A 144,179-nucleotide genomic window follows, 5' to 3' on the forward strand; every position below is an offset into this window, starting at 1 on the left:
GGAGCGACGTTTCGAAATGTTGCACCTGGTGTAATAAACACATCAACTGTTTTTTTGGAAGTGCCGTAGATAGATAGATAGGTTCCCATATACCCAGGCATTTGTTGTAGTTTCCCTTTTGCAGGAGAGAAACTGATTTTCTATGGGATCTCTCCTGGCGTACGGCATCAGTTTTATAGGGTGCCTGTCACCTCATACCACCCCCATAAACTACAGTAAAGGATAAATAGTTTACAGGACATGGGCCTCAAGCCAGTAATTTTTATCTACTCACTCCATTTCCCCCACTGTGAGCCAAAGATTAAAGAACCATCTATGAGATGCATCGAGAGGACTCCTGAGTGTCCACACATAATGGAGATGCTCCAGGCCTGTTCCTCTGTGTATCACATGGCCAGGTTGTGGGGTGGTCTGAGGTGACAGAGTCTCTTCAATGCTTGATGTTTCCCAGCACCAGACAGAAAAACCTAGCCTGTAGTATTTTTCTGTCCAGAGCCTTCAGGGAATGCACACCAGAACCAGAACACAAAATGTCAATGGCTTTGGAATAAAACTACTGGCCGCCCAGCCTACGTGACCGTAGTGAAGTTATAGGATCTGAACATAAGCTAATTAAACATGTGGGAATTGATTTCCAGTATAACAAACTGATTTGCTTGAGATATAATTAATGTTTTAAAAGAACAACAGAAACATTGAAACCAAACGCAACATTGTTATTGTATTTTAATACATAAGACATATAGCAATAAAATAGTGCATTGGAAATAGACACATCTCCTTCCAGATATCTTCACATTCTTTTATACAGAGGGGGCGGTACACTGTGATAGGTGCTATGTGGGTTGAGAACTAGATTTATTAGCTACCCCTATTGAACTGGAACAAACGATGAAATAATACATCCATCATCTGTCAACCTATGACCCCAGGTGCAGAAATATATAGGGCATTGAAAGAAAGCTCCAGCCATTGCATTCAATTAAAGCCAAGCCAAGTCCATGGACCTGAAGGAGCCTTGCAGCATTTAAAGGAAAAAGTTTTTTGTTTTGTTTTTCTATTTTCCTATAACTCAGGTGCTTGTGAAATGTGACTTTCATCCACTTGTGTGTGAATTGGTCTCCCCCCCCATGTCCTTTATCTAACAAGACATCTTCTTCACTACAGCTGGTTGCACTTAAGTGAGCGCTGATAACCTGTGTTACTGGGACAGGACGCATACAATTTATTTGCAGCCAGCATATTTACCACAAACATAATAAGGGCTCATTCTGTACGGATTGCAATAACAACGCACTCTTGGTGGTGAACTAGAGTTGTTAGGAAGGTACATGAAATTAAGAAGGTCTTTAAATAGTTCCAGCATTCTCTTTGTTTAATTGATTTTTAATTATTTTACAATGTAATTTTGTATTTGTTTATTTTCCTTTATTTAAAACATGGTGTGTATGTTTAAGTGTCCCTGCACTTTGAATAGTGGCATATTAAAGGTTTTGATCGGTGAGAGTCTGAGTGCTGTGATCCATGGCAGCCAATGAAGACCGGCTATACTGTGCTGTCTTCATTAGTTAAAACAAGGCAGCTGAGGCCTAATTGACTGTGCGGTTTTCTACTGCAGCCAACCGCGACCCAACCACACAAGCCCTATCTACGTCTTCTTCTACTATGACCTCTGCACAGGTCACAGAGCATGCCCAGAAAACTCTCCCATACAAGTGAGTGAGTCCCCATCAGACTACTGTGCAGTGGCGTAACTAGAACTGATTGGGCCCCACAGCAAATCATTTAACGCCCCTCCCTCCTTCCCCCCACCAGGCAACCATTACTCCTGTGGCTACTAAAGATTGCTCTATCAGACCAGGCCCTGCAGCCGCTTTGACCATGTCCTACACTGTATATACTGTATATAATGTCATTGTATATTACTGTTGAGGGGCCCTAATAATAAATAATAAAATAACAAAAAATTAATATATTTCACTGTATGGTTTTAAATAGCAAATAATGTTTAGAGGAGACACATTGCCTTTACGTTGGCCATACCTAATACACAAATGCCAGAATAGAGTAAAGGCTTTAGTACGGATTAGTACATTGTCAGTCAGGCTCAGTGGACAGTCTAATGTGTATGGGGAGCTCCGGACTCTCGGGCCTCTTTCACACTGGTGTGTGTGCCCCGTTGCCGCATTGCGGACCACAATATACGGGTGCTGTTCCGTGGGCATTCCACATCACGGATGCGGACCCATACACTTGAATGGCTCAGAACGGAACCACTGAACGAAACCCTACAGAAGCACTACGGAGTGCTTCCGTGGGGTTTCGTCCCGTACTTCCGTTCCGCAAAAAAGATAGAACATGGCCTATCTTTTTGCGGAATGGCCGGATCGCGGACCCATTCAAGTGAATGGGTCCGCCATCCGCTGCGGCTGCCCCACAGACTGTGCTCGTGTATTGCGGCCCTCATTTTGAGGGCCGCAATATGGCAACGGGGCGCACACGCTAGTGTGAAAGAGGCCTCAAGAGAAGGATAGTGCCAACTGAGCTTTATTCTCCCAAGATAAGACACAGCTAGAAGTGTCTGGCAGCAGATTTCTCCCCATTGACACGCTCAGCTGAACTGAAGGTGCATGCGTATGGGGGAGCAGAGAGGGAGAGATATTGAATGTTTAGGACCAGCTTAAGTTGACTGTAGGATTTTGCACTGATGGAATCTGTGGTAGAACCGCGCAGCAAGTGTTCAATATTCCCACAGCACCAATGGAGGTGAAAAGGGTGAAAGTGCATATTCATGGGAGTGAGGGACGAGCTGGTTGTTGGTGAAATTACTGTTTATTGTGACAATACTCAATCTTAGGGCTCGTTCACACAAACGTTTTTTGCATTTCTTATACGCCAGTTTTTTTAGTTCCATATACGGAACGATTCATTTCAATGGTTCCGCAAAAAAAAATGAATGTATTCCATATGCCTTCCGTTTCCGTATTTCTGTTTTTCCGTTCCGTTCAAAGATAGAAATGGACAAGGATAGTACTGTTCTATCAGGGGCCAGCTGTTCCGTTCCGCAAAAAAGGGAATGCGCACGGACGTCATCCGTATTTTTTAGCATCTGGAATATGGTGGTGCTCTATTTTCAGATGACTTTCATTCATAACGAGAGATCTGAGAATTGAATGGCAATCATGTAACACTGAAATTAACTGGTTAATTTGAAAGGAGTCACTTTTGTCAAGTATTATATGTTTCATACATATGAGAAGAATAATTTATACAGACATGAGATTGAAGTGAAGAATAGTTATGCGTATGTAAGGTTTTGGTACAGCTCTGTGGATTTTATCTGGCAATATCAAACCATTATGTGAAGCGTGGTGAGATATAACATGTGGTTAAAATAATATATTTTATATATATATATAATACTATTTCCCCTTTAGTAAACCGGTGCACTCTAGATCTCCTGATGTCTTAACCTTGTCTAATTTTTTCCATACCCGTCTATGAGATCACAAACTCTCAAACACTAAATCAAAACTGGAGTACCATAGATGTAGAATAAAACCAAAAGGCCCTACACAAGAAAATTAAAACCATCTCTGGAGGTCAATTCACTCTAGACATTTGGACGATGGAGAAACTATAATGCCAAATAATTTGGTTCAACTGTAACTAACCTCAAGTTGTAATTAATTTGGATGGCTTGTGGTAATGAATAATATGACTGATAATGAAATGACTGACGACCTGTCCATCCAGCAAATGAAAACAATTTTCTGATAACAAGCCTGTGTACTTTCAGGAGAGAGACTCTGGTGACCACATACAAATATTATAAACTAGTGTATTTCTATATAATACTGCAAAACAATGAGCATCCAAGATAGAATATATAGAATATAAGATACATAATGCTGAGTACTGGTTCCATAAAGGCTTTTATCTAAGAGTGTGTTTTAATTTCAACAAATTAATAAAAAGAGAAATGAAAAGAAAAACATAAAGGTGTAGATAGATTCTTATATACATACATTGCAAGAGAGAAATGAGATAGATAGATAGATAGATAGATAGATATGAATATATGTGTGAGAGAATATTTGTGTGGTTAGGGCTTTTGGTGAATTTGGGTCATTTGGCCATGAAGGTTACCCTAGCATATGTTACATTTTCACATCCTTTATCAATATTGGCTGAATGCTGATTATGGGCAGAGACACTGTTCCTTTCCAATCTGTATTCATGTTGATGGACTGTTTATCTGTAGTATGACCAAAGTCTCATATTGATTCGGACATTAATTGAAAGCCAGTGGATACATCCTTACTAATCACACTTTTATGGCATTCAATTAGTTAATAATTGGAAACCCAATGAAATGTGCTAGGTATAGCCCAAAATACAGATATCACAAGAGATAGATAGATAGATAGATATGACATAGATAGATAGATAGATAGATAGATATGACATAGATAGATAGATAGATAGATAGATAGATAGATAGGACATAGATAGATGGATAGATAGATAGATAGATAGATAGATAGATAGATAGATATGGACTATAGCGCTGATGGCTATAATAGTGCTGACAGTGATGATGATGCTGGTGATAATACTGCTGATATTGATGATGGTTGTGATAGTGGGGATAATGCTGGTCATGATGATCGTGCTGTCTGCTAATGATAAGAGGGCTGATTATTATCAGTGATAATGACCAGGCTATCTTTCTGGTACTGCTAATGATATTATAGTATTGATTAGTTGATGCTAGTGCTGATGGTGATGACAGTGTTAATAATGGGGGTATTGCTGAGTGATCATAGGCCTCCAGTGAATTGTCCAGATCTATATTCCATGCTATACATGTGGAGAAGGGGATCTGGTCTGCAGGACCTGACCCAGGTGTCCAGGTAGTCGCCATCTGATCACTTGTTTCAGTGTTACCACAGCAGGTGCAGGGGCCTCAGTGATGTAAAGCTGTAGGATCTGATCATGAATGTCATTGTGAAGGATTTACTATATCTCACATGTGCCAACAGATCCAGGATGCCTGGAGAGGCAGGGTATTCTGGGACTTGTAGTTCCTGCACAGAACTATGTTGTATTCTCACCTGATTTTTTTTTGTTCCCACTCGTTAATGCAAAGACATGAGCAGCAGCATTGTATCCACATGTCGGTAAGTGCATCTCCAGCAGCAGCTCTGCGCCCTCTTTGCGCCGTTTCCCTGCTGTGGTTCCTCTGGAGCTGCTGAGAACTATAATGGAGAACATGCATTGTGGGGGCAGCAGGGCTGAGCTCCTGATTTATTGCTTTAATAATCGCCATGAATACAGCATATCTAGAATTATATATGTGTGTGTGTGTGTGTGTGTGTGTGTGTGTGCTTATAGAGTTATATATATGTGTGTGTGTGTGTGTTGCTTATAGAGTTATATATATGTGTGTGCATATCTAGAATTATACTTTGTGTGTGCTTATCTAGAATTATATACATGTGTGTGCTTTATATATATATATATATATATATATATATATGTGTGTGTGTGCTTATCTAGAATTATATATATATATGTGTGTGTGTATGTGTGTGTGTGTGCTTATCTAGAATTATATACATGTGTGTGCTTTTTTTTATATCTATATATATATATATATATATATATATATATGTGCTTATCTAGAATTTATACATGTGTGTGCTTATATATATATATATATATATATGTGTGTGTGTGCTTATCTAGAATTATATATGTATATATATATGTGTGTGTGTGTGTGTGCTTATCTAGAATTATATATATGTGTGTGCTTATAGAGTTATATATATGTGTGTGTGCATATCCAGAATTATATATATATGTGTGCTTATCTAGAATTATATACATATGTGTGTGCTTATCTAGAATTATATACATATGTGTGTGCTTATCTAGCATTATATGTGTGTGTTTATCTAGAATTATACTTCGTGTGTGCATATTTAGAGTTACATATGTGTGATTATCTAGGATTATATGCGTGTGTGCTTATCTAGAAATATATGTTTTTGTAATTATCTACAATTATATATACATGTGTGTGTGCTTATTTAGAATTATATTTCTGTGTATGCTTATCTAGAATTATGTGTGTGTGCTTATCTACAAATGTATATATATAGAATGATATATGATGTGTGTGCATGTGTGACACGATCTATCTGTGTGTGTATATATATATATATATTTATAATTGTATACATGTGCTCATGCCTGTGTATCTGCACAATTACTATGGAAGACAGCGTCTATAAATGTGTATTTTATATATTTGTTTTGTCTAGTGCTGCCATTTTTCTTCTATATTGTATTCTCTCTCTCTCTCTCTCTCTCTGTGTGTGTGTGTGTGTGTGTGTGTATATATATATATATATATATATATATATAATCTCTATATATCTATATTTATCTATCAATCAGTCTACCTACTGTATTTCTACACAGACATGCCTAGATAATAGCTTGGGAAAATAGAAAATATATATATATACACTCACAAGATGAGAGAGATGGATAGATTCTCTAGAAGGACTAGATAACAGTTTAGGTAGGTGGATTATATATATGACAGATAAATAGATTAGACAGTAGAGGTATAATACACACACGGCATTACATAACACATACCTTCAATAAATAAAATACATTGCACACATACGTGATGTGTCCCTAGTAATTTGTCCGTTTCTGTTCTCTACAATACTACTACTCCTATTATCTCCATTTGCAATCTGCAGATGATGAAGATTAATGCTCCCAGTGTGGTTATGCAGTTGTGAGAAGTCTCTGGATAATAAGATATCATTATAACCTGCAGTGTGTATGGAGTGCAGTCAGAAGGTGCAGCTAATACCCTGAGGCTGTGTGCAGCCAGTGTGATTGACCCTCTACTATGAAAACCTGCGGTATTTCCTCCCTGTGACCCATCCTCAGAAGTGCAGAGCTCCTGTACTGTCAGCTGCCATCACCTAGTGCTCTTACCTCTATGCTGTATGCCTCCTCTGCTTCCTTCTACATTAACACTGCAGTCTTTCTGCTTTCTTTGAAGATGCATTGGGATCCAGTGCTAAGAAGCACCGACAGAGGGCGCCAATCTATTGACTTTACATGGCATCGCAATCTAGGCTGAAATCATGGTGAGATCAGGAACTAGAAACTTCACTGTGTGGGATAATTATCAGGAAATAAAAACCTAGATTTATGAAAGAAATACTGAAATTAATTGTTTCTATAATGATGTTTATTGGCATATAAAATAAAAGCAATGTATGTTATAAAGATGTATGATGATTTGTATGTTTTGTATGAAGACATGGCAATAATATTGATTATCTCATATGTGAGTGTGTATGTGTGTGTATATATATATATATATATATATATATATACATACCTCTCTCTCTCTCTCTAAATATATACATATATATATATATATATATATATACATACACACACACACCTCTCTCTCTCTATCTCTATATATATATATATATAAACATACATTCCAACATGTAAAGGTGAACAACCTATTTATTTATCTATCCTATCATCTATCTATTCCTCACATTTCAATTGCAGAGAAGACATCAGCACAGTTAGATAGTGTGAACATGGGTGCAAATCCTCAGGGGAGATAGGTATTACTTCCACTGATAGATCCAAAAAACTAAAAGTGAGGCAGCACTGCAATCGAATATATAACTCTCTCTCTCTCTCTATATATATATATATTTATATATATAATGTCTGCTATCTATCTATCTATCTATCTATCTATTACTCACATGTATCCATAGATCTAGTATCTATCAACTTCTCTACCAAAAATAAATAAATAACAGGCAGCAATCCAAGTAGGGTGAATGAATGGTGGACCCGCTTTACTCACCCCAAGTGCTTTTTTATCTACCTGCCTACCCCATGCCCGTTTGTCTATTTTTCATATCTATCCTCTATAATCTATCTCCTAATATCTAATATCTGCCCATGCAGTCAGTCTCAGTCATAGAAAGGTTACAACAAGCAGTAATCATTCTAGTGTTAAATAATGGATTGTGCACAAACATTACTTTAAGGGTGGGAACAAACAGTGAAGCAAAGTGTGCACAGAGACCTAAATCTGGTCAGATTTCGTCTGCTATCTTCGTTTCATATTTTCTTCCAAATAATAACAGTACAATTGAGGCAAACTCTTGTATAGAATGTTAATATATAATATAGATATATGTCTATATGTAGTATATAGAGGAATGTATATACACCCTCTTATTATATTACGGGTAGATAACCTGCTACAATTGTTTTAAAACAAATTATATTAAAGGCAATGAAATAACCGATATGATACAATGTAACAATAAAATAAACAAAATAAATAAAATAACAGTTGGGGATTGGTGTCATTTACGTGACTCTGCACCTGTGAAACCTTCTCATTATCACTGTGAGGTATTGTGCTATACTGGTTACTTACAGAACATTTTCATGGTCTCTAACTAATGATTTCTCAGTCTCTATTTAATTGGGAGTTGTGGATGTTCCGATGATATTTATCCACGTTTAAAGCTTCTTAAAAGGTTTGATCAGTCTTTGTTAGACGGTAAACACATTTGGGAAGTGGGGCTATATTTCTATATTTACAATAGGAGATAAAGCATCTCCACCACTTGCCACCTGATCTGTGCAAACATCCTCCTATGGGTAGTATGTCTGGTATCTGATCACGAGAAGCCCCTAGCTGAAAACGTGGGAACACGGTTTATCTGCTTCTAAGATCAAAACATATTCACTTTCCTCCTACGAAATGTACTGAGACAGGAGAACTCATTTCACATTTATCTTCCCAAATAACCTCGCCTGCCCACCGCACCAGAAAACCATGTGCCAGTGGACCTCAAGTCTCTATATTTTAACAGGTGCCATCCAGCTGAATGGTTTGGTGCATGCAATTCTTTTCTTGACAAGACTGTTTTCTGCAAGTCTTCATTTGCAATTCCAAGAACCTATACAAAGTAATGATTTCCAGATGATACAACACTATTGAAGGCATCAAAAATGTACTTGTGAATCTAGAAATGTTAATGTTTTAAGATGAAGGTCGGGAAAGGAAAAGAAATATAATAATACTCTACTCTTGTCTGGACATTGAGAGGAAAATGTGCTTGAAGAACAGAAGACATGATGGATAGGGCTGCCAGGGATCTCTGAAAGCCTTTAAAGATGGCAGCTAATGTTGTTTCAGGATGAGTAGATTGAGAAATTCCAGCAGAAGACAGGGCTAGGGTTACACTAGAAGGACTAGGAGAGAAAAAATATCTGCCTATTTAAGATGACGGCAACCAATGGGATGTCCTTAGCAGCTCCTGCAGCCTGACCACTAAGATTGACGTGGAGGACACGTCAAAGTGAGATCTGAACCAACTCCACTTGTAGATAATAACTGCAGTCCTCCTGCCTGATGGGATGAAGATCAGATCACCTTGAGCTTTTGTTCTTCTGCCTGAGAGAAGTTTCTGAGCAAACACAGCAGAGCACAGTGAGGGGAGGAAGTGGCTGAGAGTGCAGAACACTCCTCCTCGTCCAGCTCATTGGAGAAGTCTCAGCTCTCTCTCCCTCCATGTATCTCTGGGTTACATCTGTTTGACTTTCCTGATTTTCTGTCTAGAAGAAGTTTGTCTCATTCTGTTCTTGCGGGATGGGTAAGCGGCTTTTTCCTTCTACAACCCTATAAATACTAAAATAGCGGAGAAGAACACACGGTAGTTCATCCGTTATTGTCCTCAGAAATGTCGCAGGGCTAGAACTGCATGTTGTGATCATTATATGTGGATGCTTTTCTGCAAATGTTTCTTCTGCATTACTATGTATTATTGTTTCTACTATGTATGTGACAATAATTTTGTATTTATATTAGTTTGGAGGAAAAGTTTGAGCTTCCAGTTAATTTCTGGAAGGGGTGTGTATATATATATATATATATATATATATATATATTATAGCACTGTAAATATGAGCTTCCTATGCATTGATATTCTGTATTTCTTCACTGGACAGAACAAGCTTATGGAGAAGTGAATCAGCTGGGCGGTGTGTTTGTTAATGGAAGACCCCTGCCCAATGCTATCAGGTTGAGGATAGTGGAGCTGGCACAGCTGGGGATCAGGCCTTGTGATATCAGCAGACAGCTACGAGTTTCTCATGGATGTGTGAGTAAAATCCTGGCCAGATACAACGAAACAGGATCCATCCTACCAGGGGCTATTGGAGGGAGCAAGCCCAGAGTCACCACTCCTAACGTGGTCAAGCACATCAGGGAGTACAAGCAAGGAGACCCCGGCATCTTTGCTTGGGAGATCAGGGACCGACTTCTGGCTGACAACGTCTGCGACAAGTACAACGTGCCTTCTGTCAGTTCCATTAGTAGGATTTTAAGGAATAAAATTGGAAACTTGTCTCAACCTAGTCAATATGAGAGCACAAAGCAGACGACTTCACAACCGACATTACAGTACAATCATATCTACCAATATCCTTACCCAAACCCAATATCTCCCGGCTCTGGTAAGGTCGGCAGCCATCACCATGGAGTGCATATGCCACCCGGCCATGTCAGCATTGCCAGGACCTGGCCTTCAGCTCATTCTGTCAACAACATCTTAGGCATCCGCACCTTCATGGAACAAACAGGTGAGTTGGTGGAAAGTCCTAGACCAGGCTGTCAACAGACGTCCTGTCATGCGTGGGGTTCTTCACACTGCAGATCCCAGCAAGTCTCCAGGAGAGGCACAGAGAATAGAAATGTCTGAGAAATTGATCCCTCTATTTTTTAAATTACTATTTTATTTATTTATCAGCATAATGACGTCAAGACGGCGTCATATACGTCAATTGTGTGGCTGCCACATATCTATCTATCCTATCTATTACTATTATCTATTTTTATATTCTTTCTATCTATCTTCTATCTATCTATCTATCTATCTATCTATCTATCTATCTATCTATCTATCTATCTATCTATCTATCGGTCCTGTATCTACTATCTATCTACTATCTATCTATCTATCTATCTATCTATCTATCTATCTATCTTCTATCTATCTATATATCTATCTTCTATCTATCTATCGGTCCTGTATCTACTATCTATCTATCTACTTACTATCTATCTATATATCTATCTTCTATCTATCTATCCACATTTCTGGGCTCATCCCTTAAGATTAACAAATAAATGGCATGAGTCCTTCTACAGGAATATGGGATATAGATGATGGTGTAATACAATTTCGTTGTCAAATATTTGCCCACCGATGAGAGACAAGATGCCAGCATCTCGCCACCAGTGAGTGACATGTAGTTGTTTTTGCCCCAATAAGAGCAAATACTATAACGTTTTCACTTGTAAGTGTGTGTGATTAGGCATAAAAACAAATCAATAGAAAAAATAATAGAATTATATAAAGTGAACCAAGGCTTGTAACAAAATGATTGATACTAATGTATTACTACAAAGTAATGGGCGACTGAATTGCATGAAATCCATTTTCAATATTTTGTTAATTTAATTGACATGCAAAACGGATGAGTTTTATAATTAATTTATTACACAGCTGGATAGATCAGTACAGTTTGAAACAGATGAACACACAGTAAAACAGGCTCAGCTTTTTTTTCCTAATCTGCTTTTTTTATGTTCTAAGAATATATATATAGACATACACACACTATGACACGGATGGCATGACATAAATGTAGTGGCGGCCAAGTCCACAAATTTGAGTTACTGTCCAGAATTACTATTTAGATATTTATGTGGAATTGATGGTTTCATAGATCGATGTGTGTGTTGGTTTAGGAGCCATTGCTGGTGCAGATGGTGCTGTTTATTCCCCTAAAATGGAAGAATGGACAAGTGTTAACAGGACAGGGTTTCCTGCTACTCAGAACATCAACGGAATAGAGAAATCTGCTGTAGACCCTGACATCAAATACCAACAGGTAACTTCAACAGCTCCATGTAAAAAATAAAATAATAATAATAATAAAATATATATATATATATATATATATATATATATATATGTATATAATTTAATTAATTTATTTTATAATCTGAATTTATATTTTGCATGCCAATGTTATATGAAAGGTCCCGTTCAGGCTTCAATTAGACGAGGACTAATTGATTACCCCCCATATTTATGTGGCTTTCTCCTGTCCATCTTGCAGGCTGCCTCCAGTCTCTCCTCTGTGGGTGGCTTCGTTCAAGCCTGCGCCTATCCTTCTACCAACCAGTATGGAGTATATGGGGGCCCAGGAGCCGGATATGTCACCCAGGGGCATCACTGGCAAACACAGGGAAGCCCCCTTACCCACCATGGCCCAGGTGTGACTGTACATGGTGGAGACATGGCAGCCCCTATGACCTTCAAGCACCAAGTCAGGGAAGGTATGTAACATGGCAGCTTTGCAATAGCTTCACATCACGCTGGGGTATCTGGGGGTGATGCAGTGAGCCCCTGCATTATGTATCAACAGTGGTGATACAGTGAGCCCCTGCATTATATATCAATAGGGGTAATATACTGAGCTTCTGCATTATATACCATTATTGGGGATGATACACTGAACCCCTGCATTATGTACATTGGAGTGATACAGTGAGCCCCTGCATAATGTAAATTAGGGATGATACACTGAACCCCTGCATTTTGTACATTGGGGATGGTACCGTAAGTCCCTGGATTATGTATAAATAGGGGTGATATAGGGAGCTCCTGCATTATGTACATTGGTGATGATACACTGAACCCCTGCAGTATGTACATTGTGGATGTTACACTGAACCCCTGCATTATGTACATTGGGGTGTTACACTGAACCCTTGCATTATGTACATTGGGGTGATACACTGAACCCCTGCATTATGTAGAGACTGATCTGACTCCAGGTTGTGGCTATTGATTGTTGTGACTGAGCTGTAGCTCTTGCTTATTTATAGGTGAAGCGTCTTCTACTTGAACATTTCTTACATGACACAGAATGAGGAATATAAATTGTATCAGAGAAGAAACAGGAAGGGAAACAGAATGAGAGAAGGAGAAAAATAAAGAGTCGGCATAGAAAGGAGACAGAGAAAGAGAGAGAGAGAGAGAGAGAGAGAGAGATAAATACAGAAATAAGAGAATAAATACTGAGAAAGTAAGAAACAGAAAGGATTGAGAGGACGAGAGAACACATAAAAACGCTGAAAGCGAGAGACTAGGGCAGAGAAAGAAAATAAATACAGAAAGAAAGAAAGGCAGAGGGTGAAAACGAGGAGAGAGCAAAATAGCAAAAACACAGCAGAGAAGCAGAGGAGACAGCGAGTTTGTTGAAAGAGAGAAAAATAAATACAAGAGAATGTAGCAGAAGAATGGAGACCGAGAAATAGAAGCGCTATTTTTTATATCTAATATATACATATATACACATATATATATATACATATCTATCTATCTATATATATATATATATATATATATATATATATATATATATATATATATATATATATATATATAGAGTATATGAGTCCTGGGAAGTCTTCTCACAGATCCCTCTTCCCTACTAGATACTGCCATGGCTATTTACCTCACAGCAAAATGCCAGTTACCTAAATGACTTTAACATGGCCTCTGTATAACTGTATGCACCGTTTAGCCCCTCATTTTGTATAATTATCGCAATTACTTCACTTCCAGATGATTAAATAATTGTTTCACTCTATCACACAAATAAAACACACAGACAGAGGTATACCGCCTACTGCAATACCTGCTGCTGCGTGCTGAGACCTGTAGTCCTCCACCAAGTCACTGAACTTAATATATACAGAATCTATAGGAGATGTGTAATTCTGTCTGTCTACCTGGGAAAAAAGAGACAGCACTCCATAGCCGTGGGTGAAAAAAGAAGGTCACTGTTCTTCCCAATTTTTGGAGTGCTACCTCCTTTTCTATTTAGGAGATTTGCACCGATATAATTATCTTCTGGTGCTGCTTTCCTATATCTATCTATCTATCTTCTATCTATCTATTATCTATTGTGACTTGTATAATTAGAAACTGTGCCTGTCATTATGTGACTTTTTATTCTGCTCATTAGTGGCTTTTTATAGGGGAAGATGCTAATTTACAAGGAGGAACCTATGGTAGACAATATTGCTCTATAAAACTGCAGTAAAAGAGTCGATTGTCCTACAGTATGTGAGATACTTTTACGATTTGGAGACATTTTATAAGAATCAGATGCTGTGATGGAAGCCAGAAGGTCTTGGTTTGGACCCTGCTATTAATTCTGAAACAAATGGAATCCCTTAACCAGCAGGGCACAAATCCCAAACTGCAGAACATTGTGTCCCAGGAGGACATCAGAGCACCTACCTGCACCGCAGCAGGCTGGTCAAGTGCTGGCTCCTAGGAACAGGTGCATGAGGGGGGCTTGGGGTCATTAGATATAGGACAGTGAGAGGGCCTACTTATTTCATGGTTAAATAGCTGTGAAACCCCGAATCATATTTTAGCTGGAAATGCTTATGAGATTTTAGGTGCTGTGGTTATGTATGTACAATTAAATACAGAATGTTATATTGTGTACTATATAAAAAGGTAATTGTAGCCACAGATGTAACAACCTGTAATAAGACTGAGGTAGAAGTATTTTGAAATAAATGTATAAGATTTTTACAGTGAAAATAATAGTGGTCATAATGCAAGTGTTATAGGGCACAACAATAAAGTCAAATGGAGAAAATACAGTATAATAAAAATGTATCTTTACAAACCAAATGTACAGTACATTTACAAACTTCACACTAGTGATTTTAGGCTGTATTGAAAATTTGATACAATTCTTTATCTTTAAAGTCAAAAGACAATGGTTTTGACAACTCATACAAAATATCACTCCTAGTCTTATGTAAAACACTAGCATTAGTTACCTTTAAGTAGAAGCAGGTGAACATGTAGTTTCTACCAAGAAAAAAACTGTATGTTTGTGACATTCTTGTCATAATATATAAAATTTGTCTCCATGTCCTATGACATAACATTAAATATGGTGGTGATTTAGACCATCACTATTCAAGCAACAGTGTCATATAACAACACTATTGGTACATAACACTCTTGCACCTTGATAACAAATAATATAAAATCAATCCTTTATATTTATCATTTGCTATATATATGCCTATCAATTTTCTTTTTAATATATACTTTTTAGTGTAAAGTCTGCTGTCATAAATTCCTTAACTCAGGCTGAATGTATATTAAAGCAGCCATAGTCCAGGAAGGAATAGAGGAAGCAATCATTAAGAAAAAATAAATAAAAAAAAATAGATCATTTTAATATTCTTGATTGCTGTTAATGAATCAATACCGGTAGGTTAATGTGTTATAATTCCCTCTAATACTTGTAGTAATTGCTGAGAAAGCAAAACTTCAAATTGTATCTGTAAGAAACTTGATAGATTTTTGTTTATTATTGCTCCCATATACATATCTATGCATCTAGAGAGAGAAAGAGAGAATAATTAGTCCAATACTTATACAGTATTATTTGGATTTTTTGGTAATAACTTCAATAGAGGAAGCAATAATAAAAAAATGAAATCTAAAAAAAACATGATTTTAATATTGATGACTGAGAATAAATCAGTGACCAGTAGATATGTTACATATGACCTCTAAATACAAGTAGTTATCTATCTATCTATCTATCTATCTATCTATCTATCTATCTATCTATCTATCTATCTATCATGTGTGTGTGTCTAATATGATAAACATTAACATATTTGACGTATTAAATATAAGAAAAAGAACTGGACCCATGGTTTTCTATGGGATCGTTCATATTCATCTGGCGCATCAATGATGATGCGAGATGTCAAATACTGCAGGACAGAAAATCGCTGCGTGCTACGTTTTCCTGTCCAGTGCTCAGGGTATGGAAGCTGGATCTGTGAACTGAAGTGCAGTTGAGCAAACAAATATCTAGTGCAGTGGTCAGCAATCTTCGGCACTCCAGCTGCTGTGAAACTACAACTCCTAGCATGCACATTTGCTTGGATGTTTTTTTTAACTCCCATAGAAGTGAAAGGAGGATTCTGGGAGTTGTAGTTTTAGAACAGCTGGAGTGCCGGAGGTTTCTGATCCCTGATCTAGTGAATGTTCCTTTTGCAGACAGAACCAAACACATTTTAGGCTAGGTCTACACGACGACATTTGTCAAGCAACATTTTGTTGCACTAATGTCGTGCGACAATTTTTATAATGGCAGTCTATGTTGTCACACTGCAACATGCGACATGTTGCAACTGCGACGCGGCCGTCGCAAAAAATCCATTCAAGATAGATTTTTCAGCGACTGTCGCGTCGCAGTTGCAGCATGTCGCATGTTGCAGTGTGACAACATAGACTGCCATTATAAAAATTGTTGCGCGACAAATGTTGCAGCGTAGTTGTGCCCTACTGTCGCGCGACAAATGTTGTCGTCTAGACCTAGCCTTAGTCCGTATTGGCCGCTACAAATTGCCTGTACATCAAAGAAAGATCTTTTGTTCACGAATAATGTTTCTTTAAACAACAAATCTTTCGTCTATCAGCCGAAAATATTAAACATGGCCGACTTTCAAATGTTAATGTTCTGCCATCAGTTGGCTAAAATGACTGTTTGTTGTTAAATTTCAACTGACAAACATTCGTTTTGGTTGAAATCATCCTTTCTGATCAACTTTAGACTAGTGTGTATGGCTACCATTGAAACAATAGTTCCCTAGGCTGCCAGCTGGTAAGGATTAATCCACCTACCACGTACAATACATTTGTAATGGGTTGGGATGGCTCACCCTCCGACTAACAAGGAATGGGTGCTCCCCCTAAAAAAGAAATACCCCAATCTTATAAAGAATGCAAAGTGTAGAGAAATAGTGCCCCACTACTTCTCTACACGTACAATAAGTGTCTCTCTTCTGAGGACATGCCCATAGGTGATCAATGTCTACTCAGGTTTGATGAGGCATCCTATTCTTTTTCATTGGACTCAAAATGATGCCAAAGTACAAGAGTCTGCAGTTCCGTTATAAGCTGTTTTTATCTTTATTTTTTTTATTAACCCAGGTCAGCAGATGACAGAAAAGCTCTGTTCACACTTATGTTACTTCTTTTCCAAAGTGTCACTTTATTAAGGTTAAAAAGCTTAATATGCTACATTCTTCTATCAAAAATATGAAGAATTAAGGATCATAATAAAAACAGACACATTTGTCATATATGGATCCTGTAAAAACAATGGCCCTGAGTTAGCATGCATTCACTTCAGGATTCTGGCTTCAAAAAGTCACGAAATGGGGCTTTTGCGACTTGCGTGAACGTTTTGTGACTTTTCGCATTTTTACACCAGTCACTCCAGTTTTGAAGTATGGGAGGGAAAGTGGCTGCGGTTAGCTATGTTGAGTTTTACTTCAGATTTATCATTCAGCCTTTTTTTTCAAAAAGTCACAAAAAAGTTGTAGAAAAACTAGAATAGCTTTTCTAGACAAAAATGTTAGGTTTAAGGATAAGACAAATTTATCAAACAACACATGATATTTGATAAATGTGGCATAAAGTATTCCAACGCAAAACTGACTTCAAATATTCCCCTCATGATAAAGTCCCCCCAATATGTTTAGCTACAGTCTAAAAAAAAAAGCCTCGGCCTGTTCTAAAATATCACTGTGCATTATCATAATTACAATGCAGATTTATCAAAACTGGCTGAGGCTATGGGTTTCGATATATGAGGCCATCTGTAGTCATGGCATTGTACAGAAATGCAAGAGAGCAGCTTATGCTGGCATCAGACGCATCAGAGATCTTCTAGTGCCGGACAAGAAAACAGTAGCATGTAACATCTTTCTGTTTGGCTCTTTTAGGTTATGGACACCGGACAAGTGCAAAAAGTGCACAAAAATGGCATCAGTTGAGTCCAGGCATAAACAGCAGATATGTGTGAACCCAGCCTAAGGCCACTTTCACACGATCAGTATTTGGTCAGTATTTTTCATTCTCTTTTTTTAAGACAAAACTAGTTGTGGGTTCAAAATGCAAAACACATCTTTCCATACATTTTTTTTTCTCTGCAGGTTCCATTCCTAGTTTTGGCTTTAAAATACTGCCGCAAAATACTGATCAAATACGGATTGTGAAAAAGCATCCTTAGGACTCACATTTCCGTTTTTTTTTTTACTGATGTGTGTTGTCCTCATTTTCCACGGACAGCACAAGCACCAATTGATTTTAATACGCTTGTTCACACATCAGTATTTTTTTTACTGACTGTGGGTTAGTGAAAAAATCATGAAGACTTATAGTCTTAGGGTCTGTGAAAAAACATAGACACATCATGGCATCCATGTTGTGTCCTTGTTTGGTCTGTTTTTCACTGACTACTAGTAAGAGATGTTCTGGAAATGAACTTTCAGTAGAGCAGCGTTCGTGGAATGGGGATGACACATGGAGGGCAAAAAACACACAAACACGTAATGATTTATTCCTGGACGTTAAACGGACACAGTAATGTGAACGAGGACTTGTCAGTGTTCCGTCAGTGATTTCCATCAGTAAGGCCTAGTTCACACGAACGTTTTTTTTGCGGGTGTACGGGCCGTTTTTTTGTGTTCTGTATACGGTCCGTATACGGAACCATTCATTTCAATGGTTCCGCAAAAAAAAACGGAATGTGTTCCGTATGCATTCCGTTTCCGTATTTCCATTTTTCTGTTCTGTTGAAAGATAGAGCTTGTCCAATATTTGGCCGTAAATCACGGGTCGTGGCTCCATTCAAGTCAATGGGTCCGCAAAAAAAACTGAACACATACGGAAATGCATCCGTATGTCTTCCGGTTCCGTTCCGTTTTTTCTGAACCATCTATTGAAAATGTTATGCCCAGCCCAATTTTTTCTATGTAATTACTGTATACTGTACATGGCATACGGAAAAACGGAACGGAAAAACGGAACGGAAAAACGGAACAGAAACGGAACTCAAAAACGGAACAACGGATCTGTGAAAAACGGACCGCAAAAAACTATAAAGCCATACGTTCGTGTGAACTAGGCCTAATTCTGAGCCAGAACCAGGTACGGGTCTAAACACAGAACCACAGAACCACAGAACAGATGCAGGTCTTTTCCTTCTACCTGATCTCTGTGTAGCCTCCACTCCTGGTTTTGGCTCACAATCACTGAAGGAGCTCACTGACCAAAACACTGATGTGTGAAAAAGGCCCTAAGGCCTCATGCACACCGCCGTTGATCGGCCATTCTGTGCATTGGGGACTGCAGTCTAGCTGGCTGCCCAAGATAAAAAAAAATGCCCTTGCAACCAGAGCTCACCTTACTTTTTTTAAAACCTGCTCTTAAAAAATGAAAGCAGATTTTGAAAAATTTGCCCCAATGTGTCAAAAAGCCGCACATTTTGGTGCATGTCCTGCTTGCTTGTTTATGCAGCCCTGCTCGAAATGTTTTCAAAAAGTGTACAGAGTCAGGTGGGGTGGGAGCCTGGCACATTTGTTGTAATCTACACCAGAAACCCTGCGTAGATTATACATGAAATGTACACCAGCTCACTTGCTGCCAGCAGGAAGTAGACCGGCGTGTGAAATGTTGATTTTAATAAATGTCTCCCTTACTATTTAGCTTTGAATTTATTTGAATTGAATTTATTGTCAATAAAATAAAGCATCTTACAAAGTAGATAGCTGGCCCAATGATTTACCCTTAGACCATGTTCGCATGACCAAAATACATCTTAGGCTACATGCATGCACACGACCGCGCAGTGTTTTACAATACGCAAATTGTGGATCCACAAAACATGGATGCTGTCCGTGTGCGTTCCGCAATTTGTGGAACGGAAGGGGCCTCCCATAATAGAAATGCCTATTCTTGTCCACAAAACGGACAAGAATAGGACACGTTCTAATTTTTTTGCAGGGCCCCGGAACGGAGCAATGGATGCAGACAGTACACGGAGTGGTGTCCGCATCTTTTGCGACCCCATTGAAGTGAATGGGTCTGCATCCAAGTAGCAAAAATGCGGCTCGGATGAGGACCCAAACAACAGACGTGTGCATGAGGCCATATGCCAACCCTCGGATTTCTGCCTCGGTTTTGCATTTTGAATGGTGCAGAAACCACACCAAAAATGGACATTCCTTTTTTTCTGAACTACGCCATGGATCTCATTTACGTCAGTGGTAGTTTTCTTATGTGTTTTTGTGCTGATTTTGGCATGTGGCCATACTGTACCCTTTCTATCTATATAAGGTAAACATTATCAATGTGTTTTTTGTGTATTTGGGTTACTGTAGTTATAGTTTGACTTTGCAGTTAATACACTGTATATATATATATATATATATATATATATATCTATATGTAAATACTGTATATAAAGTTACATATCATCCAGGGCTACTACTGTTAGGTGACAGGATCATCGACAAGGATGCTCTAAGCCATGCAATATCACATAATGCAGCTGTGACAATGGGTTACACCAGGGGGCCAGCAACCTCCGGCACTCCAGGTGTTGTGAAACTACATCTCCCATTATGCACACTTGCTTGGCTTCTCTCTAAACTCGCACACAAGTGGAAAGAGCATGCTGGTAGTTGTAGTTTCAGAACAGCTGGAGCGCCGAAGGTTGCTAATCCCTGGGTGACACCAAGATTGCAGGCGGTCTCTTGATGCTTTTTTTTATTTCGGTAGGTTGCTCCTTCTTTTGTCACTTGAAATGGTTAATTTTCCCTGCTTCTCGCTAAGAACTTTAGTTTTACCCAGGGAAAAAAACAACCAGGATTAAAAAAGTTGTGTGACAAATCGGCATCCAAGCCTCGCCAAAGTGGTGTGCATTACTGGGCACGGCTTAGAATGACACAGCAGAGTCTAGGTCATCGTGTCCTCTATGTTTTGACTGGACTACTTTTCAGACTTTGCTGTGTTTTCACCACCTTGTGGTATTATTAATTTTCATAAATGACATACATGTGATGTAACATGCCGCCTGGAATGTGCCTTGCTGATATTTATGCTATGAAACATTATGGATAATTTAATGCCATTAGTGTGGCAAAAACACGCTGGTGTAACTGGTGTAAAGGGAAACTCTTAGTTGCCCATAGCAACCAATCAGAGTCAACCTTTCATTTTTCAGAGCTCCTTTGGAAAATGAAAGGTAGAATCTGATTGGTTGCTATGGACACCCAAGCCAGTTTCCTATACACCAGTTTTGAAAAATCTCCCCCCCAATGTCCTTAAGTTTATTAGGCCCCTACAGGGTAATTAGAGGCTTCAATATTTTTTAGATATTTGTATTTTGATTATTATTAAATCTGTTAACGGTATTAGCTGCTCCTTTTGTAAATTCAAATTGATATTGATTAGAATAAGTTACTGTGTACAAGATTCCAGTTTGTACCTTTTAAGGCTAATACGAGACATATTTTTTTGGGGCATTTTTCTGTGGTTTTGAAGTTTTTGGTGGCTGCTGTTTTTGAGGCATTTTTTAAGCAAAAGACGCCAGCTGCAGAGATTGGATGGAGGTCTGATTGAAATATTAAACACAGGACAGGCAGGCTTTATTAAGTGCCATTTTTTAAACCTTGAGGTGTGTGTTTTTAGGTTAATGACATTTTTTAAAATAGCAGCATGCTTTGAGTGTGGCGACACACCTAAAAATGCTTGGAAAAAAACTGAAGAATTTCTTGGCATATTTTACAAGCCCCCCCCCACTAATTAAAGACTGTGTGTGGGTTTCTGTGGCATTTTTCTGCTATTCTGTGCTTTTTAGTGGTGTTTTTTGAACCTGCGTTTTTTTGGGGACATTGGAGATGTTAGCTGAAGGTGTATAGGAAATATAAAACACTGGACACTGAAGTGCTTTTTGCTACTAAAATTTTAGCTGGCTCAGATTGACTAAACCTAAAGATGGCGTCAATTTAGACCAGCTGACCAGGCATGCTCAACCTGCGGCCCTCCAGCTGCTGCAAAACTACAACTCCCAGCATGCCTGAACAGCCTACAGCTATCAGACTACAGCAGGGCATTGTGGGAGTTGTAGTTTTACAACAGCTAGAGGGCCGCAGGTTGTGCATGCCTGGTCTAGACCGACACCAGGTTTATTACAGGGGATCAGGCTGGATGATAAATCTGGTGCAATGATAGACATTTTTCTCTGACTCTATATCAACTATTGCTTGGCTTACTTTGAGACAAATTTTTAGAAATGCCCCAAAATTTTGGAGCAAAATTGTGCATCTTGGGCCTCATTCACTTTCCACTAAGCCTCTCCCCTTTATCTGGGCCACTGTTTGAAAAAACACAAAAAAGTGACAAAAAACCCAGGTGCAAAAAAAGTCATGCTATTATTCTGGCCTTTTTTTCCATCCCGAAAAAAATATAAATATTTGTGTGTAGGGACAAAGGAATAATTTGCAATGTCTAACCCACTGAACTCATTTTCACTGACTGTTGCTAATTAGACGTTCCCACTAGTATTAACTTTGTCTTTATGAATCCTATGATGGATCACAATCATTTTGATGAGATGCAAGCTGTCGCCAAAGTAGAGTTGGGTTCATATCAATTCAGCCAGGATCTACTTTTTTTTTTTACTGGATCAATGTATGGTACAGTACATGTTTGGGCTGTGAAGATGAAATCAGATCCAACTCTGATTGGATTAAAAAACTTATGAAAGCAAACGAAAACAAATGGATATTTATGTTTGGTATTAGTAGGCAGAACAAAGGACATTTTTGAAACATAAATTAGCTATAAATATTTTGTAAACTCAACTTTTTCCTTAAAACTTTTATAGGCGAATTTGATATAAATAGATGATCTAGACTCTAGAAGCTCTCAAATTAAATTTCAAAGTAAATTCATTCAGTTTTCTTTTTTCACATTTGTGATTATTTGTTGAAATACAATTTCCCTTCCTGTTGTAACAAGCTAACAATTGCAAAGTTCTACTTTAAATCTAGTGTCACACTGCAAATTTTTGCAAAAACAGTGGAATTTTTAGCAGCATTTTTGCAACTTTTTTTAACACAACACACTGCTTCCAAATGTTAAGATGTCGGGCTATATTAAAAAAATCTCATTCACAGGCTGAGTTTTTGGCTTTTTTTTTTAGCTCCTTATGTTTTTTTTTCAAATCGCTGCAATTTCTCAGGCGTTCTCTCATTGACTTCTCTACAGAAAAATTAAATGTTGGGAAAAATAAAATACCACCAAAACATTGCGTGACTAAAAAATACCACAGAATTTTTATTTTTTTTAGAAAAACGCTAAAAACTTCGAGCCACAAAAAAACTACTAAAAGAAACCAACAACATATTCTTTATTAGTGTCTGTTATGCTCTTTTAGTGTGTTCATTTAAACTGATCCAGTCTTCTCTTTATTCTTTTAGTTATGAATAGAAAGCCAAGCAATCCAATCCTAAAACACCACGACACTTTGAGTGTACATGGAATTTCAATACCAGCGTCATCAACTTAACAAACATGGGCATCGAAGTTGTTGTTTGATTTTGGCCATAGAGACATCGATGCAGTCATAACTATCGCCCTCAAACTTGGTTCCTAAGGTGGCGAGATGTTGACTATTGGACTTGTTCGCACAGAACTGACTAAAGCTCTTTCAGAGAGAACTAACAAAAACAAGACAAGGTGAGGATCGATTCGGACATTGGATGAGCTGTTTACTCTGGAAAAATGAAGCTATTGCTGAAAGCTTTTTCCTTCTCCCTATTATTTGCTGTCCACTCCCTTTTCATACGACACATTGTATTCCCCTCTTGTTGACACCATTTAAGACTTTACAATCGGAAATGGCGGTTCTAGACACTGATATTTAATTCACATTAGGGGGAATATTTCATATTTCCAAATGGTTGGAGTAAATTGTATGATGTGAAGCAATCTTTGTGAGTGTATTGTATATCCTAGATTGTAAATGTACAAATTAAATAACAGCATTTTATTTTATATTTTTATAACTCTAATTATCAGAAATAAATGGACTATGACCGGATTTGTTTTGTAGAATTTATGGTACTTTGTTTCATACGGTGTTGAATTATTTATTTTATCTTTAAATCAATTTTGCTGATATTCTATTAGATCTTTTATGTGTCTGAATCATCTGGGTTTAGTTATGTGAAATAAAGTGAAATGGCTTCTACATGTATAGGTGGTGAACTAGCTAAACATGAGCTGCTTTGGAATACACATCTACTTGCAAAGATTATTGTGAGATTTAGATTATCTTAATATTCTTCTCACGTGCCTTGCTGGGTGCTTGGAAGAAAAAAGTCTAATAAAAAATAAAATAATTTTTACATGATTGGATAACAGAGCCAAAATAAGATCTGCTTCTCTGATATAAAGGGAGAGGTTGCATAAAATAAAAGTAATTTGAATTGCATTCTCCTTAACACTAGTAATACTAGAATATCATTACATAGTTTGTTTTAATTAATGTTTTAATAAAAAATGAAAAATTTGAGAAAATTAAAATGTATACGTTAAAATACGTACATTATTTTTATATTAAATTATGTAAACCTGCCCCTTTAAAACATCAGTACAAGAACTTTCTATATCTATCTAGCTTCTTTCTATTTATCTATATTCTATCTATCTATCTATCTATCTATCTATCTATCTATCTATCTATCTATCTATCTATCAACCATCTAACAGAAATACAGAAATATAACAAAGATATAATAACAGGCAAGCCATGTTTCTGAAATACATATGTGTATCAAAAAGATTTTATTTTTTGTCTTTAGCACAGTCTAAGGCTACTTTCACATTTGCGTTCAGAACGGATCCGTCTGCATTATATTATAAAAAAAATTCTAAGTGTGAAAGTAGCCACAGACGGATCCGTCCAGACTTTACATTGAAAGTCAATGGGGGACGGATCCGTTTGAAAATTGAGCCATATTGTGTCAAATTCAAACGGATCCGTCCCGATTGACTTACATTGTAAGTCTGGACAGATCCGTTTGCCTCCGCACTGCCAGGCGGACACCTGAACGCTGCAAGCAGCGTTCAGGTGTCCGCCTGCTGAGAATGCATTAGGGCTGGACGGATCCATTCAGGGCCACTTGTGAGAGCATTTAAACGGAACTCACAAGCGGAGCCCCGAACGCAAATGTGAAAGTAGCCTTAGATGTGACAAATCTTTCAATAGAGTTTCCTAATTCTTAAAGGGATTCTGTCACCTCCCCTCAGCCAAAAAACGATTTTAAAGCAGCCATGAAGCACAGCTTACCTGGATTAGGCTGTGCTCTTTTATCTTGAAATCCGTCCAGCAGTTACTTCAAAAAACGACTTTGATCAATAAGGAAATGTGTGCCCAGAGTGGCGTTTTTTTCTTCTTAGTGAGCCCTGTACCGCCCCTCTTTCAGTGCCCAGCCCGCCTTCCTTGTACTTTCTAACCGCCGCCCCCAGCCTGCCACAGCCTCTCCTGCCTCTCCTCCCCCTCCCTCACGCCGAACGAAGTCTCGCACAGGCGCAGTACCCACTGAGGGCTGCGCCTGTGCGATCATCAGGAGACTGAGGGCGGCAGCTTCATCTTCGTCACTGGGCATGCGCCGAGCCCAGTGACGTCCGATATTAGCTCTTTCCCTCAGTCAGCCTGGTAGGAAGCGCAGAGGATTGCCGATCGGCTGCTGCACCCTGCGCTTTCTCCAGTCTGCCTGCCTTTACTTAATATAATAAGACCTAATTCGCCACAACAAATACTTATTTCTTTCCTGAAGGGAGGGTGGGGAAAGAAATCGCTGGCCGTCTTCACTGTGGCAGGCAGACTGGAGAAAGCGCAGGGTGCAGCAGCCGATCGGCAATCCTCTGCGCTTCCTACCAGGCTGACTGAGGGAAAGAGCTAACATCGGACGTCACTGGGCTCGGCGCATGCCCAGTGACGAAGATGAAGCTGCCGCCCTCAGTCTCCTGATGATCGCACAGGCGCAGCCCTCAGTGGGTACTGCGCCTGTGCGAGACTTCGTTCGGCGTGAGGGAGGGGGAGGAGAGGCAGGAGAGGCTGTGGCAGGCTGGGGGCGGCGGTTAGAAAGTACAAGGAAGGCGGGCTGGGCACTGAAAGAGGGGCGGTACTGGGCTCACTAAGAAGAAAAAAACGCCCCTCTGGGCACCTTCAGGACGCATTTCCTTATTGATCAAAGTCGTTTTTTGAAGTAACTGCTGGACGGATTTCAAGATAAAAGAGCACAGCCTAATCCAGGTAAGCTGTGCTGCATGGCTGCTTTAAAATCGTTTTTTGGCTGAGGGGAGGTGACAGAATCCCTTTAATTAATTTATTTTTAATAGTATTACAAACATTGCAGTGAGAAACTCTTAGGTTTAGTTCACACTAACTAAAGTTGCATTAATTATAATGAGAAATTCTAATCAGTACTTCAAGGCAGTAAAAATAATCATCCTGCTTCCTTACCACTACCTTTACAAGTTTTTTGGCTTCCTTCACACATACAGGGGAATTTATCAAGAAACATTTTTGAAGTCAGTTTTTATTGAGCCCGTGTTTGCGTAATTTGCGTCATATATATCAAATGTTCCATATTGTTTGATACATTTGTGGCATCACTTTTGTCTTAAAGATGTGCCTTTTTTTGTACCTTTTTTTAAAAAGTTGCAGTTGATAAATCTGTAGTAAAACTAATTAGTATATTTTTTAGACTATAAGATGCACTCCCCCCCAAAGTGAGGGAAACGTGGCAGTGTGTCTTAGGCTAGGGTTACACAATGACATGCGTTGCGTGACACCTAGGGCACAACTACACTGCAACATATGTTGCGAGACATTGATGTCGCACCAATGTAGCGTGACAATTTTTATAATGATACTCTATGGTGTCGCACTGCGACATGACAGTTGCAGAAAAATCCATCTTCTTCCGGTACGGCGTGTGTCCTGACTGTGTACAGTGTCAGGATGTAGGTGCGCACTATGACCTGACGCTGTGTGATGTCAGGTCACCATGCAGTGTGCACTGGAAGAAGAGCAGAGAGTTGTGAGTAGCAGTGCCATCCAGACCAAGCAAGGTAAGTTTATTTTATTTTTTATGTCTGATGGGGGTCTGATCTGAGGCGGATGGGGTCTGATCTGAGGTCTGATGGGAGTCTGATGGCAGTCTGATCTAAGGCTGAGGGAAGTCTGATCTGAGGATGGGGGTCTGATCTGAGGATGGGGGTCTGATCTGATGGGTTTTGATCTTAGGTTGATGGAGGCTGGGGGTGTCGATCTGAAGCTGATGGAGATTGAGCAGTCTGATCTGAGGCTGATGGGGCTTGGGGGTCTGAGGCTGATGGAGCTTGGGGTCTGATGAGGGTCTGATCTGAGGCTGATGCAGCTTGAAGGGTCTGATTTTGGGGTCTGATCCGAGGTCTAATGAAGAATGGGGGTCTGATTTGGGCATCTGATGAGCATTGGGGGTCTGATCTGGTGTCTGATGAAAATCTTTTTTTTTCTCATTCTCCTCCTCCTCCAAATTCTAGGTGGGCCTTATAGTCCAGTGCTTCTTATAGTCTGAAAAATATGGTAACATAGTGCATAGTGTAAAACTGCAAAATGTCACAAAAGTTTGTTGCAAATAAGCCCCAAAACACTGTGAATCCCCATTTTGTGACTTTTGATGTGAGAATTCTGAAGTGCAGAGCTTGAGAAATACTTTTTATGTGTTGGGATTTATATATATTTTTGTGATAAATTTTTTGTGGCAGTTTGTTTGGTGATAAAAAAAAGTTGTTTTTAGTTTTTTCACTGCTTGTTTGTGTTTTTTTTTTTTTGAATTGTAAAATTTTGGCTGCATTTTTTGACTACCATAGAGATGCTAAAGGGAAAAACACCTGAAAAAATGCCTTTGTTCTGATAAAAAAGCAAAATGACTCTGCACAAACACAAAACAAAAAATGCCATGCAAAAAGAAGCTTTGTCTGTAGTAAAGTTCATGTGCACGGTGGATGACAGATCTTTAAAGATGGCACCCGTTTAGGAGCTGAGTGGGTACCATACCTTGTAGGTCCCTGCTAAATTACATGGAAGACACATGCTGGTAGAGCTCATGATTTCCACCCAGCAATGAGACTACAGTAGCCTTTCAGTCTGGAGCCAGGTGATTGAAGTGGTAAACCATTGCAGTCTATGGTGTAAGCGATCACGTGTTCAAATCCCCTAGAAGCTAAAAAAAAGGTGAAAAAAATTGCATCCCCAATTTTACAAATAAAAAATAAATTAAAAAAAACATACTTGGAATTGCCAATTCCAAAAATGCCCAAACTTTTAAAAGCTAAAAAAGCTCAAAGTATTTATCCCATTGGTTGAAAAATCTAAATGGCCAAACCTCCATTTTTTGGTTGCTTTTCCTCACACAAAAAAATTTATTAAAAGTGATCAAAAAGCAGACATACCCCAAAATGCTATCAGCAAAAAAATACATATCTTCCTGCAAAAAAAAAGCAAAAAAACTTTACAGCTAAATAGACATAAATATAAAAAAGTTATGTTATAATATGATGATGCAAAGAGAAATTTATAACTAAACCATTGGAAAAACTATTTAACTTTAATATCTCTGCAATTGTATTGACCTTTTCCATTTTAACCCCATTTCAGGTTTTTTTTTGCCCTCAAACAGCTATGTTAATGATAAAGTAAAAAAAGTGTGGCTCTTGGAATACAGGGAGGAAAAAACAAAACTGAAAATTGTGTCAAGAAGAGGTCAAAGTAACATCTAGATGCATACAAACGTGACAAAAATTACCCTACTGATCCCCCACTACTCCATTTCTAATGCCTCACAGTCCTGTGCACATTTCTGCTTGCAGGTCTCTTTTGACACACAGAAAATGACGACTCAACAAATCTCTGGCCACGTAGGTGACCCATAACTGCTAGTAATTGGCAAAAGCGTAATTTTTATTACCGTAAATTCTTTAGTCCAAAGCAACAGCACCCATGTGGATTTCTAATCCTCCTGAAACATAGGACAGGAGATGTCAATTAATCAATGAATAACAGATACTATATTACTCCCTAGCTTAGAACCTACCACTATGTAATTCAAAATATACTTAAGAGAGATAATAAACCACTCTGGTCTGTTTTAAAAATTGTTTTATTGGGTGGGTAATTATGTGCTGCTGCTTTGGACTAAAGGAAAGAAAATTTACGGTAAGAAAAATTACATTTCCTTGTCGTACTTCAGCAGCAGCACCCATGGGGATTTAGCAATTAATCCTAAGGGGAGGGCTATCATTATACCGCAGACTCTATAACAAAAGTGATAGCCTCCCTTATCCACTTAGACAAGGAGGCTTTTGTCTGCTTTTCCACTTTTGTTTTTCCAGAATGATCAACAAACAGGTGGTCCGTCTTCCTCAAAGCATTCGTTCTTTGGACATATATCTCTAAAGCTCTGCCCACGTCCAGTTAGTGAAGTCTACTTTCTTACTCTGAAGACGGATCCGGGGAAAAAAATTGGTAACTCAATTAGACTGAAAAGCTGGCAAAGTCCTTAGTAAGACCTTGTCTTGAAGAAAAATTAAGTAAGGTTCGGCACATGCTAGGGCCTGTATCTCACTCACCCGTTTGGCCGAAGTGATTGATACTAAGCAACATACTTTCATGGACACAAACTTTAAATATGACTCCTGCAGTGGTTCAAAAGGAACATGGCATAGTTGATCCAGAACCACATAAAGGTCTAACTTCGGAATCGGGTCTATGACCTGAGATCTGATTCTTTGAACTGCGTTAATGAACCTTTGTATTAGCGGCTCCCTGGATAATTGTTTGCCTAATGATAAGGCTAATATATGTACCTTAATCGTACCCGGCTTTAGGCCTTTGTCGAATCCTTGCTGCAGGAATTTTAGGATATCCTAAATTGTAGAAGAATGGGAAGATACACTATTCCTTCCACACCAAAGATCGAACATCTTCTTGACACTCTATTTGTTGTGTGTGCTCTGGATTGTAATAGGGTTTTTATTACCGCATCTGATGCCCTGACCTGTTAAAAGGGGGCAGTCAACATCCAGGCTGTCAATTGCAGTAGGTGTAGATCTGGACAACATCTGCCGTCCTGCGTTACCAGGTGTGGAATCTGTGGGAGCCTTCAGAAGGTGTTTCTGCTCATCAGCATTAGTGGGGTAAACCATGCCCTTTTGGGCCAGTACAGACATATTAGGATCGTTAAAACCTGTTCCCATTTGGTCTCCTGTAAGACCTTTGGGATCATAGGAATGGGCGGAAATATGTAGGCCAGCCTGAAGTCCCAAGGCACTGAAAGGGCATCTAGGGCCCAAGAGTTGTCTTCCCTGAACAGGGAGCAGCACATAGGCATTTTTGCATTGGCTCGGGTAGCCATCAAATCTACCTGGGGGTCGACCCCACCACCTTCATCGGGCTGTTCTCAGAACTGCCTGCCCCCGGTGACCGCATGTGTTTCAGAGCGGCTCGCAGCGCAGGCACAGGTAAGGACTTACCTCTGCATCGCTGGACTTGGGAATAAAGATGGCAGATCACATGAGTTCGTCGGCGAACACTGCAAACTGGCCATCACTGTACAGCTCTATACGATAGCCATTTTTTACGGTCTCTAGGACCCATAGGTCTTTCACCAACTCTTCCCTCTGCATAAAAATGGCTTAACCTTTACCCCACAGGCATACCTCCAGCGTCAGAAGTCCAATTTTCGTTTGGAAGAAGGGAACCCTCTACCACGGCCTCTTCTCCACAGTGTGGAGGATCCTTTGGAGATACCACCTCATCCTGCAGATATCGCTCCTCTCTCTGATCTTCTGCGCTCCGCGCCAATATTAGATGGTCGATAGGATGAATACCACTTCTTTTTAGCAACATAAGGAAGGGACTTACCTTTTTTATCTGACAGATTCTCCATGAGCGATTATATTCTTTGAGTGGACATCTGCCCCCCCAAAGTTTTATCTATAAAGATCTTCTAACCGCCGTAGATAATGCCTTGGACCAGGCTGCAAATCTGGCCTGCTGCACTGAGACATCACAGAGGAAATCCGAAGCCAGAGTAACCTTCTTAAAAGATAATAATTTATCATCTCTTGGTACACCCTCCATTTGGAGAAGCCATGCACAGAGGTTTTTAGAAACTGTATAAGAGGATAAAGCTGCCTTCATCTAGCCTGAGGCTGAGAGGTAACTTCTGCGTAAAGCATTATCCAAACTTCTATCTATCGGATTTGCCAAAATTAGACCCATCCTCACTAGGGACCAAAGTGCGTCTAAATGGCAACATCTACTTCAGGGGGTTCTTCCCAACAGTTTTTCTTCTTCTTGCTCTGTCATGCACATGTTTTTTAAACCTCTTATTAAATATTGGTCCCTTACCTGGCATCTTTCACTCATTGACCATAAGCCTCTCACCATAGGGTCTACCTTAAATGCTCTGGATTTTTTAGGGATACCGTCGCCCCCCATTATCTCAGCCTGTAATATGGCCTGGGGCTCCAAGGATTTAAATAACCTTGACATTTTCTGCAATGGAGATAGATTCAGATCCTGATCACTATCTTCCTATTCAGAAGTCTATCTTCTCAATCTTGTCTATGACCTTGTCATGTCAGATTCCCTGGTCGATGAATATATTCTTTCAGAAATAACACCTGACCTTAACTCCATCTGAGAACTTTACTCGAACCCAGCCGTCAGCTCAGCCCAAACGCCAGTGGCAAGGGATCCTCTACCAGCTGAGCCTTTGGGATCTTGGAACATTTATTTATTTTTAAAACTACACACACGTTCCATCCGTATTGCTGAGCACTGACAGGGCATGTTTTTTTTCGTTTACGTACCGTTTTTTGCATTCCGTATACGGAAACATTAATTTCAATGGATCCACAAAAAAGAAGGAAGGTACTATGTATGCCTTCCGTTTCCGTATTTCCGTTTTTAATTTCCATTCAAAGATAGAAGATGTCCTATTATTGTCCGCATAACAGACAAGGATAGTACTGTTCTATCAGGGGCCAGCTGTTCCGTTCCACAAAAAACGGAATGCACACGGACGTCATCCGTATTTTTTGCGGATCCGTTTTTTGAAGACCGCAAAATACTGGAAAAAGCCATACGGTCGTGTGCAAGAGGCCTAACTTTGAGGCAATAGCTACAAAAGGCACAGACCTAGGGAGTAAATATGAAGTTAATAATAATAAAAATATTCTTCCCAAAATCTCTGCCTCCTAGAAGGAGGCCATCCAGGACGGGACAGAAAAAAACACAGTGGGAGGTTCTAAGCTAGAGAGTAATATAGGATCTGCTATTAATTGATTCATTGACATTTCCTGTCCAATGTTGCAGGAGGGTTAGAAATCTCCATGGGTGCTGCCGCTGAAGGATGACAAGGAAATGGTCATTTCCTGCTTGTGGGGAGGACCCATGAAGCAGAAACCACAATGCATCAGAATTAGTAGTGGCAGGGGATCAGTAAGGTATTAATGACTTATTGACTTACGCTTTCCCTTTACGTTATTGAGATCCATCATAGGATCTGAATAGCTGGGGAAAACGCTTCCGTTTTGTCCCCATTCATTGCAAATGGGGACAAAACTGAACAAAACGGAATGCACCAAAATGCATTCCGTTCCGTTTGGTTGTGCTCCCATCACAGACAAGCAGTGTTTTTCTGTCCGCGATGTGGTGCGAAGCAAGACGGATCCGTCCTGACACACTATGTAAGTCAATGGGGATGCATCCGTTTTCTCTGACACAATAGAAAACGAATCCATCCCCCATTGACTTTCATAACGGATCCGTCTTGACTATGTTAAAAAAATTACAACTGGATCCGTTCATAATGGATGCAGGCGGTTGTATTATCAGAACAGAAGTGTTTTTGCTGATGCATAATGGATCCAGCAAAAAACGCTGATGTGAAAGTAACCTTAGGCCTCATGCACACGACTGTATTTTCTTTCCATGTCTGTTCCGTTTTTTTTTTTTGCGGTCCGTATGTGGAAACATTCATTTCAATGGGTCCGCAAAAAAAACGGAAGGTACTCCATGTGCATTCAGTTTCCGTATGTCCGTATTTCCGTTTTGCAAAAAAATAGAACATGTCCTATTATTGTCCACATTACGGACAGGGATAGTACTGTTCTATTAGGGGCCAGCTGTTCTGTTCTGCAAAATACGGAATGCACACAGACGTCATCTTTATTTTTTGTGGATCTGTTTTTTGCGGACTGAAAAATACATAAAGTCGTGTGCATGAGGCCTTATTGTATTATTTTACACCACATGGAGTCTATTTTTTTCTAATCTAAATTACTATGGCGAAACCAACCTCGCCACTGGGTTTTGGAGGGGGCTGTTTAAAAGCCTCTTGCCTCAGGATTATGACCACTGCTTGACCCTGATCACGGAGCCTTGTCTCGTTATTGGGGGGATTCCATGTATGCTGTTGGAGACTGATTGCCAGGAGTGTAAGCTGACGGATACGCTTTTCCTGTTCGTCTGCTGACAGCTATTTGCGAGGTTCCAGTTTGGAGTGCTATTTTGTATCCAGTTCGGGAGGTTGGTGTTCTGCAGTAGCTGTGCCTGTCTCTCGGAAAGGGGCATATCGTCTAAACGGATCTTAACCCCTTGTCTGCTGAAACGGTGCCGTTACAAATACCTTTACCCTAAGTTCAGACCCGAGCGTTTTACAGCGCGTTCCTACGCGCTGTAAAACGCTCAACATGGAGAAACCAATGATTCCCTATGGGAATGGTTCTCACCTGGGCGTTTTACAGCGCGTACGATCGCGCTGTAAAACGCCCGACGCTCAAACAAGTTCTTGAGCTTTTTTTTGGGCGTTTGTCACGCGTTCCCGCACATAGATATTCGGGAACGCGCGACAATGTGTGAACGCCTGTCTCTGTATGCGCGATTGTAAACGCCCGTACAATCGCGCATACAGAGTGCTCGTTTCAGAACGCTCAGGTCTGAACCCTTTCTTAGGGATCCTACACACATTAGATTTGTTTTGCCATGTATTTACTCCAGTAAATTCCAGTGAAAATACCCATTTTTTTGTACTAAATGCACCAAAAAACAAACAAACAAAAAATGCTTGTGTTAAAGAGGTAGATAAAGTGTAAGCGGCACAGCTTTAGTCCCAAACAAATACCTTTCAAGCGTCTCTGCACATGTACATCCAGCACATGTGGCCGTCGCCATTTTTGAACACTGTGTGTGAGCTGTCTTCCCCCCAAGCCTTATGACTTTTATCCTTGGAGGAAATAAAGGACTTCGTTTATTATACAGTGGTGAGTGCCGCCTATCTATTCTCTACATTTACTAAAAAATGCCTGTGTGTTCTGCATTTCAAAATTCCCATAGTCTTTTTCACAAAAAAAACATGCAGGAGCATAAACTGCATTAAAAATACAAAAGTCGTGAAAAACACTACCATAAAACCATGTGTGAATCCAGCTTTGAAGTGCAATTGCATTGATTAGAATAACATTCATATGGCGATCAGTTTGTAAACTGGTTGCAAAATCAGCTACCGTTCTATAAATATATTTAAAGGGGTTCTCAGGGGCTTTACCTAACTTCTCTATTTCAGCCGTGCTTACCCTTCCACCACACCACTGATTCCAGTGAATCGAAGCTGACGAAGTGGAACTTGATACGAATTTCAGGACAAATTCGATTCGAAACAAATGCGAATTTCCTCGCGCTTCATGGTAATGAATCACAATTTTCCTAAAATGGCGGCTACACGTGTGAGGACTGAGGACATGGGGCAAGGAACTCTGGGAAGGCTGGATCACCCAGATTGACATGCCTGCATTCAGCCAATCAGCAGCCAGCAAGCCATGTGATGTCACAGCCCTATAAATACAGCAGCCATTTTAGAGTCTGACATTTTCCAGCGTTCAGAGACAGACGTGTAAAGGTGCTAGGGACAGCAATTGGAAAAACCTCATTGTGGAAAAAAAAAGACAGAAAAAACGATTTATAAGTGCAGGGTAAGGATAGGGAAGAATCATTTCACAGCATCTTAGTGCAGGGAGAGACGCCAGAAGGCACTAGGGACATTGATAGGAAAGCGATTTACAAGTGCAGGGAAAGATTATTTGGCGATCCAAATAGCCATTAGACAGCTTTGTCATTCCAGCTATTTGTTATTGGGCTGCAAGTGCTATGTTAAAAAGCATTTAGTGGCTTATATCTTAGTATCTTATATCAGTACTACAAGAAAAATATATACGCATTTCACTTCTGCAGTTATTTCAGGTGAAAGTGTATAGGGGCGTATTTCAGTAAAAAAACAAAAAAATATATGCACTGCACTGTTGCAGTTATTTCTGGTGAAAGCGTATAGGGGAGTATTTCAGTACTACAAGAAAAATAAAGTCTCAGTGCATTTCTGCAGTTAATTCTGTCTAAAGCGTATAGTGGCCTATTTCAGTCTAACAAGAAAAATATATTCTCAGTTCATTTCTGCAGTTATTTCTGTTGAAGGTGTATTGGGGCGTATTACAGTAAAAAAAAAAATATATATATGCGCACTGCACTGTTGCAGTTATTTCTGGTGAAAGCGTATAGGGGCGTATTTCAGTACTGCAAGACAAATATATTCTCAGTTCACTTCTGAAGTTATTTCTGTTGAAAGCTTATAGGGTCGTATTACAGTAAAAAAAGAAAAATATATACGTACTACACTGTTGCAGTTATTTCTGGTGAAAGCATATAGGGGCGTATTTCAGTACTACAGAAAAAAAAAATTCTTAGTGCATTTCTGCAGTTAATTCTGGTGAAAGCGTTTAGTGGCCTATTTCAGTCCAACAAGAAAAATTTATGCTCAGTTCACTTCTGCAGTTATTTCTGTTGAAAGCGTATAGGGGCTGTGGTGATGTGAACGCTAAAATGAATAGGGATCCCAGAAGAGGGGTATATCTCACCCAGGTTCCTCAACTGGGTGAAATAAGTAAAGTTCCAGAGTGGTGCTGGCTTCAGCAAGGCATAGTTGCTGGAGCTATTTTGTTTAGTATTTAAGGGCTGGATTTTACTTGGATTAGGAGCTAGGTTGGTAGTGGGATCTCCCAATCTACCCCTTCCATTCCGGGGCAGATTTTCCCTAGCATGAGGGATCCCCAGGTGTAATCACCTGGAATCATTACTGGGGAGTATAAGCCCATCCCAGACTGTCAGTCGGGGGTGTGGTTGCACACAGAGGCCGGGTGAGGCTCTGGGTGTGTGGTTTCCTCCTTGTGAGGCCTCTTTAACACGACCGTTTTTTTTTCCATTTTGTGGGCTGTTTTTTGCGTTCCGTATACGGTCCGTATATGAAACCATTCATTTCAATGGTTCCGCAAAAAAAACCGGAATGTACTCCGTATGCATTCTGTTTCCGTATTTCCGTTCCGTTAAAAGATAGAACATGTCCTATTATTGCCCGCAAATCACGTTCCGTGGCTCCATTCAAGTCAATGGGTCGGCAAAAAAACGGAACACATACTGAAATTCATCCGTATGTCTTCCATATCCGTTCCGTTTTTTGCGGAGCCATCTATTGAAAATGTTATGCCCAGCCCAATTTTTTCTATGAAATTACTGTATACTGTATATGCCATACGGAAAAACGGAACGGAAACAAAAAAACGGAACACAGATCCATTTAAAACGGACCGCAAAACACTGAAAAAGCCATACGGTCGTGTGAAAGAGGCCTAAGGCTGTGAAACCACAAGGCTGGGACAGAGCCTGGACTGACCATGTTACAGCCTGGGGGGATGGGATACGCTTGGCTGAGGAAGCTGTATCTGAACAGCACTGTATCAGGGAATGTATCATATGTTTAGTTAGAGCCCTGTCGGGCACTTGTTTGTTTTGTATTTTTTATGTTTTTCTGTTTGGCCCTTTTATGTTTACAAGTTTGGCCCTGTAACCCGGCTGTTAGTAAAGATAATTGTGAGAGTGACCCCCGAAAGAGAGCTAATCCCTCCCAGGGTGTATTACAGTAAAAAAATTAATAAAAATACATATGCATTTCACTGGTGCAAAAGCGTTCAGTGGCCTATTTCAGTACAGAAAAAAATATATATACGCACTTCACTGGTGTATTTATTTCTGCTGAAAGCATTCACTGGCCTATTTCAGTACAAAAAATATATTCTCAGTTCATGTCGGCGGTTATATGTGTTGAAAGCATGGCTGGGAGTCAGCAGGGTGGAAGCACTGAGAGGTCGGGAGCCAAACGTGCCTGAGGTAGAGCACCATGCCCCGTTATATGCAGTAAAATGTTTTGTGACTTATTTTGGTGGAAATTTTTTTTTTATTCAGCGTTCAGCGCTGTAGTAATATGTGGTAAAATCTTTATAAAAGTATGTCGGTCGAAAGACAAAATTAATTCAGTGGTCAGCGCTGCGGTTATATGCGGTAAAATATTTATTGAAGTATTTTGGTCGAAAAACTAAATTTATTCTGCGGTCAGTGCTGCGGTTATATGCGGTAAAATCTCTAGTGACGTATCTTGATGAACTTCGCGAGTGTTCCGGGCTCAAAGCTATCTTGATGCTTTGTCTTGTCATTGTCTGTAGCTACTAGAGACCCGTTCAAGCCAGGCAGGTTCCCCCAGAAGTATCTTGGTCGATCGACACTGTCTTCCTCATGCTGCTGCCACCTCCGACTTGGTCATTGTGCCACTCTGTGGCCTCCTCCTGATGCTGCTGCCACCTCCAGACTCTGTCGTTGTGACACTTTGTGGCCTACTCATGCTGCTGCCACCTCCAGACTCGGTCATTGTGCCACTTTTCTGGCCTACTCATGCTGCTGCCACCTCTAGACCCGGTCATTGTGCCACTCTGTGTATACTGTCCTCATACACGTTAGCACGGTGTATAATCTGACATGTAGCTAAACCTTCTTTGTCTTGATAAGAAGAGAAAACTGTACTGCTTTAACTTTCTCTTTATTGATAGTAGATTGACAGGAAAGGTGAAACTACAGAATAAAACAGTAGTATTTTAGAACATAAATATCCAAGGTACATAGCATAAGACACAGAATAATCTGCTATACATACAGTACATGAGCTATCAGATACAAGAAACATATAATAAACTTCATAAATGTCACATAGATAGTGCCCTTACCGACTATGCTTAAAAACAGGCTGAATAACAGATGATGGAGCAGGAAAACCAGTAAGAGTGTCTGGCTCCTGAGACATAAGATGGTGGCTGCTTGCTATCCCAGCACAAGACTAGAAAGAACCAGGAACTACCCACAATGCCCTGGGACTCCCATAATGCATAGGAAAAACAGGCTGGATGAAATACATGAACTCATCAATAGATGGTGCTGTTACCATACAACATAATGCAAATAAATTACAACACAGTTAAAATGCAATGTCAAACTGAGAAACACACAGAAAACAACTGGATCTGCATCTGGGGACAGAACACTGTGGCCTTCTCATGCTGCTGCCACCTCCAGACTTGGTCATTGTGCCACTCGGTGGCCTCCTCATACTACTGCCAACTCCAGACTCGGTCATTGTTCACTCGGTGGCCTACTCATACTGCCACCACCTCCAGACTCTGTCATTGTGCCACTCGGTGGCCTTCTCCTAATGCTGCTGCTGCTGCCGCCACCTACAGTCTCTGTCATTGTGCCACTCTGTGGCGTACGTGAGGTTCACAGTGGGCCGAAGGGTACAATAGTTCATCGGGTACTCAGGGTTAGCAGATGCCTCCCTTGGCCAGCAGTGCAGTGAAGTGAAGGTGCTTGTGCGGCTGGGCCCCTGAATTAAGTAATGTCATGACGCCAGCACCTTGGTGGTGCAAAATGATGAGAGTGGTTGCAGTATGGAGATAGAAGAATGAGGCAGGTTTGAATCCAACTGAGAACTTTACTGTTAGGCTACTTTCACACTTGCGGCAGAGAGATCCGGCAAGCAGTTCCGTCGCCGGAACTGCCTGCCGGATCAGGCAAAATGTATGCTAAGGCTGGGTTCAGACCTGAGCGTTTTACAGCGCGTTCCTACGTGCTGTAAAACGCTCAACAGGCAAGAACCAATGAATCCCTATGGGAATGGTTCTTACCTGAGCGTTTTACAGCGCGTACAATCTCGCTGTAAAACGCCAGGCGCCCCAAGAAGTACATGAGCTTCTTTGGGACGTCTTGTCGCGTGTTCCCGTACATAGACTTCCGGGAACGCGCGATAATGGGCGTTCGCTTGTCTCTGTATGCGCGATTGCAAACGCCGGTACAATCGCGCATACAGAGCGCTCCATCCCGAACGCTCAGGTGTGAACCCAGCGTAACTGATGGCATTAGTAAGACTGATCAGGATCCTGATCAGTCTTAAAAATGCCTGATCAGTCGAAAAAATGCATTGAAATGCCGGATCCGTCTTTCCGGTATCATCCGGCAAAACGGATCCGGCATTTATTTATTTTACCTTTTTTTCAGTCTGCGCTTGCGCAGAACGGAAGGACGGATCCGGCATTCCGGTATTCTGAATGCCGGATCCGGCACTAAGGGCTCTTTCACATCTGCGTTATTGTCTTCCGGCATAGAGTTCCGTCGTCGGGGCTCTATGCCGGAAGAATACTGATCAGGATTATCCTAATGCATTCTGAATGGACAGTCCGTCCTTCAGGATGCATCAGGATGTCTTCCGTTCCGGAACGGAACGTTTTTTGGCCGCAGCAAATAGTGCAGCATGCTGCGCTTTTTGCTCCGGCCAAAAATCCGGAACACTTGCCGCAAGGCCGGATCCGGAATGAATGCCCATTGAAAGGCATTGATCCGGATCCGGCCTTAAGCTAAACGTCGTTTCGGCGCATTGCCGGATGCGACGTTTAGCTTTTTCTCAATGGTTACCATGGCTGCCGGGACGCTAAAGTCCTGGCAGCCATGGTAAAGTGTAGTGGGGAGCGGGGAGCAGTATACTTACCATTCGTGCGGCTCCAGGGGCGCTCCAGAGTGACGTCAGGGCGCCCCAGGCGCATGGATGACGTGATCGTATGGATCACATGATCCATGCGCATGGGGCGCTCTGACGTCACTCTGGAGCGCCCCGGGAGCCGCGCGGACTGTAAGTATGTCGCTCCCCCGCTCCCCACTACTACTATGGCAACCAGGACTTTAATAGCGTCCTGGGTGCCATAGTAACACTGAAAGCATTTTGAAGACGGATCCGTCTTCAAATGCTTTCAGTACACTTGCGTTTTTCCGGATCCGGCGTGTAATTCCGGCAAATGGAGTACACGCCGGATCCGGACAACGCAAGTGTGAAAGAGGCCTAATACATTCCTATGGGAAAAAATGCCGGATCCGGCATTCAGGCAAGTCTTCAGTTTTTTTTGCCGGAGATAAAACCATAGCATGCTGCGGTTTTCTCTTTTGCCTGATCAGTCAAAACGACTGAACTGAAGACATCCTGATGCATCCTGAACGGATTACTCTCCATTCAGAATGCATAGGGATAAAACTGATCAGTTCTTTTCCGGTATAGAGCCCCTGTGACGGAACTCAGTGATGGAAAAGAAAAACGCAAGTGTGAAAGTACCCTAAGCAGGATCTTGACAACAGTTTACATCCAGTTATGAAACAGTATTTTATAAACATGCAGGTTAGATGTGGTGAATCCCAGTAACAGGCTGTACATGTAGTCATGTCTCTGGCTATCGTAGGTAGTTGTGTACTCACTGATATTCAGCTCTGTGTAGCAGCTGTAAGGCCTGTATGGTCCCATCAGAATTGGCTTATGAATTGGTAGCCAAAAGCAGGAGTGGGTAGAAAACACAGAAGACGTGCAAATATTCGGTTCACGTGTCATCTCTGTTTTAGGCTAGGTCTACACGATGATAATAAGTTGCGCAACAGATAGGGCACAACTACACTGCAACATTTGTCGCGTGACATTTTGTTGCACAAATGTTGCGCGCCAATTTTTATAATGGCAGTCTAAGGTGTCGCACTGCAACATGCGACATGCTGCGACTGCGACAGTCGAATGGATTTTCTGCGACTGTCGCATCGCAGTCGCAGCATGTTGCATGATGCAGTGCGACACCATAGACTGCCATCCATAGACTGGGGGCAGGGGCGGATTAAGTGCATGATAGGCCCGGGGCTGTCTACCCATCTTGCCCCCCCCTCCCCCCTCCATTTTAGTTTAGTTTTGTTTTGTTTTTATATGAAGAGGCTGCGGTGCTTCATGAGCGCCACAGTCTCTTCTTAGGCCATATGACATCTTCAGACAAAAAAAAAATACCCCAAATTGGGTCCTAAACTGAAAAATTTGGTCGTCAAATTTAAAATACATATAATTGTAATAAAAAAGACATGGAGGAGAATACAGCACCACATACCTCTTACATCCAGTGACATCTCCTGTCATGTAGACCTTCTATTTCCTCTTCTCCTCCATTTGACCCAGACCACCATGACAAATTCTTTTAGCCGCATCTCGTCTCTACAGTTTGTAACACAGACACATTAGATTTCTCAATTTTTCCATCAACCTCCCCATCCTGGTGTCCCCACAGTGTCATCCTGCCACCCCCAATACTGTGCCCGTTGTGCTCCCCAATGCCCCAGGAACTATACTGCTGAAAAAATAGTGACCCTGATAGATATAATTGGGGTCATTTATCAAACTGGTGTAAAGTAGAACTGGATTTCCAAAAGAGCTGTCAAATATGAAAGGTGAAATCTGATTGGCTGCTATGGGCAACTAAGCCAGTTCTGCATTACACCAGTTTGATAAATTACCCCCAGTAATAATAACACCCTATATTGTGCTCCAGGTAATAATCCCTGTATAGTGTCCCCAGAAATAATAGAATTGCCCCTACAGCGCCCCCCCCCAAGAGCAACACCCCCATATAGTAATTTCCACCACACTGCCCCCACATAGTAATCCTCCCATAGTAATTTGCCCCCACACAGTAATTTCCCCCAAACTGCCCCCATATAGTAGTTTGCCCCCACACAGTAATTTGCCCCACACTGCCCCCACATAGTAATTTGCCCCCACACTGCCCCCACATAGTAATTTGCCCCCACACTGCCCCCACATAGTAATTTGCCCCCACACTACCCCCACATAGTAATTTGCCCCCACATAGCAATTTCCCCACACAATATTTTTCCCCACACTGCCCCCACATAGTAATTTGCCCCCACATAGCAATTTTCCCACACTGTCCCCACATAGAAATTACCCCACACTGTCCCCACATGGCAATTTCCCCCACACTGCCCCCACACAATAGTTTCCCCCTCATAGTAATTTGCCCCCACACTGCCCCATCTAGTAATTTGTCCCCACATAGCAATTTCCCCACACTGCCCCCACATAGCAATTTGCCCCCACACTGCCCCATCTAGTAATTTTCACCCACATAGTAGTCCCTCTCATAATAATTTGCCCCCACACTGCCCCATCTAGTAATTTCCCCCCACATAGTAGTCCCTCTCATAATAATTTGCCCCCACACTGCCCCATCTAGTAATTTGCCCCACATAGTAGTCCCTCTCATAATATTTTGCCCCCACATAGTAATTTGTCCCCACATAGTATTCCCTCTCATAACAATTTGCCCCCACACAATATTTTTCCCCACACTGCCCCAACATAGTAATCTGCCCCCACATAGTAATTTGCCCCCACATAGCAATTTTCCCACATCGCAATTACCCCACACTGTCCCCACATAGAAATGACCCCACACTGTCCCCACGTAGAAATTACCCCACACTGTCCCCACGTAGAAATTACCCCACACTGTCCCCATGTAGAAATTACCCCACACTGTCCCTACATAAAAATTACCCCACACTGTCCCCACATAAAAATTACCCCACACTGTCCCCACATAGAAATTACCCCACACTGTCCCCACATGGCAATTTCCCCACACTGCCCCCACACAATAGTTTCCCCCCACATAGTAATTTGCCCCCACACTGCCCCATATAGTAATTTGTCCCCACATAGCAATTTCCCCACACTGCCCCCACATAGCAATTTCCCCACACTGTCCCCACATAGCAATTACCCCCACACAATAGTTTCCCCCACACTGCCCCATCTAGTAATTTGCCCCCACATAGTATTCCCTCTCATAATAATTTGCCCCCACACTGCCCCACATAGCAATTTGCCCCCACACTGCCCCATCTAGTAATTTGCCCCACACTGCCCCATCTAGTAATTTGCCCCCACATAGTATTCCCTCCCATAATAATTTGGCCCCATACAGCCCCCACATCCCCCCCCCATGTAATCGGTTTATCTTCCCTAATATGTCCTCCTGTGTGTCCCCCCCCCCAAGTAGGCACATGAAATAAAAAAATAAAAAAAATGAACAAAAAATGAAAAGATGAATACTCACCTATGTCCAGGGCCAGGCGCTTGCTCGCAGAGGAAGGCGGGATGAGTCAGGCGCGTCATCACACACGCCTGCGCCGGGATCTCACTACCGCATAGGCCTCAGGCCTACAAGGCCTGGAGCCTATGGCGGTGATCGGCGACGGGACAGGGAGCTATGCACTCCCGTGCCCTCCGCAGTATGTGGGCGTTCGGGTCAGCGTTGGGCCCCCCAGCGGTGTCGGGCCTGGGGCTGCCAACCCGAACGTCCCTATTGTAATCCGCCACTGACTGGGGGTCTAAGTACATTGCTACCCAGTACTGCTCCTTGCCCTTTATGCTTTTTATACGGGGGTCCCTCTTCAAATACTGGAGCATTCATATATCCCGGGTACCCAGGGTAGGACCAAGTGGTAAGTCCAGGCAGGTCTAGTAACTACACGGATAACCCCACTGCTTCGGGAATGGTTAATAGTCATAGACCCCTCCTTCCCGCTTGTTATATGTTCAGGATTGCTCCCATCCTGAGGTGTGTTACTTCCAGGAGTTCCATGGGATTTTACTACCCTCCTCCTGTGACATTGCCAGAAGTGCATGGAGACGCTAATTACCTCCCCTTCTGAGCCTTTGCCTAAGATATGACGCCTCAAACCTTAGAGCCACAATTTAGCTACCCCTTAGTTACCATAGTGATCGTGCTATAAGCCAAATTTTTCAGACTTTGGTGCAGGAAAGGCAATACAGGATAAAGCCACCCTTATCATTTGTGTACATTCCATTACACAATGGTGGGATTACGGAGTAAAGACACTCCCATCCTTTCTTTGGTGTTTTAGGGCCAGAACACTTCAAAGTCAATCAGTAATGTTTGCTTAGTGCAGTATTTGGTTCACTGGTTATACCTAGAGATGTCCTGAATAGTTCGCCGGCGAATAGTTCCGGGCGAACATCGCTTGTTCGCGTTCGCCGCTGCGGGCGAACATATCCGATGTTCGGTCCGCCCCCTATTCGCCATCATTGAGTAAATTTTGACCCTGTACCTCACAGTCAGCAGACATATTCCAGCCAATCAGCAGCAGACCCTCCCTCCCAGACCCTCCTACCTCCTGGACAGTCAGTTTCCTTCATGCGTGTGCGTTTCAGGGCCTGCCAGGGCACAGTGTCACACTAGTGCAACTCATATCTGGTGTAACAGTAGTGTTCATTTAAAAAAAATAGAAATTTGACTGTGAAATAATAGCAGTCAGTTGCCTGCCCTTCACACGTGTGCGTTTCAGGGCCTGCCAGGGAACAGTGTCACACCAGTGCCACTCATATCTGGTGTAACAGTAGTGTTCATTTAATAAAACTAGAAATTTGACTGTGAAATAATAGCAGTCAGTTGCCTGCCCTTCACACGTGCGAGTTTCAGGGCCTGCCAGGGCACAGTGTCACACCAGTGCCACTCATATCTGGTGTAACAGTAGTGTTCATTTAAAAAAAAACTATACATTTGACTGTAATAGATTGAATAGCAGTTAGTTGTCTGCAAGCGTGTGTGTCAGGCCTACAGTGTCTACTCTGCCAACTTCTGCCAGTGCACAGTGCCACTCATATCTGGTGTCACAGTAGCTTGCACGCATAGTACCACTAATTGAAAAAAAAATGACAGGCAGAGGCAGGCCACCCCGCAGGGGCTGTTGTGGTGCTGTGATTCCCTTTGGCCCTAGAATAATGCCCAGCGTTCAGAGGCCACGTACCCTGAACTCGAAAAGTTCTGAGGACATAGTTGACTGGCTAACACAGGACACCCAATCTTCTACAGCTTCCGCTAGGAACCTTCATGCCATTTGCAACCTGTGCCAAAAGAAACTGAGTCGTGGGGAGTCCAACACCCATCTAGGTACACCTGCTTTGCGAAGGCACATGATCGCACATCACAAACGCCTATGGGATCAACACATGTGTACAAGCAGCACACAAACTCAAAGCCGCCATCCTCCTCCTGGTCCAGCATCTTCAGCCACGTCAACCACTGCTGTCCTCCTTGCCCCCTCTCAACCATCCGCCACTCCGTCTCTCGCCTTGAGCAGTTCCTGCTCATCTGCCCACAGTCAGGTGTCTGTCAAGGACATGTTTGAGCGTAAAGAAGCCAATGTCACAAAGTCACCCCCTTGCCCGGCGTCTGACAGCTGGCTTGTCTGAACTCTTAGCCCGCCAGCTTACCATACAAGCTGGTGGAGTCTGAGGACTTAAAAAAATTTGTAGCTATTGGGACACTGCAGTGGAAGGTACCCGGACGAAATTTCTTTGCACAAAAGGCAATCCCCAACCTGTACTCGATTGTGCAAAAGCAAGTAATGGCATGTCTGGCACATAGTGTTGGGGCAAGGGTCCATCTGACCACTGATACCTGGTCTGCAAAGCTCGGTCAGGGCAGGTATATCACCTACACTGCGCATTGGGTAAACCTGCTGGCCACTGCCAAGCATGGAATGCGTGGCTCTGCAGAGGAGTTGGTGACACCGCCACGACTTGCAGGCAGGCCTCCTCCTCTACTCCTCCTACTCCATCCTCTTCCATAACCTCCTCGGCTGAGTCCTCTTCTGCTGCTACGTCTTGCTCCACATCACCGGCACCCCCCCAGCTCCCCAGGGGCGATTCCACATCCCGGATTCGGCAGTGTCACGCCGTCTTGGGGTTGACTTGCCTGAAAGCAGAGAGTCACACCGGACCAGCACTCCTGTCTGCCCTGAACGCACAGGTGGATCAGTGGCTGACTCCGCACCAACTGGAGATCGGCAAAGTGGTGTGTGACAACGGAAGCAATTTGTTGGCGGCATTGAATTTAGGCAAGTTGACACATGTGCCGTGCATGGCACATGTGTGTAATCTAATCGTACAACGCTTTGTGCATAAGTACCCAGGCTTACAGTTTGTCCTCAAGCAGGCCAGGAAGGTGTGTGGCCATTTCAGGCGTTCCTACACGGCCATGGCGCACTTTTCAGACATCCAGCGGCGAAACAACATGCCAGTGAGGCGCTTGATTTGCGACAGCCCAACATGTTGGAATTCAACACTCCTAATGTTCGACCGCCTGCTCCAACAATAAAAAGCCGTCAACAAGTATTTGTATGACCGGGGTGCTAGGGCAGCCTCTGCGGAGCTGGGAATTTTTTAGCCACGTTACTGGATGCTCATGCGCAATGCCTGTAGGCTCATGTGTCCTTTTGAGGAGGTGACAAACCTAGTCAGTCGCACCGAAGGCACCATCAGCGAACTCATCCCATTTGTTTTCTTCCTGGAGCGTGCCCTGCGAAGAGTGCTGGATCAGGCTGTAGATGAGCGTGAAGAGGAAGAGGAAGAGTTGTGGTTACCATCACCACCGCCAGAAACAGCCTTATCAGCGTCGCTTGCTGGACCTGCGGCAACGCTGGAAGAGGAGTGTGAGGAAGAGGAGTCAGAAGAGGAATGTGGCTTTGAGGAGGAGGAGGAAGACCAACCACAATAGGCATCCCAGGGTGCTCGTTGTCACCTATCTGGTACCCGTGGTGTTGTATGTGGCTGGGGGAAAGAACATACCTTCAGTGAGATCACTAAGGACGAGGAACGGGACATGAGTAGCTCGACATCCAACCTCGTGCAAATGGGGTCTTTCATGCTGTCGTGCCTGTTGAGGGACCCTCGTATCAAAAGGCTGAAGGAGAATGACCTGTACCTGTAGTGTCCATGCTACTAGACCCCCGGTATAAGCAGAAAGTGCCTGAAATGTTACTAAATTACTGGAAGTCAGAAAGGATGCAGCAGTTCCAAAATAAATTAAAAAGTATGCTTTACACAGCGTATAAGGGTGATGTCACAGCACAACGGGAATCTAACAGGGGAAGAGGTGAAAGTAATCCTCCTCCTACCACGACCACGCCGGCAAGGACATGACGCTTTACAGACTTGTTGTTAATGGAGGACATGCAGAGCTTTTGAAGTCCTACGCATCGCCACAGCCCTTCGGGGTCCACCCTCAGAGAACGACTTGACCGACAGGTAGCAGACTACCTGGCCTTAACTGCAGATATCGACACTCTGAGGAGCGATGAACCCCTTAACTACTGGGTGTGCAGGCTTGACCTGTGGCCTGAGCTATCCCAATTTGCGATAGAACTTCTGGCCTGCCCCGCTTCAAGTGTCCTGTCAGAAAGGACCTTCAGTGCAGCAGGAGGTATTGTCACTGAGAAGAGAAGTCGCCTAGGTCAAAAAAGTCTAGATTACCTCACCTTTATTAAGATGAATGAGGGATGGATCCCGAAGGGACTGACAGTGGGCTATACATTCAACTAAAAAAGGTCTGGTGATGAGATGATCTGCCTTGGGCTAAAAATGGTCCACACGCTGCTGTATTTTATCTCTGAATGCCGGATGACTTGTGTGACTTATCCGCCACCAACTAGGGTTCAAGACGCAATGTTTTAGGGCACTTTCTGCCTGGGAAACAAGCATCAATTTTTCTGGCCGCTGCTACAGCAGCGGCTGCAACAATACCAAATTTTTCAGGCATGTGTACATGCCTAATTTTTCTGGCCTCTGGTGCTGCACTGTGGCTTCAAAAACCAAAAAAAAAGGCACACACATGTGTCAATTCCCTTTCGTGATCGTTACCTTGTTGTGGTGAAGGGGATGCGTATCACAATGAAGCGACCACCTCTATGAGTGTGTTGGCAATGGCAATGTTGGCACACCCCAGATGATAAGGTCGTTGCTTCATTGTGAACAGACCAAAAGCGATTGGCTGGATAATTTTGCATAGAAAACTCATTCATTTTCTTTGTGATCATCTAAGGTGATCACTAAAGCCTACTAGCCCAACAATGGGCCCATACTGCAGAATTATTGTTTTCTGGGTCACTTAACTGTCACTGAACTACCTCAGCACGACCATAGAGTTTGAAAAAACCCCATCGCCTGAAATCTCCCAAACGTGCGCACGAGCACAGTCATCACTACACCAAGATTGACGCATAGAGAAATAAAATTTATGTCATGAGTGTGTCAACTATTGACAACTCTTTGAGGTTGTCTAAAATCTATTCCATACACGTCCCCTGATAGGGGACGTAACAGGGATTAAACTGATAAGAATAGTACTACTTAACACGCCACTCATATCTGGTGGCACATTAGATTGCATACGCAGTGCCCCAAATTTGAAGTAGGAGGACCGACCAAGCATCTTTTTCCATCTCCCAGTTCCTAAAATCGATGCCATATACACGTCCCCTGATAGGGGACGTAACAGGGATTAAACTCATAGAAATAGTACTACTTAACATACCTTATAATAATATTAATAACAATAATACTAGTGGACGTAACAGGGATTAAACTGATAGGAATAGTACTACTTGACACACCTTATAATAACGCAGAGAGAGGCAATGCAAAGAGAGGAATCTGAAGAAGAGGAGTCAGAGGAGGAAGGTGGCTTTGAGGAGGTGGAAGACCAAACACAGAAGGCGTCCCAGGGGGCTTGTTGTCACCTTTCGGGGACCCTTGATGTTGTACGTGGCTGGGTGGAGGAAGAGACCTTCAATGACATCAGTGAGGACAAGGAACGGGACATGGCTAGCTGGGTATCCAACCTTTTGCAAATGGGGAGTTTGCGGTTGTGCAATTGGACTGTTTGCGGTTGTTTGCATTGCGTTAAACAGGGATTTTAGTCTGTCACTGTGAAGCGGGCGTAAACGTTACACTGCCTGATCGATACAACATCATACCTGATGTTTTAAAGCACGTTATTCAAAACAATTTAGGAATGTTAGGTGATTTATGCCCTTTATGGATTAAAACCCGACTCTACGTCAACTACGTAATTTTCCATAGGAGTTTTGCCATGGATCCCCCTCCGGCATGCCACAGTCCAGGTGTTAGTCCCCTTGAAACAAATTTTCCATCACTATTGTGGCCAGAAAGAGTCCCTGTGGGTTTTAAAGTTTGCCTGCCCATTGAAGTCAATGGCGGTTCACCCGGTTCGCCCGTTCGCGAACGTTTGTGAAGATTCGCGTTCGTCGTTCGCGAACGGAAAATGTTATGCTTGCGACATATCTGCCGAGAGAGGGAAACTCATGTGGGCAGGAACCTGGGGATAGCCGTTTCATGTTTGTCTTTGAATGTCTTTATGTGTAATACATGCAGCACTTTGTACTTTATTTGGGTACCCCAGAGCTGATTCCTCTCCCTCCTCCTAAGCATAAGCCGAGGGCGGCTTAACTCGAAGTAAGGGGGAATGTAACATCCCAGAGTTATGTTACAAAACACTTTTACCCCTCTACAACCTGTTAAGTGTATCTGTATTGTCATCCTGTGTAATTTAACATCACATCCTCACTAATGTGCATTGGAACCCTTGTAATATATATCTTGCTGTAATTTTCATGTTCACCAGCAGGTGGCAGCAATGTGTTTAGAAGGGACTTAGTAGAGTTTAGTGTTGCTGAACTGGAATAGTTCATTCCAGTTTAGCTCCCCCCTCTTTGAGCAGAGTGGGCTCGCCCACATCCTGCTTCATGGGTGGGGCAGGAAGTTAGAGTCAGTGTGCCAGCCACCCTGGCTAGGGAAAGGCTGTGCAAGTAGGAGCTCCCAGTTCTAGGGATCCAAGCTAGTCTCTTGTCTCGGCTGAGACAAAAGATCATCATTCCAGCCTGAGCCCTTCAGCCTCAGCTGGTGGAAAGCAAGCAGCCACCTCCAGTATTACAGGAAGAAAAATACCCTGTGAGCACGACTGTGAGTACCGTCCGGAGACCAGGAGAAGCAAAATTCCTCCTCAGCTAGTCAGTCCCCAATACAGCAGAAGATAGAGCAGAAGATAGTAATTCCTGCCACATTTTAGAGCCACAAGCAGACGACTTATCCTGCAAGAGAGCTCCAGGCACATGATAGAAGCAGAAGATAGATTCCTGCCATACATTGCCAATACCTGCTGGGACTTTAGACTATTGCTGTATCTCTCATGTGTATTAAAGCTGCATCGAGTAAAGACCAGTTTAAACTATATTCCAAGTCTGGATCTCAATTTTTGCTACTAAATCCCTCAATTACTCCTACTAGCAACACACTCATTTTATTGCAAGTGAGCCAGGATCTAGGAGTCCAGCCGTACCAAGCTAGGAGACACTGTTGACATTATTGCCACTATCACACAGAGACATTACACCACTCTGCATTCCTAACCTGATACGTGAGTTACAACATCTTAAAGGGCCCTGTGACTGTACCCTGCGCACGCTGCAATTGGCGTCACGAACAAAAACTATTAACTATCATTTACACCTGACGAGTCATTGCATTATTCCAATCTGGCTTACTGCATATGCCCCCTTGTCAGCATACATCTCTATGTATAATATATATATATATATATATATATATATATATATCTATGCGGGTGGGCTTATTGCTGCCCATTTATACCCCAGAATAATATTGTGTATATATACATGCATGTAGATGTACCCCAAACATCTATATGGATGTATATACCTAAATGTGGCCAAATACTGCCCCAGGTTCATGTATGTGTATATACATGTATATAGATATGCCTTAAGTATCTATACAGATGTGTATACTTAGATATTGCTGGCCGGAGAATGGTGCCCCCCCTTCAGCTGAGGAGAGGCCGACAACTGGACAATTTCGGCCACTTCAAAGGACAGATAATCAATAAAGATCCTCTGCCCTTTGTCACCATCTCCGGCAGCGCCGGAGATGGTATGCCTAACAGGGACATGAGAACAAAGAGTTCCCATGCCCCTGTGTGCCGCTCACCTCCGGCGCTGTAATTACAGCGCCAGAGATGTGCGATATCTCCACAGGCGGGAGTATCAAAGGATCCCCCCGCCTGGGAGCGCAGGCTGGTGCGGTGATGTCATATCACGTGGACCTGGCTGCAGGGCGGGAAAACAGAAGCGAGCGCCGCAGGGTTTGAATACCCCAGCGGCACTGCGTTCGGCAGATCGGGACCCTACCTTCCCCTCCATACAGGAGAGCGCAGCCAGCACTCAGAGTGGCAGAACCCCCTACCCCAGGAAAGGAGAGTGCAGGCAGCAATGTGCTGCGCTCTGAAGAGATGACCGCCCCCCCACAGAGAGGAGAGAGAGCGCAGGCAGCGCTGAGAAGGCTAACCCCATACAGCCCTGCACATACCTGACCAGCCAAGATCGGAGGAAGAGGCTGACAGCGCTCAGAAGAGAGGTGGAGGGGGCTGAGTCCAGAGAAGTTGAACCCAGAGCAGCCCAGAGGAGGAGAGCAGAAGTACAGAGCAGCCAGAGGGACTGAGAAGTTGAGCAGCAGGCTGAGTATCGCTTTCCCTGCCTCTTCCTTAACCCCTGCTACCCTTTTACTGTACCTAACTCCTGCTGTACCTTGCTCTGCTGCCCCAGTCCACAGTCCCCTGTACCCCTGCTGCCCCAGCCTCCCCCATTAACCCCTGCTGCTGCACCATTTACCTCTGCTCCCAATAACCCCTGCCTGCTGCTGAATCCTGGCAGCATCAACCCCTCAGACCCTGTGTGTAGCCCCAGCATTAACCCCTGATACCCCTGCAGGGTATTAACCCCTTCATTGCTGTGTTAACCCTTTCCTGGGTTACCCCTGACTAGTTAACCATTGACACTAACCTGTCCATGCCTATATCCTTGACCTGCATGTATTAACCCCTGCAGTGCCACAATTGTGTTTTTAACACCTTGTTATCCCCATAGGGAAAGTGAGTAGCCAGGAAGGTGGGTTTCTGCTAATGAATATATGTAAGTGTACTGTATAGATAGTGGGTGTGGGTTGGAATGGGAATTGTGTACTGTGTAGTGTAGTTATGTTTGTATCGTGTTTATTGTAGTACTGTTTCTATACTGCGGTGTGTACGTCTATATGTATATACATTTATATCCATTGATCTATAGATACAGACGTGGACAAAATTGTTGGTACCCTTTGGTCAATGAAAGAAAAAGTCACAATGGTCACAGAAATAACTTTAATCTGACAAAAGTAATAATAAATTAAAATTCTATAAATGTTAACCAATGAAAGTCAGACATTGTTTTTCAACCATGCTTCAACAGAATTATGTAAAAAAATAAACTCATGAAACAGGCATGGACAAAAATGATGGTACCCCTAGAAAACACAGAACATAATGTGACCAAAGGGACATGTTAATTCAAGGTGTGTCCACTAATTAGCATCACAGGTGTCTACAACCTTGTAATCAGCCATTGGGCCTATATATATGGCTCCAGGTAATCACTGTGTTGTTTGGTGATATGGTGTGTACCACACTCGACATGGACCAGAGGAAGCAAAGGAAAGAGCTGTCTCAAGAGATCAGAAAGAAAATTATAGACAAGCATGTTAAAGGTAAAGGCTATAAGACCATCTCCAAGCAACTAGATGTTCCTGTGAGTACAGTTGCACATATTATTCATAAGTTTAAGATCCATGGGACTGTAGCCAACCTCCCTGGACGTGGCCGCAGGAGGAAAATTGATGACAAATCTAAGAGACGGATAATCCGAATGGTAACAAAAGAGCCTAGAAAGACTTCTAAAGAGATTCAAGGTGAACTTCATGCTCAAGGAACATCAGTGTCAGATCGCACCATCCGTCGTTGTTTGAGCCAAAGTGGACTACATGGGAGACGACCAAGGAGGACACCATTGTTGAAAACGAATCATAAAAAAGCAAGACTGGAATATGCCAAACTACATGTTGACAAGCCACAAAGCTTCTGGGAGAATGTCCTGTGGACAGATGAGACAAAAATCGAAGTTTTTGCCAAGGCACATCAGCTGTATGTTCACAGACGAAAAAATGAAGCATATCAAGAAAAGAACACTGTCCCTACTGTGAAACATGGAGGAGGCTCTGTTATGTTCTGGGGCTGCTTTGCTGCGTCTGGCACAGGGTGTCTTGAATCTGTGCAGGGTACAATGAAATCTCAAGACTATCAAGGAATTCTAGAGAGAAATGTACTAGCCAGTGTCAGAAAGCTTGGTCTCAGTCGCAGGTCATGGGTCTTGCAACAGGACAATGACCCAAAACACACCGCTAAAAACACCCAAGAATGGCTAAGAGGAAAAAATTGGACTATTCTAAAGTGGCCTTCTATGAGCCCTGACCTCAATCCTATTGAGCATCTTTGGAAGGAGCTGAAACATGCAGTCTGGAAAAGGCACCCTTCAAACCGGACACAACTGGAGCAGTTTGCTCATGAGGAGTGGGCCAAAATACCTGCTGAGAGGTGCAGATGTCTCATTGACAGTTACAGGAAGCGTTTGATTGCAGTGATTGCCTCAAAAGGTTGCGCAACAAAATATTAAGTTAGGGGTACCATCATTTTTGTCCATGCCTGTTTCATGAGTTTATTTTTTTACATAATTCTGTTGAAGCATGGTTGAAAAACAATGTCTGACTTTCATTGGTTAACATTTATAGAATTTTAATTTATTATTACTTTTGTCAGATTAAAGTTATTTCTGTGACCATTGTGACTTTTTCTTTCATTGACCAAAGGGTACCAACAATTTTGTCCACGTCTGTATATATAGATATAGCATATTCTTAGATTTGTATAATTGTATTGTGTAATAAATATTCTTTATTGTTCATAATACAGTGTATGGTGTTTTTAGTAGTCGTCGCCCTAGTATAGTGATAGTAAGTCCCATGTAGCGTAGTTCAGTGTAGTGTATATGCAATCAGAACTAGTTAGCTAGTTAATTAGCTAGAGAGTATAGCTAGCTAACATAGCTAGGTATATATAATTTAGGCATAAATAGGTCACGCCTATTTATTAATATTATTTATTGGTATTATCCAAAATATCAATAGTTAAAATTTCCTTTAATATAGAGTCATTTTCTTATTTTAGGCATAAATAGGCAGAGTCATCGATAGACGACTCACGCCTATTTATAAATATTAATTATTGAGATTTGCATACATTTCAATAATTAATATTTCCTTTAACAGTCAGATATAGAGATGGCCTTGTGGTTCGCCCGACAAATCCATCAGATGGTACAGAACAGCCAATAGAGACGTTTCAGCACATGGACATACCCCCTACCTTATAAATGAACCCGATCTGGCCGCCATTTTATATTCAGTCTTTTGTCTTTTGCCAGTGTAGAGAGAGGCTGCTGTGTGGAGCAGGGACAGACTGTTAGGGACACCAAAAGCTAGCTAATAGGGCCACAAAAGTTATTTTAAGAACTGGTATAGGTGTGCTATAGATAGGTGTGACTTACTGATGGGTGTAATATACTTATAATATACTTTCTAACATAGAAAGTATATTATAGTGCATTTGTATTGTGCAGCAGTTGTGTGCGGTTCTGCTGCGATACCGCAGCTACACAGAGTGCCAAAAGCTATTGGAACAAATAATTTCTACTGGTGTGATATAGTAGTTGCCCCACAAAATAACTGATTGAAGCAGGGGTGTTATATACCAATTATACAGTTTCTATATAATGCATTTGGGTGGTGCAGCATTTGTTTGCTGTTTTGTTGCGTTACCTCAGCTATACAGAGTGACAAACGCTATTGGAACAAATAATTTATACTTGTGTTATATACCAGTTGCCCCCTAAAAAAACTGATTGAAGCAGGGGTGTTATATACCAATAATATACTTTCTATATAGTGCATTTAGGTAGTGCAGCATTTGTTTGTGGTTTTGCTGCGTTACCGCAGCTACACGGAGTGACAAACACTATTGGAACAAATAATCTCTACTGGTGTGATATACCAGTTGCCCCCCCCAAAAAACAGCAGGGGTGTTATATACCAATTATATACTTTCTATATAGTGCATTTGGGACGACCGCCTTAAGAAGGCACCTGGCCTCCCATCACTGAGCCCAGTGGGAGCAACACCATCAGAACCCACAAAGCCACACTCCCGGTGCTCTACGTCCTTCCTCTTCTCCTCTCTCCTCCCATTTGTCCTCCATTTCACCTTCCACCGTGCCGTCGTCTCGTTCATCTGGCAAATGTTCAAGCGAAAAAAGATGATGTCGCCGGATAACCCTCTTGCCCAACGGCTGAATGCTGGCTTGTCTGAACTGCTAGCCCGCCAACTACTGCCATATAAACTGGTGGACTCGAAGGCCTTTAGAAAATTTGTGGCCATTGGCACACCGCAATGGAAGGTCCCCGGAAAGAAATATTTCTCCCAGATGGGCATTCCGGAACTATATGGCCATGTTCAGCAGCAAGTGTATGTATCTCTGGCACACAGTGTCGGTGCCAAGATACATCTGACCACAGACAGGTAGTCTAGCAAACACGGGCAGGAAAGGTACATAACTTTTATTGCCCACTGGGTAAACCTTCTGACTGCCGTCAAGCATGCAACCCGTGGCACCCGTGAGGATTTGGTGTTACCGCCACAGATTGCATGCGGGCCTGCCTCTTCTTCTTCTCCTCCTACTCCATCCTCCGTCTCCTCCTCGGCTGACTCCCCCTTTTCCACTGCTACCGCCTCTTCCGCTGTGCCCCCCAAGCTTACCAGAACCTATTCAACATGCCAGGTGAGACGTTTCCATGCCGTGCTGCGGCTGTTGTGCCTGGAAGCCAATAGCCACACTGGTCCTGCACTACTTTCAGCTTTGCAGTCACAGGCCGATCAATGGCTAACCCTGCTCAATTTGACAGTTGGTAAAGTGGTGTGCAACAATGGTGCCAATCTGCTGAGCGTGCTGAAACAGGGCAAAATGATACACGTTCCATGCATGGCATACACCCTGAACTTAGTCATGCAGCGATTCGTTGCCAAATACCCCGTGGTCCAGGATGTCTTGCAGCAGGCCAGGAAAACCTCTGGCCATTTTAGAAGATCTTACACGGTCGTGGCTCGCCTTGCTGACGTTCAGCGGCGACACCACCTGCCCGTCAGACATCTGATTTGTGACTGCCCGACGCGATGGAACTCAACCTTGTATGCTTGATAGGCTGCTCCAGCAGGAACGTGCAGTTAACGACTTCCTGTACGAGTTCTGTGGCAGGACAGGTTCTGGGAGCTTGTTTTTTTTCCACCGCGCCAGTGGCTGCTCATGCGCGATGCATGCAGACTATTGCGGCCATTTGATGAGATCACCAAACTGGTCAGTCGCAGCCAGGGCGCCATCAGTGACATCGTACTTTACGCCTTCTTTATGGAGCATGCATTGCATTGTCTAGTTGATCAAGTCGTCGAGGAGCAGGAGCAGGAAGATGAAGAAGTCGCAATGCTGGATGAATTCCCAGGGGGGGGGCTACTCCATCTGAGACAAGTCAACAGGAGTCTGAAGAGGATTCAGAGGAGGATGGTGCCGGGGCGGAGGAGGAGCAAGAAGAGCATGCGTTAAACTTTTCTGGGATCCCTGGTGTTGTCCGTGGCTGGGGGGAGGAGACCAAGGCTGAAATTCTCCTGGACGATGAGCAGGAGCCAGGTTACTCCACTGCTTCCAGTTTAGTCGCAGCCAGGGCGCCATCAGTGACATCGTACTTTATGCCTTCTTTCTGGAGAATGCATTGCGTTGTGTCATTGATCAAGTCGTCGAGGAGCAGGAGCAGGAAGATGAGGAAGTCGCAATGCTGGATGAATTCCCAGGGGGGGCTACTCCATCTGAGACAAGTCAACAGGAGTCTGAAGAGGAGTCAGAGGAGGATGGTGGCGGTGCAGAGGAGGAGCAAGAAGAGCATGCTTTAAACTTTTCTGGGATCCCTGGTGTTGTCCGTGGCTGGAGGGAGGAGACCAAGGACGAAATTCTCCTGGACGATGAGCAGGAGCCAGGTTACTCCACTGCTTCCAGTTTAGTACAAATGGGGGCCTTCATGCACCAGTGTTTGAAGAGGGACCCCCATATAAAAAGCATAAAGGGCAAGGACCAGTACTGGATGGCATCGTACTTAGACCCCCAGTACAAACACAAAATGGCGGTCATGTTACCAGCATCAGAGAGGGCTGTCAGAATAAAGCACTTCCAGGCCTTGCTTCGAGAAATGCTGCATTCTGCTTTTGCGGGCTCTGGCAGAGGAATTTCCACTCACAGAGAAACAGTTGCGGGTACCAATCCAACAGCGCATGCAAGAAGAGGGCGCTTTGAAGATGTGTTGGTCACTTTGGATATGAGATCATTCTTGCAGCCAACCCATCGACAGCCGCCCTCCAGATCCAGCCTCAGGGAACGCCTAGACCAACAGGTGTCCGACTACATCGGGTTAACGGTTGATGTGGACGCTCTGAGAAGCAAGGAACCCCTGGACTACTGGGTGTGCAGGCTTGACCTGTGGCCAGAGCTGGCACAATTTGCCATGGAACTCTTGGCTTGCCCCTCGTCGAGTGTCCTGTCCGAAAGGATGTTTAGCGCTGCAGGGGGGATCGTGACCGATAAGCGCACTCACCTAGCTCGGAGGAATTCAACACCTGTGACGACCACGTTTAATTGAATTTCCTCATGACAGCCCACTAATATCCGACACCACCCAGAATAAATAATGGTCCCTGTCTTAGGTAACTAAAGCGGCATAAAAGGCCTTTTTTGTCAGTTGAAAGCCTAATGTTTTGGGACGCAGAGGAATTCAACACCTGTGACGACCACATGTTTCAACTACTGGTTGTTAGCCAGTATTTCGTTAGCCATGTTTTTAATCCAATTTAATATTTTTAGTTCTTTTAAACATACGGATGGAGTAGCGTTAACACTCCTGTTTTCTGAGATTTATGAGTTGTGTTATCTAATCTAAGCAAACACCTTCAATTGCTTTTCAATGGCTTTTGTCTCAAGATAACGCGATGAGTTAAGAAATTTGAGTTAAGAGCTGGAGTGCTAACCCTGCTACATCTGTATGTATTTTACCTATATTTGTACTAGCCTTCAGTAAAATTGATATCCATTGACCGTCTAATAGACCTCCAGCCACATACTTGTTCTTTTATGTGCGTTGAATACATAATTTTTGGGGCCTGTAGTCCACTGGCCTGCTGTAAAATTGATATCCAATGACTGTGTAATCTACCTCCAGCCACATACTTACTTGTTCTTTTCTGTATGCTGAATGCATAATTTTTGGGGCCTGTAGTCCACTGGCCTGCTGTAAAATTGATATCCAATGACCGTGTAATCTACCTCCAGCCACATACTTACTTGTTCTTTTATGTACGCTGAATGCATAATTTTTGGGGCCTGTAGTCCACTGGTCTGCTGTAAAATTTATATCAAATGACCGTGTAATCTACCTCCAGCCACATACTTACTTACTTGAAGGAATTCAACACCAGTGACGACCACGTGTTATCGAATTTCAACTATTATTATTAGTTTTTTTTTCAAGAGGGGGGATTTCGTTAGCCATGTTTTTAATCCAATTTTATATTTTTAGTTCATTTAAACATACTTATTTGACCTGTATTTGTACTGGCCTGCAGTAAAATTGATATCCATTGACCGTGTAATATACCCCCGGCCACATAATCACTTGATCTTTTCTGTCCGGTAAATGCCTAATGTTTGGGGCCTGTAGTCCAGTGGCCTACAGTAAAATTTTGATCCATTGACCGCATAATGTACCTCGAGCCACATAATAAGAATTTATTTTATTTCAGGTGAATGACTAATTTTTAAGGCCCATACTCCCGTGGCCAAAACAAAATTTTTCTAGGCTCCAACAGGGCACATTTCAGAGAATTTCCCTTTAAAACGCATAGAAATGTCCCCTGATTAAGATATTTTTTGTTGGAATTTTTGTCATTGATCCCCCCTAGTATGTCACTGTCCATGTTGTGGGACTATTTGTACACTTCTACAAAGTATTTGGTGGCTGCAAAAATGAGCTGAAGGTTTTTCAGGTTCGCCTGCTATTAAAGTGAATGGGGCCGGCCGCGATCTTGCGGTTTGCGAACCATTTGATCGCGTTCACGAACCGTCCCGGCCGATGTTCGTCCATCACTAGTCAGATGTATCTTGGCACCGACACTGTGTGCCAGAGATACAGTCAGGTCCATAAATATTAGGACATCGACACAATTGTAACATTGGCTCTATACACCACCACAATGGATTTGAAATGAAACAAACACGATGTGCTTTAACTGCAGACCGTCAGATTTAATTTGAGGCTATTTACATCCAAATAAGGTGAACGGTGAGGTCCAGAGTTAATTTCAAGTGTGCTATTTGCATTTGAATCTGTTGCTGTCAAATCTCAAAATGAGATCCAAAGAGCTGTCACTATCAGTGAAGCAAGCCATTATTAGGCTGAAAAAAACTAAAACAAACCCATCAGAGAGATAGAAAAAACATTAGGCATGGCCAAAACAACTGTTTGGAACATTCTTAAAAAGAAGGAACGCACCGGTGAGCTCAGCAACACCAAAAGACCCGGACGACCACGGAAAACAACTGTGGTGGATGACCGAAGAATTTCCCTGGTGAAGAAAATACCCTTCACAACAGTTGGCCAGATCAAGAACACTCTCCAGGAAGTAGGTGTATGTGTTTCAAAGTCAACAATCAAGAAAAGACTTCACCAGAGTGAATACAGAGGGTTCACCACAAGATGTAAACCATTGGTAAGCCTCAAAAACAGGAAGGCCAGATTAGAGTTTGCCAAAGGACATCTAAAAAAGCCTTCACAGTTCTGGAACAACGTCCTATGGATATATGAGACCAAGATCAACTTGTACCAGAGTAATGAGAAGAGAAGAGTATGGAGAAGGAAAGGAACTGCTCATGATCCTAAGCATACCACCTCATCAGCGAAGCATTGTGGTGGTAGTGTCATGGCGTGGGCATGTATGGCTGCCAATGGAACTGGTTCTCTTGTATTTATTGATGATGTGACTGCTGACCAAATCGGCAGGATGAATTCTGAAGTGTTTCGGCAATATTATCTGCTCATATTCAGCCAAATGCTTCAGAACTTATTGGACGGTGCTTCACAGTGCAGATGGACAATGACCTAAAGCATACTGCAAAAGCAGCCAAAGGGAAAGAAGAGGAATGTTATGCAATGGCCAAGTCAATCACCTGATCTGAATCCGATTGAGCATGCATTTGACTTGCTGAAGTCAAAACTGAAGGGAAAATGCCCCAAGAACCAACAGGAACTAAAGACAGTTGCAATAGAGGCCTGGCAGAGCATCACCAGGGATGAAACCCAGCATCTGGTGATGTCTATGCGTTCCAGACTTCAGGCTGTAATTGACTGCAAAGGATTTGCAACCAAGTATTATTAAGTGAAAGTTTGATTTATGATTATTATTCTGTCCCATTACTTTTGTTTCCTTAACAAATGGGGGGCACATATGTAAACTGTTGTAATTCCTACACCGTTCACCTTATTTGGATCTAAATACCCTCAAATTAAAGCTGACAGTCTGCAGTTAAAGCACATTTTGTTTGTTTCATTTCAAATCCATTGTGGTGGTGTATAGAGCCAAAAATGTTGGAATTGTGTTGATGTCCCAATATTTATGGACCTGACTGTATATTCACTTGCCGCTGAACGTGGCCATATAGCTCTGGGATACCCTTCTGGGAGAAATATTTCCTTCCGGGAACCTTCCATTGCGGTGTGCCAATGGTCACAAATTTTCTAAAGGCCTCAGAGTCCACCAGTTTATATTGCAGTAGTTGGCGGGCTAGCAGTTCCTACAAGCCAGCGTTCAGCCGTTGGGCAAGAGGGTTATCCGGCGTCATCAACTTTTTACGCTCGAACATTTGGGCCACGAAAGCCTGCCTTCTGCCAGATGAACGCAACGATGGCACGGTGGAAGGTGGAGTGGAGGACAAATGGGAGGAGAGAGGAGAAGGAGAATTAGCAGGACAAGGAGTGCCGGGAGTGTGACTTTGTGGGTTCTGGTGGCATTGCTCCCACTGGGCTTGGTGATGGGAGGCTAGGTGCCTTCTTAAGGCGGTCGTCCCTAGGTGAGTGTTGGGCTTACCGCGACTTATGCGTTGACAGCCCCGGCTGCAGATGGCAACACTATTGTCAGCAGCTGACATGTTAAAGATAGCTTACACTGTGGAGTCATCTGCCGGCGTCCTGGGAGCGCAAGATGTGACCGTGCATGGTGGATGGCTTGCTCCAGATACATTTGCAGTCTGCTTTTTACCTCCTGTGCCATGCGAGCTCTGCCTGCTTCTCCTCCTTCTCCTTCCTATCTGCTGCTCCGTCTCTCCCTCTGAACTCCCCCTCCTCTTCCTCTCTTGTGGGCACTCACGTGACATCCATCGACACGTCATCATCATCACCTTCACCACCACTGACATTTGAGATCTCAGGGTAGGCAGCAACAGCGGGGACCTCCCTCCTTGGGCTAATCTGGGTACTGTTGTCAGACCGCTGGGTGGCGGCCGTTGCTACCTTCTCTTCCTGATCCGATGCCAAGAATGGCTGCGCATCGGTAAGGTCTTGTAATGGATGGAAAAATAATTCCTCTGACTCAAGTGGAGGGGATATGGTGGTGATGGTGGTGTATTATGGGATGCACAGAGCAAAGGGTGCAGATACAGAGGATGAGGAGAGTGCAGAAGCGGAAGGGTGAGTGAGCCACTCAACCAACTCTGGTGCACCCTTTGAAGTAATCGCATGCGCCTTCTCCAAGTTCCCACTTAGGCTTTGGCCTGGTGCACCTGCCCAACCCCTACCACCGGCCTGCCTCTTCCTCTTTCTGTCATTTTCAAAATGACCCTGTGCCTAAGTCCCTAGAGAAGAGCAGTATTTGTGGATGCAGGTATGTCGCAGGTTTTAATCAGTATGTTGTTGAAGCAGGTATATCAAACCCCTTAATCAGTATTTTGTGGAAGCAGGTATATCGTAGGCCTCAATCAATATTTGGTGGAAACAGGTATATCAAACCACTTAATTAGTATTTTGTGGAAGCAGTTATATCGCAGGCCTCAATCAGTATTTTGTGGAAGCAGTTATATCAAACCCCTTAATCAGTATTTTGTGGAAGCAGGTATATCTCAGCCCTCAATTAGTATTTTGTGGAAGCAGGTATATAAAGCCCCTTAATCAGTATTTTGTGGAAGCAGGTATATCGCAGGCCTCAATCAATATTTAGTGGAAACAGGTATATCGAACACCTTAATCAGTATTTTTTGGAAGCAGGTATATAGCAGCCCTCAATCAGTATTTTGTGGATTCAATTATATTCAACCCCTTATTCAGTATTTTGTGGAAGCAGGTATATTGCAGGCCTCAATCAATATTTGGTGGAAACAGGTATATCGAATCCCTTAATCAGTATTTTGTGGAAACAGGTATATCGCACGCCTCAATCAATCTTTGATGGAAACAGGTATATCAAACCCCTTAATCAGTATTTTGAGGAAGCAGGTATATCGCACCCCTCAATCAATATTTGGTGCAAGAAGGTAGATCACACTCCTCAATCAGTTTTTTGGGGGGCAACAGGTATATCACACCCGTTGCAAATAGTTGTTCCAATGGCGCTTTTCCCTCTATATAGCTGCGGTATTGCAGCAGAACCGCACACAACTGCTGCACAATAAAAATGCGCTATAATATACTTTCTGTTAAAAAGTATATTATAAGTATATCACACCCCTCAGTATATCACACCTATCGATAGCACACCTATACCAGTCATTAAAAGGACTTTTGTGGCCCTATTAGCTAGCGTTTGGTGTCCCTAACAGCCTGTCCCTGCTCCACAAAGCAACCTTTCCTTACACTGGCAAAATAAAGAATGGGTGGGGGTGTGTTCATGTGCTGAAATGTCTCAATTGGCTGTCCTGTCCCACCTGAAGGATGTGTCATGGGTCAAAGTTCGGCGCAATGCAAAAGAATATGGCGTCGACGGACATCGCCATATGTTCGCAAAGTTCGCCGTGAAACGACTACTGGGTGAACCGCAAGGCCATTCTGACATTTTCATCCACTTTGATGGTACTGTATAATACTGTGGATTTGCCGCGCAAAAATCAGCAACAGAAAATCTGTAGTATAAGAGCTCATGCACACGAACGTTGCTTGGGTCTGCATCCGAGCCACATTTTTTGCAGCTTGGATGCACACCCCTTAACTTGAATGGGGCCACAAAAGATGCGGAGAGCACGCAGCACAACTCCGTTCCGCGGTCCCAATAAAAAAAAAAAAAAAGAACATCATGGATAGGACTGGTCTATTGAGGTCCAGACTGTCCGTTCCGCAAAATGTGGAATGCACACGGCAGGTATCTGTAGTTTGCGGATCCGCGATTTACAGACTGCAAAACACAGTACGGCCGTGTGCATGAGCCCTAAGGCTACCTGCACATGGTACAGATTTGTGTGCAGAAAATCTTCAAGAAATCCACTTGAATATACATATAAATTCACACTATTTATTGTGGTTTTGGTGCATTTTTGGTGAGATTTTTATGCAGTTTTTGGTGCAGAATTTGGCTTTTACATTAACAACCCCATTGAAGTATATGGGGAAAACCATAGAAATCGGAATTTAGTGATCTGGATTGTTTAAAACTTTTACTTCTTATTATAAAATAGATGGGATATATCCCTGAAAATAGAAATGCTGAATACACAAAACCGTTTTCAATGTCCCACACTCAAGGGCAGGGGGGGTTTGCTTATTGAAAACGGTAACACTGTATCCACACTGATACAGGTAGTGTCAGACACAGGAGGTAACAGGTGTTGGTATACACTGATACCTAATCAATAATACGTGACGGCAATAATCGAATATATGCCGACGCCATGTGGGCATAAGAAAAAGCTGAATATACAGTGCCGTTTGCCAAATTCCCCAAGGATAGAGGGGCTATAAGGAAACGGTAACAGCTGTGTCCACACTTGGAAAAAAGTGGGACACTAAAGGTAACAAAAACAGATGTGTGCTAGTACCTAAGCCACACAATAGTTAAGGTGACCGCATTGGTATATGCCAATACCTTGAACACCGATGGCAGACATATAATGCAAACAGGTATTTCACAACATAGACAATATGCACAACGACAAACAACAAACCAACAGAAAACACAAAATGGTATGGGTGCAAGGGGAAACCGTGCAACACAGTATACACAATTGCACCCACAGCATAAGGTGCACGGCGGCACCGCTTGGAAAACCAGGTGTCCTACCCTACAGATGGTGGATACTCTGGACACCTCCTATTTAGATATTTATGGTCAGGGTGGTCCTCTTCTGCGGTTCGGGGGTCAGCACACTGTAAAGGGATCACACGGAGATGTTCCTTAATGTCCCTAGTTGGCCCTCGCAGCCCTACAATAGCCCTTAGGTCTAACCACGGGGTATCCCACTAATTGGGCCCCCGTCCGGAACCTAACCCTGGAATTGTGGTCCCTGTATGGCCCTGAAAGGATCCCTACATGCACGTTTCTGAGGCAAAGGAAAGAACCCCTCCTCTCATCAGGGGAATATATCTAGAATGGGCCAGGAGATATAAATCATTCGCTGGAGATGATGTGGTCAGCAGCAAATGCAAAAAGAGGCCACCGAGAGCAGTGACTCTCAGGTGGAATGAAGTGCACAGGTAGGTGCACAACAAACAGGGAAGAGGAAAGGGGAGCACTCTACAGAAGATGCAGAGCTGCACAAACAATCGACATCTTGCAGATTTTAAAATCCGCACAGCAGGTCAATTGCTATGCAGAAAACAGCACGTATTCCGCATTGTCTCGCAGGTCCGCTACCTGGGGATAACATTTAATCCTGCCCTGTGCTTTAAGCTACACATCTAAACCCTCACCTCCACCTGCCATTTTCAACTTAAGAACATCTCTTGTATTCACGCCTTACTCACCCCTGAGTCAACTAAAATACTAGTGCATACTCTCGTCATCTGCCGCCTGGACTACTGCAACATCCACCTTGTGGCCTCCCATCTAGCACTTTCACTCCCTTCCAATCTATTCTCAACTCTGCTGCCCAGGTAATCCACCTCCCCTCTGCCTCCACTCTGCCAATCCCTTCACTGGCTCCTCCTTGCCCAGCAAATTCAGTTTAAAATACTAACAACTACATATAAGGCAGTCCACAACCTGTCCCCTCCTTACATCTGTGACTTGCTTTCCAGATATGTCCTGACATGTAATCTCCGATCCTCACCGGACCTCCTCCTCAGTTCTCCTCTCATCTGTTCCTCATACAATCGACTACAAGATTTCTCATGTGCCTCTCGCTTAGGCCTCATGCAAATGAACGTATTTTCTTTCCGTGTCCGTTCAGTTTTTTTTGCGGACCATATAGAGAACCATTCATTTCAATAGGTCCACAAAAAAAAACAGAAGTTACTCCGTGTGCATTCCGTTTCTGTATTTCCATTCCGCAAAAAAAAAATAGAACATGTCCTATTATTGTCCGCATTACGGACAAGGATAGAACTGTTCTATTAGGGGCCAGCTGTTCCGTTCCGCAAAATACAGAATGCACACAGACGTCATCCATATTTTTTGCAGATACATTTTTTACAGACTGCAAAATACATATGGTAGTGTGCATGAGGCCTTACTCTGGAACTCACTACCCCAACACATCAGACTTTCCCCCAACATCCAAACTTTCAAGAGTAACCTGAAAACCCACCTGTTCAGGAAAGCCTACCATCTGCAATGAGCATGCTGCCACCACATGAGCAACCTATACCCTCACCTACTGTGCTCTCCCCTTCCCTTATAGATTGCAAGCTCTTGTGGGCAGGGTCCTCTCCCGCTCTGTACCAGTGTATTAATAGTTTCTTGTTCATTGTATTTTTATATTTTTGTATCCCTGTCTGGATGTACAGCGCTATGGAATTAATGGCCCTGACTCTCATTTTTGGAAAATCTTTCGTTCACCATTGCTTTTTTTGGTGCAAAATTCTTTTATTTTTGCTCTTAGGCAGTGGCGACTCTAGGAACAATATATAGGGGGGCACAAAGATACCACAGTCAAAAATGGGGGGGGGGGGCAAAAACAAAATAAGTATATATAAATAAGATTACAAAATACGATAGAATTGCGGTATGCAGGGATACAGTTATAATAAAACAATTTACTTACAAAATAAGCTATTCAGTCATCTGCTGTGCCGTCCTCTGCTTGCTTCCACTGATTCTTTCCCCTTCTTTCTGTCTCTCGTCAGTGTGCAGGCGCACTGTTATGGTGGATCTGTGGAAAACACACTGTTATGGGGGAATCTGTGGATGACACTGTTATTATGCCTCTCATTAGCCCTCATTATGCCTCTCATCACTCCCATATCAGCCCCCATGCCTCTCATTAGGCCCCATATCAGCCCTTATGCCTCATTAGCCCCATTATAAGCCCTTATGCCTCATTAGCCCCCATTATTCCTCTCATTAGCCCTCATTATGCCTCTAATTAGCCCCCATATCAGCCCTTATGCCTCATTAGCCCCCATTATTCCTCTTATTAGCCCCTATTATGCCTCTTATCACCCCCATATCAGCCCCCATGCCTCATTAGCCCCCATTATAAGCCATTATGCCTCATTAGCCCACATTATGTCTCTTATTAGCCCCTATTATGCCTCTTATGACCCCCATATCAGCCCCCATGCCTCATTAGCCCCCATTATAGACCCTTATGCCTCATTAGCCCCCATTATAAGCCCTTATGACTCATTAGCCCCCATTATTCCTCTTATTAGCCCCTATTATGCCTCTTATCACCCCCATATCAGCCCCATGCCTCATTAGCCCCCATATCAGCCCTGATGCCTCATTAGCCCCCATTATAAGCCATTATGCCTCATTAGCCCACATTATGCCTCTTATTAGCCCCATATGCCTCATTAGCCCCTATTATAAGACCATATGCCTCATTAGTCCCCATTATTTCTCTTATTAGCCCCCATTATGCCTCTCATCACCCCCATATATCAGCCCCCATGCCTCTCATTAGCCCCCATATCAGCCCTGATGCCTCATTAGCCCCCATTATAAGCCATTATGCCTCATTAGCCCACATTATGCCTCTTATTAGCCCCATATGCCTGATTAGCCCCTATATGCCTAATTAGCTCACATATGCCTGATTAGCCCCATTGTGTCTCTAATTAGCCCCCATGATGCCTCTCATTAGCCCCATTATGCATCTTATTAGCCCCCATATGCATCATTAGCCCCCATATGCCTCATTAGCACCCATATGCCTCATTAGCCCCATTATGCCTCTAATAGTCTATTTAGCCCCCATTATGTCTGTAATTAGCCCCATTATGTCTCTAATTAGCCCCTATTATGCCTCTTATTAGCCCCCATTATGCCTCTTATTAGCCCCCATTATGCCCCCAGCAGCCTCATTTTTTATAAAATAAAAAAACACTTACCTCTCCTGCTCCTGGACGCCGCCTGCAATTTTCTTTCTCCTCAGTTGACTGTGCTCTGAACTGGCGCGCACAGCGTGAGGTCGCAGAGCGCCCTCACGATGTGCGCAGCCCTGCACAGCCGACAGCCGAGGACCAGGAAGCGGTAAGAACATAGCGTTCACTACTTCCTGGTCCTTCGGTACTAATGAGCGCTTCCATAATGGAAGCGCTCATTAGTATTCAACTGGGGCTCAAGAGGCAGCGCAGCTGCTTTGCGGAATCAGCAGTGGGGCACCCGGCGGAGGGCAAAGAACAACATAGAGGGGGCAATTGCCCCCCCTCGCCCCCCTCTAGCGATGCCACTACTCTTAGGGTACAGCCACATGTGCAGGTTTTTATGTTGTTTTTTAAGCAAAAAAAAAGTGGATAAAAAAAGAGTAGTATCTGTCTTTATGGCTAGGGCTACACAGTGATGTGTCATACAACAAAAAAGATTACAGCTATACTGAGACATTTATAGTGTGACAAGAAGGTCATGCGACAATTCATGTAATGTATTTCAATGGTGTCGCAATGTGACGCACGACATACTGCTACTGCCAGTGTCAGACTGGAGTGCCTAGGGCCCACCAGTAAAATTCATTCTGGGGCCCACTGCTCAGGGATGTGTCTGTGTAGTGGGCCCCCAGTCCGACACTAGAGAGGAGTACAACTCCCAGCATTCTGTTATTGTGGGATATCACAGGACAATTCAGAGAGGGAGTATAAGATAGGGTTGCAACCCAGCCGGTATCTCACCGGCAAAGCTGGTATTTTAGTCTCCCTGCTGATGCCGGTAATTTTTTTCTACTGGTAATATTATTAATGAGCGCTTCCATTGTGGAGTGCTCACTAGTAATAAAAAAAGAACTAACTTCCTCCATTTGCTCATTGCTGATTGGAGGACAGGACCTGCGAGACGTCATCACGCTAGAGCGCAGGTCCTGTCCTGAGCTTTCAGTCAGCAGCGAGTGTTCGCCATGGTGTGATCAAGTGGAGGAGGTGGGTTCTTAACTTTTTTTTTTTTGCAGAAGCAGAAAAAGGGGCACTAATGGGAGCATTACTTTTACCGGGGGCACTAATGGGGGGCATTATTAATTCTGGGGTGTACTAATGGGGGAATTATTCTTACTTGGGGGCACCAATGGGGGTAGCATTAATTCTGGGGGGTGCTAATGGGGGCATTAATATTATTGGGGGCACTAATGGGGGCATTATTAATTCTCAGGGAGTCTAATATCTTAGGCCTCATTAAGGACTCTCTTTGTTGCTCCTAGCAACCAATCACAGCTCTGCTTTCATTTCTTTAACTGCTCTGGAAAAATGAAAGCTGCTTTCTGACTGATTGCTATGGGTAATGAAGTAATGAAGACAGTCTTACTGGTAGATAGCTTTGATGAATAACCCATTCCTCAAGGGGGAGGTGCGCCTATGTTATTATTTATTGTATGTATTCCCCTAATATTATATTTATATATAAAATGCATTTATATATTTAGGCCAGGCTGTGTTCCAATGGAGGTACAAAATGGGACATGCACCTAAATTCGCAACTTTCTAACGCCATAAAACTGGTGTAGAAGACCATCACCCAACAGTAGTGATCCATTCAGCGCTGAACAGTCGTTGACCCTCGGCGTCATCAGAGACTGTTCTCATTCGGTGCAACGGTGCTGGGACTCCCAAAACTGCTAAGAGTCCTAGCAATATTCTGCTAACTTGGTTTTTTCATAATGAATTTCATTTAAGGGGTATTTTCATTTGGGACATTTATGACATATCCATAGGATGGCGCGCCGGTAGTGTACAGACAGCAAGTCACGCATGGGCAGCCAAACTTCATTCACCGCTATGGAACTTCAGAATATAGCTGAGCTCTGGTTTGGCTATTTTCAGGAGTCCCATAGTGGTGAATGGAGAGGGGGCCACGCTTCTGCTGCTTGTTCTCCATTTGCTGCTATGGGATGTCCAGAAACAGGCGAGCACTCTTGCAATTTTTTTTAGCTCCCATAGCAAAGAATGGAGAGGACGCCACTCATGCGCAATGTGGTCTCCTTTATCTTCGGACCCCTGTTCTAGACACATGAGCAGGTCCCAAAGGTGGGACTCGCACCTATTAGACATTTAAGGCATATCCTATCAATATATGCCCTATATGTCCTAGATGGGAATACCCCTTTAATCTCCTCTCTGACAAAATCATGCATACACCCCTGAAACCAAAGAACGCAAAATAAAGTGACAAAATAAAGACACAGAACACATCAATTGAGGGTTAAATGGCCAATTTGTTTATTTAAAATATAAAAAATGGCACACCCCCGACTCACGGAGAGTCACCCTCCAGCACTCAGGAGAGGAAAACCCCCTGTGGAGGAAACCTCTAGGGAACCATGGCTGGAGGGCTGCCCTTCCCTTGGGCTTAGAGGGTAATGCCACTATGTGGCCGCCACATAAATACTAGGGGGTTGCAGCAGCCGGGCTGATCTGGTTGGCTAGGTGGATGTCCATTTCCTCCCATTGGGCGATGGGCTTCCTGCTAGAACCTCCAAATTTCGTCAAGGTGCGGTGGGCGGGGGTAGTCAAGCTCAAGGTCCTCAGGCCATCAAGTACGGCACCAAATATGGCCGCTCGCCTGCTTTTTACAAGGGTTCTTCCCTTATGACACACGTGCTTGTGATGTCATAGGTGTCTATGACTAAGGTTGGTGGCAGTGTTCTGAAGGGTTAACCTTTTAGTGACTGTCAATGTGCCTTACTGCACAGGCTATTAACCCTTCCTGACCACACGTTGTCAATATACTCCAGTTTGGATAACCGCCATATATTTATGGTCCCCTGGCGATCACAGGGTTTCCTCCTTTGGGGGAGCATGTTTGTTCTGTTACTGACAGTCTTTTACTGAGGAACACCGCCCTATAGTGACAGATCTCTGTCTGAAGGCACTCGGTTGCAGTTTCTGACAACTCACACTAACAAGATGTGACGGGGCACGTGGATCAGGGCTGTCTTGTTAGGGCCACGCTATGGAGGCCATTAGACATTCTCTTCCCTCCTCCCAACTGTCATCTTCCCCTCAACTGCCTCTTGCTGTCTTCGCTCCTTGTTTGAGCCTAGACATCTGATGGTCGTCAGCCACATGCCTGATTGGTGCTGGGTCCTTTTACACATCAGACACAAGAAGACGGGTAAAGAGGACAGACATCATACATGACTGCTGGGCTTCCTCTGCACTCTCAGGGACACCGGCTCTTATACTGAGAGCATGGATGAAATAATTTAAAGGAGAAGCACCACCCCGTTACAAGCTGTAGTGTGGTGGCAACTTCAAGGCCGCTGCACAGTGGTTGGAGTCTTTTGCTTTTGGCTCCATCCACTGTTTTGAATCCAGGCTGCTGAAAACAGCTAATCGGTGGGGTGCCAGGTCCCCACTAGGGTTGCCATCTGCCTGGTATTGCCAGTAATCTCCTGGGAAAAGTCGGAACCCTACATGTAGTGCTTACATTATATAATAGGTTAGGGTGACCGTTTAATAGCCCTGAAAACCCAGGATAGTGGGTAATGATACAACACACAGAATGGAAAGCATAATCTATATACCAGCGTCAAGAGAGATTACAGGGAGGTATAAGAGGAGAGGACTACAACTCTCAGCATGTCCGGGTCGTTATTATGGGATATCAGAGGATGTTTCAGGAAGGAGGTCTATAATGAAAGTACTACAACTCCCATCATAACGATCTTAATATATTGAGATAGGAGAGCACATTACAGGGAGGAGGTATAAGAGGAGAGGGCTACTCCTCCCAGCATGTCCAGGCTGTTATTATGGGATATCAGAGAAATGGAGTGGTATAAGAGGAGAGAACTACAGCTCCCAGCATGCTGAGGCTGATATAATGTGATATCAGAGGACATTACAGGGAGGGGGTACAAGAGGAGAGGAGTACAACTCCCAGCATGTCCAGGCTGTTATATATGATAGAGGATATATTATGGTATATCGGAGGATATTTCAGGGAGTCACATCACACTTACAGATATCACACTGAGACACCAGTGAAATGCATTATGTGTTACCGTGTAGCCCTAGCCTAATATGTTCTCTCCTTTTATGTTGCCACCCTGATTTTGACTTAACTACTTCAACCCCGCTAGCTAAAAAACCCTTAATGACCAAGCCACTTTTTGCACTTCTGCACTACACTACTTTCACCGTTTATTGCTCGGTCATGCAACTTACCACCCAAATGAATTTTACCTCCTTTTCTTCTCACTAATAGAGCTTTCATTTGGTGGTATTTCATTGCTGCTGACATTTTTACTTTTTTTGTTATTAATCGAAATGTAACGATTTTTTTGCAAAAAAATGACATTTTTCACTTTCAGCTGTAAAATTTTGCAAAAAAACGACATCCATATATAAATTTTTCGCTAAATTTATTGTTTTACATGTCTTTGATAAAAAAAAATTGTTTGGGCAAAAAAAAAAAATGGTTTGGGTAAAAGTTATAGCGTTTACAAACTATGGTACAAAAATGTGAATTTCCGCTTTTTGAAGCAGCTCTGACTTTCTGAGCACCTGTCATGTTTCCTGAGGTTCTACAATGCCCAGACAGTAGAAAACCCCACAAATGACCCCATTTCGGAAAGTAGACACCCTAAGGCAGGGATGTCAAACTCGTGGCCCTCCAGCTGTTGCAAAACTACAACTCCCATCATGCCTGGGCATACTACAGCTATCAGGGAATGATGGGAGTTGTAGTTTTGCAACATCTGGAGGGCCATGAGTTTGACATCCATGCCCTAAGGTATTCGCTGATGGGCATAGTGAGTTCATAGAACTTTTTATTTTTTATCACAAGTTAGCGGAAAATGATCATTTTTATTTTATTTTTATTTTTTCTTACAAAGTCTCATATTCCACTAACTTGCGACAAAAAACAAAAAAATTCTAGGAACTCGCCATGCCCCTCACGGAATACCTTGGGGTGTCTTCTTTCCAAAATGGGGGTCACTTGTGGCGTAGTTATACTGCCCTGGCAATTTAGGGGCCCAAATGTGTGAGAAGTACCTTGCAATAAAAATGTGTAAAAAATGGCCTGCGAAATCCAAAAGGTGCACTTTGGAATATGTGCCCCTTTGCCCACCTTGGCTGCAAAAAAGTGTCACACATCTAGTATCGCCGTACTCAGGAGAAGTTGGGGAATGTGTTTTGGGGTGTCATTTTACATATACCCATGCTGGGTGAGAGAAATATCTTGGCAAAAGACAACTTTTCCAATTTTTTTATACAAAGTTGGCATTTGACCAAGATATTTCTCTCACCCAGCATGGGTATATGTAAAATGACACCCCAAAACACATTCCCCAACTTCTCCTGAGTACGGCGATACCACATGTGTGACACTTTTTTGCAGCCTAGATGCGCAAAGGTGCCCAAATTCCTTTTAGGAGGGCATTTTTTGACATTTGGATCCCAGACTTCTTCTCACGCTTTAGGGCCCCTAAAAAGCCAGGGCAGTATAAATACCCCACATGTGACCCCACTTTGGAAAGAAGACACCCCAAGGTATTCAATGAGGGGCCTGGCGAGTTCATAGAATTTTTTTTTTTTTGCATAAGAGCGGAAATTGATTTTTTTTTTTTTTTTTTCTCACAAAGTCTCCCTTTCCGCTAACTTGGGGCAAAAATGTAAATCTTTCATGGACTCAATATGCCCCTCACAGAATACCTTTGGGTGTCTTCTTTCCGAAATGGGGTCACATGTGGGGTATTCATACTGCCCTGGCTTTTTAGGGGCCCTAAAGCGTGAGAAGAAGTCTGGAATATAAATGTCTAAAAAATTTTACCCATTTGGATTCCGTGAGGGGTATGGTGAGTTCATGTGAGATTTTATTTTTTGACACAAGTTAGTGGAATATGAGACTTAGTAAGAAAAAACAAACAAAAAAAATATATATATTTCCGCTAACTTGGGCCAAAAAAAGTCTGAATGGAGCCTTACAGGGGGGGTGATCAATGACAGGGGGGTGATCAATGACAGGGGGGTGATCACCCATATAGACTCCCTGATCACCCCCCTGTCATTGATCACCCCCCTGGTTAGGCTCCATTCAGACGTCCGTATGATTTTTACGGATCCACGGATCGGATCCGCAAAACACATGCGGACGTCTGAATGGAGCCTTACAGGGGGGTGATCAATGACAGGGGGTGATCAGGGAGTGTATATGGGTGATCACCCCCCTGTCATTGATCACCCCACTGTAAGGCTCCATTCAGACGTCCGTATGATTTTTACGGATCCATGGATACATGGATCGGATCCGCAAAACACATGCGGACGTCTGAATGGAGCCTTACAGGGGGGTGATCAATGACAGGGGGTGATCAGGGAGTGTATATGGGTGATCACCCCCCTGTCATTGATCACCCCCCTGTAAGGCTCCATTCAGACGTCCGCATGATTTTTACGGATCCATGGATACTTGGATCAGATCCGCAAAACACATGCGGACGTCTGAAGGGAGCCTTACAGGGGGGGTGATCAATGACAGGGGGGTGCTCAATGACAGGGGGTGATCAGGGAGTGTATATGGGTGATCACCCCTCTGTCATTGATCACCCCCCTGTAAGGCTCCATTCAGACGTCCGCATGTGTTTTGCGGATCCGATCCATGTATCCATGGATCCGTAAAAATCATGCGGACGTCTGAATGGAGCCTTACAGTGGGGTGATCAATGACAGGGGATGATCAGGGAGTGTATATGGGTGATCACCCCTCTGTCATTGATCACCCCCCTGTAAGGCTCCATTCAGACATCCGCATGTGTCTTGCGGATCCGATCCATGTATCCATGTATCCATAAAAATCATGCGGATGTCTGAATGGAGCCTTACAGGGGGGTGATCAATGACAGGGGGTGATCAGGGAGTGTATATGGGTGATCACCCCTCTGTCATTGATCACCCCCCTGTAAGGCTCCATTCAGACGTCCGCATGTGTTTTGCGGATCCGATCCATGTATCCATGGATCCGTAAAAATCATACGGACGTCTGAATGGAGCCTTACAGGGGGGTGATCAATGACAGGGGGTGATCAATGACAGGGAAGTGATCAGGAAGTCTATATGGGTGATCACACCCTTGTCATTGATCACCCCCCTGTAAGGCTCCATTCAGACGTCCGTATGCGTTTTGCGGATCCGATCCATGTATCCGTGGATCCGTAAAAATCATACGGACGTCTGAATGGAGCCTTACAGGGGGGTGATCAATGACAGGGGGGTGATCAATGACAGGGGGTGATCAGGGAGTCTATATGGGGTGATCAGTGGTTCATAAAGGGTTAATAAGTGACAGGGGGGGGGGGTGTAGTGTAGTGGTGTTTGGTGCTACTTTAGTGAGCTGCCTGAGTCCTCTGGTGGTCGATCCAAACAAAAGGGACCACCAGAGGACCAGGTAGCAGGTATATTAGACGCTGTTATCAAAACAGCGTCTAATATACCTGTTAGGGGTTAAAAAAAATCACATCTCCAACCTGCCAGCGAGCGATCGCCGCTGGCAGGCTGGAGATCCACTCGCTTACCCTCCGTTCCTGTGAGCGCGCGCGCCTGTGTGTGCGCGTTCACAGGAAATCTCGGCTCTCGCGGGAGGACGCGTATATGCGTCCACCCAGAAGAGCAGGGCCGCAGGCAGGACGCAATCCTGCGTATGGCGGTCCTGAGCAGGTTAAGAAACTGCATAAATAACCTGTACTGTTGTTGCCAAGTTCATATGGTGACTGATATGAACTGGAATTGTAACACCCAGAGTTGTGTTACTACACGTCTTCCCTGCTACTATCTCCTAAGAGCCTTTATACTTTCATCAGATATAATTTACATTATGTCCTCCACAAATGTGCATACGAAACCATGTTAAAAGTAATTGTAATTTGCCTGGTTACCAGTAGGTGGCAGCAACTCATTGGCAAGTACAGCTTAGTGTTTAGTGCATCTAAGCTGGAATGGTTTATTACAGCTTAGCCCCCCTCTGTGGAGAGTGGGCTAGTCCCTCTTCCTGCAGCAAGGGAGGGAAAGAACCATTTAGATCTAGTTATAGTTTAACCCCTGCATAGGGAAGACAGCAATGACCTAGTCTCGGCTGAGACTTGGCCATATACCCAGCTTGAGCTCCTTCAGCTCAGCTGGATGAAGAAGGCAGAAACTACAGACAAACTCCAGAGTTCCAGGAAGAAAGCATCCCCTGAGAATCCATCTGTGAGATAAGTCCAGAGTCCTAGGAGAAGCCAATTCCTCCTCAGCTAGTCTGTCCCCATACAGCAGAAGGTACCAGATAAGTGCAGAAGCTAATCCTGCCTCAATTACAGAGCTACCAAGCAGACGTTTTATATTGCATACTCCACATTTAAAGCAGAAGTACTCATTCCGGCTAATGATTGCCAAAACCTGCTGGGAACCAAGAGACCTAAGCTATATACCGTTTGGATGCAAGTTTTTTCAAGTGAAGCAATGTTTGAACTTCATCTAAAGGTCTGGACATAATTTCTTCTGCAAAATTCCTCTATTACTCCTACTACACTCAAATTTATTGTAAGTGAGCCAGAAAGCCAGTAGTCCGGCCGTACCCAGGTAGGAGACACCGTGACACAATTATCACTATCCTACAGAGACATTATAGGCCATTACATCACTCTGGCATTCCTACTCTGGGATGTGTGTGTTATAACACCTTGGAAGGGCCCTGGGATAATACCCTGTGCACACTGCAATTGGCGTCACAAAAAATTCAGGTTATTTTAGCCACCCGTACCTGGCCACTGCATTAAAAAGTGGGGTCAGCGAACAGGATTTACCTTTTTGCTTATATACCACAAGCTACAGTAATCACCAAACCACCAGAAAAAAAGACTTTTATTGCATGTTCTTTTTGCTGAAGAGTTAATCGGCCATCTTAGATATATCCACCCAGCAGAGGGGAGGGAACCAAACAGCCCGCATCCACAGAGAAATCATTCATACAGCAGCAGGAACTAAAGTGCTGAAGACAAGTTCCCAGGAGGACAGAGAAATCGCTTTATTTGCCCATACAGGAAGTAAAGCAGTGGCCATCTTGGATAAGGGAAAACACAGCTTTTTCTGCCCTGGATTCTGGAAAAGAACACCATCCGTGGATCTGAGTGAGTACTGCTGTGCAAATAACCTTGCTAAAGACTGTTAGGGGTTATAATCTGTCTGCCAAAACACCATACTCCCCGAAATTGAGAAGTTGCAGCGACTCTTAACCCCTTAAGGACACAGCCTTTTTACACCTTAGGACCAGGCCATTTTTTGCAAATCTGACCAGTGTCACTTTAAGTGCTGATAACTTTAAAACGCTTTGACTTATCCAGGCCGTTCTGACATTGTTTTTTCGTCACATATTGTACTTCATGACACTAGTAAAATTAAGTCAAAAAAATAATTTTTTTTGCACCAAAAAATACCTAATTTAACAAAAATTTTGAAAAATTAGCAAATTTCAAAGTTTCAGTTTCTCTACTTCTGTAATACATAGTAATACCCCCAAAAATTGTGATGACTTTACATTCCCCATATGTCTACTTCATGTGTGAATTATTTTGGGAATGATATTTTATTTTTTGGGGATGTTATAAGGCTTAGAAGTTTAGAAGCAAATCTTGAAATTTTTCAGAAATTTACAAAAACTCAATTTTTAGGGACCAGTTCAGGTCTGAAGTCGCTTTGCGAGGCTTACATAAAAGAAACCACCCAAAAATGACCCCATCTAAGAAACTACACCCCTCAAGGTATTCAAAACTGATTTTACATATGTTGTTAACCCTTTAGGTGTTGCACAAGAGTTATTGGCAAATGGGGATGAAATTTGAGAATTTCATTTTTCTGTCTAATATTTCATTTTTACCCATTTTTTCCACTAACAAAGCAAGGGTTAACAGCCAAACAAGACTCTATCTTTATTGCCCTGACTCTGCAGTTTACAGAAACACCCAATATGTGGCCGTAAACTACTGTACGGCCACACAGCGGGGCGTAGAGTGAAAGGTGCGCAGTATGGTTTTTGGAAGGTTGATTTTTATGGACTGGTTTATTTACACCATGTCCCATTTGAAGCCCCCTGATGCACCCCTGGAGTAGAAACTCCCTAAAAGTGACCCCATCTAAGAAACTACACCCCTCAAGGTATTCAAAACTGGTTTTACATACGTCGTTAACCCTTTAGGTGTTGCACAAGAGTTATTGGCAAATGGGGATGAAATTAGAAAATTTCTTTTTTTGCCTTATTTTCCATTTTAACCCATGTTTTCCACTAACAAATCAAGGGTTAACAGCCAAACAAGACTGTATCTTTATTGCCCTGACTCTGCCGTTTACAGAAACACCCAATATGTGGCCGTAAACTACTGTACGGCCACACAGCGGGGCGTAGAGTGAAAGGTGCGCCGTATGGTTTTTGGAAGGTTGATTTTTATGGACTGGTTTATTTACACCATGTCCCATTTGAAGCCCCCTGATGCACCCCTGGAGTAAAAACTCCCTAAAAGTGACCCCATCTAAGAAACTACACCCCTCAAGGTATTCAAAACTGGTTTTACATACGTCGTTAACCCTTTAGGTGTTGCACAAGAGTTATTGGCAAATGGGGATGAAATTAGAAAATTTCTTTTTTTGCCTTATTTTCCATTTTAACCCATGTTTTCCACTAACAAATCAAGGGTTAACAGCCAAACAAGACTGTATCTTTATTGCCCTGACTCTGCCGTTTACAGAAACACCCAATATGTGGCCGTAAACTACTGTACGGCCACACAGCGGGGCGTAGAGTGAAAGGTGCGCCGTATGGTTTTTGGAAGGTTGATTTTTATGGACTGGTTTATTTACACCATGTCCCATTTGAAGCCCCCTGATGCACCCCTGGAGTAAAAACTCCCTAAAAGTGACCCCATCTAAGAAACTACACCCCTCAAGGTATTCAAAACTGGTTTTACATACGTCGTTAACCCTTTAGGTGTTGCACAAAAGTTATTGGCAAATGGGGATGAAATTAGAAAATTTCTTTTTTTGCCTTATTTTCTATTTTAACCCATGTTTTCCACTAACAAATCAAGGGTTAACAGCCAAACAAGACTGTATCTTTATTGCCCTGACTCTGCCGTTTACAGAAACACCCAATATGTGGCCGCAAACTACTGTACGGCCACACATCGGGGCGTAGAGTGAAAGGTGCGCCGTATGGTTTTTGGAAGGCTGATTTTTATGGACCGGTTTATTTACACCATGTCCCATTTGAAGCCCCCTGATGCACCCCTGGAGTATAAACTCCCTAAAAGTGACCCCATCTAAGAAACTACACCCCTCAAGGTATTTAAAACTGGTTTTACATACGTCGTTAACCCTTTAGGTGTTGCACAAGAGTTATTGGCAAATGGGGATGAAATTAGAAAATTTCATTTTTTTGCCTTATTTTCCATTTTAACCCATGTTTTCCACTAACAAAGCAAGGGTTAACAGCCAAACAAGACTGTATCTTTATTACCCTGACTCTGCAGTTTACAGAAACACCCAATATGTGGCCGTACACTACTGTACGGCCACACAGCGGGGCATAGAGTGAAAGGTGCGCCGTTTGGTTTTTGGAGGGCTGATTTTTATGGACCGGTTTATTTACACCGTGTCCTGTTTCAACCCCCCTGATGCACCCCTGGAGTCGAAACTCCCTAAAAGTGACCCCATCTAAGAAACTACACCCCTCAAGGTATTCAAAACTGATTTTACATACGTCGTTAACCCTTTAGGTGTTGCACAAGAGTTATTGGCAAATGGGGATGAAATTGGAAAATTTCATTTTTTTGCCTTATTTTCCATTTTAGCCCATGTTTTCTACTAACAAAGCAAGGGTTAACAGCCAAACAAGACTGTATCTTTATTACCCTGACTCTGCCGTTTACAGAAACACCCAATATGTGGCCGTACACTACTGTACGGCCACACAGCGGGGCGTAGAGTGAAAGGTGCGCCGTTTGGTTTTTGGAGGGCTGATTTTTATGGACCGGTTTATTTACACCGTGTCCTGTTTCAACCCCCCTGATGCACCCCTGGAGTCGAAACTCCCTAAAAGTGACCCCATTTTGGAAACTACGGGATAAGGTGGCATTTTTTGGGGGAGTATTTTTAGGGTAAATATAATTTTTGGTTGCTCTATATTACATTTTTGTGAGGCAAGGTTACCAAAAATTTAAATTCTGATATTTCATCTCCATTTGCCATTAACTGTTGAGGAACACCTAAAGGGTTAATCAGTTTTGAATACCTTGAGGGGTGTAGTTTCTTAGATGGGGTCAATTTTAGGGAGTTTTTACTCTAGGGGGCATCAGGGGGGCTTCAAAAGGGATATGGTGTCAATAAAAAAGGCCATCAAAATCGGCCTTCCAGAAACCATGTCGGTCCTTTCCTTTTGCGGCCTCCCTTTTACGGATACAGCAGTTTACGACCACAAATGTTGCGTTTCTGTAAACTGCAGTATCAGGGTAATAAATTTTAACTTTTGTTTGGTTGTTAACCCTTGTTTTGTTACCGGAAAAAACGGACTGAAATGGAAAAGTGCCAAAAATAGCGGTTTTGGCACCATTTTTTTTTTTTTTTTTTAACCGTGTTAATCTGGGTAGTTAGGTCATGGGATATTGTTATAGAGGAGATTCTTACGGACGCGGCAATACCTAATAAGTCTACTTTTTTTTACAATTATTTAGGTTTTTGACTATATTATCTTTTTTGATACAACATTTTTTTTGGTGTATCTCTAAAGTCTAAGTGTCATTTTTTTATTTTCTTTTAGCCAATTATCTTATGTGGGGGCTCATTTTTTGTGGGATGAGCAGATGGCTTTATTGGCACTATTTTGGGGGCTATATGACTTTTTGATTGCTTGCTATTAAACTTTTTGTTATGTAAGGTGACAAAAAAAATATTTTTTTGCACCTATTTTTTTTTTTTTTTTTTACTGTGTTAATCTGGGGGGTTGGGTCATGGGGTATTTTTATAGAGGAGATTCTTACGGACGCGGCGATACCTAATAAGTCTACTTTTTTTTACAATTATTTAGGTTTTAGACTATATTATCCTTTTTGATACCCTAAAAAATTTTTTGTATCTCTAAAGTCTAAGAGTCATTTTCTATTTTTTTTTTAATCCGATTATCTTATGTGGGGGCTCATTTTTTGCGGGATGAGATGACGGTTTTATTGGCACTAATTTGGGGGCTATATGACTTTTTGATCACTTGCTATTAAACTTTTTATTATGTAAGGTGACAAAAAAAAAGGTTTTTTGCACCTTTTTTTTTTTTTTTTTGGACCGTGTTAATCTGGGGGGTTAGGTCATGGGGCATTTTTATAGAGGAGATTATTACCGACGCGGCAATACCTATGTCTACTTTTAATAAATTATTTGAGTTTTTTTGGGTGTCTCAAGTCTGAGAACCATTTATTTTTTTTATCCGATGTCAGTGCTAAATTGGGATATAAATTTAGTACTCCATAGAAGTGTGATACTCCCTGAAGCAACCGTCAATGCAGAGGCCCGGATGATCGGGGCATGTGTCGCACTGAGTAGTCGTGTCCTTCCGTATCCCCCTCCTGCGACACACTCTGCACTTTTTTTGGGTTCGTCCCTTCTTTCCGTATGGGGGACCACACCTGGAAAGTGTTGGCCAGGGACGATCCGGGCGCCTACAGTTCCCGAGGTACTTCGGCCTGCTCTTTCCCGGTCCGAAAAGATCAGGGCCTTGAGGACTGCCTCATAGAACTGGAGGAATGTCCCTGTGCTGCCAGCGCTTCGGGATAGTACAAAAGAGTTGTACATGGCAACCTGTACCAAGTAGACTGCAACTTTTTTGTACCATGCCCGATTGTAGGCGACGATACAATCGGGCTTGAGGACCGGTGCCGCGGTACCTCGCACAGGGACAGGGGTGATGCCGTTACCATGAATTGTGGACAGCATAAGGACATCCCTCTTGTCCTTATACCTGACCAGCAACAGGTTTCCAGTGGTAAGGGCACGGGTCTCACCCCTGGGGATAGGTACCTGGAGGGGGTGGGCAGGGAGGCCGCGTTGATTTTTCCGCACGGTCCCACAAGCGGACGTGGATCTGGCGGCAAGGGACTGGAACAAGGGGATACTGGTATAAAAGTTATCCACGTACAAGTGGTAACCCTTATCCAGCAGTGGGTGCATAAGGTCCCACACAAGTTTCCCGGTAACACCCAGAGTGGGGGGACATTCTGGGGGTTGAATCCGGGAGTCTCGCCCCTCGTATACACAAAATTTGTAAGTGTACCCTGAGGTACTCTCACAAATTTTGTATAGCTTCACGCCATACCTCGCCCGCTTGGAAGGCACATACTGGCGGAAAATGAGTCTCCCCTTGAACGCAATGATAGGTACATAGGCCTCCATGAATTTGGCCCCAAAGTGATCGATGACCGGCAGTATCTTGTACAGACGGTCATGGGCAGGATCACCTCGGGGTGGACATGCTGCATTATCGGAATAATGCAAACATTTCCGGATGGCCTCAAACCGGGAGCGTGTCATAACCGTACTGTAAAGTGGGGTCTGATATAGGACGTCCCCACTCCAGTACAGCCTGGCACTGGGTTTCTTGACCAGGCCCATATGCAGCACGAGGCCCCAAAATGTCCTCATTTCGGCTGCACTGACCGGCGTCCAGCCACCGGGCCTGGCCAAAAAGGAGCCCGGGTGTTGAGCGACGAACTGTTGGGCGTACAGATTCGTCTGCTCCACCATCAGATTTACCAGTGGGTCACTGAAAAAATGACAAAAAAAGTCATATTCAGTGTAGCCCACTGTGGAAATCTGGATTCCTGATTGGCCTACGAAATCAGGAATCACGGGCTCGTATCGCTCTGGGCTACACCAGACAAGTTCACCGGCAGGGTGCTCCGGTGGATTTAACTGGTGGGCCGGGAAACCAGTACGAGCCCCAGAGCTGCTCGTACTAGTGTGGGCCACAGGGTCCCTAACATGGCGGTCCCCTTGCTCCGCCTGGCGGCGTCTCCGCCGCCTTGGGGGCTCATCATCATCACTAGATAATGAGGAGGATGCGGATGACAACAGGAATGTGGGGTCATCCTCATCCTCACTGGGACTCTCGGACTCGGAGGCAAGCTGGGCGTATGCCTCCTCGGCCGAGAACGTCCGGCGGGCCATAGGGAAGTGTGTGTCTGCGTGTATATGTGCGTGTGTGTAACTCTTTATTTGGTGTGCGTGTGTGAGGGGACACGGGTGTTCACGAACTCACCCTAAAACTAACAGAAAAAATAAATAAACTAACTAAAAAAAGGGCAAAAAATGTGGGAAATTTTTTTTCAAAACTGCTGATCAACCGTCCGAAGTTGATCAGCGGTGGGGTGTGCGATGCGCTAACAGTGGCCGGACGCTAAGTGCCGGCCACAGTCAGCGTACGCAAAAAAAAAAAAGCACCCCAAAAAAGGTGGGGGGGGGGGCAAGTGGCAGGGGGAGGGGGGCAAGTGGCAGCACCCCTGGGGGGTCTAGGGTCACACAGCTGTGCTGTGGACCCCAGACACCCTAACTGGGGTGATGCAATAAAAGTTCAAAAAAACTACCTTTCCCTTTTTTTTCCCTGCCTAAACCAAACTTTCCCTAGCTGTCCCTATGTACCTGATGGGGTGCTGGGGGCAGAGATCGGGTCCTGGGGGCACAGATCGGGTGCAGGCAGCGGTGCAGCGGTGGCAGCAGACACGTGCAGGCAGCTCCTCTCTCCTCCGGCTCCGGAACACAAAAGGAGGAGGAGAGGGGCGCCTGCCTCTTTTGAATCTGCCGCCGGACCGCCCACAGACCAATCAGAAAGCGATCCTGAGTGGTGATGTCACCATCACCATTCAGGATCGCTGGATGGTGATTGGTGGAGTAAAATCACACCACCATCACCATCCTGTTCCGGGTTATCGGGTCTTCAGAGACCCGAATAACCCGGAAACGCAGAAAACCGCAGGTCTGAATTGACCTGCGGTTTTCTGCGATCGCATACATGGGGGGGTCACCGGACCCCCTGGTGCATTTGCCCCAAGTGCCTGCTCAATGATTTGAGCAGGCACGGGGTTCCGATCGCCGCCGGCTGTGCGGCGGTGATTGAAAATACACAGGGCGTACATGTACGCCCTGTGTCCTTAAGTACCAGGGCACAAGGGCGTACCTGTACGCCCTGTGTCCTTAAGGGGTTAAAGGAGCCACGCACTAATTCTGCCACAGTCGCCTATAGCAACCTGCATCTAAATTGCATTGTAGCCAATACTGACCCCTCTAGTCTGGTACTGGGTATCAAGGGCCATGACTGACAGCAAAGATAGCACCCAGTTGGACCGCAGTGATCCACCAGCAGCAGCCACCTGCATCATGCTCAACCTATCAAACTCCAGCCTGGAGCAGAGACTCTGATATGGTGCAAGGCTTGCATTGGTATCCAAGGTCAGGATTATCAGGCCCTTGTAGAACCAATACATCTTCAGGATCACCCCCTTGTCCTAGCCGCTAGGAGTGTGGTCATCATGTCTCGAGGAAAGGCACCCATACGCTTAGTCAATCTAGGTGATGAAGCTGTGAAATTAAAAAAGCACTACCTAGTGGCCTGCCTATATCACATCCGTCAGCAGGATATCCTGGATTCCCCTACTGCTGCGGCCCAACAATCACTCCAAACAGTGGAGAAAGCCAAAGACCCACTGGAACAGCCCTGGTGGGTCGAACTACATATTGGGGATACCACCACCTCTGCTGAACAGATCGAAGGTGTGCTGGACTTAGTTAAACAACACCATCAAGTCTTCAGCAAACATTATCTGGACTATGGTCAGACTCTCTTAATACAGCACACCATTCCAACTGGCACTCATCCTCAAATCAAAGAGAGATACAGACCAGTACCTCCTGCCATGTACCAGCAGGTGAAGAAGATGGTTCAGGATATGAAGACAGCTAACGTCATATAGCCACAGCTCCTGGGGTGCTCCCCTGGTCCTGGTAAAAAAGGATGGAACCATCCATTTCTGTGTGGATTACCGTAAGATCAACAACATTACGCATAAGGATGTGTACCCCCTGCCACGAATTGAGGAGTCCCTGGCAGCTCTGGGATCCACTGCTTACTTTTCAACCCTGGATCTAACCAGTGACCATTGGCAAGTCCCCATGGCACCAGAAGATAAGGAAAAAACAGCTTTTGCCACCCTAATGGATCTGTTCGAGTTCAACTACATGCCATTTGGGTTGTGCAGCACCCCTGGGACATTTCAGAGACTCATGGAAAGATGTCTGGGGGCAAAAACTTTGAGACCGTATTGCTGTACCTGGATGATGTGATCGTCTAATCTAATGCCTATGAGGAGCATTTACAGCACTTGACGGAAGTGTTCCAGACTTTGGCCGAACATGGACTGAGAGTGAAACCTTCAAAGTACCACTTACTAAAGCCCCAGGTGAAATATCTGGGACACGTTGTCAGTGCGGAGGGCATGATACCGGACCTCGACAAGATAGCTGCAGTACAAAGCTGGCCGGCCCCCAAGACAGTCAAAGAGGTCAAGAGCTTCCTTGGATTTGCAAGTTACTATCGGAGGTTTATCCCCCACTTTGCTCAGATTGCGGAGCCTATCCAGGAGCTTATGAAAGGTCACCCCAAAGGCTGTCAGAATGCTAAAATACCGGTAGAGTGGAATGAAGAGAGAGGGAGGCTGCTTACAGAACCACCAGTCCTGGGTTACCCTTACTACAGCCTACCATTTTGCCTCTATACTGATGCAAGTAGGAAAGGTTTAGGAGCCGTACTATCCCAGACACAATCTGGAACTGAAAGAGTCATCGCATATGCCAGCAAATCTCTACAAGAGCCAAAGTGGAATGACCATAACTACAGCTCGTTAAAACTGGAGTTTCTAGCCTTGGTCTAGGCTGTAACTGAAAAGTTCAAGGATTATCTAGCTGCCGCACCTTTCTCGGTCTACACCGATAATAATCCGCTGGCTCACTTGAACACTGAACTTCTGGGAGCTCTGGAACAAAGATGGGCCTCTAGACTGGCAAACTTTAACTTCACCATTAAGTACCGGACTGGCAAATCTAATGACAACGCTTTGTCTAGGCTACCTGCCTAGAAAGAACCAATTTCTACCAATGATCAGTGGGAAGATGCGGAAATGCCAATATTCTACTCCCGATTTGCCCAGCAGGAGGCCCTACACACTAGGCATCTGACCTCCAAAGTCACTTGTTTTCTGCAGACCTGTGACCCCTCACCTCCAGTTGAGAAAGAGCTCTGGATTAAACTACAAGCAGAGAGCAGAGCCATCGGAGAACTGTTGGATTATTTTTACAGTGGGCGCATACCGGACAGAATCCGGCAGCGGAGAGTCCTACAAAGAGACCTGCTCCTCAGGACAACGCTTGATCCAGTCAGCTATGAGCGCCTCATTAACCTACAAAAAACCTCTCTGTCAGACTGGACAGAAAAAAATCCACCTGTACAACATCCAATATAGTATCAAACAAGCAAGTGGAGATAATGTATCAAAATATCAATTTATTATAAGATATAAAATATGGGGAAAAGACAGGATGGTATACAGTATACAGAGAAGCGAAGGGCAATAAAACACCATTACATTCACATGTATATCCATACGGCAATAAGCACTAGATGGTTAAACAGGTAAAACGGGGCTGTAGCTCAGGGACAACCGAATCTGCATAACAATAAATAATCACCCCAAATGGGCTGTATGATATTTATGCAGAAGATGATAATAACTGGGTGTCCGTAAGCTATCCCATAACGTCCAGGGGTCATAGGCAACCAAGACTGACAGGTATAATACAGCAAAATATCTCAAGTCAAGTAGGTGAACTAGATCCCAAAGTATAGCAATGGTGGATCAAAAAATATCGGAGGCCCAATATGGATGTGTAGAAGTACCATATGTGGGTATCAAGCTATACTAAACACAGGACGTACCTGAAGACATGGTGAGTGCAAGAGGATGCTGGGCCCTAAGCGCAAGACCTCGATGCGCGTTTCACCTCAGCGGCTTCGTCAGGAGGTACTAAATGATAGATAAGCAGGGTATATATAGTCTAGGTAGGGGTGGGAGGGATTTACCTGGGTTGTGAACACCTGCGGTCCACTACGACGGGCGCGGGAACACCATGATCCACTGCGCCATCTCTCAGGTGCCGATCAGGACAAGGGCAAAAGCTATCTGTACATAAAAACATCCATATTGGGCCTCGGACATACACATATATCGCAATATCCGATCAGGGCAAGGGCAAAAGCTATCTGTACATAAAAATATCCATATCCTCGGACATACACATACAGTACAGACCAAAAGTTTGGACACACCTTCTCATTCAAAGAGTTTTCTTTATTTTCATGACTATGAAAATTGTAGATTCACACTGAAGGCATCAAAACTATGAATTAACACATGTGGAATTATATACATAACAAAAAAGTGTGAAACAACTGAAGATATGTCATATTCTAGGTTCATCAAAGTAGCCACTTTTTGCTTTGATTACTGCTTTGCACATCCTTGGGATTCTCTTGATGAGCTACAAGAGGTAGTCACCTGAAATGGTCTTCCAACAATCTTGAAGGAGTTCCCAGAGATGCTTAGCACTTGTTGGCCCTTTTGCCTTCACTCTGCGGTCCAGCTCACCCCAAACCATCTTGATTGGGTTCAGGTCCGGTGACTGTGGAGGCCAGGTCATCAGGCGCAGCACCCCATCACTCTCCTTCATGGTCAAATATCCCTTACACAGCCTGGAGGTGTGTTTGGGGTCATTGTCCTGTTGAAAAATAAATGATGGTCCAACTAAACGCAAACCGGATGGAATAGAATGCCGCTGAAAGATGCTGTGGTAGCCATGCTGGTTCAGTATGCCTTCATTTTGAATAAATCACAACAGTGTCACCAGCAAAGCACCCCCACACCATCACACTTCCTTCTCCATGCTTCACGGTGGGAACCAGGCATGTAGAGTCCATCCGTTCACCTTTTCTGCATCGCACAAAGACATGGTGGTTAGAACCAAAGATCTCAAATTTGGACTCATCAGACCAAAGCACAGATTTCCACTGGTTTAATGTCCATTCCTTGTGTTCTTTAGCCCAAACAAGTCTCTTCTGCTTGTTGCCTGTCCTTAGCAGTGGTTTCCTAGCAGATATTCTACCATGAAGGCCTGATTCACACAGTCTCCTCTTAACAGTTGTTCTAGAGATGTGTCTGCTGCTAGAACTCTGTGTGGCATTGACCTGGTCTCTAATCTGAGCTGCTGTTAACCTGCGATTTCTGAGGCTGGTGACTCGGATGAATTTATCCTCCGCAGCAGAGGTGACTCTTGGTCTTTCTTTCCTGGGGCGGTCCTCATGTGAGCCAGTTTCTTTGTAGCACTTGATGGTTTTTGTGACTGCACTTGGGGACACTTTCCCAATTTTTCAGACTGACGGACCTTCATTTCTTAAAGTAATGATGGCCACTCCTTTTTCTTTACTTAGCTGATTTTTTCTTGCCATAATACAAATTCTAACAGTCTATTCAGTAGGACTATCAGCTGTGTATCCACCTGACTTCTCCACAACGCAACTGATGGTACCAACCCCATTTATAAGGCAAGAAATCCCACTTATTAAACCTGACAGGGCACACCTGTGAAGTGAAAACCATTTCAGGTGACTACCTCTTGAAGCTCATCAAGAGAATGCCAAGAGTGTGCAAAGCAGTAATCAAAGCAAAAGGTGGCTACTTTGAAGAACCTAGAATATGACATATTTTCTGTTGTTTTACACTTTTTTGTTATATATATAATTCCACGTGTGTTAATTCATAGTTTTGATGCCTTCAGTGTGAATCTACAATTTTCATAGTCATGAAAATAAAGAAAACTCTTTGAATGAGAAGGTGTGTCCAAACTTTTGGTCTGTACTGTATATTGCGATATCCACAAGCAAAATATAGATATGTCTACATGCATAAATAACATACATACATATGTGAATATAGATGGAACCATATTATCCATCCACATAGTGGCACGGCAATATGGTGCACGATCGGCCGTAGTGAAAATACCAAGATTGGAGGAGATTACTCAAACAGAAACAGTAAAAAAGTAATAAAGTAATAAGGATAAATATAAAACCGAAGCATCATATGAAAAATATAGAAAGGAGGTGCTGTAATGGTTCATACGTAGTGACTACGTGATCAATATAGATCTAAAATATTCAAAATATTGAATAGATCATACATTCATAATTTACGCTAAGCGTATCATATAAGCATCAAGTGAGTATCGGTGAAGTTCTGCATATACAATACAAAATAGTCTTATAGAAAAAGATTACTCCCAACTAAATAGTGAGTGCAACTCAATGGTGCTCGTAGTGGTAACATGACCAATGCACCACAAAGGTGATTGCAGTGGCCATGACGCCGTGTCTGCATCAAAGGTTACACATCTCCCTCATAAAATATCTAGGACCATATATGGTTCCATCTATATTCACATATGTATGTATGTTATTTATGCATGTAGGCATATTTATATTTTGCTTGTGGATATCGCGATATATGTGTATGTCTGAGGCTCAATATGGATATTTTTATGTACAGATAGCTTTTGCCCTTGCCCTGATCGGATATCGCGATATATGTGTATGTCCGAGGCCCAATATGGATGTTTTTATGCACAGATAGCTTTTGCCCTTGTCCTGATCGCCACCTGTCATATAGTTTAGGTGATTTGTAGCATAATCCGCTGTCTCCCTTTCTCGGATCCATCCTCTGGTGTTTGCGGGTCACCTGCGTTGCATTGGGTCGCAGGATCACGCATGCGCTGCACGGCACCATCTGGACGTGCTCTGTGACGTCTGTATGCGCCGTGCATGCGCGGCGTGTGGACATAGACGCGCTGAGAGATGGCTCCGTGGATCATGGTGTTCCCGCGCCCGTTGGAGTGGACCGCAGGTGTTCACAACCCAGGTAAATCCCTCCCACCTCTACCTAGACTATATATACCCTGCTTATCTATCATTTAGTACCTCCTGACGAAGCCGCTGAGGTGAAACGCGCATCGAGGTCTTGCGCTTAGGGCCCAGCATCCTCTTGCACTCACCATGTCTTCAGGTACGTCCTGTGTTTAGTATAGCTTGATACCCACATATGGGACTTCTACACATCCACATTGGGCCTCCGATATTTTTTGATCCACCATTGCTATACTTTGGGATCTAGTTCACCTACTTGACTTGAGATATTTTGCTGTATTATACCTGTCAGTCTTGGTTGCCTATGACCCCTGGACGTTATGGGATAGCTTACGGACACCCAGTTATTATCATCTTCTGCATAAATATCATACAGCCCATTTGGGGTGATTATTTATTGTTATGCAGATTCGGTTGTCCCTGAGCTACAGCCCCGTTTTACCTGTTTAACCATCTAGTGCTTATTGCCGTATGGATATACATGTGAATGTAATGGTGTTTTATTGCCCTTCGCTTCTCTGTATACTGTATACCATCCTGTCTTTTCCCCATATTTTATATCTTATAATAAATTGATATTTTGATACATTATCTCCACTTGCTTGTTTGAAGCTATGAGCGCCTCCACCAGATAGTGGTGCCTCGAAGAGATGCCAAGATGGTGATGGACATGTACCATAACAGGTCTGGTCACTTTGTAACCCAAAAAACAGAAGCCACCATCAGACGGCGCTTCTACTGGATTGGCATGAGAAGTGACATTGAAACTTTGTGTCGGCAGTGTTCCACCTGTGCCGTGGCTAAATGAAAAAGACATGTTCAGCGAGCCCCCCTTCATCCAATAGTGAGTAGAAGCCCCCTTGAAATCGCGGCCGATGACCACATGAAACTGGAACCAGCAGATCCGGGTATGCCTATGCTATGACAATCATAGATCACTATATCACTATATTCGTCATGGCTGTCCCTGTAAAGGACTTAACTGCAAAAACTACAGCTGCTGCCATGTGGCAAAGCTTCATTCTACCGTATGGTTGTCCTGACAAGATACTCACTGATCAGAGATCTGCATTCAAGTCTCAGTTATTCTATGAACTTTGTGCCTTGTACAACTTCAAAAAACTAAGGACCACCGCATACCACCCTTAGGGGAATGGGCTCTGCGAAAAGATGAACCAGACATTGATCAACATGCTTAAGGCTGTGCCGCCTCACAAGAGGGCCGAATGGCCATTACTTTTCCCTGAACTAGTGTACCTGTACAACAATACAACTCATTTCTCCACTGGGTACACTCCATACTACCTCCTGTTCAGAAGACATGGCTGTCTACCTGCAGATCTTGCCCTCGACGTCCCTGTGCCGGACTCTGAACCACCCCTTCCCCAAGCTGAGTGGGACAAAGAGCATCAGAAGTGCCTAGAGGACGCCCAAAAAATTGTGGACTCCAAAATAGAGAAGGCCCAGCAAAAACAAAAACAGGACTTTGATACGCATGCACATGCTGAGCCCTTACAGCCTGGAGACCAGGTCTAGCTAAAAAAACAATCACCCAGTAAGCAAGCTGGATAGTTGCTGGGAGTGTGAGACATGTACAATAGTGGCCATCCCCTCATTGGAGGTCCACAAAATCCAGAGAGAGGATAAAGATACTCAGTGAGTACATCACAACAAGCTCAGAAAATGCCTACAGGAACCTGTTCAAGAGCAGCCAAGAGCAGAGCTGCCATTGTCTTCAGAAAGTAAGACTCCAACAGAGTTTCCTTCCATGCTTGACCCCCTTCAGTGGTTATTCCAGCCTCAAATTCGAGTCCTGATGCCAGTTGCTGAGATTACTCCAAGTCAGACAGCTGATCCTCCTGCACAAGTCCAGGACTCTACTTCTACCCCTGGAGACTCGGAACTGCCCTTGTGGAGATCCCAACAGACCAATAAAGTAAACCAACTGCCCGTTATCAGGAATTCTTTGAAACCAGTGTTTAGCTACAGAGACAATGGAAGCCAAGTGTGACGAGACCAATCTCACCACATTGCATTGGAGAAGCCTGGTTGCCTGCCTGCTCCTGTTAGACTATGGCCCCATGTTGAAACGCTTGATTTTCCCCTGCAAAGACATGAAAGCCGGGTCATTTGGTACTTGCCCTATTTAAACAGTGATACCCCAGATAGCTATGCCATGGAGCCCATTCTGATAACGAAAGGCTATGTGAAAGCAAAAGAGAGATTCTCAACACAGAGCTTGGTCTCGTTCTTGGGGGTATTTATTGTATGCTGTTCCAGTTCGACTGCTAGGAGTGTGAACCTTTCATATGTTTTTAACCTATTCGGCTGTATGCAGCATTCATATGGTTTCCAGTTCGGTAGATTGGTGTCTTTAGTAGCTGCCTTTGCATCTGGAAAGGGAATATCTCTTAAACGGCTTTTGCTCCCTTTTATGCCCTGGGTGCCGTTACAATTGGTGGCAAGCAACGGGATAGTTCCCACAGCCAGAGGGACAGCTACAGATGACACCATTTCGGGGATTTACAAGTTGGGGGCAACGCATGTCCCAGTACAGCGACCCTAAGAGCAAAATAATGGAAACAGCAGTGGAGTACGATGAGGGTGTCATGGATGACTGAGATGCAGTCCGCAAAGGCATCTGGTACCAGGCACTGGGTATTGTGGAGTATCTACGGGACGAGAGACTCCCCACAGAAAACCAGAGGTTGCAGAAGCGAGTAGCCCTGCGGATGCCATTCCTGGGAGGTATGGGACACAGTACCTACCCAGGACAGCTGAGCATGACAAGCCAGAGGAAGAGGAGTTTGATGGTCCTGGCTTGTTATGGGAGACTTTTTCAGAGCTGGAGTTTGGGAGCCCTACACAAGCTCGGTTCCATGATCTAGTTGAATGGAGGGAGAGCAGGTATGATTGGGACGACACTCATGAGATTGAGCAGGACCTGGTCCACCTGGTGACCCGGGAGATGGAGTTGCAACAGAGCTACCAGCAGCTGTTCCACTCCAGTGAGAAAGCTCAGCAGGAGAGCAGAGTGACTGACCCAGAGACAGACCCCTTCAGCTGGGAAGATATTGTGGAGGTTTACTGGGAAGAACCCCAGGGGGCCGGTGGAGATGGGAATGAGGTCTCTCCACCGGTCCTGCAGGGAATTGGGAGCCCAGTCTCCATTCCCCAGCGGCAGGTTGAGTTACAGGGGGCAGAGACAGTCGGTCCTGTCCCCCAGCGGCAGAGTGTCCTACAGGGAATAGAGAACCCAATCTCCTTTCCCCAGCAGAGACAGTATTGGGAGCGGAGACAGTCGGTCTCCCTCCCCAGAGGCTGGAAGTATGTATGGGAGAGGAGCTTGCTACCCCCTCTCCCTAGCGGCTATGTGATTTATTGGGAATTGGGAGCCCAGTCTCCATTCCTCAGCGGCAGGCTGAGTTACAGGGGGCAGAGACAGTCAGTCCTGTCCCTCAGCAGCAGAGTGTTTTTTTGGGAGAGGAGAGCTTTGTCCTCCCACCCCAGCGGCAGAGTGTCCAGCAGGAAATAGAGAGCCCAGTCTCCTTTCTCCAGCAGCAGGACACTGTATTGGGAACGGAGACAGTCGGTCGCCCTCCCAAGCGGCTGGAAGTATGTATGGGAGATGAGCTGGTTACCCCCTCTCCCCAGCGGCAGCTTAACGTACCAGGGGGAGACAGTAAGCCCCACAACAGTGCAGATGGGACCATGGTCTCTGCACTTACAGCACAGGGGGGAGGAATAGTCGGTCCTGTCCCCTAGCAACAGAGCTGTTTAGCCAAAGGGGAGACAGTCAGTCTCCCCCTCCAGCAGCAGAGCTGGATAGCCAAAGGGAAGACAGTCGGTCTCCCCCTCCAACAACCCAGGCTCCAACCAGGCTTCTTCCGTGGTACCGCTTGCACCAGGGCAAAGTACCGCTGGTCTCTGCCCACTCAGCAACCCACCAAGGCAGTCTACCAGTCCCCCACACAGCCGTGGTGAGGCACCTGGACATGGACAGGTTTCTCCCTTGCTCAGGTGTAGTAACCATTTATTGTGGGTGGGCTGTGTGCTGTTTCTGTTTTGTGGGTGGGCTGCTGGACTAACAAGGGCACTGACTGGCAGGAAGTCAGATACCCTGTTAGTCTGTTTGGAAAAGGGGAGAGATGTGACGAGACCAATCTCGCCACATTGCATTGGAGAAGCCTGGTTGCCCGCCTGCTCCCTTTAGACTATGGCCCCATGTTCAAACGCTTGATTTTCCCCTGCAAAGACATGAAAGCCGGGTCATTTGGTACTTGCCCTATTTGAACAGTGATACCCCAGATAGCTATGCCATAGAGCCCATTCGGATAACAAAAGGCTATGTGAAAGAATTTGGCTCCACGTCGATTTTACTGTATTCGTGTAGTCTAAGTGCTATTCACCTAATAAAATGCACTCAGACCTGAGCTATCTGGGGATATGTTAAATGTCTGTGTTTACTGTAATGGTTGTGATATTGTATAATTGAATAGTGATTTCTGTCCTGTTGTCCCCATGTGTACAATGGTGATGTCCCTTTGTCCTGAGAGATAATTGAATTACTCCTCTCCAGGGCAGAGAGGAGGAAACCAGGATGCATTGTGGGGATGTATTGTGTCTGTGTATCCTGAATTGCTGCTTATCTGTCCTGTGTCACAGTCTTCCATCTGGTCCCCCTAGGGGAGTGTCCACCAGATGGGGACCTGCATAAATACAGGTGGGTAGCCCTCAGTAAAGAGAGATTCTGATTTACCCTCAACACAGAGCTTGGTCTCATTCTTGGGGGGATTTATTGTATGCTGCTCCAGTTCGACTACTAGGAGTGTAAACCTTTCATATGGTTTTTCCTATTTGGCTGTATGCAGCATTCATATGGTTTCCAGTTCGGGAGATTGGTGTCTTTAGTAGCTGCCTTTGCATCTGGAAAGGAAATATCTCTTAAACGGCATTTACCCCCTTTATGCCCGGGGTGCCGTTACACCAAGCCGGGGCACACCTTGAGAAACTTTCCCCTTGTTTTGTGGTTATACTTAGATTTTTTTTTTTCTTCATTCGCCCTTTTGTGCCTGAACTTAATGGACTCTATCTATTAGCCAAGCTACACCTCATGTTGGATTACAATTGATTTTTTATATATATTTTTTTTTTTTTGCCCATTGTGTGTATTCTTTTTCAGGTGCCGCAATTTGAATCTATGCACTTTTTGTGAAATTGCACTTAACTTTTGCACTTATCCAGATCAGTAGCACCTTTCTTTTGTGTCACTTTGCTTTACAGCTCTGTTCTCTTTAAACGGACTGCCTCTGCGGATGCTAATACTAATGGCCTATTCCAGGTAGGACAAGTGGTAAGTCCCAGGCAGGTGCAGCAACTACAAGGATAACCCTGCTGCTTCGGGAATAGCTAGGGGAACAATATACCCCTCCTTCCTGTTTGTTATATGTGCCAGGATTGGTAAGGGATTACTAAACCGCCATCCTTCTGGGAGTTTTGTGAGATTATTATACCCTCCTCCTGTGACTGCCAGAAGTATTGAGAGAAGTATACTCCTCCCCCTTCTGTACCTTTGCCTAAGGCCTAGTGAACCACCTTAGAGCCATTTAGCTACCCATAGTCAACATAGTGATCATGCTATAAGCCTTAATTTTCAGACTTTGGTGCAGAGAAGGGAATACAGAATAAAGCCACCCTTCCATTTGCCAGCGTTTCAATGCACAATGATGGGACTACAGAGTAAAGACACCTCCATGCTTTCTTTGGTATTAGGATCCAATATACTTCAAAGTCAGTAATGATTGCTTAGTGCAAACCTTTGGTTCACTGGTTATACCGAGAGGGCAACTGTTAATAAGACACCCTACTCATGTGGGCAGGAACCTTAGGGTAGCTGTTATATGTTTGTCTTTGTATGTCTTTATATGTACTACATGCAGCACTTTGTATTAAATTGGGTAACCCCAGAACTCATTTATCTTATCCTAAGCACAAGCCGAGGACGGATTGACTCAAAGTAAGGGGGAATGTAACACCCCAGAGTTGTGTTACTACACGCCTTCCCCGCTACTATCTCCTAAGAGCCTTTATACTGTCAACATTATGTGCTCCACAAATGTGCATACAAAACCATGTTAAAAGTAATTGCTTATGTAATTTTCCTGGTTACCAGTAGGTGGCAGCAACTCATTGGCAAGTACAGCTTAGTGTTTAGTGCATCTAAGCTGGAATGGTTTATTCCAGCTTAGCCCCTATCTGTGGAAAATGGGCTAGTCCCTCTTCCTGCAGCAAGGGAGGGAAAGAACCATTTAGATCTAGTTATAGTTTACCCCCTGCATAGGGAAGACAGCAAGGACCTAGTCTTGGCTGAGACTTGGCCATATACCCAGCTTGAGCACCTACAACTCAGCTGGATGAAGGAGGCAGAAACTACAGACAAAGTCCAGAGTTCCAGGAAGAAAGCATCCCCTGAGAATCCATCTGTGAGATAAGTCCAGAGTCCTAGGAGAAGCCAATTCCTCCTCAGCTAGTCTGTCCTGTCCCCATACAGCAGAAGGTGCCAGATAAGTGCTGAAGCTAATCCTGCCTCAATTACAGAGCTACCAAGCAGACGTTTTATCCTGCAAGCTCCACATTTAAAGAAGAAGTACTCATTCCTGCTAATGATTGCCAAAACCTGCTGGGAACCAAGAGACCAAAGCTGTATACCATTTGTATGCAAGGTCTGGACATAATTTCTTCTGCAAAATTCCTCTATTACTCCTACTATCACTACTCTCAAATTTATTGCAGGCAAGCCAGGAAGCCAGGAGTCTGGCCATACCCAGGTAGGAGACACTGTGACACAATTATCACTATCCTACAGAGACATTATATGCCATTACACCACTGTGGCATTCCTAATCTGGGACGTGCGTTATACCATCTTGGAAGGGCCCTGGGTTAATACCCTGCGTACCCTGCAATTGGCGTCACAAACAAATTCAGGACAGGACAGAAACAACACGGAAGCACTCTGTAGTGCTTCTGTGGGGTTCTGTGCCTCTTTTCTGCACCGCAACTCCAGATTTCGGACACTTTTAAGTAAATGTGTCCACATCCGTGATGCGGGGAGCACACGGCCGGTGCCTGCATAATCCGGACCCGCTGTTTGCGGGCCACAATACGGCTGTGTGCATGAGGCCTAAGGAGGACCTGTCACCATATCTATCATATGTGTTTTAGAAACAAATTGAATTACCCATGTAATGACTATTCTGGAGCAACTTTTCATATACCTCTTTGTTGTTCCATTCCTCAGTTATTGCTACTAGAAATTTATTAATGAATCTGCAACTGGGCGTTACCTGTTGGACATGTGTCCCTGCCAATTTGATAATATTCAATCAGTGCTGCCAGTGTCAAACTGTGAAGGGACAAGCTGTCATAACTACAGTAGTAATTAGAGAAGTCGCCATCAGAAGGGGACCAGGCAGCACTGGGACAGAACTGGTGGGCGATTGTTGAGTGGAGTATGTCTTTTTTATTTTATGTATACCATGCTGAAAACATAAAAACATAGTTTTTCTGCTGGAAAGCCCCGTTAAGGGAAAAAAAATTGGCTAGTGTTTTTATGCCAGTGTCAGACTGGAGAGCCTAGTCCCACCAGTAAAATTCATTCTGGGGCCCACTGCTCAGGGATGTGTCTGTGTAGTGGGCCCCCAGTCCGACACTAGAGAGGAGTGCAACTCCCAGCATTCTGTTATTGTGGGATATCAGAGGACAATTAAGAGAGGGAGTAAAAGATAGGGTTGCAACCCAGCCGGTATCTCACCGGCAAAGCTGGTATTTTAGTCTCCCTGCTGGTGCCGGTAATTTTTTTCTACCGGTAATATTATTAATGAGCGCTTCTATTGTGGAGTGCTCATTAGTGAAAAAAGAACTTACCTCCTCCATTTGCTCATAGCTGACTGGAGGACAGGACCTGTGAGACATCATCACGCTAGAGCGCAGGTCCTGTTCTGAGCTTTCAGTCAGCAGCGAGTGTTTGCCATGGCACGATCAAATGGAGGAGGTGGGTTCTAATTGGGGCATTACTTTTAACTAATAGGGGAATTATTATTACTTGGGGCCACTAATAGGGGTAGCATTAATTCTAGGGGGTGCTAATAGGGGGCATTAATATTATCGGGGGCACTAATGGGGTGCATTATTATTACTAGGGGCACTAATTGGGGTACTCTTAATTCTGGCAGGCACTAATGAAGGCATTACTATTACTGGGGCACTAATAGGGGCACTATTGATTCTGGGGGGGCACTAATGGAGGCATTACTATTACTAGGGGCTCTAATGGGGGCATTACTATTACTGAAGGCACTAATGAGGGAATTACTATTACCTGGGGGGTACTAATGGAGGCATTAACATTACTGGGAGCCACAGTATGACAGTGACAGTAACAACACCCTATGTTAAACCATGTCCCCACAACCACACCCCATTTTGGGTGTGGCATAACCTGGCCGTTATTTGTTGTTGGGAAAAATGGCAACCCTTGTATAAGAGGAGAGGACTATAACTTCCAAGGTTTCTCAGTCTCATCACTTCTCCACTGCTGAACTCCATTGCTGCCTGACTGCACTGATCACATGACAGTGATGTCATCACAGGTCCTTCCAACTTCTCTCCACTGCTGAGCTCTGGCCCCTCCTGCACTGATTACATGAAGGTGACGTCATCACTGGTCCTTCAGCTCTTGCACTGTAGCTGATTATAGTGACCGTCCTGCTGTGCGCCCCACTCCCACCCTCTTCCCCCTTGAGAATCCCAGGCATTTTTGGTAATTTATCAATTCTGGCTGGGCAATTTTTTTAGGTCCCAGAAAGACTACATGTCTGGAAAAAAGAGAGCAAATGGTCACCCGACTTCTGGTGATGATACTGACATGCGAAAAATCAGTTCCAATATACATCTTAGGCCTCATTAAGGACTGTCTTTGTTGCTCCTAGCAACCAATCACAGCTCTGCTTTCATTTCTTTAACTGCTCTGGAAAAATGAAAGCTGCCTTCTGACTGGTTGCTATAGCTAATGAAGACAGTCTTACTGGTAGATAGCTTTGATGAATGAGAACCCATTTCTCAAGGGAGAGGTGCGCCTATGTTTTTGTTTATTGTATGTAATCCCCTAATATTCTGTTTATATATAATACGCATTTATATATTTAGGCCAGGCTGTGTTCCAATGGAGGTGCAAAATGGGACATGCGGCTAAATTTGCAGCTTTACAACGCCATAAAACTGGTGTAGAAGACCATCACCCAACAGTAGGGATTCATTCACCGAACAGCGTACACCTGAACAGTCGTTGACCCTCGGTGTCACCAGCGGCTGTTCTCATTTGGTGCAATGGTGCTGGGACTCCGAAAACTGATAAGAGTCCTAGCAATATTCTGCTAACTTGGTTATTTCATAATGAATTTCATTTTAAGGGGTATTTCCATTTGAGACATTTATGACATATCCATAGTATAGTGCCCCGGAAGTGTATAGACAGCTTGTCACACAGGGGTGGCCACACTTTATTCACCGCTATAGAACCAGAATATAGCTGAGCTCTGGTTTGGCTATTTTTAGGAGTCCCATAGTGCTGAATGGAGAGGTGGCTGCGCTTGTGCTGCTTGTTCTCTATTCGCCTCAATGGGATGTCTGGAAACAGGCGAACACTCTTGCAATTTTTTTTTAGCTCCCATAGCCAAAAATGGAGAGGACGCCACGCATGCGCAATGTACTCTCCTTTAACTTCGGACTTCTGTTCTGGACATATGAGCAGGTACCAAAGGTGGGATTCACACCTATTAGACATTTATGGCACATCCTATCAATATATGCCCTATATGTCTCAGATGGGAATACCCCTTTAATCTCCTCTCTGACAAACTCATGCATACATCCCTGAAACCAAAGAACGCAAAATAAAGAGACAGAATAAAGACACAGAACACATTAATTGAGGGATAAATGGTCAAATTGTTTATTTAAAATATAAAAAATGGCAAACCCCCGACTCACGGAGAGTCACCCTCCAGCACTCAGGAGAGGAAAACCCCCTGTGGAGGAAACCTCTAGGGAACCATGGCTGGAGGGCTGCCCTATCCTTGGGCTTAGAGGGTAATGCCACTATGTGGCCGCCACATAAATACTAGGGGGTTGCAGCAGCCGGGCTGATCTGGTTGGCTTGGTGGATGTCCATTTCCTCCCATTGGGCGATGGGCTTCCTGCTAGAACCTCCAAATTTCGTCAAGTTGCGGTGGGCGGGGGAAAGTCAAGCTCAAGGTCCTCAGGCCATCAAGTACGGCACCAAATATGGCCGCTCGCCTGCTTTTTACAAGGGTTCTTCCCTTATGACACACGTGCTTGTGATGTCATAGGTGTCTATGACTAAGGTTGGTGGCAGTGTTCTGAAGCGTTAACCCTTTAGTGACTGTCAATGTGCCTTACTGCACAGGCCATTAACCCTTCCTGACCACACGTTGTCAATATACTCCAGTTTGGATAACCGCCATATATTTATGGTCCCCCAATGATCACAGGGTTTCCTCCTTCGGGGGAGCATGTTTGTTCTGTTACTGACAGTCTTTTACTGAGGAACACCGCCCTATAGTGACAGATCTCTATCTGAGGGCAGTCGGTTGAAGTTTCTGACAACTCACACTAACAAGATGTGACGAGACACGTGGATAAGGGCTGTCTTGTCAGATAGGGTTGCCACCCATACGGGAATGACCCGGACAGTCCGGGTTTGTAATCCTGTACCCAGGTACAAGCCTTTCTCAGACCCAGGCAAAGTATTCATTTCAAACTGTCTGACTTGCTCGCTAACGGTCCTGACAGCTGGCGGTGAGTGAGCGGCGGTGAGCTGTGAGCGGCCGGCACTCCGGGACCGGCTCGAACTTGAAGAGGACGAGGCCGCCGGTCAGGATGGATTGAAAGACGGAGAGCTGTGGGCTGCAGGTGGTCAGGAGCAGGAGCACGAAGACGCTGGCTAAGGAGAGCAGCAAAACCTCGCCCCACAGCATGGCGGCCGCGCCGGGACTGAGCCGCTCTCACTCCCAGATCAGGCCGGATAACAATGAGATGAGCCGCCGGCCTGCGCTCCTCCCGTCCCCGGCTCTGCTGCTGCGCTCCTTTCCTATCACCTCCCCTTTCCCCTGGTCTCCGTTACCGGGCTCAGGAAAGCTGCTGGACTCTCACACAACACTCTACAGTCAGTGTGCCAGCCCGGAGTGACAGTTCCCAGGGGGTGAGGGCCATATTACTCTAACTAGGGGTCACTAATGGGGGCATTATTCTTAATGGGTGGCCCTGTGGCACTAATGGGGGCAATACTCTTACAGGGGGCATTATTCTTACTGGAAGGGCACTAATAGGGGGCATTATTCATTTTGGGGCGCACTAATAGGGCCATTACTCTTACTGGGGCACACTAATGGGGGCATTTCTATTACTTAGGGGGCACTAATGGGGCATTACTATTACTAGGTGCATTACTATTACTGGGGGCACTAATGGGGGCTTTAATATTCCTGGGGAGCTACAGTATAACAGCGACTTCACACCCAGTGTTAAGCCACACCCCCCACAACCACACCCCCTTTGGGGTGTGGCTTAACTTGCCCGGTATTTCCTGTTGGCAATGGTGCTAACCCTATTGTCAGGGCCACGCTATGGAGGCCATTAGACATTCTCTTCCCTCCTCCCAACTGTCATCTTCCCCTCAACTGCCTCTTGCTGTCTTCTCTCCTTGACTGAGCCTAGACATCTGATGGTCATCAGCCACATGCCTGATTGGTGCTGGGCCCTTTTACACATCAGACACAAGAAGACAGGTAAAGAGGACAGACATCATACATGACTGCTGGGCTTCCTCTGCACTCTCAGGGACACCGGCTCTTATACTGAAAGCATGGATGAAATCATTTAAAGGAGAAGCACCACCCCAATACAAGCTGCAGTATGGTGGCAACTTCAAGGCCGCTGCACAGTGGTTGGAGTCTTTTGCTTTTGGCTCTATCCACTGTTTTCAATCCAGGCTGCTGAAAACAGCTAATCGGTGGGGTGCCAGGTCCCCACTAGGGTTGCCACCTGCCTGGTATTACCAATAATCTCCTGGGAAAAGTGGCAACCCTACATGTAGTGCGTACATTATGTAATAGGTTAGGGTGACAGTTTTAATAGCCCTGAAAACCTGGGACAGTGGGTAATGATACAACACACAGAATGGAAAGCATAATCTATAAACCAGCGTCAAGAGAGACTACAGTGAGGTATAAGAGGAGAGGACTACAACTCTCAGCATGCCCAGGCGGTTATTATAGGATATCAGAGGATGTTTCAGGAAGGAGGTCTATAATGAGAGTACTACAACTCCCATCATAATGAGGCTGATATAATGTGATATCCGTGTGGTGGCTGGGACGGATCGAGACCTATTCAACTTGAATGGGTCCGTAATCCGTCCACACCATAAAAAAAAAAGAACATGTTCCGGATTGTGGACCCTTTTAAGTGAATGGGTCCAAATCCGTGATGCGGGCAGAACACGGCCGGTGCCCGCATAATGTGAACCCACGGCTTGCGGTCCGCATTACGGCCTTGTGCATAAGGCCTAAGGAGTATATAATGATAATCCACGGCACACCGATCTCTTTTTGTTTTGCAAAATTTATTATAGGTGCAAAAAATTATTATTCACAGGTTTCGTCAATATATGACTAGTTGCGCCATAATTATGATATAACAAATCACATATATTTGTGGGCCATGATAATTCCCGACGTTTCGGTCCTGTCAAAGACCTTTATCAAGGGATCTGTAAAGGAGTATAAATATAGAAGTTTTACTGGTGTCTCAACGTGGCGAACATAGTTTAATATTGACCCATGAAAAAAAAAGGAGGGAGAGGAAAGAAAAGGGTATATAAATGTACAGATCTCAGAGTCATAAAGATGATAATGGGTGTAGGAGATAGGTAAAGTAGGAGATAGGTAAAGTATGTAAAGTATGGGGGATATAAGGGGTGTGAGACTGGTTAAGTAATTATAGTCTCTGATAAAAAGTTTGATAATCAGGACGAGGTTATAGTGTAAGGAATTACTCATAATTAGAATAACAGATCAGATCAGGAAAAAAGAATTAGATTTAGTATAATGAGTGTAAAGCAGAGTATTTATGAGGAAGATATCTGTAGATAACTTAAGGCAACAAACTAGATATGTGGTACTATAAGAACTCACCTAGGCCGATTAGCAAACAGCATGGTATGGGCGCCATGTGTTTGTGCGCTCCGGTTTGGCGTTTTAAGCTGGAGGGCCGGAAGTCATGTGTGCGCTGTAACCCGGGTCCGGGTTCAGCGGGTCACATGATCGCCAGTGACGTCACGTGAGCCGCGTGACCCCGGAACACGGTGAGCGCATGCGCACTACATGTTGTAGCGCAGAGTGGCTATGTGTTAGAGATATCTATCCTATTAAGCCTCAAGATGTAAAATAATAGGAATATTAGATTGGGAATAAGTCTGCTGATTGATGAGGAGAATAAAAGGGGATTGTGTGAGAAATGTTGTGAATATTGAGGATAAAGAGTATATAAAGTATTATATAGGTTATTAGGATAAAGAAAGTATAGAAAATAGAGAGAATTAGTAGAGAAGATTATAATAATAAGTAGCAAAGGGTCACATACATCTATACATGAAAAAAATATATTATTTAAAGGAAGCATAATGAGACAATAACTTCAATGCTTGTCATACTGAAATATGAAGAATAAGGGAACAAAAAGAAGGGGGGGAAAAAGAATAAATCAATAAAAACCGAGGACAAGAATCAACAAACAGAGGCAAAACCAATCATATTATGCAGTTCTTAAATTATTGGGTATCTAAATATATAGGTATCTATATATACTAAAGACTTATACTATGTTCTAATCTATGATGAGAAGGAGGGTGGGAAGGAGGGAGGGAAAAAGGAGGGGATGCGGGGGGGGGGGGGGGGAAGGGAAAGGGGTGGGAGGAATTGGGAAAAAGGGGAGGGAGGGGGGTGGTTATTTTCTCACCAACTTGTGTATTGACTATGAATATAATCCGACTAGGGAGCCTGAAATAAAGGAGAGGTATATGTACATTAATATCAATAAAAATGGCATTATATCAACATATCAGTCCACAATGTTCAAAAATAAGAATAAATGTTTGAAGATTAAAGATCACAATAAAAGTCACACTCCCGATTAAGGCCTCTCGGGGATAAGGTATCCAACCGGTGTATCCAGAAACTTTCTCTTTGTTTCAATGTCTTGATCCTGTTACCGCCTCTCCGTGGAGAATTTATTTGTTCCAAGACCTGATAGCGTAAGGATGAAATCTGGTGGTTGTGTTCCTTAAAGTGTGCTGGGATTGGTAACAGTAATTGTTCAGTCCTAATGGTGGATTTGTGTTTGGAAATACGATTCCTTATTTGTTGCGTAGTTTCACCCACGTAGCAGAGTCCACACGGGCATTTAATAAGATAAACGACAAATGAGGAATCACAGGTATAGTATCCTTTGATGGGGAATCTTTTGCCAGTGTGAGGATGTGTAATAAAGTTGCCCTTAATTACACTTGAGCATTGTGCACAATGTAGGCACGGAAAGGTACCATATTTCGGATTCTGTAAAAAGAGTTGCTTTGATGTTTTGTTTAGTGGTCCAATGTCTGCACGAATGAGGTGGTCCCTAATGTTTTGTGATCTTTTGTAACAAGTGATAGGAGGGGACTGAAATTCTGGAATCTCGGGATATGCTTGTGATAGTATGGACCATTGTTTTCTAATTGTTTGTTGAATCTTGGGAGCCAAGGGGTGATATGTGAGAATGCATGGTAACCGTGGTGGGGGAACGGTAGTTTGTGGGATAGTTTGTTTACATCTTATCGATTTGTTAGTAATCAGTTGTTCAGGGTAGCCTCTTTGTCTGAATTTGGATTTCATCTCTGATTGTCTCTGTTGTAATGTTGATGAATCTGTTACTATTCTCTCTAACCTTGTGAATTGAGATTTTGGCAGTGACATTTTAGTGGCTCTAGAATGGTTGCTAGTATAATGTAATAGACTATTCCTGTCTGTTGGTTTGATGTAGAGGTCAAATTGAATGTGACCTGATGGATCTTTGAGAACTAAAGTATCTAGAAAACTAATTCTCTCAGTGTTGGTTATGATGGTAAAGCCGAGTTCTGGATAAATGTTGTCAAGATAGTGGTGAAAATGTAGAGCACTTGATAAGGGACCTTTCCACAAACAGAAGATGTCATCAATAAATCGGAGCCATATTTTCGCATGTTGTTGAAAAAGATGATGTGTATACACAAACTGTTCCTCGAAGTGGATCATGAAGGCGTTTGCATAGGGCGGGGCTACGTTAGCCCCCATTGCGGTACCCCGTTTTTGAACGTAATATTGATCCCCAAAAAGGAAGTAGTTTTCTTGTAATACTAGAGTGAGCAAAGATAGGCAAAATTCCTGTTGTATGGGAGTTAAAGTGGAGGTGGTAGAAAGTAAGTGTGCTGTGGCTTTGATTCCTTTATCATGTTCAATGGACGTATATAGGCTGTTGACGTCCATGGTCAACAGTATAGTATCTGGTTCTGGTTGAATCTGTTTAATTTTGGAAATGAAATCATTGGTATCTAATAGGAATGATCGTGACGTCTTAATGAGTGGGGTGAGTATACGGTCTAAGTAAATGGAGAGGGGGGACAGGATCGATTCTGTAGAAGCAACGATGGGTCTTCCGGGGGGGTTCTCTAGGTTCTTGTGGATCTTAGGTAAGATATAAAATACTGGAATTATCGGATGTTGTTTAGTTAAATAAGTTGTTGTTTTGCTATCAATTACACCTTTTTCTTGATAGTGTAATAGCATGGACTGAATTTTTTTGGCTAACATAGATGTTGGGTTTGATGGTAATGGTGCATAAGTAGTAGAATCTCTCAATTGTTTTTGTATTTCATTAATATACATGGACTTGTTCATGACTACTATTGCACCCCCTTTGTCGGCAGGTTTAATGATAATGTCCTGATTAGTTTGTAATTCCGTGATAGCCCTTTGTTCTTCTATGGGGAGATTGTTAGTATGCTTAAATTTACCAGTTTGTTGGGCCTTAATGATCTGCTGAATGGATTGATATGTAAAAGAGATATAAGTTTCTGCTGGATGGTAAGTTCTCGGAGGCATGAAATTGCTCTTTAATCTTAGATCTAAGGTTTGTTGCCTTAAGTTATCTACAGATATCTTCCTCATAAATACTCTGCTTTACACTCATTATACTAAATCTAATTCTTTTTTCCTGATCTGATCTGTTATTCTAATTATGAGTAATTCCTTACACTATAACCTCGTCCTGATTATCAAACTTTTTATCAGAGACTATAATTACTTAACCAGTCTCACACCCCTTATATCCCCCATACTTTACATACTTTACCTATCTCCTACTTTACCTATCTCCTACACCCATTATCATCTTTATGACTCTGAGATCTGTACATTTATATACCCTTTTCTTTCCTCTCCCTCCTTTTTTTTTTCATGGGTCAATATTAAACTATGTTCGCCACGTTGAGACACCAGTAAAACTTCTATATTTATACTCCTTTACAGATCCCTTGATAAAGGTCTTTGACAGGACCGAAACGTCGGGAATTATCATGGCCCACAAATATATGTGATTTGTTATATCATAATTATGGCGCAACTAGTTATATATTGACGAAACCTGTGAATAATAATTTTTTGCACCTATAATAAATTTTGCAAAACAAAAAGAGATCGGTGTGCCGTGGATTATCATTATATATTCTGCGACTGACGTCCTCTACGAGCACCCACCATTATATCAAGGTGTGCGGACTCCGCAATTTTTTCTAACTAAACTAAGGCCTAAGGAGGACCTGTCACCATTTCTAGCATATGTGTTTTAGGAACTACTTGAATTACCCTTGTAATGACTATTATGGAACAACTTTTCATATAACTCTTTGTTGTTCCATTCCTCAGTTATTGCTACTAGAAGTTTATTAATGAATCTGCAACTGGGCGTTACCTGTTGGGCGCGTGTCCCTGGGAATTTGATAAAATTCAATCAGTGCTGCCAGTGTCAAACTGTGCAGGGACAAACTGTCATAACTAGTGATGAGCGAGCATGCTCGGGCGAATACCGGTTCGGCTCGAGCATCGCTATGCTCGGCACATGGCGGTACTTGGCCGAGTTCCGCATGTGCTCGAGCGCCATGCTCAAGTCTCCTACCCGCATGTTTCGCGACTGCTAAGCAGCCAATTAACGTGCAGGTAAGTACTGCCATCACTGTAATGCCAGTAGCCATGTTGGCTACTGGCATTACAGTGATTGGCTGACCGGAACATGTCATCGGGTGCTATATAGCACCCGATGACACGTGTTCGGATCAGTCATAGTCAGGGAGAGCAGAGCGTAGGAAGAGAAAGGCAGTGTAAGGAGCGAAATTCACAGTAATTATTCTAAGAAAGCTTTTCAAAGACCCAAAAGTCCTTTTAGGGACTACTGTGTGTGTTTTAGAGCAGCAATATATTTTTACCTGCGCTAGATTGATCAGAATCGGGGACATCCGTGCTGAGGAATGGACAGATAGTGCAGGGAGAGAAATTTGCAGTTTTTACTACCAAAAGCTTTTCAAAGACCCCAAAGTCCTTTTAAGGACTACTGTGTGTGTTTGACTGCAGCAAGATATTTTTCTTTAATACCTATTAGTGACATATACTGTACATCATCCGCAGACTGTGTCTTTTTGCGTAAATTAAAATAATCAGCGCCACATTTATTGTCTATAGTGTTTAATACACATCCGTAACTTATACAGTACGCCATCCGAAAACTGTTTCATTTAGCGTAAATTAAAAAAATCAGGGGCCAGTCCTCATCTACTGTCTCTGTAGTGTGTGCGTGTAATACACATCCATGACATATACAGTACGCCATCCGAAAACTGTTTCTTTAGCCTAAATTTAAATAATCTGGCCCTAATCTAGTGTCCATAGTGTGTTGCTTTCTGTGACATATACAATACGCCATCCGAAAACTTTTTTTTTTTTTTAGGGCAAATTTAACTAATCTGGCCCTAATCTAGTGTCCATAGCGTGTGGCTTTCTGTGACACATACAGTACGCCATCCGAAAACTGTTTCTTTAGGGCAAATTTAACTAATCTGGGCCTAATATAGTGTGCATATTCTGTGGCTTTCTGTGACATATACTTTCCTGCATCCGAAAACTGTGTCTTTATTGCAAATTCCAATAATCTGGGCCTAATCTAGCGTCCATAGTGTGTGGCTTTCTGTGACATATACAGTACGCCATCCGAAAACTGTTTCTTTAGCGTAAATTTAAATAATCAGGAGCCATTCCTCATCTACTGTCTCTGTAGTGTGTGCGTGTAATACACATCCGTGACATATACAGTACTCCATCCGAAAACAGTTTCTTTAATGTAAATTTTAATAATCTAGGCCTAATCTAGTGTCCATAGTGTGTTGTTTTCTATGACATATACAGTACGCCATCCGAAAACTGTTTCTTTAGGGAAAATTTAACTAATCTGGGCCTAATATAGTGTCCATATTCTGTGGGTTTCTGCAACATATACTGTCTTGCATCCAAAAACTGTCTGTATTGCAAATTCCAATAATTTGGGCCTAATCTAGTGTCCATAGTATGTTGTTTTTTGCGATATATACAGTATGCCATCCAAAAACTGTTTCTTTAGGGCAAATTTAACTAATCTAGGCCTAATCTAGTGTCCATAGTGTGTGGCTTTCTGTGACATATACAGTACACAATCCGAAAACTGTTTCTTTGGCCTAAATTTAAATAATCTGGCCCTAATCTAGTGTCTATATTCTGTGGGTTTCTGTGACATATACTGTCCTGCATCCAAAAACTGTGTCTTTAGCAGACTGTAAAACAATCTGCGCCACATCTAGTGACAAAACCATTAATATGAAGAAGGCGAGCACTAAGGGACAGGGAACTGTGCGTGATGCTGATGGTGCACGCAGAGGCCGTGGCCCTGGGCGCAATGAAACAGTGCCTGCTGCCAGTGCACCAGAGAAAAAAACATTTACCGTACCCAGCTTCATGTCCAACTTAGCTGGGCGGCGCAGAACAACACTGTCCAAGTCGGACCAGTACGAACAGTTGGTCGGTTGGATTGCTGAAGATAATGCTTCCAGTCGGTTAAGCACCACTCTCTCTTCCACCAAGTCCAGTCTCCGTAGCCAAGAGTCTGGTCAACCGAATCCTCACTCTTATCATCCTTCCTCCCACCATGGAGAGGCTTGCCAAATGAGTGATCCCACACTCGGATATTCCGAGGAGCTCTTTCCAGTGCCACTATTAAATTTGGCCCTCGCGCCAAGCACGCTTGAAGAGGGACCTGAGATATTGTGCCCTGATTCCCAACCTCTTGAGCCTTCACAGTCTCAAGAAGATGACGGTAGTGAACGGAAATCATTCGTTCGCGAGGTGGATGGTGATGAGACACATTTGTCAATCACTGAGGTTGTGGTTAGGTCAAGTCAGGAGGATGAGCAGAGTGAGGAAGTGGAAGAGGAGGTGGTTGACGATAAAGTCACTGACCCAACATGGGAAGGTGAAAAGCCGAGCGAGGACAGCGGTACAGAGGGGGAGAGATCCGCAGCACTGCAACAGGCTGGAAGAGACAGTGGGATTGCAAAAGGGAGAAGTCGGCCCACACCAAACAGGCCTGCAACCGTTACACTAAGCACCCCCATGAGTAAATCTACCTTGCCAAGGGGTAGGTGTTCCGCAGTATGACGCTTTTTTTAGGAAAGTGCAGATGACAAAAGAGTGGTAGTTTGCAATCTGTGCCGTACCAAAATGAGCCGGGGCGTGAACACTAGCAACCTCACCACCACCAGCATGATCCGCCACATGGCATCCAAGCACCCTAATAAGTGGGCCGAACGCCTGGGTCCACAATCTGAGTCTGCGGGTCACATCACTGCCTCCTCTTCCCCTATGTTACTCACTGCTGGCCAATCCCCTGTCGAAGGCGCAGGCCCCCGCCCTGCACCTGGACCTTCACATGAACCATCAGCAACAACATCCAATTCCCTGTCCTAGCGCAGAGTACAACTGTCCATAACACAGTCATTTGAACGCAAGTGCAAATACCCACCCACCCACAGGCCATAGAACTAAATGCACAACTTTCCAAATTACTGGCCCTTGAAATGTTGCCATTTATGCTTGTGAATACTGAGGCCTTCCGCAGCCTGATGTAGGCGGGCATCCCTTGGTACGCAGTCCCCAGCCGCCACTATTTTTCACGGTGTGCCGTGCCCTCCTTACACCAGCATGTGTCCCAGAACATCACCCGTGCCCTGACCAATGCAGTTACTAGGAAGGTCCACTTAACCACGGACACATGGACAAGTGCTGGTGGCCAGGGACGCTACATTTCCCTGACCGCACACTGGGTGAATGTTGTGGGACCCTTTCATTACACCCCATCAGCAACCTCACCTTGAAGCGCGGCCTAGTGGTACAAGGAGGGAAAAGTTTTGGAAGATGGTAAAGGAATACATAGCAGACCGTGATAGCATCCTAAATGATCCCTCAGTGCCTTACAACTACTGGGTGTCCAAGCTGGCACAACTTGCGCTCTACACCTTGGAGGTGCTGGCCTGCCCTGCCACCAGCCCTTTGTCTGAGCGTGTATTTAGTGCTGCTGGTGGCATTATAACAGATAAGCGTATCCACTTGTCCACTGGCAATGCTGACCGGTTGACTCAGATAAAAATGAACAAGGCCTGGATTGCCCCTGACTTCTCAACTCCACCAGAGGAGAGCTGAGCTGATGATGAACATAAAGGCAATTTTAATCTATCATTTATAAAGTACTCAATATACTGTAGTGTATTCACATGCACAAAAAAAAGAGTATATGGTTGAATCTTGTTTTCTCCTCCTCCTCCTCATCCAGTTATATATATTCCCTCCACTCAAATGTTTTTAATAGGGTCAACTCAACTGCAGGCCCTCAACTCAAATTGTTTTATAGGTCAGCTCAACTGCAGGTGCTCAACTAAAATTCTTTTATAGGGTCAGCTCAACTGAAGGCCCTCAACTTAATTTTTTTTTAGAGGGTCAGCTCAGTTGCAGTCCTTAACTTAAAATTTTTTATAGGGTCAGCTCAACTACAGGCCCTCAACTAAATTTTTTTTATAGGGTCAACTGAACTGCATGCACTCGCATATAATGTTTTAGAGCGTCAGCTCACCTGCAGACACTGGCATATAATGTTTTAGAGCGTCAGCTGAACAGCATGCACTGGCATATAAAGTTTTAAAGCGTCAGCTCACCAGCAGGCCCTCGCCCCTAATGTTTTAGAGGGTCAGCTCAGCAGCAGGCCCTCACCCCTCATGTTTTGGATGGTCAAATTAGCAAGCCCTTGCTCCAAATGTTTTTGAGGGTCACCATCAGGCCACCAATTATAATTTTTCAAGGGTGTGTATAATGCTTTCCTTTATGTGTAATAAAGGGTGTATTGTAGTGCCGGTTCCTTGTATTTTTTTTGCAGCCCTTTAAGTGCATAGGCTTTATGAGTGTAGGAGTCCCACTACCTGAACTATTGCACTACAATCTGATTGAGGCCCTCCTTTATGTGTATATGGTTGAATCGTCCTTTTCTCATCCTCTTCCTCCTCTTCCATCATATAAACATGCTTATTCGTTGCATATAATGCCCTTGCATATATGCCCTTGCATATTATTTTTTACAGGGTCAGCTCACCTTCAGGCCCTTGCATATAATGTTTTACAGGGTCAGCTCAGCTGCAGGCCCTCGCATATAATGTTTTACAGGGTCAGCTCACCTGCAGGCCCTTGCATATAATGTTTTACAGGGTCAGCTCAACTGCAGGCCCTTGCATATAATGTTTTACAGGGTCAGCTCACCTTCTGATGACGACAGTGAAGTCTTGACTGTTGGGACTCTGGCACACATGGCTGACTTCATGTTAGGTTGCCTTTCCCACGATCTGCGCGTTATACGCATTTTAGAAAACACGGATTACTAGTTGTTCACTTTTCGACCCCCGCTACAAAGAGAACTTCTCATCTCTCATTCCTCTGGTGGAGAGGACAAGAAAAACAGTGCTATACCAGAAGGTTCTTGTTGAAAAAAAAATTCTAAGTTGATAGGGCAGACATCCAAATGGATCATCACCGTCAAGGGGACGTGCGATCGCCTAGAAGTTATCTAGAGTCAACAAGGCCCTCACCTACAAGTCCAGTCTCAGTAGCCAAGAGTCTGGTCAATCCTCACCACGATGGCACATTGGGTGAACGTTGTGGAGGCCAGGAGCAAGTTGGCTGCTGGCACCAGACTTGCCCTCCAATAGTTCCTCGTTAACGTAAAGTGTACTCATTCCTAGAGTTGAGCGAACACCTGGATGTTCGGGTTCGAGAAGTTCGGCCGAACATCCCGGAAATGTTCGGGTTCGGGATCCGAACCCGATCCGAACTTCGTCCCGAACCCGAACCCCATTGAAGTCAATGGGGACCCGAACTTTTCGGCACTAAAAAGGCTGTAAAACAGCCCAGGAAAGAGCTAGAGGGCTGCAAAAGGCAGCAACATGTAGGTAAATCCCCTGCAAACAAATGTGGATAGGGAAATGAATTAAAATAAAAATTAAATAAATAAAAATTAACCAAAATCAATTGGAGAGAGGTCCCATAGCAGAGAATCTGGCTTCACGTCAGCCACCACTGCAACAGTCCATTGGCATATATTTAGGCCCAGCACCCAGGCGGAGGAGGGAGGTCCCGTAACAGAGAATCTGGCTTCATGTCAGCAGAGAATCAGTCTGCATGTCATAGCAGAGAATGAGGCTTCACGTCAGCCACCACTGCAACAGTCCATTGGCATATATTTAGGCCCAGCACACACACAGGCAGAGGAGAGAGGTCCCGTAACAGATAATCTGGCTTCATGTCAGCAGAGAATTAGTCTGCATGTCATAGCAGAGAATGAGGCTTCACGTCAGCCACCACTGCAACAGTCCATTGGCATATATTTAGGCCCAGCACCCAGGCAGAGGAGGGAGGTCCCGTAACAGAGAATCTGTCTTCATGTCAGCAGAGAATCAGTCTGCATGTCATAGCAGAGAATGAGGCTTCACGTCAGCCACCACTGCAACAGTCCATTGGCATATATTTAGGCCCAGCACACACAGGCAGAGGAGAGAGGTCCCGTAACAGAGAATCTGTCTTCATGTCAGCAGAGAATCAGTCTGCATGTCATAGCAGAGAATGAGGCTTCACGTCAGCCACCACTGCAACAGTCCATTGGCATATATTTAGGCCCAGCACACACACAGGCAGAGGAGAGAGGTCCCGTAACAGAGAATCTGGCTTCATGTCAGCATAGAATCAGTCTGCATGTCATAGCAGAGAATGAGGCTTCACGTCAGCCACCACTGCAACAGTCCATTGGCATATATTTAGGCCCAGCACCCAGGCAGAGGAGGGAGGTCCCGTAACAGACAATCTGGCTTCATGTCAGCAGAGAATCATTCTGCATGTCATAGCAGAGAATCAGGCTTCACGTCAGCCACCAGTGTAACAGTCCATTGGCATATATTTAGGCCCAGCACACACACAGGCAGAGGAGAGAGGTCCCGTAACAGAGAATCTGTCTTCATGTCAGCAGAGAATTAGTCTGCATGTCATAGCAGAGAATGAGGCTTCACGTCAGCCACCACTGCAACAGTCCATTGGCATATATTTAGGCCCAGCACACACACAGGCAGAGGAGAGAGGTCCCGTAACAGAGAATCTGTCTTCATGTCAGCAGAGAATCAGTCTGCATGTCATAGCAGAGAATGAGGCTTCACGTCAGCCACCACTGCAACAGTCCATTGGCATATATTTAGGCCCAGCACACACACAGGCAGAGGAGAGAGGTCCCGTAACAGAGAATCTGGCTTCATGTCAGCAGAGAATCAGTCTGCATGTCATAGCAGAGAATGAGGCTTCACGTCAGCCACCACTGCAACAGTCCATTGGCATATATTTAGGCCCAGCACACACACAGGCAGAGGAGAGAGGTCCCGTAACAGAGAATCTGGCTTCATGTCAGCAGAGAATTAGTCTGCATGTCATAGCAGAGAATGAGGCTTCACGTCAGCCACCACTGCAACAGTCCATTGGCATATATTTAGGCCCAGCACACACACAGGCAGAGGAGAGAGGTCCCGTAACAGAGAATCTGTCTTCATGTCAGCAGAGAATCAGTCTGCATGTCATAGCAGAGAATGAGGCTTCACGTCAGCCACCACTGCAACAGTCCATTGGCATATATTTAGGCCCAGCACACACACAGGCAGAGGAGAGAGGTCCCGTAACAGAGAATCTGGCTTCATGTCAGCAGAGAATCAGTCTGCATGTCATAGCAGAGAATGAGGCTTCACGTCAGCCACCACTGCAACAGTCCATTGGCATATATTTAGGCCCAGCACACACACAGGCAGAGGAGAGAGGTCCCGTAACAGAGAATCTGGCTTCATGTCAGCAGAGAATCAGTCTGCATGTCATAGCAGAGAATGAGGCTTCACGTCAGCCACCACTGCAACAGTCCATTGGCATATATTTAGGCCCAGCACACACACAGGCAGAGGAGAGAGGTCCCGTAACAGAGAATCTGTCTTCATGTCAGCAGAGAATTAGTCTGCATGTCATAGCAGAGAATGAGGCTTCACGTCAGCCACCACTGCAACAGTCCATTGGCATATATTTAGGCCCAGCACACACACAGGCAGAGGAGAGAGGTCCCGTAACAGACAATCTGGCTTCATGTCAGCAGAGAATCAGTCTGCATGTCATAGCAGAGAATGAGGCTTCACGTCAGCCACCACTGCAACAGTCCATTGGCATATATTTAGGCCCAGCACACACACAGGCAGAGGAGAGAGGTCCCGTAACAGATAATCTGGCTTCATGTCAGCAGAGAATTAGTCTGCATGTCATAGCAGAGAATGAGGCTTCACGTCAGCCACCACTGCAACAGTCCATTGGCATATATTTAGGCCCAGCACACACACAGGCAGAGGAGAGAGGTCCCGTAACAGACAATCTGGCTTCATGTCAGCAGAGAATCAGTCTGCATGTCATAGCAGAGAATGAGGCTTCACGTCAGCCACCACTGCAACAGTCCATTGGCATATATTTAGGCCCAGCACACAGGCAGAGGAGGGAGGTCCCGTAACAGAGAATCTGGCTTCATGTCAGCAGAGAATCAGTCTGCATGTCATAGCAGAGAATGAGGCTTCACGTCAGCCACCACTGCAACAGTCCATTGGCATATATTTAGGCCCAGCACACACACAGGCAGAGGAGAGAGGTCCCGTAACAGAGAATCTGTCTTCATGTCAGCAGAGAATTAGTCTGCATGTCATAGCAGAGAATGAGGCTTCACGTCAGCCATCACTGCAACAGTCCATTGGCATATATTTAGGCCCAGCACACAGGCAGAGGAGAGAGGTCCCGTAACAGACAATCTGGCTTCATGTCAGCAGAGAATTAGTCTGCATGTCATAGCAGAGAATGAGGCTTCACGTCAGCCACCACTGCAACAGTCCATTGGCATATATTTAGGCCCAGCACACACACAGGCAGAGGAGAGAGGTCCCGTAACAGACAATCTGGCATGGGCGTGTCTGTTTCCTGCAGCTGAGGTGGAAAGGTGTGCGTGCAGCAGCTCCAGGAGACTTCCACCTCGTTAAGGCCCCAGGGAGATTTTTCATCACCTTAATCCCCTGGGAGGGACCAGGCTTGTGGGGAGGTTTTCCACCTTTCTCCCCAGCCCAGGCCCTGCCTCTCCCTAGGGAGCTGGTAAGGGCCTGGGCTATGCGCTCAGGCAAGGCCCAGGATCCTGCTTCCCGGGGTAGGCCGGCGGGAGGTAGGGGAGGTGAGTTACCGGCCTCTGCTCCATCTTCCGCTCCGGGGGTCAGAAGATCAAGCAGGGGTCATGTGGAAGTGTCCCCTGTGGCCCCCAGGGGCGAAGCCGTGAAGATCGCCGGCAAGTCCAGGAGAATGGAATCTCCTAAAGGTACGCAGGGTGCTCCTGGAGGTGGGTCGGGAACGGTGGAGGCCGACTGGGGCTGCATGAGGCCCAGGGAGCCTGTCGCCATATATAGCTCCCGTATAGCAGCCTATCTCCAGGAGTACGAGGAGGCTGGAAAAGCCTTAAAGAGGCTCAGAGGCGAGCTAAAGTGTGAAAGACGAAAAGCGGACAAAGCCTCTAAGGTGAAGAGGCCAGAAATATCGGCTAAGATTAGAGTCCTAAAAGACGAAATATGCATATTGGAGGACAGGAGGGCCGCTATCCTCAAGAATAGTGGTCCTTTTGAGGAAAAACTTAAAAATGAGAAAAGGTTTAAAGGAGAACTGGAGGAGGAAAAAGCAATGGACCCCTCAGATAATGAGGAGGAAAGGTCTGTGGTGAGCCTGGGGGGTCAGTCTGCAGGGCCTGCGGACTCAGGGATCCGGCCTGAGCAGGTCTGTCTCCCCCCCACAAGCTCAGAGGAGGAGGAGGATAGTGAGAGCAGTGGGGTAGGGGGGCAATTAATGGAGCAAATTCGTAACCTAGAATCCCCCCGGGCTCACCTTGAAAACTTTGTTTTTGGGAATGAGCTCCTGGAGGACGAGCCTGCAAGAAAAAAGAAAAGGAAAAAGGCAAAGAAACAAGAAAAGAACAAAGAAATGAAATTGGTCTATGTTTCTCACCCACTGCCCTCTGGACTGACTGCAAAGTCAGTCCAGGGGGCTAACCCCACTACCCCCCCTAGCCTGGTTTCTGAAGTGAGACCAGAGCGTGGGAGTGGGGAAAGTATAGCTATTAAAAAGATGGCACAGGACACCGTCCTTGTTTGCAGTAACAGGGGCGGTTTGATGTTTGTGGGTGGAGCGGCTGAAAAGCCGAACAGTGAGGAGTCAGTGACGAGGGGAGATGGCGTGGCTACATCCGGTGTGGCTCCGCCCACCGTCGCATCAGCTATAGCACTGGAAAAGTGCTCGGTTGAATTGCGGCGGTGTGGTGGGGTTACCTCCTCCTCCCCTGTGTCTGCCCGCAAATTGGAGGATGGTCCCGCCGGTTCTGCGGCTCCCGCTGTGGCTCCCGTTGCCCCCTCTGCTCCTGGGGTCCCCGGTACCCCTCCCCCTGCTGTGTGTGGGCGGGTGGAGAGGGTTGGGGATGAGGGGGTGGAGCGGGGTGTTGGGGGTGCATCGGTGGAGATCGCGCCGCCGGGGGGCGTGGCCGGGGGCGTGGCCAAGAGCGGCGACGTGGCTGGAGCAAGCATGGAGCACTGGCTCATAGGAACTGTTAAGGACGTGATAAAAAGCACTGCAAACACTAAATTAAGTGAAAAAAAGCTAGCTAAGCTAGCAATGAAACACCAGAGGTACAAGGTTCTCAGGGCTGTGGACGCCGCTGCATCCTCTCTGTCCTCCTCTGAAGAGGGGGGGAGGGGGGTGATAGTGGCGGAGGCCATGGTCCACCACAATGCAAATAATGCCAATGAAGCCAAGGAAGTGGTGACAAGGGCTACTGAGGCTGAGGCAAAGAATGTGAATATTAATAATAATAAGAATGTTATGGTCCCAGCTGGCCCAGCTGAGTGTTTGGGGGTGGGAGAGGAGATGGAGGTGGCTACTGAAAAAGTGGTTACCCAAAAAAATGGTTACAGAGGGAATGTTAGGTCAGGGGTCACTCCGGATCCTGATGGGGGGGTGAATGCGGGGGGTTGTCCTGCTGCTGGAAAAGTGGCGGGGTCCCCCCATATGGCCTCCTCAGAGGGGTCCGGCGTGACAGGTAGGGGGGGGGAGCCGGTTCTGCTGCCCCTCCTGCATCCATGGCGCCTGGCAGAAGTTATGCCAGTGTGGCTGCGGCTGTAGGGGGGGAGGGGCTGACTTCTTTGGCTTCCTCGCTCTCAGGGTCTGGTAACGGTGACTTGCAGCGGCGACTGCTGGAGGCCCTCAAAAAGGGGGAGAGTTCCTTTTCCGTAGAGGGAGAGAAGGTGGAATGTTCATTCTGGTTCAACAGACATGGCGTTCGGACCTTCCGAGAACAGAACGGGGGCGAGACCGCCTGGTCTTCACCCACAACCGGCCCTGGAGCCAGACGGAATGTGGTCTGTCTCAAGTGGAGTAGCGATGAAGCTTGCCCTACTAGAAAGAGGGTAGTGGAGCTCCTGCTTGGGATGGGTTTCAAGGCTACTGACATTTTTGCCTTGATCCATCCTTTTGGCTCCAAGGAGTTTGACATCAGCTTTGTCCGGCCGGAGGGGCTTGAGCTCTTCTGGTCCGGATATGAGCTGGTGAAGAACATGCCGGACTGGCGTGGTTTCGTTGCAAAAGCGATAACCCGCCAGAGTGAGGTCAAGAGAGTGACCGTGCTGACCCGTAACGAGTCTCTCTCTTGTATTGACATCATGACCTGGCTGGGAAGGTACGGAGAGGTCCAGGGAATACCAGCTAAAAACCTGGACGAGTTTGGCATTTGGTCGGGTGCCTGGACGTTTAATATCAAGCTTAGGCGTCTGGGTAGTACAGTTTCCCACATTCCATCATCTGCCTTTATCGGCCGAGACAGGATCTTGGTTTTCTACAGGGGGCAGCCTAAGCTCTGTCACAAGTGCGGCAGCCCCACACACTTCAGCGCCAGCTGCCAAGTGCAGAAGTGCGCGTTGTGTGGGGGGACAGGTCATCTTGCTGCATCTTGTGAGGAGATAAGATGCAACCTGTGTGGGGAGCTCGGGCACCCCTTCAGTCGCTGTCCTCTCTCTGAGGCCAATGCGGCCCGAGCTCATGCAGGAGCGGGCCGGGAGGTCCCTTCGGCTGAGGCGGGTGCTGGCAAAGGCAGTGGAGTTAAGGGGTCAGTGAGGAACCGGAACAACCCGTCCCGGCAGAGGCGGAGAGAGAGGCGTCAGGCGGAGAGGGAGGGGGAGGAACCCCGTCCTGGGGTGATGCCCGCTCCTTCCCAAGCGACTGCCCCTCCTGAATCCGAGACCCTAGGGGGCAGCGAGCTGGAGGAGGAGATTGAGAGACTGGATCGGGCCGAAGAGACTCTGTCCTCGCACTACGAAAGTTCTGCAGAGGGTAGTGGGGCAGAGTCCCAAAGTAGACGGAAACGGCGTACTAAAAAAAGATCTAGCCCGACCAAAGTTGCCAGGGAAGGTGTAACCGGCTCCCCTCTGGAGCTCTCCAACCGGTACCTCATCTTGGATGAGACCTCTGCCTCCTCTGCTGAGGAGGAGGTTGAAGGTGAGGGGCCGGAGGCGAAGGAGGGAGGGCCTTCAGGGGGCCCCGCGCCCCCCTCTGGTGGGGATGCAAGGTCCTCAGGAGGGGTGGCAAAACCGGGCCCTGAGACTGAGAAAGCCAGGAGTGGTGCGCAGAGGGAGGTGGTGGTGGCAGAGATGGATACCACTATCTCCCTCAAGAGAGGTCGTGCTGCTCTAGAAGGCAGCCCCGGGAGGGGGGAGAAGGATGGGAAGAAGGCCGTCTAATTTAACTACTCTTTATGGCGGTACCCGCTCTGCTGACTCTGGCGACCATTAATGTCGCCAGCATTAAGTCGGATGCGGCTCGTTTCACAGCCTTCGATTTTCTCAGCCGTGTTGAAGCTGACATTTTGTTTTTGCAAGAGACCAGGCTGCCAGATTTGGCAGCGATTTATAAAGCCAAGAGGGAGTGGAGACCAGGGCCCTCCTACTGGTCTCTTGCGGCTGAGCCGTATAGCGGAGTGGCGGTCCTTTTTACCGCACCGGTAGAATGCCGACGAGTAATTGAATTAGAAATGGGGAGGTGTTTGATCTTGGATGTCCTCATGAAGGGACAGGAACTGCGCCTGATTAATATCTACGGGCCCCAGTCCAGGTGGGACAGGAAATGTCTCTTTATGAGGATTAAGCCTTTCCTTTTTACAAGCCGGCAGGTGGTTTTTGGTGGGGACTTTAATACTGTCACAAGGCCCCAAGACAGGGGAGGCACCAGAAACCAGCTGACTTATGATAGTATTTTTCTGAATAGAGTAGCTAGTGAGGCTCGTCTGGAGGATGTCCACATTAGGCATACCCCAGGCCACGGGGGTTTCACTTTCTATAGAGGTAGTCAGGTAAGGTCTAGAATAGATAGGTTTTATTTGAAGGAGGAGGCTACCTTTTCGCCCTTAAGGGTTGTGGAGGTGGAATTCTCCGATCACTGTTTGATTATGTTTTCTCTGAATATTTCAGAATCCCCCCAAATGGGAAGAGGTTATTGGAAGCTGAATTCGGGTGTCTTGGTGGAAGCGGAGGTGAGACAATCCTTTGAGGACTTCCTTCAGAGTCAGGTACCTTTACTGGATCTCTGTGATACTAAGTCAGAGTGGTGGGAGATATTCAAAGATCGGGCTGCAAGGTTCTTCCGCCGGCTCTCGAGCCTCAGGTCCCTGGACAGGTACCGCCTGTATCAGGGTCTGAGGAGGAAACTCGAGCATCTGGTCTCGACTGGTGGTAGCCGCGAGGATATCTCCAGGGTGAAATCTTTGCTCAAGAGGTGCCAGTATGATAGGCACACATCTTTAGTTTTTGAGAGGGACTTTGGGAGGTACCGCTCGCCCGACCCCTACAGAAATTGTAAGATGTCAGTGAAGAGTAAGTTAATAACAGGACTGGTCGATAGTACGGGATCTCTGAGCAGGTCCAGATCAGGGATCCTGGAAGTCGTTAGATCCTTTTACTCGTGCCTCTTGGGGAGGAGGGATCTGGATCGGGACAAGATGTCGGCTTTCCTGGCTGGGGTCACCCCTGAGTCAGGAGCTCACCTCTCTTTTGACGGTTTGGTAGAAGAGATCAGGAAGGAGGAAGTTATCCTGGCGGTGGAAGGGTTAGCTCTGAAGAAGTCGCCAGGCCCGGATGGCTTAACATCTGAGTTTTATAAGACCTTTAAGGACTCTTTATGTCCCCTCTTGACTGAGGTATTCAATGAGTGTTTATCCTCGGGCACTCTGCCTCGGTCAATGAGGAGGTCAGCTCTGATCCTTCTATCAAAGGGTAAAGATCCGAGCCGTATTGAGAACTGGCGTCCCATAGCACTTCTTAATACGGACAGAAAGATTCTGGCCAAGATACTTTTTAATAGGCTGGTAAAATTTGCACCCCAACTCCTTTCGGTGGCCCAGCATTGCTCGGTTCCAGGCCGCAGCACTTTTAGTGCTGTACTCGGTGTCCGAGAGGCAGTGGAGCAGAGTAGAGCAGGCTACTGGAGGGGGTACATGCTGTCCTTAGATCAAGCAAAGGCGTTTGATCGGGTGAACCATGAGTACCTCTGGTCGGTCCTTCTGAAGTATGGCCTGCCGGGGGGGTTTGTCGATTGGTTAAAGATCTTGTATGCAGGGGCAGAGAGTTTCCCGCTTGTGAACGGTTGGTCTGGCTGCTCTTTTGAGGTTGGGTCTGGCGTCCGCCAGGGTTGTCCTTTGAGCCCGCTTTTATACGTGTTCGCGATTGATCCCTTTCTTAAGCGGATCGATCGTGGACCGTTGGCGGGAGTCGGGATGGATCGGACGGCGCCGGAAGCCACTCTGAGGGTAGTAGCGTACGCTGACGATGTCACCATTTTCGTATCCTCGAGAGGGGAGGCGGAGTACGTGATGTCTGAAGTGGATCGCTACTCGGAGGCATCCGGGTCCATGATCAATCGGGATAAGTGTGAGATTCTCTGGCTGGGAGGGGGTGATCCAGTTTTTGATCTCCCGGACACCCTCCCAGGGCCCAAGTCGTCAGCCAAAGTCCTAGGCATCCATTTTGGCCATGGGGACTATCCCACTCAAAATTGGGACGACAGGCTTAGGATCGCCGCTCAGAAGGTCGACCAGTGGAAGGGTTGGTCTTTGACCCTCAGGGAAAGGGTAAACCTGATCAAGGCCTACTTACTCCCTTTGCTTATCTATTTGGGTAGCGTGTGTATCTTGCCAGAGCCTCTCTGGACTCGGGTTTATAGTCTGTTCTTCCAGCTCTTATGGGGGAATAGACTGAACCTGATCAAGAGAGAAGTGACTTACCGCACGAGGAGACTAGGGGGGTTATCTATGGTCAACCCCGTGGTGTTTCTTGTAAACACCTTTGTTAAAGCGAATCTGGCGAACCTCTGGATGGAGAGGGCTTCTCCGTGGGTAGTCTCCTGCCGGGGGTGGTTTCGGCCTTTCTTCCAGGAATGGGAGACAGGAGGGCAAGTGAAGGACTTGCGTACGCCTCACGGATATCTTCCGACTTACGTCACCCCGATTCTGAAGGTGATCCGCCGGTGGGGTTTGGAGGTGAGGGAGATCAGGACTCTGTCAAGGAGGTCCCTTGACGAGAGGGTCTTGTTGTCCCACTTCCAGAAGCCCCTGGCCCTCAGGGATTGCCCAAGCCGGGATCTAGACAAGGGGTTACAGTTGCTAAATTCTGCAAGGATCCCCTTGAAGTTTTGGGACTTGGCTTGGCGCTGCTTTCACGGGAGGCTGTATGTGAGGGACAACTTGAAATACAGGAACTCTGATGAAAGGGGTTGTCCCCGGGAGGAGTGTGGCTCCATACTGGAAAGTATGGATCACTTCCTGATTCAGTGTCCCTTTAATACAGAGGTTTACCAACGGGTGGGAGCTTCCATTGGCTGGCCTAGGCTAGCCAGCCTCTCCTATGCGGAGTGGGCTTATGGAGTGCTCAGAGACATTGGTAGAAGGGACCTGTGCACATGTTTTTTAGTCAGTATAGTGGTTAGGTTCTACACGTGGAATGCACGGTGCTTAGTTTCAACGCAGCAGAAAGTCCTCCCAGTGGACGTGGTATGTAGGAACATTCTGGGTGACCTGGTGAAGGTGCGTTCTTTGGAGTATGAGAGACTGGGTACCAGTAGGGCCTCTCTCCTCTGGAGAGGCTTTGCTTTTAGCGTACCCTAGCCTAGTCATACGTTTCCTGGTGGTGGGCTGATGCTTTCACCGTAGATTTTTGTTTTGTGGGATGTTGAGCTTTGAAGAAAGGCTTACAGAGACCGAGCTTGGGCCTTCGGGTAGTTCTGTATATTAAAATATTTTGCAGTGTGTGTTAAATAGTTATGTTGTTTATGTTGTTTATTAGGATAGAATGAGTTGGGGCTAGTTAGGTTGGGTGGGTGAGGGAAGGGGTCTTTTATTTGTGCTTTTAAGTGTTTTATGTGTGTATTGAAGTGGGAGGCCTGCATCTAGCCCTGGACTATGCGGACATGGGTGGACATGGGGCGAGGGGCTAGATGTGGGTGGTGGAGGTAGGGCTGGCCTCGGACTATGCGGACACGAGAGAGACGTGAGGCGGAGGTCAGCCTTGGGTGAAGGGTGATGGAGTAGGTAGTGGGGGTTAGGGCTAGATTAGCGAGGTGAGGTTTGTTTTGCTTTATGTGTTATATTTAAAAAAAAATAAAAAATTGAAAAAAATAAATTAAAAGAAAAAAATAAAAATAAATTGGTGATGGAAAAAAATAAAAAAAAAAATAAATAAAATTTTTTTGTTTGTTTTGTACTATTATTATTATTGTTATTATTGTTTTATTTGTCTTATTTGCGTTTATGTTTTATTGACGAGTAGTCAAGTTTTTCTTTCTTGGGTTTTACAGCTGAACCGGCTAAGTAAGTTTCATTTCTTTTTTAGCGTTTGTATATAGTTTGTATATAGTTTTTATAGGGTGTTGGTATGAATGTGAGTATGAGTGAGGCTGGGCCAGCTGAGAAGCTGTTCTGTTTTGTCTTGTTTTTTCTTGTCTGTTAAGTTTTGTATTTTTCTAATAAAAAAGAGTTCCCGTAACAGACAATCTGGCTTCATGTCAGCAGAGAATCATTCTGCATGTCATAGCAGAGAATCAGGCTTCACGTCACCCAACATTGGAACAGTCCATTGGCATATATTTAGGCCCCGGCACCCAGACACAGGAGAGGTTCATTCAACTTTGGGTAGCCTCACAATATAATGGTAAAATGAAAATAAAAATAGGATTGAATGAGGAAGTGCCCTGGAGTCCAATAATATATGGTTAAGGGGAGGTAGTTAATGTCTAATCTGGACAAGGGACGGACAGATCCTGTGGGATCCATGCCTGGTTCATTTTTATGAACGTCAGCTTGTCCACATTGGCTGTAGACAGGCGGCTGCGTTTGTCTGTAATGACGCCCCCTGCCGTGCTGAATACACGTTCAGACAAAACGCTGGCCGCCGGGCAGGCCAGCACCTCCAAGGCATAAAAGGCTAGCTCTGGCCACGTGGACAATTTAGAGACCCAGAAGTTGAATGGGGCCGAACCATCAGTCAGTACGTGGAGGGGTGTGCACACGTACTGTTCCACCATGTTAGTGAAATGTTGCCTCCTGCTAACACGTTGCGTATCAGGTGGTGGTGCAGTTAGCTGTGGCGTGTTGACAAAACTTTTCCACATCTCTGCCATGCTAACCCTGCCCTCAGAGGAGCTGGCCGTGACACAGCTGCCTTGGCGACCTCTTGCTCCTCCTCTGCCTTGGCCTTGGGCTTCCACTTGTTCCCCTGTGACATTTGGGAATGCTCTCAGTAGCGCGTCTACCAACGTGCGCTTGTACTCGCGCATCTTCCTATCACGCTCCAGTGCAGGAAGTAAGGTGGGCACATTGTCTTTGTAGCGTGGATCCAGCAGGGTGGCAACCCAGTAGTCCGCACAGGTTAAAATGTGGGCAACTCTGCTGTCGTTGCGCAGGCACTGCAGCATGTAGTCGCTCATGTGTGCCAGGCTGCCCAGGGGTAAGGACAAGCTGTCCTCTGTGGGAGGCGTATCGTCATCGTCCTGCCTTTCCCCCCAGCCACGCACCAGTGATGGACCCGAGCTGCGTTGGGTGCCACCCCGCTGTGACCATGCTTCATCCTCATCCTCCTCCACCTCCTCCTCATCCTCGTCCTCCTCGTCCTCCAGTAGTGGGCCCTGGCTGGCCACATTTGTACCTGGCCTCTGCTGTTGCCAAAAACCTCCCTCTGAGTCACTTCGAAGAGACTGGCCTGAAAGTGCTAAAAATGACCCCTCTTCCTCCTCCTCCTCCTCCTCCTGGGCCACCTCCTCTTCCATCATCGCCCTAAGTGTTTTCTCAAGGAGACATAGAAGTGGTATTGTAACGCTGATAACGGCGTCATCGCCACTGGCCATGTTGGTGGAGTACTCGAAACAGCGCAACAGGGCACACAGGTCTCGCATGGAGGCCCAGTCATTGGTGGTGAAGTGGTGCTGTTCTGTAGTGCGACTGACCCGTGCGTGCTGCAGCTGAAACTCCACTATGGCCTGCTGCTGCTCGCACAGTCTGTCCAGCATGTGCAAGGTGGAGTTCCACCTGGTGGGCACGTCGCATATGAGGCGGTGAGCGGGAAGGCCGAAGTTACGCTGTAGCGCAGACAGGCGAGCAGCAGCAGGATGTGAACGCCGGAAGCGCGAACAGACGGCCCGCACTTTATGCAGCAGCTCTGACATGTCGGGGTAGTTGTGAATGAACTTCTGCACCACCAAATTCAGCACATGCGCCAAGCAAGGGATGTGCGTCAAATTGGCTAGTCCCAGAGCTGCAACGAGATTTCGCCCATTATCGCACACCACCAGGCCGGGCTTGAGGCTCACCGGCAGCAACCACTCGTCGGTCTGTTGTTCTATACCCCGCCACAACTCCTGTGCGGTGTGGGGCCTGTCCCCCAAACATATGAGTTTCAGAATGGCCTGCTGACGTTTACCCCGGGCTGTGCTGAAGTTGGTGGTGAAGGTGTGTGGCTGACTGGATGAGCAGGTGGAAGAAGAGGAGGAGGAAGCCGAGAAGGAGGAGGTGGCAACAGGAGGCAAAGAATGTTGCCCTGCGATCCTTGGCGGCGGAAGGACGTGCGCCAAACAGCTCTCCGCCTGGGGCCCAGCTGCCACTACATTTACCCAGTGTGCAGTTAGGGAGATATAGCGTCCCTGGCCGTGCTTACTGGTCCACGTATCTGTGGTTAGGTGGACCTTGCCACAGATGGCGTTGCGCAGTGCACACTTGATTTTATCGGATACTTGGTTGTGCAGGGAAGGCACGGCTCTCTTGGAGAAGTAGTGGCGGCTGGGAACAACATACTGTGGGACAGCAAGCGACATGAGCTGTTTGAAGCTGTCTGTGTCCACCAGCCTAAATGACAGCATTTCATAGGCCAGTAGTTTAGAAATGCTGGCATTCAGGGCCAGGGATCGAGGGTGGCTAGGTGGGAATTTACGCTTTCTCTCAAATGTTTGTGAGATGGAGAGCTGAACGCTGCCGTGTGACATGGTTGAGACGCTTGGTGACGGAGGTGGTGGTGGTGGTGTTGGTGGTACATCCCCTGTTTGCTGGGCGGCAGGTGCCAACGTTCCTCCAGAGGCGGAGGAAGAGGCCGAGGCGGCAGCAGCAGAAGAGGCCGAGGCGGCAGCAGCAGAAGAGGTAGCAGGGGGAGCCTGAGTGACTTCCTTGGTTTTAAGGTGTTTACTCCACTGCAGTTCATGCTTTGCATGCAGGTGCCTGGTCATGCAGGTTGTGCTCAGGTTCAGAACGTTAATGCCTCGCTTAAGGCTCTGATGGCACAGCGTGCAAACCACTCGGGTCTTGTCGTCAGCACATTGTTTGAAGAAGTGCCATGCCAGGGAACTCCTTGAAGCTGCCTTTGGGGTGCTCGGTCCCAGATGGCGGCGGTCAGTAGCAGGCGGAGTCTCTTGGCGGCGGGTGTTCTGCTTTTGCCCACTGCTCCCTCTTTTGCTACGCTGTTGGCTCGGTCTCACCACTGCCTCTTCCTCCGAACTGTGAAAGTCAGTGGCACGACCTTCATTCCATGTGGGGTCTAGGACCTCATCATCCCCTGCATCGTCTTCCACCCTGATCTTGATCCCTGACCTCCTGTTCAGTCTGCACACTGCAGAAAGACGCAGCAGTTGGCACCTGTGTTTCGTCATCATCAGAGACATGCTGAGGTGGTATTCCCATGTCCTCATCATCAGGAAACATAAGTGGTTGTGCGTCAGTGCATTCTATATCTTTCACCGCTGGGGAAGGGCTAGGTGGATGCCCTTGGGAAACCCTGCCAGCGGAGTCTTCAAACAGCATAAGAGACTGCTGCATAACTTGAGGCTGAGACAGTTTCCCTGGTATGCATGGGGGTGATGTGACAGACTGATGGGGTTGGTTTTCAGGCGCCATCTGTGCGCTTTCTGCAGAAGACTGGGTGGGAGATAATGTGAACGTGCTGGATCCACTGTCGGCCACCCAATTGACTAATGCCTGTACCTGCTCAGGCCTTACCATCCTTAGAACGGCATTGGGCCCCACCATATATCGCTGTAAATTCTGGCGGCTACTGGGACCTGAGGTAGTTGGTACACTAGGACGTGTGGATGTGGCAGAACGGCCACGTCCTCTCCCAGCACCAGAGGGTCCACTAACACCACCACGACCATGTCCACGTCCGCGTCCCTTACTAGATGTTTTTCTCATTGTTATGGTTCACCACAACAACAAAAATATTATTTGGCCCAATGTATTGTATTCAAATTCAGCGGGATATAAATTTGAGGCCTAGTATTTAGGCGCTGGGTGACCGGTATGGATTTACTAACAGAATTAGACTTGGAAATGCACAGTAGCGTGTGTGTGAAGTTATTCTGAATGACCCTATGTGCACCTTGAATATTATATACCCTTTTAGGGATAGATTTCAAATAGCTCTGATACAGCAGAAACCACTAAATTATGAAATTGCTAAATTGGGAATTGTATTTCAACCCAGAACAAAAAATGTGCTTTGACGGACACTAAATAACTTTCCCAGCCACAACAGGACAGCGGTAACGAGAGATTTAGCGGGATATAAATTTGAGGCCTAGTATTTAGGCGCTGGGTGACAGGTATGGGTTTAGTGACAGAATTAGACTTGGAAATACACAGTAGCGGGTGTGTGTGAAGTTATTCTGAATGACCCAATGTGCACCTTGAATATTATATACCCTTTTAGGGATAGATTTCAAATAGCTCTGATATAGCAGAAACCACTAAATTATGAAATTGCTAAATTGGGAATTGTATTTCAACCCAGAACAAAAAATGTGCTTTGACGGACACTAAATAACTTTCCCAGCCACAACAGGACAGCGGTAACGAGAGATTTAGCGGGATATAAATTTGAGGCCTAGTATTTAGGCGCTGGGTGACAGGTATGGGTTTAGTGACAGAATTAGACTTGGAAATACACAGTAGCGGGTGTGTGTGAAGTTATTCTGAATGACCCAATGTGCACCTTGAATATTATATACCCTTTTAGGGATAGATTTCAAATAGCTCTGATATAGCAGAAACCACTAAATTATGAAATTGCTAAATTGGGAATTGTATTTCAACCCAGAACAAAAAATGTGCTTTGACGGACACTAAATAACTTTCCCAGCCACAACAGGACAGCGGTAACGAGAGATTTAGCAGGATATAAATTTGAGGCCTAGTATTTAGGCGCTGGGTGACAGGTATGGGTTTAGTGACAGAATTAGACTTGGAAATACACAGTAGCGGGTGTGTGTGAAGTTATTCTGAATGACCCAATGTGCACCTTGAATATTATATACCCTTTTAGGGATAGATTTCAAATAGCTCTGATACAGCAGAAACCACTAAATTATGAAATTGCTAAATTGGGAATTGTATTTCAACCCAGAACAAAAAATGTGCTTTGACGGACACTAAATAACTTTCCCAGCCACAACAGGACAGCGGTAACGAGAGATTTAGCAGGATATAAATTTGAGGCCTAGTATTTAGGCGCTGGGTGACAGGTATGGGTTTAGTGACAGAATTAGACTTGGAAATACACAGTAGCGGGTGTGTGTGAAGTTATTCTGAATGACCCAATGTGCACCTTGAATATTATATACCCTTTTAGGGATAGATTTCAAATAGCTCTGATATAGCAGGAACCACTAAATTATGAAATTGCTAAATTGGGAATTGTACTTCAACCCAGAACAAAAAATGTGCTTTGACGGACACTAAATAACTTTCCCAGCCACAACAGGACAGCGGTAACGAGAGATTTAGCGGGATATAAATTTGAGGCCTAGTATTTAGGCGCTGGGTGACCGGTATGGATTTAGTGACAGAATTAGACTGGGATATGGCCAAAAAATAACCACACTATTGCTGGTTAAATGCACTTGGTGACGGGCGCAGCTTGCCCCTGATGTAGTATATGGCCAAAAAATGAACAGACTATTGCTGGTTAAATGCACTTGGTGTCACAGCTTGACCAACCACACTACTGAGGGTTAAATGCACTTGGTGACGGGCGCAGCTTGCCCCTGATGTAGTATATGGCCAAAAAATAAACAGACTATTGCTGGTTAAATGCACTTGGTGTGACAGCTTCACCCTGATGTAGGCTTTAGCCAAAAAACAACCACACCATTGAGGGTTAAATGCACTTGGTGACAGGCGCAGCTTGCCCCTGATTTAGTATATGGCCAAAAAATGAACAGACTATTGCTGGTTAAATGCACTTGGTGTGACAGCTTCACCCTGATGTAGGCTTTAGCCAAAAAACAACCACACCATTGAGGGTTAAATGCACTTGGTGACAGGCGCAGCTTGCCCCTGATTTAGTATATGGCCAAAAAATGAACAGACTATTGCTGGTTAAATGCACTTGGTGTGACAGCTTCACCCTGATGTAGGCTTTAGCCAAAAAACAACCACACCATTGAGGGTTAAATGCACTTGGTCGCAGCTTGGATGCACTTGGTCGCAGCACCGCACAAGACACAAAATGGCCGCCGATCACCCCAGAAAAAAGTGACTGACAAACGGTCTGGGCAGCCTAAAAACAGTGAGTGAGCATTTGAATTTCAGCAGCTCAATGATGCACAGCTGCAGATCGATCGATTAATCAAGTGAAGTCCTTTGGAGGAGTTAATCTTCCTAATCTCGCCCTACTGTCGCATCCGCAACCTCTCCCTACGCTAATCAGAGCAGAGTGACGGGCGGCGCTATGTGACTCCAGCTTAAATAGAGGCTGGGTCACATGGTGCTCTGGCCAATCACAGCCATGCCAATAGTAGGCATGGCTGTGACGGCCTCTTGGGGCAAGTAGTATGACGCTTGTTGATTGGCTGCTTTGCAGCCTTTCAAAAAGCGCCAAGAAAGCGTCACAAAAGCGCCAAGAAAGCGACGAACACCGAACCCGAACCCGGACTTTTACGAAAATGTCCGGGTTCGGGTCCGTGTCACGGACACCCCAAAATTCGGTACGAACCCGAACTATACAGTTCGAGTTCGCTCATCCCTACTCATTCCAATGACAGGTCCGCTTAGGAGTGCTGTATTGTTATTTATCGTCACTACCTCCCCGAATTGGGAGTGGGTAATTGCCACAAGCCTGCTACCTTCCTTGGATGCTTGAGCTTTAATAACTCGACACACCCTCTCTGGGTGGTTCACAATTAGGAAAAAAAAGGGGCAAGGCAACAACAGCCAATCAGATTTCAGCCATTGACCTCCCTTGGATGTGGTATCCCTTTCTCAAGCTCCCTCTCCAGCATCAAACCCTGATTCCCCGTTATCCGTGATCACCATGGTAGGCGCAGAAAAGAACATAGAAAGTTGATAGGGCAGACAATCAAAAGGATCGTCGCTGTCACGTGCAATCGCCCAGAGGTTATCTATAGTAACCAATGCGGCAGCAGGCCCTCGCCACTAAGGTTTTAGATGGTCAGATCAGCAGGCCCTTGCTCCAAATGTTTTTGAGGATCACCAGCAGGCCATCAATCATAATTTTCAAGTGATGCCCTCCTTTATGTGTAACAAAGGGTGTTTTGGAGTGCCGGTTCCTTGTAATTATTTAGCAGCCCTTTCACTTAGTGCATAGGCTTTATGAGTGTAGGAGTCCCACTACCTGAACTATTGTACCACAATGTAAATGAGGCCCTCCTTTATGTGATATACAGGCTGTTTTGGAGTGCCTCTTGCTTGTAATTTTTTGCAGCACTTGCACTTTATATACGATTGAACATACACAAAAGAATGTTTTCTAACAATTTTTCCTGTAAATTTTTTTTTAGGGGGGGGGGTTTGTGTGTATTTTTGTCAGTCTGTAAAAGTGGCATACAACTCGGACAACATGGTTCCCAGCAGTGACCTGGGAGTCAAAGATGCATCCAGACATCGTCCTCATGCTGTTCTCGATCTATTTCGGTGGTGTGTATGTCACTTTCTGACTTTTTATAATGGACCAGGCACCCTCCCCTCTTTAGAGCAGGGGGTGCCTGGTTGTCTCCCATTGACTTCCATTATACTCAGGTGCTCGGCCGTGCACACAAATATAGCAACGTGTTCGGGCCGAACACCCGAATACTTTGGTGCTCGATCATCACTAGTCATAACTACAGTAGTAATTAGAGAAGTCGCCATCAGAAGGGGACCAGGCAGCACTGGGACAGAAATGGTGGGAGATTGTTGAGTGGAGTATGTCCTTTTTTATTTTATGTATACCATGCTGAAAACGTAGTTTTTCTGCTGGAAAGCCCCTTTAAGGGAAAAAAAGTTTGGCTGGGTTTTTATTCCAGTGTCAGACTGGAGTGCCTAGGGCCCACCAGTAAAATTTATTCTGGGGTCCAATGCTCAGGGATGTGTCTGTGTAGTGGGCCCCCAGTCCGACACTAGAGAGGAGTGCAACTCCCAGCATTCTGTTATTGTGGGATATCAGAGGACAATTCAGAGAGGAAGTATAAGATTGGGTTGCAACCCAGCCGGTATCCCACCGGCAAAACTGGTATTTTAATTTTTTTTATACCGGTAATATTATTAATCAGCGCTTCTATTGTGGAGTGCTCATTAGTAAAAAAAAAGAACTCACCTCCTCCATTTGCTCACTGCTGACTGGAGGACAGGACCTGCGAGACGTCATAACGCTAGAGCGCAGGCCCTGTCCCGAGTTTCCAGTCAGCAGCGAGTGTTCGCCATGGCGCGATCAAATGGAGGAAGTGGGTTCTTTTTTTTTTGCAGAAGCAGAGAAGGGGGCACTAATGGGGGCATTACTTTTACTGGGGGCACTAATGGGGGAATTATTATTACTTGGGGGCACCAATGGGGGCAGAATTAATTCTGCGGGCTGCTAATGGGGGCATTAATATTATTGGGGGCATTATTAATTCTGGGGGCCACTAATGGTGGCATTACTATTACTAGAAGCACTAATTGGGGCACTATTAATTCTGGCGGGCACTAATGAAAGCATTACTGTTACTGGGGCACTAATAGGTGCACTATTAATTCTGGGGGGCACTAAAGGAGGCATTACTATTACGGGGGCACTAATGGGGGCATTACTATTGCTGATGGCACTAATGAGGGAATTACTATTACCTGGGGGGCACTAATGGAGGCATTAACATTACTAGGAGCCACAGTATGACAGTGACAGTGACAACACCCCATGTTAAACCATGTCCCCACAACCACACAACATTTTGGGTGTGGCATAACCTGGCCGTTATTTTTTGTTGGTAAAAGTGGCAACCATTGTATAAGAGGAGAGGACTACAACTTCCAAGGTTTCTCAGTCTCATTACTTCTCCACTGCTGAACTACATCGCTGCCTGACTGCACTGATCACATAATGGTGGTATCCATCACAGGTCCTTCCCACTTCTCCACTCCACTGTTGAGCTCTGGCCCCTCCTGCGATGATGACATGAAGGTGACGTCATCACTGGTCCTTCAGCTCTTGCACTGTAGCAGATTATAGTGCCCGTCCTGCTTTGCGCCCCACTCCTACCCCCTTTCCCCTTGAGAATCCCAGGCATTTTTGGTAATTTATAAATTCCGTCTGGGCAATTTTTTTAGGTCCCAGAAAGACTACATGTCTGAAAAAAAGAGAACAAATGGTCACCCGACTTGTGGTGATGATACTGACATGCGAAAAATCAGTTCCAATATACATCTTAGGCCTCATTAAGGACTATCTTTGTTGCTCCTAGCAACCAATCACAGCTCTGCTTTCATTTCTTTAACTGCACTGAAAAAATTAAAGCTGATTTCTGACTGGTTGCTATAGGTAATGAAGACAGTCTTACTGGTAGATAGCTTTGATGAATAAGAACCAATTCTTTAAGGGGGAGGTGCGCCTATGTTATTATTTATTGTATGTAATCCCCTAATATTCTATTTATATATAATACGCATTTATATATTTAGGCCAGGCTGTGTTCCAATGGAGGTACAAAATGGGACATGCGGCTAAATTTGCAGCTTTACAACGCCATAAACTGGTGTAGAAGACCATCACCCAACAGTAGTGATCCATTCACCGAACAGCGTACACCTGAACAGTCGTTGACCCTCGGCATCACCAGCGACTGTTCTCATTTGGTGCAACGGTTCTGGGACTCCAAAAACTGCTAAGAGTCCTAGAAATATTCTGCTAATTTGGTTATTTCATAATGAATTTCATTTAAAGGGGGGCTTTCATTTGGGACATTAATGACATATCCATAGGATGGCGCTCCGGAAGTGTACAGACAGCAAGCCACGCTCCCATAGCAAAGAATGGAGAGGACGCCACGCATGCGCAATGTGCTCTCCTTTAACTTTGGACCCCTGTTCTGGATATATGAGCAGGTCTCAAAGGTGGGACTCGCAGCTATTAGGCATTTATGGCACATCCTATCAATATATGCCCTATATGTCTCAGATGGGAATACCCCTTTAATCCCCCCTGTGACAAACTCATGCATACACCCCTGAAACCAAAGAACGCAAAATAAAGAGACAGAATAAAGACACAGAACACATTAATTGAGGGATAAATGGCCAAATTGTTTATTTAAAATATTAAAAATGGCACACCCCCGACTCACGGAGAGTCACCCTCCAGCACTCAGGAGAGGAAAACCCCCTGTGGAGGAAACCTCTAGGGAACCATGGCTGGAGGGCTGCCCTTCCCTTGGGCTTAGAGGGTAATGCCACTATGTGGCCGCCACATAAATACTAGGGGGTTGCAGCAGCCGGGCTGATCTGGTTGGCTAGGTGGATGTCCATTTCCTCCCATTGGGCGATGGGCTTCCTGCTAGAACCTCCAAATTTCGTCAAGGTGCGGTGGGCGGGGAAAGTCAAGCTCAAGGTCCTCAGGCCATCAAGTACGGCACCAAATATGGCCGCTCACCTGCTTTTTACAAGGGTTCTTCTCTTATGACACACGTGCTTGTGATGTCACAGGTGTCTATGACTAAGGTTAGTGGCAGTGTTCTGAAGGCTTAACCCTTTAGTGATTGTCAATGTGCCTTACTGCAGAGGCCATTAACCCTTCCTGACCACATGTTGTCAATATACTCCAGTTTGGATAACCGCCATATATTTTTGGTCCCCTGATGATCACAGGGTTTCCTTTTTTGGGGGAGCATGTTTGTTCTGTTACTGACAGTCTTTCACTGAGTAACACCGCCCTATAGTGACAGATCTCTGTCTGAGGGCACTCGGTAAAGTTTCTGACAACTCACGCTAACCAGATGTGACAGGGCACGTGGATCAGGGCTGTCTTGTCAGGGCCACGCTATGGAGGTCATTAGACATTCTCCTCCCTCCTCCCAACTGTCATCTTCCCCTCAACTGCCTCTTGCTGTCTTCTCTCCTTGTCTGAGCCTAGACATCTGATGGTCGTCAGCCACATGCCTGATTGGTGCTGGGCCCTTTTACATATCAGACACAAGAAGACGGGTAAAGAGGACAGACATCATACATGACTGCTGGGCTTCCTCTGCACTCTCAGGCACACCGGCTCTTACACTGAAAGCATGGATGAAATAATTTAAAGGAGAAGCACCACCCAGTTACAAGCTGTAGTGTGGTAGCAACTTCAAGGCCGCTGCACAGTGGTTGGAGTCTTTTGTTTTTGGCTCCATCCACTGTTTTGAATCCAGGCTGCTGAAAACAGCTAAATCGGTGGGGTGCCAGGTCCCCACTAGGGTTGCCACCTGCCTGGTATTACCAGTAATCTCCTGGGAAAAGTGGAAACTCTACATGTAATGCCTACATTATATAATAGGTTAGGGTGACCTCTTTAATAGCCCTGAAAACCCGGGATAGTGGGTAATGATACAACACACAGAATAGAAAGCTTAATCTATATACCAGCATCAAGAGAGATTACAGGGAGGTATAAGAGGAGAGGACTACAACTCTCAGCATGCCCAGGCTGTTATTATAGGATATCACAGGATGTTTCAGGAAAGAGGTCTATAATGAGAGTACTACAACTCCCATCATAATGAGGCTGATATAATGTGATAGGAGAGCACATTACAGGGAGGAGGTATAAGGGGAGAGAGCTACAACTCCCAGCATATCCAGGCTGTTATTATGGGATATCAGAGAAAGGGAGTGGTATAAGAGGAGAGAACTACAGCTCCCAGCATGTTGAGGCTGATATAATGTGATATCAGGGGACATTACAGTGAGGGGGTACAAGAGGAGAGGAGTATAACCACCAGCATGTCCAGGCTGCTATATATGATAGAGAATATTATGGTATATTGGAGAATATTTCAGGGAGGGGGTAAGAGAGGACCACAAATACTGTGACGTGACAGTAACGGTCAACACACTTAGGCCTCATGCACACGACCGTTGTGTGCATCCGTGTCCATTGTGCCGTTTTCCGTGACTTGAAAATGCACAGTTGTTCATCCGCGTCCGTGATCCGTGTTTCCTGTACGTCCAAAAAATATGACCTGTCCTATTTTTTTGACAAAAAAAAACACGGATGCACACAAGATTGTCATCCGCGTCAGTGATCCGTGGCCGTAGGCTACTTTTATACAGAAGGATCCGAAGATGCGTCTGAATAAAAGCTTTTTCAGATCTAAGTTTTCACTTTGTGAAAACTCAGATCCGACAGTATATTCTAACACAGAGGCGTTCCCATGGTGATGGGGACGCTTCAAGTTAGAATATACTAAGAACTGTGTACATGACTGCCACCTGCTGCCTGGCAGCACCCGATCTCTTACAGGGGGCTGTGATCAGCACAATTAACCCCTCAGGTGCCGCACCTGAGGGGTTAATTGTGCATATCATAGCCCCATGTAAGAGATCAGGTGCTGGCAGGCAGCAGGGGGCAGACCCCCTCCCTCCCTCCCCAGTTTTAATTTCATTGGTGGCCAGTGCGGCCGCCCCTCCCTCCCTCTACTGTATTAATTTCATGGGTGGCCAGTGTGGCCCCCCCTGCCCCCCCCCCTCCCTCCCTCTACTGTATTAATTTCATTGGTGGCCAGTGCGCCCCCCTCGGCCCCCCCTCCCCGTATTCATTTCATTGGTGGCCAGTGCGGCCTCCCATCCCCCCATCATTGGTGGCAGTGGAGAATTCCGATCGGAGTCCCAGTTTAATCACTGGGGCTCCGATCGGTAACCATGGCAACCAGGACGCTACTGCAGTCCTGGTTGCCATGGTTACTTAGCGATATTAGAAGCATTATACTTACCTGCTGCGATGTCTGTGACCGGCCGGGCGCTCCTCCTAGTGGTAAGTGACAGGTCTGTGCTTGATGGTCTGTGAGTCCTGTCCCTGAGATGAGTCAGGGACAGGACTAATCTCAGGTTAATTTGCATATGGATGAAATCAGTTTTTTTTACACAATAAAAGCACACAAAGCTATGGGGACTGGATATTGCGGATGTACTAGCGGCCATCTAGCAACCCATGTCCTCAGCTCTATACACAAAATCCCGGTGACAGGTTCCGTTTAACATAGTTTTATAGGCACATTTGTGGAAGACATGAGCAAAATCATATCTGATGACAGTATAAAGGCTCCTAGGAGATAATAGCGGGGTAGTGGAGTTTAGTAACACAGCTCTGGGGTGTTACACAACTCCCAGCATGTTCATTCTGTTATTGTGGTATATCAGAGGACAATTTTTTTTTACTGGTAATATTATTAACCTCCCTGACGGTATTCCCGAGTGTGACTCGGGGTTAATTTTTGCTGCCAGGAGCCGTAACCCCGAGTCACGCTCGGGGTAACATTGCAGAGTTCCTTCACTTTCTGCCGGCGATCCGGCAAAGTCCTCCGGTGTTCTGCCAGATCTCTATAGGTAATGGCTAAATACTATATTCGGGAAGGACCTGCTGACGTCATAACATCACGTGGCACTCCTAGATCACGTGGATCGGAAACAGGAGAGCCGCGCTCTTTTTCACATGTATCATGGAGCTCGCTAGGGTAAGCAGCGTGGGGAGTGAACTAAAAAACTCCTGCAGCATTGTAGAAGTACGGGGAACCTACTGATTTAATAACTTATTTTGTACTGAAACTGTTGGTGATATGCTGTGAGGGATTGTACTCCCCGGGGGGCAGCTGCATGGATGCTGAGGGAGGGGGTATCTTGTTGTATGAGAAAAATCTATACCGGAAGTGACGCAGCCGCACCGGAAGTGACGTTGGCTGCACAGCAATCAGCTGTAGGATGGTGTGCGGGGCTCTGCGAAAGCGCACATCCACTGGCTTAGGAAAGAATCGTTGCAGCGCCGAGATAGAAGTACTTCGTGCACCGCGTGTGCGCACTTAGGGGTATAGAGATTTTGCAGCGTACAATGTTGCATCAGATCTCCCTACCCCTGAGTGCGCACGCGCGCACAAATTATCAGTTGCAGTTCATACTGATTTGATCTGATTATTTGTGCGCGCGTGCGATCCGGCGATCTATATGCAAATTAACCTGAGATTAGTCCTGTCCCGGACTCATCTCAGGGACAGGACTCATCTCAGGTTAATTTGCATATGTATGAAATCGTTTTTTTACACAAAAAAAGCACACAGAGCTATGGGGACTGGATATTGCGGATGTACTAGCAGCCATCTAGCAACCCATGTCCTCAGCTCTATACACCAAATCCCGGTGACAGGTTCCCTTTAAATGCAATTGTTCATGTAATGAGCCTGGTCACTTCCGGTATAGACTTTTCGCAAGGTATAGAGATCTGGCAGAACACTGGCCGGCATTTGACTTCCTGGTTCCGTTCCCTGCGAGCAGCAGCTGCGCATGGGAGCGGAACTGGGCGGGAAATTCAAATAAATATAAACATAAAAAGTGACAAACACACATAAAAGAGGTTATACATTGTAATCTGAGAGTATTACACTCTATAACCTCAGATCTGACATTTGATCACTGTACAGTGCCCCTTGCCTGTCATTTGTGCCCATAAAATATTTATGCAAAAAATTGTACCACTTTTGGTACAAAATTCCTGACATAATCATACCGCCAGGAAGGTTAATGAGCGCTTCCATTGTGGAGTGCTCATTAGTAAAAAATAACTCACCTCCTCCATTTGCTCATTGCTGACTAGAGGACAGGACATGCGAGACGTCATCATGCTAGAGCGCAGGTCCTGTCCTGAGCTTCCAGTAAGCAGCGAGTGTTCGATCAAATGGAGGAGGTGGGTTCTTTTTTTTTCTTTTTTTTTGCAGAAGCAGAGAAGGGGACACAAATGGGGGCATTACTTTTTTGGGGGCACTAATGGGGCATTATTAATTCTGGGGTGCACTAATGGGGGTATAATTTTTACTTGGGGTCACCAATGGGGGTAGCATTACTTCTGGGGGGTGCTAAAGAGGGCATTAATATTATTGGGGGCACTAATGGGGACATTATTAATTCTGGGGGGCACTAATGGTGGCATTACTATTACTAGGGGCACTAATTGGGGCACTATTAATTCTGGCAGACACTAATCAAGGCATTACTATTACTAGGGCACTAATAAGGGCACTATTAATTCTGGGGGCACCAATGGGGGCATTACTAGTACTGAGGGCACTAATGAGGGAATTACTATTACCTGGGGGGCACTAATGGAGGCATTAACATTACTCGGAGCCACAGTATGACAGTGACAATACCCCATGTTAAACCATGCCCCCACAACCACACCCCATTGTGGGTGTGGCCTAACCTGGCGGTTATTTTTTGTTGGGAAAAGTGGCAACCCTTGTATATGAGGAGAGAACTACAACTTCCAAGGTTTCTCAGTATCACCACTTTTCCACTGCTGAACTCCATCGCTGCCTGACTGCACTAATCACATGACAGTGATGTCATCACAGGTCCTTCCCTCTTTTCCCCTTCACTGCTGAACTCTGGCCCCTCCTGCACTGATTACATGAAGGTGACGTCATCACACTATAATCTGCACTGTAGCAGATTATAGTGCCCGCCCTGCTGTGCGCCCTACTCCCACCCTCTTCTCCCTTGAGAATCCCAGGCATTTTTGGCAATTTTTTTTAGGTCCCAGAAAGACTACATATCCGGAAAAAAGAGAACAAATGGTCACCCGACTTGTGGTGATGATACTGACATGCGAAAAATCAGTTCCAATATACATCTTAGGCCTCATTAAGGACTGTCTTTGTTGCTCCTAGCAACCAATCACAGCTCTGCTTCAATTTCTTTAACATGCTCTGGCAAAAATAAAAGCTGCTTTCTGATTGGTTGCTATGGGTAATGAAGACAGTCTTACTGGTAGATAGCTTTGATGAATGAGAACCCACTCCTCAAGGGGGAGGTATGCCTATGTACAGTATGTAATCCCCTAATATTATATTTATATATAATACGCATTTATATTATTAGGCCAGGCTGTGTTCCAATAGAGGTACAAAATGGGACATGCACCTAACTTCGCAACTTTCTAACGCCATAAAACTGGTGTAGAAGACCATCACCCAACAGTAGTGATCCATTCACCTAACAGCGTTCACCCTCGGCGTCACCAGCGACTGTTCTCATTCGGTGCAACGGTGCTGGGACTCCTAAAACTGCTTCATTCACCGCTATGGAACTTCAGAATATAGCTGAGCTCTGGTTTGGCTATTTTCAGGAGTCCCATAGTGGTAAATGGAGAGGTGGCCGGCTTGTGCTGCTTGTTCTCCATTCGCTGCTATGGGATGTCCAGAAACAGGCTGAGCACTCTCGCTATTTTTTTTAGCTCCTATAGCAAAGAATGGAGAAGACGTCACTCATGCGCAATGTGGTCTCCTTTAACTTCGGACCCCTGTTCTGGACATATGAGCAGGTCTCAAAGGTGGGACTCGCACCTATCAGACATTTATGGCACATCCTATCAATATATGCCCTATATGTCCCAGATAGGAATACCCCTTTAATCTCCTCTTTGACAAAATCATGCATACACCCCTGAAACCAAAGAACGCAAAATAAAGAGACAGAATAAAGACACAGAACACATTAATTGAGGGATAAATGGCCAAATTGTTTATTTAAAATATTAAAAATGGCAAACCCCCGACTCACGGAGAGTCACCCTCCAGCACTCAGGAGAGGAAAACCCCCTGTGGAGGAAACCTCTAGGGAACCATGGCTGGAGGGCTGCCCTTCCCTTGGGCTTAGAGGGTAATGCCACTATGTGGCCGCCACATAAATACTAGGGGGTTGCAGCAGCCGGGCTGATCTGGTTGGCTAGGTGGATGTCCATTTCCTCCCATTGGGCGATGGGCTTCCTGCTAGAACCTCCAAATTTCGTCAAGGTGCAGTGGGCGGGGGTAGTCAAGCTCAAGGTCCTCAGGCAATCAAGTACGGCACCAAATATGGCCGCTCGCCTGCTTTTTACAAGGGTTCTTCCCTTATGACACACGTGCTTGTGATGTCACAGGTGTCTATGACTAAGGTTGGTGGCAGTGTTCTGAAGGGTTAACCCTTTAGTGACTGTCAATGTGCCTTACTGCACAGGCCTTTAACCCTTCCTGACAACACGTTGTCAATATACTCCAGTTTGGATAACTGCCATATGTTTATGTTCCCCCGACCATCACAGGGTTTCCTCCTTCGGGGGAGCATGTTTGTTCTGTTACTTACAGTCTTTTACTGAGGAACATCGCCCCATAGTGACAGATCTCTGTCTGAGGGCACTCGGTTGCAGTTTCTGACAACTCACACTAACAAGATGTGACAGGGCACGTGGATCAGGGCTGTCTTGTGAGGGCCACGCTATGGAGGCCATTAGACATTCTCTTCCCTCCTCCCAACTGTCATCTTCCCCTCAACTGCCTCTTGCTGTCTTCTCTCCTTGTTTGAGCCTAGACATCTGATGGTCGTCAGCCACATGCCTGATTGGTGCTGGGTCCTTTTACACATCAGACACAAGAAGACAGGTAAAGAGGACAGACATCATACATGACTGCTGGGCTTCCTCTGCACTCTCAGGGACACCGGCTCTTATACTGAAAGCATGGATGAAATCATTTAAAGGAGAAGCACCACCCAGTTACAAGCTGCAGTATGGTCGCAACTTCAAGGCCGCTGCACAGTGGTTGGAGTCTTTTGCTTTTGGCTCCATCTGCAGTGTCCCACTCAAGTAACCGTGGGCCCCACAAATGTATCTTAATTATGTATTACTGTCATGTGATATGCCTGTATTTTGTATTTTATCTCCTGTCATATTCTCCATGTCACAATGTGATTCTATATGCAAATATCCTTTACACAGGCCTAGTCAGGGTGCACCACACTTGTTTCTCCACTAGATGGAGCAGTGTCAGTGTGTATATATAGCTTAGCTCAGACCTAAGTTAGGCTGTGCAGTTGTGTGCTGTGCAGTTCAGTTCAATTCCTGGTTGAGGTGAATCCAAACCAGTGCAGATGAGCTCAGGTCAGTCCAAGTGAGAGTTCAGTTCAATGCAGTTCTCTCATGAGCCTTCAAGAAAGCAACAGCCCTGTAGCTGAATATCTGGAGGGAGGCCCCTTCACAGCCTCTCTACTCTGTCCCTGTCGGTTCCATAGCCCAGGGTTAATGCAGCACGCCAGACCTGCAGGGTATTGTGAAGTGAGGTCACGGTTATGGGCAATCGAGGGTTACTCACTTTTTAGAGTGGAACCCTGGGCAGGCATGCGGCAGTGAAGGAGAGGTAGACACAAGTTCCTCTGGGGCACACTCTGGATGTAGGGACCAGACCTGATGGTGGATGAGGTGCCCTGGACGTTGCAGGTATTATGAGTGCCTGAGGCAAGGTCCCTTTAAGGATCGTGACGCCAGTGCCTGTAACGGTGGCACACAGATTTTTAGTAGTAGTAATGGAGGTACACAGATGGTATGGTGAACCAAATGTTGCTTTTACTTGGAAAACAGTCCAACTTTATACAGACAGTTGGTTATGCAGTCCCTTATATCATATCATTCACAAGCAGGTTTACTTCTCTATATGGCAGGTATTAATCTTGCAAGATACTTGGAAGGTAAACAGTTAATGCTTCGCAGTCAAGGCTGCTCTATCCCCTCAGCTATTCTAGCTGGCTGGATCCCAAGGCCCGGATGCCTAAGTGCTGGCTTTAATCCTTGGTAATAAATCTTCCTCCCGTATTGACCCTTGCTTCTATCTTATAGTACCTCTGCCCATCAGCTTACTTCTCTGAGCTGGTAGTATTGTTCCTGTTGTGAGGGAAGCTGCAGGTTTCTCCCAGGAGGTTCATCCCTACTACTGGGGTTACTTCTTCTGTGGTTGTTGGATTACTGGTCGCCAGGCAGGCTGTACTCCTTCACTAGCCTCCTGGGGCAACTAGAAGCCTGGACTATCCAGCTGCATGTCAGGAGGAGGCCCTCAGCATATCACTGGCTGGTGCCTTCTCACTTCTGTCTCCACAGACTCCTGACTATGACCTAACCCCTCCCTGTCTGGGCCTGGACATTTATACTAGGGGCTCCCTATCTCCCTCTAGTGTCTAGGATGTCTGACTACACCCCAATAGGCCTGCTGAGCATATAATAGGGGAACCATACAAATGTAAAAACACACAGAAAAATACATTAAATGCATAGATAAATATAATATCACTGTCCCTTGTGAGCAGAAGTAACACGTGACCTAATTGACCCTTGTGTAGTGCCCACCCCTACCTAGTGGGAACCTACATAAAGGCCTGCAAGTATTCTTCCTAGAGGTGAGCAATCCACTACTATAGATTGCTCTTCCAGGGTGACCAATGTCTAGACTGTATGCAGCCGAGTATATAAGGAATTATCACGTTTATGCAAGACAAAGGATTAGCAAGATAGTCATTACCTGAGGACTTATTAGGCACCTTTGTATTAAGTGTAGGAGACAGCATGAAGCATCTACACCTCCAGTTTACATCCTGAGGACAGCTAGGCCAACTGTCAGAACAACATTGGAATAGAAGTTTCAGGATTCAGAAAAGCACCTTTTTTTTCAAAGATTAGAATCAGGCCGGAGTTGTTACCAGTGTAAGACTTTCATTATTACCAGCCTCGTCTGAGCAGTAGCTTTCTTATGTATTACTAGAGCCTGTACTTCATTGAGGATTTGCATTTCCCTTTCCCCATATGCATTGGAGATTGTGCTTAGCCTCTTGCCGCACACGTAACGCCAAAAGGCATCCGGGCGGCGGCAGTCTCAGGCTCAGTGACGCCTATTGGTGTAATCTCGTGAGAGCCGAGATTTTGCGCGCGTTCACAGCGACGCACAGCTGAGAAGTTGAACTACAGCCTGCCAGCGATGATCATTTTGTTAACAGCGTCTAATATACCTGCTACCTGGTCCTCTGGTGGTCCCTTTTGCTTGGATCGACCACCAGAGGACACAGGCAGCTCAGTAAGCAGCACCAATCACCACACTACACCCCCATGTCACTTATTAACCCCTAATTAACCCCTGAACACCCCATATAGACTCCCTGATCACCCCCCTGTCATTGATCACCCCCCTGTAAGGCTCTATTCAGACGTCCGTATGTGTTTTGCGGATCCGCGGAAACACGGACACCGGCAATGTGCTTTCCGCATTTTGCGGATCCGCACATTGCCAGAACTATATAGAAAATGCCTGACTTAATAGGATGTAAGATTACTTCAGTCAGCTGCCCAACCAACCCAACTACCCTCTCCTCCCAAGAAACACTCAAAAGCCAACGTCTTGGTATAAATGGCTGTAGCAGCCCGTTTATTAGACAAATAAATAACTTCTTCAACTTTTCTTTTAG

General features: G+C 44.9%; 1 protein-coding gene across 1 annotated transcript; it reads left to right on the plus strand.

Annotated features, from left to right (window-relative positions):
* The first annotated feature begins 9,742 nt into the window (after window positions 1-9,742).
* Window positions 9,743-92,022, plus strand: PAX1 (paired box 1). Its single transcript, XM_044291247.1, has 6 exons — window positions 9,743-9,746; window positions 10,102-10,734; window positions 11,906-12,048; window positions 12,280-12,499; window positions 91,351-91,541; window positions 91,705-92,022. The coding sequence occupies exons 1-6, from the start codon at window positions 9,743-9,745 to the stop codon at window positions 92,020-92,022; spliced, it is 1,509 nt and encodes a 502-aa protein (XP_044147182.1).
* The last annotated feature ends 52,157 nt before the right edge of the window (window positions 92,023-144,179 follow it).

This window comes from Bufo gargarizans, chromosome 4 (genome assembly GCF_014858855.1).
Source record: "Bufo gargarizans isolate SCDJY-AF-19 chromosome 4, ASM1485885v1, whole genome shotgun sequence".
NCBI classification, from domain to species: Eukaryota; Metazoa; Chordata; class Amphibia; order Anura; family Bufonidae; genus Bufo; species Bufo gargarizans.

Coding starts and splice junctions, on each gene's coding strand:
- PAX1 (XM_044291247.1), top strand. Junction 12,500..91,350: donor CAAGCACCAAGTCAGGGAAG/GTATGTAACATG, acceptor GTCTACCTGCAG/ATCTTGCCCTCGACGTCCCT. Junction 91,542..91,704: donor CCTTACAGCCTGGAGACCAG/GTCTAGCTAAAA, acceptor AAATGCCTACAG/GAACCTGTTCAAGAGCAGCC.